The sequence below is a fragment of the Nelumbo nucifera genome, chromosome 1, assembly GCF_055504915.1.
Source record: "Nelumbo nucifera cultivar China Antique chromosome 1, China Antique-T2T, whole genome shotgun sequence".
Classification (NCBI taxonomy): domain Eukaryota; kingdom Viridiplantae; phylum Streptophyta; class Magnoliopsida; order Proteales; family Nelumbonaceae; genus Nelumbo; species Nelumbo nucifera.
Genome location: NC_142649.1, coordinates 83,843,892 through 83,988,070, shown reverse-complemented (window position 1 = coordinate 83,988,070; position 144,179 = coordinate 83,843,892). Strand labels below are relative to the sequence as shown.

General features: G+C 41.3%; 5 protein-coding genes across 13 annotated transcripts; 1 reads left to right on the top strand and 4 right to left on the bottom strand.

Annotated features, from left to right (window-relative positions):
• Positions 1–26,923: 26,923 nt before the first annotated feature.
• On the bottom strand, positions 26,924–27,888 carry LOC104599450 (ethylene-responsive transcription factor 12). The gene has a single exon (XM_010261996.2). It carries the CDS (start codon positions 27,576–27,578, stop codon positions 27,099–27,101), a length of 480 nt encoding a protein of 159 aa, XP_010260298.1. The 5' UTR covers positions 27,579–27,888; the 3' UTR covers positions 26,924–27,098.
• An 8,258-nt stretch (positions 27,889–36,146) lies between these two features.
• Positions 36,147–61,282, bottom strand: LOC104599448 (receptor-like protein 4). 3 transcript variants are annotated; one of them, XM_010261994.3, is made up of 9 exons: positions 61,014–61,282; positions 58,973–60,025; positions 49,956–50,103; positions 48,900–48,971; positions 48,187–48,258; positions 37,545–37,616; positions 37,374–37,451; positions 36,694–36,875; positions 36,147–36,559 (listed from the first exon to the last, which is right to left on the bottom strand). In XM_010261994.3, exons 1-9 carry the CDS (start codon positions 61,078–61,080, stop codon positions 36,435–36,437), a joined length of 1,869 nt encoding a protein of 622 aa, XP_010260296.1. In that variant the 5' UTR covers positions 61,081–61,282; the 3' UTR covers positions 36,147–36,434. The 3 variants fall into 3 exon arrangements, with proteins under 3 accessions (XP_010260296.1, XP_088743050.1, XP_010260297.1); XM_088886924.1 differs by lacking the exon at positions 61,014–61,282 and adding an exon at positions 60,766–60,893; XM_010261995.2 differs by lacking the exon at positions 36,147–36,559 and adding an exon at positions 37,022–37,096 and having other exon boundaries at positions 36,740–36,875; positions 61,014–61,260.
• A 19,018-nt stretch (positions 61,283–80,300) lies between these two features.
• On the top strand, positions 80,301–83,367 carry LOC104599446 (transcriptional regulator ATRX-like protein). The gene is made up of 3 exons (XM_010261993.3): positions 80,301–80,586; positions 80,860–82,593; positions 82,820–83,367. The coding sequence occupies exons 1-3, from the start codon at positions 80,509–80,511 to the stop codon at positions 82,883–82,885; spliced, it is 1,878 nt and encodes a 625-aa protein (XP_010260295.1). The 5' UTR covers positions 80,301–80,508; the 3' UTR covers positions 82,886–83,367.
• Positions 83,368–85,790: 2,423 nt separating this feature from the next.
• Positions 85,791–97,540, bottom strand: LOC104599445 (ribosomal protein L11 methyltransferase-like protein). 3 transcript variants are annotated; one of them, XM_019198131.2, is made up of 7 exons: positions 95,154–97,539; positions 93,998–94,081; positions 92,596–92,736; positions 91,127–91,192; positions 89,147–89,314; positions 86,770–87,099; positions 85,791–86,429 (listed from the first exon to the last, which is right to left on the bottom strand). In XM_019198131.2, exons 1-7 carry the CDS (start codon positions 95,439–95,441, stop codon positions 86,316–86,318), a joined length of 1,191 nt encoding a protein of 396 aa, XP_019053676.1. In that variant the 5' UTR covers positions 95,442–97,539; the 3' UTR covers positions 85,791–86,315. The 3 variants fall into 3 exon arrangements, with proteins under 3 accessions (XP_019053676.1, XP_010260292.1, XP_010260293.1); XM_010261990.3 differs by having other exon boundaries at positions 85,791–86,426; positions 95,154–97,537; XM_010261991.2 differs by lacking the exon at positions 92,596–92,736 and having other exon boundaries at positions 95,154–97,540.
• Positions 97,541–101,036: 3,496 nt separating this feature from the next.
• On the bottom strand, positions 101,037–142,502 carry LOC104599444 (uncharacterized). 5 transcript variants are annotated; one of them, XM_010261984.3, is made up of 22 exons: positions 142,348–142,502; positions 142,064–142,219; positions 141,556–141,866; positions 127,009–127,065; positions 118,576–118,603; positions 118,346–118,468; positions 107,104–107,215; positions 106,904–106,941; positions 106,732–106,785; positions 106,498–106,566; positions 106,295–106,411; positions 106,088–106,156; positions 104,859–104,938; positions 104,535–104,663; positions 104,121–104,400; positions 103,926–104,018; positions 103,672–103,839; positions 103,462–103,589; positions 103,210–103,351; positions 101,650–101,771; positions 101,366–101,545; positions 101,037–101,285 (listed from the first exon to the last, which is right to left on the bottom strand). In XM_010261984.3, the coding sequence occupies exons 3-22, from the start codon at positions 141,648–141,650 to the stop codon at positions 101,246–101,248; spliced, it is 2,124 nt and encodes a 707-aa protein (XP_010260286.1). In that variant the 5' UTR covers positions 141,651–141,866; positions 142,064–142,219; positions 142,348–142,502; the 3' UTR covers positions 101,037–101,245. The 5 variants fall into 5 exon arrangements, with proteins under 5 accessions (XP_010260286.1, XP_010260289.1, XP_010260291.1 ...); XM_010261987.3 differs by having other exon boundaries at positions 101,671–101,771; XM_010261989.3 differs by having other exon boundaries at positions 103,968–104,018; positions 142,348–142,499.
• Positions 142,503–144,179: the final 1,677 nt, after the last annotated feature.

Below are 144,179 nucleotides of genomic sequence, written 5' to 3'. Positions count from 1 at the left end.
GAAGGGTTGGGTGGGTGTAATTTTAAAAATCCAAAGCAAAGGGTACGGTTTTGGAGGTCTAAAGAGGTGAGTAGGGACTAAAATTTTACAAAGCCATCCCCAAACCATCCTCCTTGCCACCCCTATTACTTACCACACAAAGCAAAAATGGTTCAAATCTCTCTTGGTTTTGGCTCTATTCCTGATTGATTATCTTGCTTCATTTGTCAAAGTTCACATGATAAACAATCTCTTTCACGTAAACGGAGACATTGATTGATGAATGAAACTGACCGCTGGGTCTTAATCAACATAGAAAAAATGTATACAAATTATTTTAAGCTAGGCTGAAGGCATTCATCATCATGAAAATAATCTTGGCATGCACATCAATCGGCAGTTGCATTGGAGTTGTTATTCGTATCATATGTAGACTCAAATGTCTTGTTGGTGTAGGTATTAGCATATAAAATATGGACAAGCTTTGCATATATGAAAGGAATAACCTTTTACTTGTATATATAGCTTCAAAAAAGAATCAATTTTATCTCACAACTCATTATTCAATTGTAGTAATTTTCACATGAAGATGAAGTTGTGTTATTATGGTGGAATATAATTAAGATGGATCTATATACAAAGAGAAAAATCTATGATAACGGAAATACTTGGTATTGGAAGAGTTTTGATCAATCGAAATTTAATAAATTTCACTTCATCAATTAATGTGTTTATGATATTGGTTGATTGGCCACAAATTTTTTGGACATCATATCTCTTCAGTATTATAATTGAACCCTTTAAAAAATGTGATATATATTATCTAGAATTTATAGAAATCAAGGAGCCAAAACGATTACAAAATCAACAGAAGCATCAGAGAGCCAATGGAGGAAAAAAAAAAAACTTCAAAATCAAATTTGACACATCAATAAACAAAGGGGATTCTTTGGTAACAGTTAAAGTAGTGGATGAACTGAATGACTTGTTGCTTTTTCTTTTAGTGGATAAAGTAATTAAATTATATTTGAAAATATAGTAATCAACCTAACTTTAGTTTCAGTCATTAAAAAGTTAACAACCTCCATATTTATTTCAGTCACTTAAGTTGTTATCAAACTTCCCCTAAGATGGAGAATTCACCATAATATATATATGCACAGTGCTTTGTTCTCACCTATTATATTACCATAAAATTTTAACAACTTTTAAAATAGAAAAAGCATATCATTACTACGTACTGTTAAAAGGATAGTTTCCTCTTTTTCTTTCAACTAGTAAATGTGCATTTAGATTTGTAGGTGGAAATATTTCCAAGACAAAAATATTTATAATTCATGAACAGTTTCTGAACAGTTATAAGTGGGCAGTTTCAGAGGTGAGAATAAAGGAGGGTCATTCATGGACAATTATTGCCCGTTGTATGCTTAGACAATGGGTAAAAAACATCCAATGAAAAAAGAAGGGCCATTAGCTCTTTTATAAATAGTATAGAAATAAAAGCTTAGCTTTATGTGTGCTGGAAGACTAAAACACGGCTAACAACCTCTCACTTATCTGCGTTTGTTAAAGGGCGTTTTATAATATGAATGTTTTGTATTTCATTTGTTTTTTGAAATGTCACATCAGCAAAAAAACAAAACAAAATTATGCTCTTGAACTCTGTTTTTGCTTTCAAAAGGGGAAAATAAATTGATTTTGTTTTAAAAAATAATACATGTTTTTGGAATCAACAAAGTTTTGGTTTTTAAAACAAAAATAAATTTTCCGGAAATTATATGATTTATGGAACATGATGTTGAATAATTAAATAAAAATATGTTTTTAAAACCAGATTCAAGAATATGTTTTTGGTTTTAGTTTTGTAAACAAACAAAAAAAAAAAAAAAAAAACAAACACAACCAATAACATATTTCTTGTGTTTTTGTTTTCAAAAACAATCTGTTTTGAAATAAGATGGTTTTGATTTATTTTTGAAACCAGCAACAAGAAAAACAATTCATGTTGTAGAATGCCTCCTAAATAAGCTTGTTTTTAATATGATCAAAATTTTAGCTCCTTTTCAAGTGATTTTTGAAAAAGTACTTGATGTAGGTCACATATCATTTTTTTTGGCTAAGTACCTCGTCATCTCGTCTGCTCCCAGGTGGCCGATGACTCAGAGGCTGAAGTGGAGTTCCCTAGTGTAGTGCAACTCAGCTGCTCCCTATAGGAGATGATCTACTCATTTTTGTAGATGGCGGGAACTGAGGAACCCATCCTCCCTGCAGGAAATAATTGACTCATTTTTGTAGACGGCGGGAACTGGTTGCCTGCAAGAACTGAATCAGAGAACCCGTGGTGGCTTACCCGGCGGAGATACTCCGATGGCTAAGTCAGCACTTAATAGTGAGCTGAAAATGATATTAGAGAATGAGAGAGCTAGAGAGCAGAGATCACCCTTCGTTTCCTCCCTTCGCCCCTAGGGGGTGAGGCCTTTATATACTGGAGTCCTCGTGGGTTTGGTGGAGTAGTTCCTAGATTCTCGCTGTGATGGGACCTGCTTTCGTGTTAGGTGGGGATAAAGCCACCAACTGGTAAGGTTGCCCATTTCTGCCTAAATCGGGGAGTGGGTGAGTTAATATAGTTGTTACAAGTCAATCCCGTAAAATGTGGGGTACGGTGGTGAGCTCCTCGGGGTTGTCATGCGGTGGTCGGTCTGACTAAGAAGCGAGCTGCCTGTGAAGTGGCGAGCTGTCTGTAAGGTGCCAGGCTGCATGATGGCGAGCTGTCTATAAGGTTCCAGGCTGCATGATGGCGGGCTGCCTGTGAAGTGGCGAGCTATTTGTAAGGTGCCAGACTGCATGATGGCGAACTGTCTAGTGGCGAGCTGCCTAGTTGTCATTAGGTGTCAGATGTCATAATGTCATTGGAGGGCCAAATCCACCCTCATCAATACTTATTGCTTATTGTTTATCATGTAATTTTTAAAATACTTGTAATAAGGCAATACATTGTTTGACCCACCATATAATTTTTAAAATACCTGTACTTCCCCATCTGGAAAAAATCGCTTTTCCATCAAATATTTATTAGCACTTATTAGGATAAGCATTTGTTAATAAACACTTATTTATCCAATAAGCACTCTCAAACAAGAGTTTAATTATGTATTTCTATTCAATTGTTCAAATAAAGACTAGAGTTGGACATTTCTGAACCTGGTGCTCCCTGGCATGGGTAATGGGTTGGCCACACCATGTTGGGGATGTGTCTTATTTTTTAATCGTTGGATTATTTTTTAATCTAACAATTGGTGTGGTCCCTCTTTAGGATAAAGAGAGTTTTTACATATAAAATGTCTCTTTTATATGTAGGTTAGAGTTTTTTCAAACAATTGGACAAGTGAAAAACAAGTTATTCTTTTTCTTGTTGGAAAGAAAAAAGGGAGTAGAGAGAAAGAGGGTGCTCTAGTATAAGAGTGGAGTTTTTTCTCTTGTTTTTGTTCTCTCGATTGAGAGTGGAAAGGGAGAATGGGTGTACAAGGGTTAAGGGTTGGTTTGGGTTATAAGCCACACAATATGTGTATTGTTTCTCATTTTTTTTTTCATAGTGAATAATGGTTTTTGTCTCTACGGTGGATATAAGCAGTAAAACCAAACCACGTAAATTCTTTGTATTATTGATGGTGCTTGTTTTATTTATCTTTAATTGGATTTCATTACTTTTATTACTATTAAATTTTTCTTAATTATTATTTCAAATACCTTGTGATTTTATCCTATGGATGATTATTGTGAGACCCCAACACGCCACAAATTCAATCTAAGCTAGATAGGCATGCAAAATCCTTCTTTATTTTCTATATTGACATCTTGAAGAATCCACCGGCTTGTGAGCCATATGGACATTGACATCTAAAACTCCAACAACACCCAACGAAGGTGATTTATCTCTGTCATCTCTTATTAGCCGGTTCTGATTTATGAAGAAATTGATTTATTTCTTCTCTTTTTTTGTTTATTATTTAAATCAATATCAGAGTACAGAATTATATGCCTCCATTGAATAAATGCGTAACAAAAACATGGGAAACCAATATCGATGATTTCAAATAACCAAAAGGTGGATGTGATGATTACTTTATGTTTGTCATTATTGCAACCCGCTTGACCCCCTCCGATCCATATTTAGATTATGGGTTGGATTTGAATACGAACAACTAATTATGTAGTTTAGGCTGCCTTTGGAAACGATTCAAATAGAGTGTAAATTCTGGTTCAAGGTAAATTAATACTCTGGTTTATTTTTATTTGTGTTTGGCAACGTTATATTTATGCATTGATAAATGACAGATCAATGCATATTTACATTGATAATAAAATGTAAAAGTATATCAATAAAAAAGAAGTAAATTTGCATTCAACTAGGTTTTTGATAAAAAAAAGCATATGTTTTATTGGAATTCACATTTGCATCCATTACAGCTAAAAGTCTGTTTGGTAAAAAGATAAATTTATCAGTGCAAAACTAACCCAATTTTACAATTTATATGAACTGCTTTACACTCTACATATTTGCATCGTTTCCAAACGCAGCAAGTTTTCTCTTGTAGACATCTTTTTAGTTGGAGAGACAAGTCAAAAGGTTTTGAATGTTTTATGGTTTAGGGTTTTTATGAAAGGGATTATACATGATATAGTGGATTTTTGCTCCTTCGCCCTTGGGAATAGGCTATAAGCCAAACCACATGAATCTGTGTGTGATTTGTTTCTTGCTTCTCTTTATCTTTGTAGACATCATTTTTGCTTGAGATATAAGTTGGGAAGTTTTGGCCCTTTTGGGTGTACATAATTATTATAGTTTTTATAGTGGATTTCTGCTACTTTGCCCGTGAACATAAACCATAAGCCAAATCATATAAACCTGTGTGTTCTCTGTTTTTTTCTCTTTTATCTTTATTTTACTACATTTTCTTGTATTATTTGAATCTGTGTTTTTGAGATTTTTGCAACAATTACATCGAACGGATTCTGGAAGTCAGTTAGATATTGAAGATAAAGTAGAAACAGTTTCCAACTACAATTCTGGAGATCAGCTTCCCTTAGGGCAAGTCTGTGCTCACACCATTCCAATCCCCATTTGTTATCTTGCATTAGGAATATCTCTCCATGAAATAAAGCACATAAGTATGGAGATGCACTGCAAGATTTTTTTTTTTTTTCAGATTCATGTTTGTGTATCTATCTACTAAGGAACTCTAGCTAGGGATGATTAGATAATTAAATGGATTTCCATTTTACATGCAATTGACGGGTTAACCTGTCCATGATGATTTTTCAATCTTGTGTTTCATATATGAATGCATTTGGAAGTTGACTGAGGTTTCAATATTGTGTTTCATATATCATCGAAAGCTGCAATGTAATTTCAACATCAAGTGGTTATTGTTGTTGGTCAAAATAGACTGAGGGCAATATTGTCAATTTGCTCCTAAGCCAAGGCGTAGTCAAGTAGTTTGAGGCCTGAAGTGGCCGAGGGCTGGTAGGCCTGTCCTGCGAGGAGTGAAGAAAGGAGAACATCAGAGGCCTCGGGTTGGTATCTGAGGCGGAGACTCCGACAGTCAAGTTAGTACGAGAGGGGTGCGAAATGGGCGGGGCTTGAAGTGTAAATGCTCAGACAAGACTACAAAGGAGACTAAGAGTTCTCAAGTCCAAATTCTTGATTCTAAGTTCCAGTCCTTTATCTTGAGAGGGTTGCCTCCTATTTATACTTGAGGCCTCCTAGAGGTAAGTGAGCTAGGATGGTTCGGATGTGGTCCGTATGCAAAGGGCACAGTCATCTGAGGTCACCAAGTGACTCTATGCCATTGGTTCCAGAATGCACGCCAAGCTCTGCTCTGCATGTGCCCCAATTGGGCCCACACCGGGTGCCACCGTCTAACACGCGGAAGCCCGCTATTGGGCAAGGCCATGTGCGCCTATATCAGTTAGTGTTCCATAATCGCCATTTGAGCCTCATCCCAACTATTTAGTAGGGAGCACATGAAATCCTATTTCTCCATTAATTTTCTTTTTTTTTTTTTTTGTAACAACTCTTAATGCTCTACTGTTCTCTAATTCTAGTGAATGCTCTAGCTTGAGCTAGAAGCCGGAATCATGTAAGAGAAATTGGAGGAAAAGAAGAAAATAAACAAGTGCTAAACCTTGATTATTTTGTGTTATAATTGATTGAACATGTGCTAAACCTTAATCATGTAAGCCGGAATTTGTGCTTGTACTTTTAGGTTGAATAGTCCCTTGAAAAAACTTCCAGCCATGGCAACTAATATAAACGTAGCGATAAAATGTGTGATTATTATGTTCGCTTTTCTTTTAATTCTCGTTTGTTTTGTCAACTAACAGAAATGGATGACATATTTCAAATACATTCATCTGGAAATTCTTTTTAGCTAAGTTTGGAAGGAGTATAAATACAAATATGAAGAGTGCAAATACATGCAAAATAATACAAAATAGAAAGTTTTATACTCTACATATTTGTATTTGTACTTCTTCCAAACTGAGCCATTAATTATATGATAATTTGTCCTTTTGTGACAACCTTTTGCGCCTGTCTTGGTTCCTCTTCATGCCCACCTTTCGTTTTGACACTGGAATCTATTCTGCTCAAAACTATATTATGGCTGCACAAAAAGGGTTTTCTTGGATCTTAGTGTTATCCTTTGAATTCTATGCATTTTTCTTTCTGAGCTTCTTTGGATGCTAAGTTGCTTGCACTTTAGGCTCAGTTTGGAATGAATATAAATATAAATGTGTAGAGTGCAAAGCTTTGTATTTTATATTGTTTTGTATGTACATATTTACATTTATACTATTTTGAACTTTTTTAGCTTTGGATGCTTAATTCTCAAGTAATCAACTGAATTAAATGCCATCAACATCTAGTTTATACTTTTAATTTCCCATTTCCAACATTAATACTCTAGCATGCACCCAAATAGAGCTTCAAAAGATTATGACTTTTTACTGGGTTTTACTGGCACCAAACTGTGTAAGCCCGCTTACTAGTTCCTATGCTTCATTAACAAAAAAAAAAAAAAAAATTGTAATAGATAAGAAGAAATTTCACTTACCTATTAAAAAAAAATTGTAAAATTCCTCTTAGATAATAGATAAGAGAAAATAAAAGTCCATTTTTCTGTTAAAATTGTAAGATTTTTATTAAGAGATAAGAGTTAAAGAGGAAACCAACAGACCCTTAGATAGCTACCATATTAATAGACCTTGTAGATTTTTGTCTTGGTAACTAGAATCAAAGATGAGCGGCGCAGTTGTTTCCATCATTACATAAAGCAAGCAAAGCAGCACATAACAAAAGCCAAGAATAAATAAGGGAAGTTTGTATTGGAAAGGTTAAGGTTTCTTTCGGATTTTCTCAAACACATATGTTGTCTTTTCATTCAATACATAACTTCTCCTTGTGTGTGTGTGGTGTTGAACAGAGGGATGGAGACATAGAGTTGATTCAGAATTTTTGCGGCTCAAATACATGCACAAATTGTGTTAATATCAACTTCCAAAAAAAAATGTAATATGTTTCTAATGAGGGGTAATTTGGTCCTATTGATCATTTTATAACACGTGGCCTTCAAGTAACACTTCAATGCTGAGTAAGCAAGCTAGCTCGACAAGTAACACTTCTCTGGAACATTAATACCTCGACCATTAGACTAGCCTACCGCATCGCACGCCTCAGAGTTATTTGGGCAGTTCATAACATCCGCGCAGAGCTCGCAACTGACATATTAATGCGCCTGACTAAGCGGAAACAACTCCGCAAGAAGGTGAGACCCGTTGTGAAGGGCTTTGATCATCGAAACCTATATAAAGCACTCATTTCTACTTGAGAAGGTATGTGCGATAATACACTCTCAAGCTCTCTCATTCTCTCAAGAATTTTCTCAACCCAGGCACTCTAACATTCTCTCTTGCAAAAAACATCAGCTCAACCACTTCTAACTCATCCCGACACAACTCAGCCCTGACAAGAAACCTTCTGAATCATAGTCCAAGTCACCTGACATGAGGGAGTAACTAAATCACATAATATCAATTGGCGTCGTTTGTAGGAAATCTGAAACAAAAAGCTAAGTACTCTATTTATATTTTTTCTGAATTAAGAAACCAATGGCTTCGTCAAGCAACCAGCCCACCACCAACAACAATCAAATCCCCACTGTGACCATTGGACAGATAGATGTCCCTCTACACCCAACCATTGTACCAGATAATGTGAATGTGCCTCCTCCCGTGATCGTGCTTGCAGCGGCTCCTACAGCAGTCAATGCACGCTAGTTCTATGATCTGGTGCAATGCGTAAAGGGAATGAGCGACCAACTTAAATTCTGGGAAAGTAAGTTTGCCTTCATGGAGGGGGGAGGGGGGCAACAACAACAACAACACCAGAATCATTGCCATCATAACCAATAGGTGCCTCTCCAATAGGTACCTCAGTAGAACGCCGGTTAGAATCAAATCGACAACAATCCAATCGGAGTTTGCAGTCAAATCTAGGTCTCCAATAGAGCACCTGGGCCTATTAACAACCAACCCTAGGTAGACAACGCGGCCCCTAAATTAATCCTGAATCAACTATCGGTGGAAAGCCGAGCTACGACTCCCATCGGGACGAAGGCCACCAGCTCATCCGAGGGGTCCAAAAGAGGGTGCAGGAGATGAGCACACCACGCCGCGAGGAAAAGTCAGCTCGCTCTAGTAGGGAGTGTGACGCAGAAAAGGATGCTAATAGGTGATAGGTTCAAAAGAACACGCAGTGAGTCAGGTAAGTGCTTTATCCGAGCAGCCACTCATAACTCGGGAATCTCCATTGGCACCAGAGATCCTCTAGACCCCGAGCCCAAAAAACTTCAGAGCACCTGCCCTCGATACCTACAAAGGTGCGATCGATTTGATCGAGCACGCTGATAGCTTTCAAGCCCTAATCCTGCTTCATTGGGCTAATGATGCAAGCATGTGCATCGCCTTCCCAACCACCCTTAAAGAAGAAGCTTGGCTCTGCTACTCAAGGCTAGCTCCTGGCTCCATCAAAAATTGGAATTAGTTTGCCTGCTTATTTATTAACCAGTTCACAACAAGTAAAAGACATTCAAAATCTGCAACTTGCTTACTCAATGTAATTCAGAGATCTAATGAAATGCTCTGAGAATACATAAAAAGATTCAACATGGAACACTTGCAAATTCCTAACCTAGACCCAGTCGTACAACTCACCGTGGCGAAAAATGATGTGCATCATCCTGACCTGCGTTGGGAGATTGAGCTAAACCCTCCGACCACCATGGAGAAATTCCTAGCAATGGCAGACAAATTCATCAAAATAGAAGAAGCACTAGGGTTGCGGTCCGAGCTGTTTAGAAAAGGAAGCAGGCTAAAGAAGAAGCAAGTAGCAGCAAATCCAAGAAAAGGAGTAAGTCTCCAAAGAGAAGATCACCAAAGAGCAGGCGAAGCAGCTCGCCTAGAAGGAAAAGTAAGTCACCTTAGTGGGGTTCGAACCAGCGATCTGGTACCCCACCTTTGCATAATAGGACATTCACCCCCCTGAATACAAAAAGGGTAGAAATCTTAATGCAAATAAAACCTACCAATTTTGTAAAGTGGCTGCCCAGGATGAACTGCGACCTAGCCACTAGAAACCCAAATAAGTATTGCCACTTCCATCGTGACGTTGGTCACTATACAGAAAACTGTTGGAACCTGAAGGCCGACCTATGGAGCAAAACAAGGAAGCACCACAAACAAGTAGGGAGCAGGAAGCAGCTCCTAGGAACTAGCAATAGGAGCGACCTGTCAGGGGGGTCGATTGTAGTCGGGTGCACCACCTCGGCCGGAAAAAAATTCAGTTAGGGAACTGGAGCACAAAGATGATAATCCACCAAAGCGCCCAAGAAAAGAAAAAGTAATCTACTTGACTGAGGACGACATGTGCGGAATATAGTATCCGCACGATGACACCTTAGTGGTAAGGTTACTAATCAACAGTTTCAAGGTAAAAAGAATATTGGTCGACTCTGGTAGCTTGCCCGACATCATATTTTTAGAAGCCTTTGAGCGCATGGAGCTCAAAAAAAAGGATCTACAACCCACCGACATACCCCTGGTAGGCTTTAGTAGAGAAGTAGTTTGGCCCGTTAGTAGGGTGAGGAAACCAGTTGAGATGGGCTCGCCTCCTAACACAATCTGATTTGATCACAACTTCCTAGTGGTTGCCACCCCCTCCCCATACAATGCCATACTGGGCCGACCCATCCTGCATGCCCTCTGGGCAGTCGCCTCAACATATCACTTGATTGTAAAATTCCCTACTAATGGAGGCATCAGAGTTATAGGGGGTGACCAACTGGAATCCTGCAAGTGCTATGTAGCCGCCCTGAAGGCAAAAGGCAAGATTACCGTCGACATCGACCTAGAGTCACCTCTGGAAAATACAGATGAGCGAGCTCAATCGACTAAATAAACCATCATGGTACCGGTCTCAAAAGTCGAGCCAGAAAAAACAGTTCAGATAGGAGCTCGCCTGAAAGAACCAGTGCGCTCCAGCTTGGTTAGTTTTTTACTTGATAATTTAGATGTTTTCACTTGGTTGGCAGCAGAAATGCCTGGCATAGACCCTAAACTAATAATTCACAAATTAAATATTGACCCTACAGTCAGACCAGTTCGACAAAGGAAAAGGAACCTCACCCCGGAGAGATGGAGAGTAGTAGATGAAGAAGTAGGGAAGGTGTTGACCGCAAACTTTATGAGAGAAGTCCAGTACCCGAGCTAGATCGCAAATCCAGTGTTAGTGAAAAAGGCCAACGGAAAGTGGCACATGTGCGTCGACTACATTGAACTAAATTGAGCTTTCCCTAAAGACAACTTCCCTCTCCCCCGGATAACCGCCTGGTAGATGCGACCCCATGGTTCGAGCTATTGAATTTCATGGATGCATACTCCGGTTACAACTAGATCTCGATGGACCCGACAAACCAAGAAAAAACCGCTTTTGTAACTGAGATAGGCTTGTATGTTACAAAGTCATGCCCTTCGGACTGAAAAATGCTGGAGCAACTTTCCAACGACTTGTAAACATTGTATTTTCATATTTAATTGGTAATAAAATTGAGTGTTATGTTGATGACATGGTTGTTAAAACTCTGTTTTCAAATGATTTAATTGCCGACCTAGACCTCATTTTTAAATTTTTTAGAAAGTACACCTTAAAACTTAATCCAAACAAGTGTGCTTTCAGTGTGACATTGAGTAAATTCCTCAGATACATTATTAGCCGATGTGGCATCAAAGCCAACCCAGTAAAAATCTGGGCGATATTAGATATGCGACCTCCTAGCTCGGTTAAGGAAACCTAAAAGTTAACTGGCTGAGTAGCCGCCCTAAACCGATTTATGTCTATGTTAATTGGGAAGTGCTTACACTTTTTGAAGGCAATAAAGAAAAACCAAGACTTTGAGTGGACTGAAGAGTGTCAGCTCGCCTTTGACGAGCTAAAAATATACCTTAGTTCACCTCCCTTATTAACCAAACATGAGACCGGGGACGAGCTTAAGCTCTACCTCTCTACAAGTGACGGGGTAGTCAGCTCGGTCCAAATAAGAGAAGTAAATAAAGTTCAACGACCTTTTACTATGCGAGCAAAGTTCTGCACGCTGCTGAGACAAGGTACCCGGATATAGAAAAGTTGGCCTTTGCCATGGTGCTAGCATCCCGAAAACTAAGACCCTACTTCCAAGCCCACACTATCATAGTCCTGACCAACTGACCTCTGAGGTAGATCCTTTAAAAGCCCAAGGTCTCGGGGAGACTAACAAAGTGGGAAATTGAGCTCAGTAAATATGACATCCGTTACGAGCCGCGACCAGTAATAAAGGCACAAGTCCTAGCCGTTTTCATCGTCGAGTGCACCTTCAGCTCGCCGACCCCTGAAGTTATTGAGATGGTAACCACATCGGAAACTTCGACCAACGCGGCCCCTGCCCCAGCTCGGGAGATATTGACTTGGGACAAGGAGCCCTAGATACTTCACGTGGATGGCTTATCCAACCAGAGTGGGAGCGGGGCTATGTTGATTCTCTACAGACCTAGCGAAGTGAAGCTAGAATACGTGCTCCAATTTTTATTCTGAGCTTCAAATAATGAGGCCGATTATGAGGCACTTATAGTCGGCTGGCACTAGCAAAGGAAGTCAGAGCCAAGCATCTTGTGGTTTGCAGCGACTCACAACTTGTAGTAAACCAAGTGAATGAAGAGTATGAGGCTCGAGAACCTGCCATGTCAGCCTACTTGGCCAAGGTAAGGGAACTCCTGCCCAGCTTTCACTCTTGGTATCTCTAGCAAATTTCGAGATCAGAAAACACAGAGGCCAACGCTCTCTCCAGGTTGGCTAGCGCAATAGACTTGACAAAAAGAACACTTTATGTAGAAGACCTACCTCGCCCCACCATGGAGAAGGTAGTGGAGGAGGTCACCCAAATAACGACAATAGAGACGAACTAGATAAATCCACTGATCGACTACCTACGCCAAGGCATATTGCCAAAAAAGCATAATGCAGCTCGGAAAGTAGAACGACAGGCAGCTTGCTATGTGATTGTGGGTGAGTAGCTATACAAAAGGTCTTTCACACTACCTTACCTGAGATGTCTACGTCGAACTAAAGTTGATCGGGTATTACATGAAATTCATGAAGGACTTTGTGGAGGACATTTGGAGGGCAAAGCCCTCGCCCAAAAAGCTTTGCAACAAGGGTACTATTGGCCCACAATGAAAGCAGATGCAATTGAGTTGGTACAGAAATGCGACAAGTGCCAGCAACATGCCAACATTTTACACCAACCAGTGGCCGACCTGAAATATCTAACTAGTCCTTGGTCATTCGTACAATGGGGGATCGACATACTAGGCCCCTTCCCACCAGCAACAGGACAGAAGAAATTCTTAGTAATAGTAGTCGACTACTTCACAAAATGGGTAAAGGCCAACAGCGAGTAGCTCGGTACTATAACGCCCGAGTCAAGAAACGCCGATTCAGAGTTGGTGACTTGGTACTCAGGAAAGTTATGGTGCATGAGCCCGGTGTGGAAAAGCTAGGCCCAAACTGGGAAGGCCCTTACAGAGTCTCCAAGATAATAGGTGAAAATGCATACAAGCTTGAAACACTTGAGGGGAAGGTGGTACCCCGAGCATGGAACATAGACAACCTACAAAAGTACTATCTTTGAGAAGAAGTGTTCCAAGCTACGACCAACTTCACCAAGGCATTTGGGCCAACCTACCAATAGCTCGGCCAAAAGAACGCATAAGATAAGTTCCGAGCAACAACTACAAAAAGATGCTAAGGCATTTAGGACGACCTCTCGACAACTCAACAAGAAAGAATTCCATACAAAAGAAAAGCACCAGCACCAGATGTAAAAGCCTAAGTTTCATTATAGTCTAAGAAAAGAAACGCCAACAGTCGTACATGTAAAAAAAAAAGTTCAGTGTCATTAAGTTTGGAGATAACGGGCACGCAGGCCCAAGGAAACAACTTACCAGAGCACACAGGCCCCCGGAATCATCAGAGAAACAGAAACCACCATACAAGTCAAGCTACTCTCCCAAGGAAACATCTTGCTCGTCCTCCTTAGGAGTCAGAGGCTATTCATCAACTTGTGTAGAAAGCTCATACGATACATCGTTCACAAAGAAAGAGCCGAAGTCGAAGTGAGGATGCAACATCTTCAGATAGCAGCGACAAAGTTTAAAACCCTTCTTCATTGAAGGAAGGGCATCCTCTGCTTTCTTCTTCTCATACTCAGGGGACTCCAAGAAGTGAGCAACGGCTGCCTCCTCAGCCCGACGGATGTCCTAGATAAACTTCAACTGCCTTTCCTCCAGTTGGCGTGCCTGGGAAGCAATAGTGTCTTGAGCCTCAAATAGCCCACATTCAACCTCGGTAAACTCGTGTTGCATTTTCTGGTTCAACTCATAAAAGTACCGGTGATCCTCCTCTAAACTGAGTTGGACATTTTGCATCTCGGCTTGCAGCGCGCTAATGTTCGCCTAAATCTCACCTCTCCTTTTTTGGCTCGCATGAACATGGTCTAGTAAAACCTGCCCGATGGAGGTCGCCTGCCAAAAGAAGAAAAGCATGATCGGAATAGATGCTCTAGAAACAAAAAAGACAGAAACCTTACAAGGAGATGAACCTGAATGATGTGTTGAGCCATCCGAGCTCCGACGTCAATTGGGTCCAAGCTGCAGTAAAAATGAACATCTTCAGGAAGCAACATACCCTTGGCCATCTGAATAGCTACACGAGGATCAGACACACGATCTAGTATAGAGATGTCGACGTTAGGAACGAAGTGAGGACCGTCTAAGACATAAGGGCTGGCCTCATGCTCCTCCTAGCTGACTTGAGGTTGGAAGGCAACAGGACCTGTTGAGTATTGACTAGTGCTCATCAGATCGCTACCTCCCTCAAGGTCGACGACGGGAGGAGCAGGGTGTGGTGACCTCACCTCCGCATTGGCCGAGGTCCCCTCTCCATTAAGGAACGGCGATCCACCCTTCGCTTCTTCCTTGAAGCCTTTCTCTCCTTGGAAGTTGCCAACATTAAAGCCATGCTCACCGTATCTGAAGAAGAGGAAAAGTTAGTCGAGCTAAAAAATCAATGAAATATCAAATGCAAATGCAGACGACTCAATGGCCGACCTACCTACATGACTCAGGCCAGTATGATTAAGAATGGCCTCAACTAGAATGCTCTCTACCTTGACTCTTTGGTGGACAAATTCTTGAACCGTAGCACACATCTCTTCATCCTAACACTCATTGAAGCTCTAACAATCGCTATACCAGACGATGCTCATGTCCCGTCCCAACCACCGTCCTTTAAAAGGAAGAAAAACCTACTCTTCCACTCTTTAACTTTATTAGGAAAATCGGTCAACACATTGTAACCACTTCAGAAAGGGAGATAGAAGCAAAAAAGGAATAATGGATCTCTTCATATTACACAAGCTATAGAAGATGTCTAAGTTCAGAGGAAAGTTATGATGGTGGCACAAACTGATCAACCCCACCAAGATCCAAATCACATTGGGGATGAGCTGACCCAAAGAAACACCATGGTACCTCAACACTAAAAGAATGAAAGGGTGTAGAGGGAATCGAAGACCGGCGACCAACACCTCCTCATAAACACAGACAGCATCCCGGTCATGCTCCTAAGGATACTAATCAATGTGCAGCTCAATACAGTTATATTCATTAGGGATCTAATAAGTATGGCACATAGACCTGTTCATGGGCCGGGTAGCCCGATGGCCCGGCCTAGCCCAGCCCGCACCCCAGTCGGGCTTAGTCATGTAATTAGGCACGCGGGCCTGACCTCGAGCCTAACACAATAAGCCCGACTGTGTTTCGGGCCGGGCTCAGGATTTGTCAAAAAAGCCCGGCCCGAGCCTGGCTCGGCCCGACTCAACGTTATATATTTTATAAAATATATAATATGTATTTTATATATTATATAAATAATATAATATTTATTAAAATATATATTTATAATTTAATATATACATTTTTTATTCTTTTCTTTATAATCTATCTCTCTCTCTCTCACTATTTAGCCGCTAACAATATGGGCTAAATTTCGGGCTCGGGCCCAGGCTCGGGCTTCGGGCTTTTTATGAGGGCCGGGCTTGGGCCCAAGTTGTAGGCCCGATGGTCGGGCCGGGCTCGGGCCTTAGAAAATTGTGTTAGTCCAGAGTGAAAGCCCGACCCGAGCCCGGCTCGACCCAGCCCATGAACAGGTCTAATGGCACACAATTCGCTCCTCAAACAGTTTGGTCGGGCCGAAAATAGCTACTACTTGCTCGACCTCACTTCTCTTCCCTACTAAAGACCTAGCACAGTACTCCTCAAAGGAGTCCTCGCCCGAGGAACTCACTTCGTCACCTAACCTCTGGTCGGACGACCTACTACCTGACGGACTATGAGACATCGGAAGAGGTAAGATACTCACTGGAAAGGATAAAGGAGACTGGACAATGGCTAACAGAGCCTCAACGGAGCGGACAAGGAACTCGGACAACGACCTCCTCCAATCAGACACCACCCTAGAAAGCTCCAAAAACGGTGTAAGTGGGGACCCCACATACTTATAGTCCACCAGACAAAAGAGTGAATGGTTGAGATACTTCGACAGCAAATCAACAACTGGCGGCGCACGTGGATGACTTCGAATTCAAATTATGCACGCCTGCCGAGCGCGCCTCTTTTCGAATTCGAAAACAACGCGCCCGCTAAGCGCGCCTCTTTTTCAAATTTTCAAATTTCGAATTTTGAATTTGAAAGACCATCATGGTCCTGCCCGACCTCAAACCGAATGAAGAAAGGCAGTTAGGCGACCTACAGAACCAGTCAGAACAATTGCCTAATTGAGAGCTACTCCCTTTGCCGAGTTGACATAGGCTCAAGAGTGGGGGGCAATTTGGTCCTCGTAATCACTTCACGACTCGTGGCCTTCAAGTAACACCTCAGCTGTTATGAGCACCCACACCACGCGGCAGCAGTTGAGGCAGCAACACGCGCACGGTAGGCACCGTGCAGCAGCGGCACCATGAGCCGCGCACGGCACCGCGCGCACGCACCGCGCAGCAGCGGCACCATGAGCCGCGTGCGGCACCGCGCGCACACTCCGCGCAGCAGCGGCACCATGAGCCGCGCGCGGCAGCGGCACCACGCACAGCACCGCGCACGCCACGCGGCGACAGCACCACGAGCGCGCGCACACAGCAGCAGCAGAGCGGGGCCCACACGACAGCTCATAGGGTGGGCCCACCCTTATCCGAACACGTCAAGAGAACACATGTTTCCCTCATCCCTTATCCCATTCGTCCTTATCTTATCCCCTTTTCTTAGAAGGATTTGTAGTACCATTAAAAGTAAGTAGTTTAATTAGGAGTAGGAGTTTGAGTCCGTTAGGACTAGTCTAGCCGAATCCAACAAGGAAACCTCCTCTTGTAATCTCCTATTTAAGGAGACGCTATTATTGAATGAAGTATCGAATTTTGCAGTCAAGAAAGGAAGTAAGGAGAGTTCGATGATCTCTTGGACAAATCACCCCCCCCTACGATAGTCAAAATAGGGCCTGTACGCAAGGCCAAGGGCAAGGAAAGGTCCGAGGCTCTGACGGCGAAACGACCCGTGACACGATCCTACGCTCGGGCCCGTAACATCTTGGTATCAGAGCCAACCGTCATGGGAGAACAGGAGCCGCTGTCTTGCAGAGTCCATGAACTGGAGCATAGGCTCACTGAAACCAGTATGGAGGTCCGAGAGGTCAAGGAGGACGTTCGGGAGCTACGTCGCTTGTTAGAAGCGTTCCTCTCCAACAAAGATAAGAACTCGGAAGGGCTAGCCTCTACCAGCAGTCGCCGCACGGACGGGACAGAATCAGCCAACGAACATCAAGCCGCAGCACCGATGACTGCAGTTGTTCCCAAATACAGCCGGCTTGAATTTCCATCTTACAACGACACCGGAGACCCATTAGGATGGTTGTACTGCTGCGAGCAGTTCTTCTGCAGCCAGCGCACGGATGACAGAGACAAGGTCAGCCTGGCAGCCTTCCACCTCACGGAAGAGGCACAACTTTGGTTCTACCGCGTGGAGCAAGAAGAACCAGGGCTCAGTTGGGAGCAGTTCAGGTCCTATTGCCTCCTTAGGTTTGGACCCCCAATGACGAGCAACCCGCTAGGAGAGCTCATCAATCTCAAGCAAGGGGGAACCGTGGCTGAATACCAACGCCAGTTCCAAACCCTGCTTGCCAGAGCAGCCACAGTTAGGCCGGATCAGCAAGTGGACATGTTCACAGCAGGGCTGATAGAGCCCCTAAGGGTAGACGTTGAGATGCAGCATCCCCCAAATCTGGTTACAGCAATGAACCTCGCCCGCGCCTTTGAACGAAAGATGCAGCTCGCTCAGGGACCCTTTAGCATTAGACGGCCAGCCACGACTTGGGCACCGTCAAGGCCAGCGGGAGTGTCTACCCCTGCCCCCAGCAGAGAACAGAGGACCCACACGGGTTACCCCTCCAGACCAGTATCACAGACAGGGAGCAGCAGGGTGTCACCCCCCATCAGGCGCCTGTCCCGAGCCGAGATGGCAGAACGGCGCGCGAAGGGACAATGTTTCAACTATGATGATCTATACTCCGCAGGGCATAGATGCAAGAAACTATTCTGCCTTCTAGTAGACGAGATTGAAGAGGATGAGGAAGAGCCGTCACCAACTGAACCAGAGATCTCGCTCCACGCCATCACGGGTATCAGAACCTCCCAGACAATGCAGCTAAAGGCTCTAGTGACGAGGAGACCCGTGCGCATTCTGGTGGACTCCGGGAGCACCCACAACTTCATCAGCAATCAGGCGGCCCACAAGCTAGAGTTGCCCATGGAAGCCTGGCCACAACTACATGTAGCCGTGGCAAATGGGGAAAGAGTGCACAGCCCCGGTATCTGCAGGAACACCGAAATTCAGGTGGGAAAAGAATCCTTCCGGGCAGATTTATTTGTACTGTCCTTGGACGAATTTGACATCGTCCTAGGCGTCAAATGGCTAATCACCTTAGGCCCAATCCTGTGGGACTTCGCTGCCCTGACTATGACTTTCCACTTGGATGGCAAACCGATTACTTGGCAGGGAACCAGGACAAGGACCAAGACACAATTGCATGCACTCCAGGGGGAGAATTCGCGCGCCACGGATGTGGAGAGACTTCTCACCGATTACTCGGTTGTTTTCCAAGAACCCAAGGGCCTCCCCCTTCCTAAAGCCTGCGACCACCGGATCCCTCTAATTGTAGGGTCAGACCCGGTCGTGGTGCGGCCCTATCGCTACCCCCACCGGCAGAAAGATGAGCTAGAGAAGCAATGCGCAGACATGCTACAGCAAGGGATCATTAGGCCCAGCCACTCCCCTTTTTCCTCCCCAGTTCTGTTGGTACCCAAAAAGGAGGGAACTTGGAGATTTTGTGTAGACTATAGGGAACTCAACAGCCGAACCATCAAGGATAAGTTCCCGATTCCCATCGCAGATGAATTATTGGATGAACTCCACGGTGCACAGTTCTTCTCAAAGTTAGACCTCAGATCGGGCTATTTCCAGGTCAGGATGTCTTCCGCGGATGTAGAGAAGACAGCCTTTAGGACGCATCATGGCCACTTCGAGTTCCTAGTTATGCCATTCGGCCTCTGCAACGCCCCTTCCACATTCCAGGCTCTGATGAATGAAGTCTTCCACTCTCAACTCCGAAAGTATGTGCTAGTCTTCTTCGACGACATCTTGGTCTATAGCAAGTCGTGGGTGGAACATATACAACACCTAAGGATCGTGCTCGAGCTCCTTAAGCAACACCGACTCTTCCTTAAAAGATCCAAGTGCTCCTTTGGGGAACACCAAGTCCTTTACCTTGGACATGTAATCAGCGGACAAGGTGTATCTGTAGACAGCTCCAAGGTGCAGGCCATTAAGGACTGGCCCCGGCCACAGTCCGCCAAGGCCCTCCGCGGGTTCCTAGGGCTAACAGGGTATTACCGAAAGTTCGTCCAGAACTACGGCCTGCTAGCAGCCCCGCTTACCAACCTGCTCAGGAAAAACGCATTCCACTGGGATAGCACAGCCGAGGCAGCCTTCGTAGGCCTAAGGGAAGCCCTCTCCTTCACACCAGTCCTCCAGCTACCGAACTTCGACCTTGAATTCACAGTCGAGTGTGACGCTTCCGGCACAGGCATAGGAGCCATCCTTCAACAGCAAGGGCACCCGATAGCCTTCTTTAGCCGTAAGCTAGCTGACCGCCATCTCAAACTACCCGCCTATGAACGCGAGCTCATTGGCCTAGCCAAGGCAGTACAACACTAGAGGCCGTACTTGTGGGGCAGACCCTTCGTCGTCAAGACAGACCACTATAGCCTCAAGTACTTGCTGGAACAACGGCTGACCACCTCTCCACAGCAACATTGGGTCAGCAAACTTTTGGGGTTTGACTTCCGAGTGGACTATAAGGCGGGATCCCTGAACTGCGCAGCAGATGCCCTGTCCCGACGAGAGGAAGACAGTATGGTCCTCCATGCGATCTCCCAACCAAGAGCCACCCTGCTAGAAGACATCCGGAACGCACTGCCGCAGTCTTCCGAATGGAACGACCTAGTCCAACAAATACAGTCAGGGTCTGCTAACCCAAACTGGGCCTTCCACGATGGGCTGGTATTTTACAAAAAGAGGATCTACCTACCAGCCGATTGCCCCCTCATCCCCTCCATCATCGCCAGCATACACCAATCGACTCACGAGGGCATTCAGAAAACATTGCATCGCATTCACACTGACTTCCACTGGAAAGCTATGAGGGCCTCGGTACGGGACTTTATCCAGAACTGTGCGGTGTGCCAACAACAAAAATGGGAGAATCTGCACCCCGTAGGCCTGCTCCAACCCCTCTCCCTCCCAACACAGATATGGGTCGATATTGCCATGGATTTCATCGAAGGGCTGCCCAAGGTTGGAGGGAAGTCAGTCCTGTTCATGGTAGTAGACCGGTTCTCCAAATATGCTCACTTCTTCCCTTTATCCCATCCCTATACCGCAGTCTCGGTCGCCCATACATTCTTCACCCACATTTTCCGCTTACATGGACTCCCCGAGTCCATCGTCAGTGACCGGGACCCAATCTTCACAAGCACATTCTGGAAGGAGCTCTTTAGATTACAAGGCACGGCCCTCTCCTTCTCCTCAGCCTACCATCCACAGTCAGACGGCCAAACAGAGGTGGTGAACCGGACAATTGAGATGTACCTTCGCTGCTCTGTGGGCGACCAGCCGTGGCGCTGGGTGGAGTACCTCCCATGGGCTGAATACTACTACAATACATCTTATCACTCCTCCCTTGGAATGGCCCCCTTCAGAGTGGTGTATGGTCGAGACCCTCTGCGCCTTCTGTCCTACGAACCGGGCTCAACGTGGCTGGAAGAAGTGGACCGTAGCCTGCAAGCTCGCGACGCCCTCCTGGCCGAGGTCTCCTTGCGCTTACAGCAAGCACAAACACGTATGAAAAACGCCTATGACCCGCAGCACCGCGAAGTCACCTTCGAACCAGGGTAGTACGTTTGGCTGAAACTCCGACCATACAGGCAGCTGTCCCTCAGGCGCCAGGGGCCCCCTAAGCTGGCCCCCAAATTCTACGGGCCTTTCAAGGTTTTAAGGAAGATAGGAAAGGTAGCTTATCAACTCGAGCTTCCGGAGCACAGCAGGATCCACGACGTCTTCCATGTATCCCTCTTAAAGCTTTATGTTGGCACTCCACCCGACCATGTACCTCCCCTACCCCCTTTGCAGGACGGCAGACCTATCCTCCAGCCTCGCGCCCTCATCGGGTCCCGTGTCCAACAAGGCACCCTCGAGGTTTTGGTCGAATGGGAGGACCTTCCCCCAGTAGAGGCAACTTGGATTCCCTGGACCGACCTCTACAACGCTTATCCAAACCTCGAGCTTGAGGACAAGCTCGTAGTCCAGGAGGGGAGTGATGTTATGAGCACCCACACCACGCGGCAGCAGTTGAGGCAGCAACACGCACATGGTAGGCACCGCGCAGCAGCGGCACCATGAGCCGCGCACGGCACCGCGCGCACGCACCGCGCAGCAGCGGCACCGCACGCACACTCTGTGCAGCAGCGGCACCGCGCGCACACTCCGCGCAGCAGCGGCACCATGAGCCGTGCGCGGCACCACGCACAACACCGCGCACGCCACGCGGCGGCAGCACCACGAGTGCGCGCACACAGCAGCAGCAGAGCGGGGCCCACACGACAGCTCATAGGGTGGGCCCACCCTTATCCGAACACGTCAAGAGAACGGATGTTTCCCTCATCCCTTATCCCATTCGTCCTTATCTTATCCCCTTTTCTTAGAAGGATTTGTAGTACCATTAAAAGTAAGTAGTTTAATTAGGAGTAGGAGTTTGAGTCCGTTAGGACTAGTCTAGCCGAATCCAACAAGGAAACCTCCTCTTGTAATCTCCTATTTAAGGAGACGCTATTATTGAATGAAGTATCGAATTTTGCAGTCAAGAAAGGAAGTAAGGAGAGTTCGGTGATCTCTTGGACAAATCACCCCCCCCCTACGATAGTCAAAATAGGGCCTGTACGCAAGGCCAAGGGCAAGGAAAGGTCCGAGGCTCTGACGGCGGAACGACCCGTGACACGATCCTACGCTCGGGCCCGTAACATCAGCACTAAGTAAGCAAGCTAGCTCTGCAAGTTAGCCTAGAGCACCTCACCTAGGCCGACCTCCACCTCGTCTGGACCGAACTAACAGTCCCCTAGTTCACGACGACTTGTCTCAGAGATTGGTTGAGCTATAGGAATCCACAACAACCTGCAAAGAGAGCCCGCTAATTTAGATCGATAGCGCATTACCAGCCCGAAATCTCTAAAACGTTAATACCTCGACCATTAGATCGGCCTAACGCATCACACGCCTCGGAGTTATTCGGGCAATTCACAACTTTTACACAGATCTTACAACTAACATATTAATGCATCTGACTAAGTGGAAATGGCTCCCCAAGAAGGTGAAACCCGTTGACATGCGCTCCGACCAACCTATATAAAGTCTACTTAAAAGGTACATACAATAATACACTCTCAAGCTCTCTCGTTCTCTCAAAAATTCTTTAAACACCATCTGACTTAAATATTAGAATGCCCTCCTTGCGTAAAGACAAGTCAGGCACCTGACAAAAAACCTTTCAAATCAGAGTCCTGGTCACCTGACAGAGGGAGCAACAGATCGCGCAATATCAGTTTCTTTAATCGATGAATATTGCTATTGAAGAAACTGTAAATTAATTCCATGTCTTTACCTGATATCCGAATTCCCTGTTTTACTCTTGACTGATAAATCAATGGGCACCTACCTTGTTTTTCTTTTGGCTTCAAATGGGTACTTACTTTATGTCAACTAATTGGAGGCTTGGCTTGACGATACGTAGGCCCTTGTTATTTGGGCTTAAACAGCAAAAGAGCAAAAGAGTTAAGAGGTAAAAGAGAACAGCATTTGGTGGAAAATGCAAAATGTGTCCACCAAGGGAGAGGCTAGAGCGAGGAAAGGTCCCCTACTGATCGAAAAAACATCCTCAACAGGTTCTACAATTTCTATTTATTTTATTTAGAGCTTCTCGTTTGGATTTTCCTTTGGTCCTACAATTTCTATGTAGGCTTTGTAATCTTATCTTTCTGGGTGGTTGCCCTGCCTGGAAAATTGCTATTCCATATCCAGTTTCAGAAACGGGGCCAGAAGAGGGAGATAAGCGCAGTATGTCATGTGATACCGACACCCAATGAAGCAATTGAATTAATTGGGGTCTACAGATAGATGTTGAGTTGGTTATGTTGTTGTTCCTTGTGCACTTGTTGGGTCAGAGTTGAGAGACATGACTCCCAAAAGCTAGCAATTTGCTTCTCTGGGTTGGTCAGAGTTGAAGATGAAGAGGAAGGGATTGAGCTTGGATCATTTCATTCTCAAGTCTCAACCCTTGACCAGAGAAATAAGATGGAGAGAAGACTTGAACAAGAAAAGGGGTGTGTCTGTGTGAGTTGTGACTGTGTCGGCAGCCCATCCAGGTTGTTTTAGTAATTTAGGCACCCTCTCTGAAAATTGAAAATTCAAATCTCAATGCAATTGCTTCACATCAATGAATGGATGAGAAACAGCAGCTACAGTAGTAGTCAATCGTCCAGACTCCAGAGGATCCCCCTCAAAAGTTGTGGCCTTGTGGGTAGTCCCATGTCTTATACGACGCATGTTGCTTCTTGCTTTTATTACGCCCATGAAAGAAAGAAAGGAAGGAAGAAAGCAAGAAAGCTTCATGAGTCATGAATTGATCTGTCGTGTTCCTCTTCCCCATTTTAGATAGATAGATAGATAGTGCGCATGAACTTTTCATCAGTAGTGTGAGACAGAGCAGTAGCAGTAGGACATTCAGTCATCGATCAAATGCCAGTATGGCCTTACTTGTTCAGTTTACACTGAAGCTGGGTGTCTGGTGAGACGTCCCTTTTGTTCACCACTCGGAAAATGGGCTAACTGCCAACACAATTGATGTCTGATCTGCTGTACCACACTGAGACACAGAGTTGCTTAATTGCTTTTTCTGTTCAACTCTCTGTATCTTTACAGTGGTCTCTCTCTCTCTCATGGATTTCTCCTCAAATTTAGTTGGGAAGTTGAGTGCTTGCTCCCTTTTTACCCCTCTCCTCCTGTTTCTCATCGTTTCTCTCTCTGATGGTTGGTGGTGCCTCAATTTTCTTGGGGTGAAAATAGTCAAACCAATTGACATTATGGGGAAGTTTACTCCGAGTGCCAAGTCTAACCAAACCCATCACCCATAACTCATCAAAGCTTGAATCCACTTGCCCTGCCCTACTCAGCCCACAACCTGTGTTGACATTTATAAAGGCCTGCTGAGGTAGTTGAGCATATCCATGGGCCCCCCATTATAGAACACACTCTGATAAAACGTGGGCCACTGGCGAGTTATCTAGAAGATCCATTACTTAGTGCAATTGGCCACATCATCACTCAACATTACACAATTGTGACAGGCTTTATTGGTTGATATTGATTAATAGCCCCCCCCTCTCTGAAAACTGGTTTGGGGCAACGGGTCGGGTCACAAGACACCACTTAACAAATCATCAGAAGGAACTTTGGAATACCAATTACCAAACTGGGCAAAGGTAAAGTAAGGTGGGCCTCACGTAGGGAGTTCTGGTTTTAGTGGGAGATGCACTAACAAGAAGTACAGACTTCAGAATTTTTTTCCCAATCTTCATCTGTTTTGTTTTGTTTGTGAGTGATTTCACCCATATTAGGCAGGAAATTCTGTTGACTAATTGAACGAAAAGATTAACCAAACCATTCGGCAGGAACAGAAACTAGAACAAAAGTACCAGATTTCGGAAACGTGGTCAGTACATTTGTTATTTGTAACGCGACGTGTCACCCTTGTTTACCTTATGTTCACTGTTCTCCATTTAAAGCGACCCACGCACAAAAGGCAAAAGATGCAAAAGTCGGATACGAATACGATCCTCACCAACGTCTCACTCACCAACTCCAGATATGCTCCCCCTCCCTCTGCCACGTGGCAAGTTTCAGTCACCATTAACCCATAAATTACTAATAACTAATAAAATTCGATTGCGTGCTTTTTCCATCAACATATTTATTTATTTTTTAATTAAAGCAACTAGGGTGCTGCCTTCCCTAAATTTGCTACGGTGGCCCCCACCTAGATCTTCCATCTGATGTTGCGATGCGCAAACACTCAACCAACAATTCCTCTCATTATTTTATTACGCGCCCTCGGTGAAGAAAAAAACAAGGGTACTTCCATGCACTCTGTCGTCACCTTACTGACTTAGCTGCCTTCACCGTACACGTGTACCACTAAAATCTGTCCGCTGCATCATAAGCACCAGTACCTGCTACCTTACACGTGTAGACCCTGTGATAGGCCGACAGTCTCTTTTCTGAAACCGTATTGAATTTCAAAGCAAAAAGCCGGATTGACGTTGCTGCTTTCACGTAACGTGCGCCCCAAGTGTACCATCAACCTCACCGCCTCCTGCCTGCACCTTCCCTTCTCTCACTTCCCTCCTACTCTTCCCATGATCGTCCGTCCATCTCAGTTTTCTTTCTGAGACGATGCAACGCACGGCCTGGATTGACGGGACAATTTGAGTCAGGTGTACGGTATTAACTAGAAGCGTTCGTGTGTATCTCAGTTTTTTTTCTTTTTAATTTATGTTTGAATATTGTCTCCCTTTTTCATTTAATACGTAAAGCAGAAAGTGACAAGTATGAATGTATCATAATGAGTGGAGCAGGCGGGGTTTTAGTGTTTTACCATCCACCCATCCATCATCCATCCATCCATCCATCATGATGATGATGGCATGGCATGGGATATACATGCAATGCATGCGTGGAAGTTGGCATTTGTTTGTTGCTTTGCTCCCTAGATGGACGACCGTCAACGGAACAGTCGGGGAGAAGCCACCGTCACCGACAGAACGACGGAAGGAGTGAAAACGAAGAGCGCCGTGATGCCTCCGTTGCCGACAGCAGTGGGGCCCGTTTGATTGCGACAGCTACGGCGCGTGGAACCACGTGGATGAAATGAAAGGGGGCCAGCGTAAGCAGACGTCAACACTGAGAGAGAAAAGGAAGCGCGTGGGAATGGAAGGGGACGGGGACCACACGCGCGTCAACCCGTCGCTGTTTTTTGTTCTTGTAATGAAAGCCGGCCATACTGTCTGTTACTACTTGCGCTTTTATTATTTGAAGCGGGGACTTGTGCGTGCCTTCTCGCCTCCTTCCCTTTTATATACATATTTTTTTTTTATGATTTTTCTATTATTTTTCCGACGAAATTTTCGTGAGATAAATCGGAGAGAGGATCAAATGCAGAAGTCCAGGTTCCGAGAAAAGAAACAAGTTTTGTTCGAATTAGAAAAACAAATACGTGGGGACTGACACTAGCCAATGCCAGTCCTCGCTCTTCACGCCCCGGCCGGGAATTTGATTCTTGTTGGTCTCGAGAAATAAAAGATAGTAAACGGGTCTTTTCTTGTCGTTATTAAAATTCGTTTCAAGCGTTATCTAATCTGGAATAAGTCTGTGAAACCCATTAATATACGCTAGAGAGAGAAAGAGATACGCCTATTTTCTCTGGATATGCCGTCGGAACTTGACGACCTGAAAACATAAAACACATCGGACGGTAAGATAATGCCGGCCTATCCAACAGAAGGAATAAGATTGAAAGAACATAGAATAATAAAACCAACTTGTTTTGTTTCATGTAAAGAAGTGCAATATATTTACAATCTGGTTCTCTGGTTATCGATGAGGTAACATATTTGATCATTTCCTACAAAAACCGAAGGGAAAACAGAACAAAGAAAAGTAACAACAAGCAATGAACGCAAAAAAAGGATCTCTTTTTTTCCTCATCTCAAACACAAAGGAGACATGGTCGTAGAGGGCGGAGGCTCGTTTAAGTCGATCGATAGGCCCCGTTTAACAAGCCCAAAAAACGACGGCGCGGTTGAAGCAGGTTCTGGTGGCAGAGCTTCAGTCGCAACGTGGACGTCTTTAACCGAAGAAGCACCCTCATCGGAGCTGGCTTCCTTAAGAACGCGCGTCTGCAAAAGCTCACCGAGAACAAAACCGCCGGGAGGACATCCCCAGCGGTCGGAAGGTACGTTGAGGTCAAAGGACAAACCAGTTGACCGTGGGGGAAAGTTGGTCTTGGCTTTAGCCCCCCTGAGAGACCTAGCAGCACCGTCGTAAGCAAGAGCTGCTTCTTCGGGGGTATCAAAAGTACCCAACCAGACCCGGGTTTTCTTCCATGGATCCCTTATCTCGGCAGCGTATCTTCCCCATGGCCTCTTCCTCACCCCCCTATAGTGTCCCTCGCGAGAAGCCATGAGAGAGGAAAGGAAGAGCTGTGGGTCTGTGAAACCTTGGAGACTTAAAAGAGATTGTTCTGCGTAAAAGCAACAGCCCAGCAGCCCTAAAAGAGCAAAGGAGAAAGAAGTGGAAGGGACCCACTATTCTCAGTCTCCCGTAATCGTCGGCTGAGCGGCACGACCTCGTCTCATTTAAATAATAAAGGAGGTCCGAGTGCGTGTGACTGATGAGAGAGAGAGAGAGAGAGAGATGGGGCAGTGGTTCAGCTTCAGAGAGGGATGGTGGAGGGGAGTGGGCAGCCTTAACTCGTTGGAGCGGGGCGAGGGGCGGGGGGCGGGGGGCGGGGGCCAAGGCCAGCCATAAACAATGAATGACATGGATTGGGCCGCCTCGAGCAGAGAGAGCCGCCGCCTGATTTGACGTGTCGCAGGGGGCTCTCATGTGACTACACCAGAACAGTATGACGTTAGCCCTACTGTAGTACGGAAACTGATGGAGCGGCGCCTGCTATTTCTCTCTCTTTTCTTTCTTTTCTTTATTAATATTTTTATTAATTATTAAATTTCGGAGCTGCTGCAGTGTGACGACTGACGAAAACATAGGTGGGTGTCGTGTCGTGTCGTGTAGTTGGTGGAGAATAGCTACTCTGCTTTTTGTACGTTGAAGTGGATGAGGCGTCCCACGTGGACGGAATCGGCGTCGTGTCGAACTTCGGGGGACAGCCGAGTTCGACTCGCTGGAGGCTACTGAGTTCCGCTTGGTCGGCGTTCCCTGGGGCCCACACTGTTCCATGACATCTACAATCTACTCTTCCTCCGCGTTTTGTCGTTAGAGCGTCACGTCGTCTTACGTGGTTAAATCTGTAAATAACGAAGTAGATTAAGAGTAACCATTGAGCTCGCAAGGATCAGCGCGCAAAAATCGCTTCCTCCAACTAATTAGCCACGTGTCTAGTAATAGATTTACCTCGAATTTGGTTTTGTGGTTTCTATGATACCGAAAGAGTATGATGATATTGGAAGAATCTCATGGTCCAATCAGAACCCCCAAAGCCCACGTCAAATTTTAATGAAATTGGTTAATTGGGTTTAGTATTAATAATATATATATTAAAGGAAAGCTTTCAGCCTCATCATTTGGACTCGTGGGTTTTTTAAATTTAGATATATGGTATTTTTTGAGAAATTTATGTTAAAGCCCTAAACCCACTATTATCATTTAAATAGGTCTTTTCATTTTCTAGAAATTAAACATGTGTCAATTTTTGATAAATTCCTGTTAAAGTCCATAACTCACTATTATGCTACAGTTGCTCACCATTCAGATACATGGCCTTCTCATTTTTCTGGAAAGATAGATGTGTGGCATTTTTTGAGGAATTGCTGCTAAAGCCCACAACCCACTACTACCATTTTCAATCAATTTCTAAAGAAATGTAGAAAATGCAAAAGTTGTTATTCATTAACCCTTTACTATTATAACAAAAGAAAATTATTCATATTCTAATAATTATTAAAATGCTATTTTTTGAAATAAATATTTCTTGAAATTTTAATAATTATTTAAAAAATCAATAAATATAAATTTAATAGTATTAATTCCATAGTGTAAATTTAACATTACAGATTCCTCGTACTTAGTATGGGGTCATTCACCAGTTTTTATATTAAAGCGTGTAGAATTTATTTTATAGAAATTGTCTAAAACTCACAATTAGTTTTCAACATTTCCCTTAAACTCACCACAACTTTTCAAAATGCCTAAAATTCACCATGTCAATAAATTTTTATTTTTCAAAACTCACATTCTGTTAATGCATTGTTAATACTTCTTAACCGAAGTGTCCATATCAACATAAATAACAATTTTTTTGACCAAATTACCTTTGAATGGCGAGTTAGAGGAAAAATGGTCTTTTCAGTTTTTAATTTTCTTTTTTTTTGCATTTTTAGTGTTTTGTTATAAATTCTAATGTTTTTTTATAATTTTTCCTGTATCTTTTGTTATTTATTTGTAATTTCTGTATTTTTCTATAATTTTTAGTGTTTTTTCTATATTTTTTATTTTCTGATTTTGTTTTTCAATTTTTATAATTTGAAAATAATTTTTTATTTTGTTTGCAATTTATATAATTTTTATAATTTCTATGTTTTTATGTATTTTCTATTTGAAAGTATTTTTGACTTTTTTTCTTTTTTTCATGTATAAATATTAAAATGGTAATATATTAATACCCATTGATTTATTATATAGTTTTAGACAATTGATTAATTAATAAATTTGGATATAGCCTTTCAGTGCCGTAGGAATTGCTAAATTTTCGGATAGACCCCGTCTAGAGACCAGACTTTTCAGAATTCAGATTAGACAATGAGAATTTGGAAAAAGCGATAATGCCTTTTTTTTTCTTTTCTTGTATTTTATTTTTCGGGAGAGAGTGAGGGGTATTGATTATTGAATAGTGGGGTTGTGTGCGTCCACACAATGATCCTGCTGCGAACGTCTCTACGGGAGTGACGCCAACCTACAAACTCAGCTGCGGGGTCATTGGCAGACAGTTCACAGAGCTATAATGCTAATGGTGGGTCAATAAATGTATTAAATAATAACTGAAATTTTCATTGAACTATATCAAAAAACCGCAATGCTAATTAAACTACTGAAACAAATAAAAAATTTTGGTGAAAATTATGTGCGGCTGTCTTAATTCAATACAAGGAATGAATGAATGATTATGAATTCTTCATCATTGGCCCACTGCCAGTCTAGGATGGATGGTTGAAAGCAACTGAAAAGGTGAAGGGGGTTTAGATAAGAGAAGACGCAAAATGAAGACGAAAGGGCTGAAAGTTGAAAGAGAAGGCGGATGGGCTGTCATGGTTTCTTTTCTTCTGTATATTCTTGCCACGTAGACTGATGATGTGGCTAATATAATCTCGTTTTCGTTTTGAATTGAAACGTCAGTATTAGTTAAATTAAATAAATAAACCTGTGAGGATGTGCACCTAAAAAAAGGAGTTGCTTTTGGCGTGTGGAAGAGTGATTGAAGGAGGCAAAGAGGTTGAGCTGTTTTAGAGCTAGAGCTGCCGCGTGCCGGACTAGGTGAAATGGCTAATCAGAGGATTCAGGAATCGTTCTTGATATCTTTGCTACGTGACCTCACATTCACGTACAAAGAAACTTCGTACAGAAGGAAATAACAATAACAAACAATGAAGGATTAAAAGAAAAGAAAAAAAAAAAGGGAGACATCAAGCAAGCAAGATGACAGATTTATCTTTAAACAGGTCACTTCATCAGGTCCTTGTCCACCAACAGCATCTCTCTGAGTTCATTTCAACCATGTAAAGTAGAGTATGGAGCTATGCTGCCATTGATTGGACAGGCAGAATTGGATTGGGTATGTGTTCTGTGCCCATTGGCCATTGCTTCTCTCTCTCTGAAATTTTGAGCCAACAACAGAGTTTCCACTTCCCACCTGCCATGAAATTCACCAGAAAACAAACAGAAGATTCTCGTGTATATCTCTCACAGTTCCACTACACAAATTATCCACCACAGAGTGATCCACGCGTTTCCATGGCTAAGATTTGTTGCTGGATTAATTGTCTGACCCATTTTCATGGGGCAAAGCTTTCAGCCTCATAAGAAGCTAGCTTTGAAGAGATGATTAATGAAGGCTATGAATCATATACTTATTATTTACAAAAAATCGATCCGGAGCCGGAACCAGCTTGGGTTTAGTTCGTTTACAACTTTGTTCATTAATCTATTCTTTTGATTTTCAGGACATTTTTACGCATAAAAATTAATATTAAAATGGGTAAAATTGTTCCATTATATTTTATAAAATTTCTTCTTAAAGAAATAGACAAGTTTTGCTCAGTGAAGTGGAACTAATTTTATCATAGAATCCATTATTAAATGCAAAATGAATATTGTAAAATTGATCAACTTTTTCCCCTCTCCCTCATTTATTGGTAAACAAATAGACAATTAATCTCTGGTTTTCAGGTCAACAGTTCAACCATTCAATCAGAATAGATGGTTTGTTGTAATTTAAAAAAAAAAAAAATAGAAATAAAAAAGATCAAAAACCATTATTTAATCCAAAAGAGTTGATGGTTCAAGGGCGAAATAGAACCGATTACGTAGATGATTTCAAAAAACAATGGAAAAAATCAATATATGACCAATAATATATAAATAACAAGCCGGTATAAGATCTCTATTTCCTCTCAATATTAATATGGCTGCAAATGGATAGGATCCAGTGGCATTCTCCATTACCCCAACCCTAGCAGAGAACTCAGCCCCCTCAATAAACTTTTACGGAATAAAGGTAAATGGAATTTTATGAGAGATCTCTCTCTCTCTCTCTCTCATTATGAAAATTTATGTTTCAGGTTCTGCACATCAAATTTTAGTGTCTTCAATTCGGTTTTCGTTCGATTTGGTTATTAATCTTCCAAACCGGTAGCTGAGTCTCTGGTTACTATTAAAAACAAGTAAATCTTGCAGGTACTTTTGCTTCCGTCTCTCTCTCTGTTTGGGACAAAGAAATAGGAGTGGAATAGGGGCACCACCTTGCAGCGATGGAACAGGTGATGTTTCTTCGTTTACTTATCAGTTTTCTCTCATTTTTTCACTGTGCATCTCTCAGTATTTAATGCTATATGTCATCTCTTCGTATTTCAGGTGCTTTTGGTTCTTCAAATTAATCTCAACTCACTCATGTTGCAAATCAATCCTCTCCTCTAATGTCAATAAAAAAACCTTCCTAAGGTATGTGTTCCTATCTTATTTGAGCCAGTTTTTATACAAAGAATGTCCAACTATTCATTTGAGTCGATTTGGTAGCAAAATTATAGTGAAAGGGAACCATTCCATTCTTCGCTACTGTGGTCACTTTGTTGAGCGGCCACTAATCCACTATAGCGAAAAACGGGTGAAGAAGAAGGTATAATACCAGTTTCTCTGTTCCTTGCTCCATACCCGAAATCGGATCCAAGTAGAATTATTATGATCTGGGTCTACCTAGCGTTCTCGACGTTTTTGACCCAGACCCAACCGAAATGGTTTATTCAACCATTGATTAGTTAATTAATGTCAAATAAATGTAATTAGTGAAAATTTTGAATAATTTTGAATATTATTAAATTACCACAAATTAGTAAAAAACATAAATAATCATCATTACTTACAACAAATTAGCAAATTATTATTAATAAATTAGTTGTAGTTAGTGAGAATCATTAATAAATTTCAAAATTTATTAGTGAAATATCCGCCGTCCATTGTTCCCAAGTAATTCGATCTCATATTCAATGGTTTCTTAGGCTGTTTTTGGGTTTCTCATATCCATTTCAGCACCACTACACCATTCACATATGTGATATGTTGTGTTCGCTCTTTCGAGTGAATACCGTATATGCAGGATCGGGTGAAGAAGGCAGGTTAAATGGATTGGGTATGGGTCAGGTCCTTTCCTATCCAATTCAGGTCCGATCCATTTAACTTAAATGACCTAGCTTAATGGATCAGGTATAGGAATGGCAATGGGGTGGGGGTGGGGCAGAGACGGGCAGCCAGCCTCTCCCATCCCCATCCCCGTTAACGGGGATAAGGTTATCCCTATCCCCACGGGATCTTCATTCCTCAGGATTTTTTATAATGTCAATCATTTTATTTTTATTTTATTTAAAAAAATAAAAATAAATTAAATTAAAATTTACAATCTTATTAAAAAAGATTTAAACATATTCAATTATATTTTTAAAAATATTAATATATATACATGCGTGTACATATACATATATAAACGCATTCATACATATATACATATATATATTAATAAGGATCCTACGAGGCGGGGAGTGCTTTCCCCACCCCCGCCCCATCCTCACCAATGAGGATGAAAAATTCCCCATCCCCATCCCTACGGGGGGAAATCATCCCCATCCCCATCCCATTCGAGGTGGATTACCACGTGGATCGGGGAAATGAGGAAAATTGCCATTCCTAATCATGTGTGATCGATTTTCTGATATCCAGTTCAAGCTTGACCCATGTGACTTAAATGATGTTGCTTTATATATGCTTCAATTAAACCAACTAATTATTAATCATTGACTAATAAACTGACTAATTATTAATTATTGACTAATTACTAAAAATAAATGCAATAAAAATTTATTAATTATTGACTAATTAATGATTAGTTAATAATTGAGCCAGGCTGGGCTCGGGTTAGGCCCACCCAACTTGCACTTTTATCTCCTTTTGCTTCAATTTCTTTGAACAAAGCCCATGCATCACATAGGTTTGAAAATTAATTTTAACAATACTGAAAATTATTGTTTAAAATTACTAAATTTTACTATTATAAAATTTAAAAAACTAACAAAATGATTTGAAACTTAATTATTATTAATTTTAAATCCCCTAATCCATTTAAAAACAACAAAAATCAACATTAAATAAAAATTTAGTAAAAGTTAAAATAGTCTGATAAAAATTAAAATCTAATACAATTAGGAATCCTTCTTGGAGTACAACTTGGGTGGGTTGGGCTTGGGTTGATCCTAAGTCTCAAACCTTGAGCCCAGGCTTGGCCCAACTCAAGGTCAAGACCAAATTGAGCTTTGTAGCGCAATTTTCAGTGGCATCAGAGCCAACACATCTGGGATCAGGCTTGTAGCTCAATTTTCAGGTATAATAAATTGATAATATATAAATATGCATATTATAAAATGTTGGGCATGCTCAGATTGATTGTGTTAGGTGGGGCTCAGGCTACACGAGGGCTCAACCCAAGCCCAACCTGTTAGGCCTGAGTTTTTTGGCCCAAAGCCAACTTGAAGTTTACAAGGTCAAGCCCAACATGGGCAAAATCTCGGGTTGAGCCGGGTCAGGCTCAGGTTGGGCCCACCCAAGTTGCACCTCTAGTTCTTTTTGCCTCAATTCTTTTAACAAAGCCCATGCAACACACGGGTCCCAACTAGTATATACCTAAATACCAAATTTGATTTCTTAATAATTAATTAATATTGTAAACACAATGGGTTTAGATTGGGCACGTGCTGAATTCAAATATTGAATATCATTAATTTAAATTAAATTAAAGATGATCTGAGTATTGTATATATTAACGGAATGATTTTGTTATTAAATATCATAAATCTGAAATACACAAATTAACTTTACTAATAATTAATTAAAAGTAGACACAATCTTAGGAGATCGGATCATATCGAATTGGATTGAATTCCAATTGAAACAGATGCCATTCGCATCCCAAAACGTAGGAATCTCATAACTTTTTTCCGTCTTGATTGCTCTCACGTGATCATTTACATCAAAATTTCAATTCCATCTTGTATTTTTTTTTTCCTCTTTTGTTGATAGAGGAGGATATTCTTGTTGTCTGTTTTTTTTGTTTGTTTGCTTGTTAATGAATTTCCTTTTTCACCAAAAAATAAATAAATAAAAAGAAAAACAGAAACATATAAACACTATATTAAAAGAGATTTTTTATTGAAATTGCCACTACTTTTTTTGGCCATACCAAAAAACACTTCTGGGAAACAACTTGCTTGCAGGAAGTTAGAAGTCAGAACACACCAAGGGATCTTTAGAAGGCGAGCATGGACCTAAGATGGCCGACTGAAAAACAAATCAGAAAGAAGTCAAAAAGAAAAAAAAAATGCTTTGATTGCAAAAGGAAGTTCCTATGGTTTTGATCTTATCTTTTTCCAAAATGAACCGGTCAACTTGAATTCAATTAAGATTTAGGCCTCGTTCATTTTAGTGTTCACTGTTCAGTGGCACTTCCACTTAACTAAGTAAAGAGTTTGGTAGTAGAAGATTCGCGGGTGGATAAGCATCTTACCCATCTTCCAGGAGAGGAGAGTATCAGTTAATCAATTATCTGGGTAACTGATATTCTTTAGAAAATTTGCTTTCCATGGGTCCCACGCGAGAAGAGGGTTAATTGGTCAATTACCCATTGACCAATTTGCCCCCTGGCCCCTACGAGATACCGGCAAACGAATGAGGCTTTTCAAGTAATTGCCACAAGAGTTACGTAGCAAGGCAGTAATATTGAGCTTTCGACAAGCCATAACACTTCTATATCTCAGATTCTCAGATGCTAATATATGGCAAACCTCCTTCTCAACATAACTTGATAAAGCTCCATCCCAATTATATAGGATCGGGTGCAAGAATCCTGTTATGCGATTCCAACCTACCAACGACCACATCCATGGTTAAATAACAAGCCCTTAAAATTAGCAGGTGGGAGCATTCCATTCATGGCCTTCCTTTTAAGCTAAAGCAACCAGGTACTGCTTGTTCAAAAAAATGGAGTATTTTGGACAATGTTGGGACCAGTATGATTCTTTTGTTTGAAAATGTGATTTTACTTTGTATTTTGTTAACTGTTGGAGCTACAAGTTATCCTTAAAGTCGTTAGTTTATTATATAGGCCATGCCTTGATCAATACAAAATGCCCTCCACATATGCAGAATTGTTGTCATGAACAAAAAAGCATTCTTTAACTTCACATCTGAGGAAACCATTCTTTGTCTACTTCCCACTTTTGGGCTGAAAATTGGAAAAAGAGAAGAATGAGCAATTTACATTATAATCTACAACATATACCACCACTCTAAATGCAAGGGGATATTTTAGAATCTAGAATTGTACAAGCAATACATGGATTCTAAAGGGCTACTAAACAGGTTTTTTGATGAACTTGAAGCATTATAGAATAAGGAAATTTCAGGACAGCCCAGACAAATCTCAAAAACTTCAGGACTGCAAAATACAGATGGAAACATTCTTTTTGTTCCTTTTTTCCTTTCACCAATCATGTGAGCAAGCTAGGTCCACTCTCAACAGCAGTCCTGGGGATGTCATGACCATGATGCCTAGTAGTCAGTTGCACATCACGCACAAAATGTGTTCTTGCTTTTGCATAGGGAGCATCTCTTGCTGGAAAGAGTAAAAAGCAGGTACTTAAATCTCTGTATAAGAAAATAAAAATCTATGTGTGCAAGGTCGTGCTTGTGTAGATTGAATGGAAACTCAAATGCGTTCACAGATCAACAAATATCCAAGATCCATACCTGCAGTCTTCTGAGCCCGCAGAATATTTTGTCTTCTTTTCCACCAACATACCGAACAGATAATAAGGAGTAAAAATGCCACAAGGGACCCAAATGCAATGCCTATCTTTGCACCAGTGGAAAGGTGGGGTCCGCAAGTTGGTAGTCCTGGCATGCCACAAAGGCCTGCATTACTTGTAAAACTGCATATAGCAGTAGTTAATATCCTCATTTTGCAGTACACAATCTGATAAATAGAATGTAGCTCTTAACAGCATGTTTGTATGTCACAAATGAATATTTCATTTAGGTTTCCATGGAAATTTAACTATTGGTGCAAGTTGGGCACCTGACTTGAAGAATTTACATAGGCCTTTGGGCTGTTTGGAAAATGCTGAAACCCAAGCCTGCCCAAGTTGCAGTCCTAATTTGAACATAAAGCTCTGAATTAAAATGAAGTTATTTCTTTTAAAGAAAAAAATGTGAATGAGTACTTCATTTCTATCTTAAGCCAAAAATGGCTCGAATTTAGATGACAACAATGCTCTGAATTGAAATGAAATGCCATAACAGTTATCATTTCATTTCAGATGGCATCCTTACGTCCAAACATGCTGTAAATATTTCTAGTTGTATTAAAATAACAATATTGTATCTTCAATCCTTTATCGACAATAGTAATGTGAAAAATGATTACATACTTGAAGCTAGCTCTGTGAAGAAGCCTTCCTCCAAGTGCAGCTGGGACTCTTCCAGATAGAAGATTGCCATTGAGGTTCCTGACACCATGAATTAGATTAGATCTCCATTCTGCATATTCCTATCAAGTTTCCAGTCCAAGGAAAATCAGATGCCTGAGTTAATGCTCTTACAGTCTCTTTAATGATGTTAGCATTCCAAGGCTTTCAGGAATTGAACCATTGAAAAAGTTGAAAGAGAGGTCTCTGTCAAGAAACTATTTACAGTTAATCACTAGAAAATTTTACAATAATGGTAGCCAAGTCAGCTGGAAAAAACAATAAAAAAAAGGAACTACATTACAGTAGCATTAAAAAGATACAAGATACTGAGAGATAAGAAATTTTTTCTCCACATACATTTACTGCTCCTTTCTATAACCAGACAATGAAAAAACATGCTCTTTTTCAAACCTAAATTGGGTGTTTTTTTTTTCTGCTAAGTACTGATATGAATGTATTGTATAGAAATAATAAGCCTGGCTGACTTTGGGTAACTAGTGTCATAAGCCAGGTTACTCTCTGTACAAATTACCTTGTATTCTGTTTGTATACAATTTTAGCACATGCAAAGTGAGGTGGAAAACCTAAATTGAGTTAGCTTTTTCCTCTATGTCACCTTCCTATGAGGTCACATTGGTCCTAAGTGCCTAAATAAAAATTCATATTCTCCCATACTTTCTCATTTAAAGGAATCAAGAAAGCAAGAGTAGGACTGCAAGTCAGGGAGCCCAACTTGAGGAATTTTAACTACATTTGGCTCAGGTTAGGGTTCAGGCCCATTGAAAATTTAACAAATTCCCTACCCAACCCAAATTGAACTCTTATGCAAGAATTGCTACTCATGGAGGAAAAACAATACATATGGCATGCTAGGTAATTGATACAGTGATCTAAATCTAGACACACTTTGAGTGATCATAAAAGCTATAGAGAAAGAGAAGAAACAAAACTTCCAAAAAGTATGCAATATTTGCATATGGAAAATGCAGGACAAAAGGTATTTGATCAGTCCAGATGAGTGAGACAATGATAAACATTTACAATCTAAAGACATGCCTTCACTTGTATGCAAAAACAACATTATTCCTTGGACCTAAGGTCATAGAGTCGTGCAATTTCTTTCAGTCATATTTTGATATATGAACAAGTGAGGTTATGTTTGCAAATAACTTGATATGTTGGATCATTGGAAGTGACCTCAAGGTTTTGGAATATTAAATAAGGAATCCATACCATCAAACAAGAAGAGAGTGTAACAGTTGAGGTTTCTTAATTCGAATAGGACTCTCGTGGAGATTTCCTAGGTGGATTAGGCTCAGGATTGGATAGAACTGGAACAAATGCATAGTGGTGTCCTAGCTCAACTATAACTCCTATAAGAGGTGTGTTAGTATGATGACTTACTTTTATAGAACACCCAGGTGGATATTTCAAAAGTGTACTTTAGGGTTATTTCACGTGGCCAAACTACCATAAAATAATCTATTTACACGTGGATATGTGGTAAACTTTTATCATGAAAATGTTAATCCCATTAATCGTATGGTACACTAAATCTTTTGTTTTTTTTCAAACAAATGTTCTTAGTGTTTTAACCTCATTTGCCCATCCACTCAATAATCAAACCTCAAAAGACATTCCCAAAAGTTGGAATAACCCAACCATTAGTATGTTGGATCTTGGTAAGCCACCTGGAAGGCCTAGGAAAGATCATAAAAATCAGTACAATGGATTTAGTACAACTCATTTTCTCATTTGTATATCACCATTTTCACTTTATTTCGGTTCTGATGGAGGTCAAGTTTGTTAGAGTAAGAGTCTTGGGCCACGTGGCCCACTTGCAAGAATTAGTTAATCTGTAACAAACTTGTCCGCACTCAATTATTCACCACCTGTATCTATAAATACATGTGTAAGAAATGAAACAATTCACAGATTCGTTTCGATCCTAATATCATTTTACATGGTACCAGAGCAGGTAACCGAAGTTTGATGCAAGACAAACTCTTTCATGGAGTCTGAAACCAGTGGAAGCTCGTCCATGTCGCAGATCTTGGATCCCAGTTCACCATAGTTCCTGCATGCGTCAAACAACCCAGGGCTCGTTCTGGTCTCATGCCTGCTCACCGGAGAAAATTATCCGGTATGGCATCAAGCGATGAGAATGGCACTTCGTGCAAAGAACAAGCTCTGTTTCTTTGACGGATTGTTGCCCCGACCACCCATCGCTTCACCGGAAGAAAATGCCTGATCCAAATGCAATGTGATGGTGACATCTTGGATTTCAATTTCCTCTCTAAAGAACTATATGGAAGCGTTGCCTTCGTCGAATTTGCATCAGAAATCTGGTCCGAGCTCCAAGAACGGTTTTCTCAAAGGAACGTTCCTCACATACATCAACTGAAGAATGATCTGGCCTTACTTCAACAAGGAGAATTAGGCATTTCTGTATATTTCACCAAACTGAAAACGCTCTGGGATGAGCTGGCCAACTTAACCGACTTGCCCGAATATTCCTGCGGTGGCGCAGCAAGACTCTTTGCCATTGAATGCGAAAAGGAACGTTTACACCAGTTCTTGATGGGACTCAATGAGTCCTATAATGTCATTAGATCAAGTATACTCGGATGAGAACCACTCCCAATGTTAAATAAAGCCTATGCCCTTGTTCTCCAAGAAGAATGACACCAGACAATCTCGGCGATGCAAGGACCAGCACCGGAAGCTGCAGCCATGAACGCTTCATCCAAGCCCCCATCTCGGTCCTCAACAACTTGTTGTTCCAAATATTATTGCGTGGACATACAAGAGATCGGTGCTACCAACTAGTGGGATATCCACCTGGATGGGATAAATCCCAATTAAATCAACGGGGCGATAATCAGCGATCTAGCTCCTGTGCAACTTCCGAAGCCACCGAAGCATCAACCAGTAGCACTCCTTCACTTCCCACTCTGACAGTCCAATAGATCAACCAGTTTCTATCCCTCTTGAGCAAAGAATCTGATGCCATTTCTGCCAATACCGCTGGTAAGACTGCAACCAATGTTGAGTGGATACTAGATAGTGGTGCCACAAACCATATGATTTCATCCCCATCATGCTTTATTGATTATATCACATTCGATAAACCCAAGATTGTTCGACTGCCCAATGGAGACTCTGTTCCAGCCATATCAGAAGGGTCTGTATCCCTGGAATCTTTGATCATTACAAATGTGCTTTACATACCTCAATTGACATGTAATTTGCTATCTGTCAGTAGACTAACACAACAACTCAATTGTGTTATTTCCTTCCTTTCTTCCATCTGTGTTCTCTAGGACTTAGCTTCCAAGAAAGTGATTGGGGTGGGGCATCGGCATGAAGGCCTCTACCAGTTCACCTTCGCCTCTTCTCAGTCACTTGCTCACACTGCCACCACAACCCCAACTTTAGCCATCTGGCATTACCGCTTAGGACACGCTTCTCGTCAATGCCTCTCTTCGATACTTGGTGTTCCCCTCAATGCTTCAAACTACTGTTGTGATGCTTGCCACCAAGCAAAACAAACTTGAATCCCTTTTCCTATAAGACAAACAAAATCCTCTCAACCTTTTCAACTAGTGCATTGTGATATTTGGGGGGGTGGGGGGTATAAAACTCCATCACACACTAGAGCACACTACTTCCTCACATTGGTTAATGATTTTACCAAGTGTACTTGGGTTTACTTCGGAATAAATCAGAAGCAGTTGTTTTCTAGCTCTTTTTTTGTGCTATGGTTCCCCGCCAATTTGGGTATGCAATTCAAGTTGTATGCTCAGATAATGCATCTGAGTTTTATGCTTGCCCTCTTTAAAATTACTTCGCTGCACAGGGCATTGAACATCAGTGTAGTTGTGTAAACACGCCCCAGCAGAACGGTGTGGCTGAGAGAAAACATTGGCATTTGTTGGAAGTGTCCAGGGCAATCCAATTTCATGCTCACATGCCTATCTCATTTTGGGGTGAGTGCCTACAAACAGCAGTTTACATTATCAACCGACTTATGACCAGGGCAACCCACACCTCTTTTATCTAGAAAATCACCCTATGAAATGTTATTTCACACCCCACCATCTTATGACCACATGAAGGTGTTAGGTTGCATCTGTTAAATGTTATTTCACACCCAAACCACGTGACAAATTTGCTAGAAGAGCCATTAGATGTGTTTTTTTGGGCTACCCTTATGACCATAAAGGGTATCGGCTTTATAACCTTGAAACCAACCAATTATTTACAAGCCAAGATGTCACCTTCTACGAGTCTCAATTCCCTTACTCAAATCAGCAATGTAATGCTGACCAACCTCCACCAACACCAAGACTCTTTCCCCCTATAAACCCAACATTTGATGACTTCACTACACCACCAACTTCCCCTGAATTTCATCCACCAGCACAAGATCCAACTACAGTTGCATCCATTCCACCAATGCCTCACAACACCTCTACACCCATGCCTACTAAATGCGTTGTTGATGAGCTAAGCGCAGCCAGGCCTATTTGGCTGACACAAAAGAACACTTAAAACCCCCTCTCACCTCCAAGATTTTGTTTGTGATCTCCCACCTTCCCTAGCCCCCCAATCCAACTCAGCTAGTACCTCATATTTAGAATCAGACCCCACCACCTTTACTCAAGCCAATGCTGATCCGCGATGGCGGAAGGCTATGGCTGATGAGATTTCTGCTCTTGAACATAACAATACTTGGACTCTTGTTGATTTACCACCTGGAAAACGAGCCATTGGATCCAAGTGGGTGTACAAAAGTAAATACAAAGCCGATGGTTCAGTTGAATGGTTCAAAGCTCATTTGGTAGCCAAAGGATACACCCAAGTTGAAGGTTTGGACTATCATGATACCTTTGTGCCAGTTGCAAAATTATCAATTGTTCGATGTCTATTTGTTGTAGCTGCTATTAAGAAATGAGAACTTCATCAATTCGATGTTAATAATGCATTCTTACATAGATCTCCATGAGTAAGTGTATATGGCCATTCCTCAAGGCTTTGCCAAAGATGGTGATAATAAAGTTTGCAAACTCCAGAAATCTCTTTATGGGCTCAAACAATCTCATACTGATTACTCCCTCTTTACATCCACAAATGGTGACTCCTTTGTCACAGCCCTAGCTTATGTCAATGATGTTCTACTTGCCGGCATGCCTCCGGTTTGTGGTTGTTTTTCTCTGTAGGAGGCCTTCATGCCTCCGGTTTGTGGTGATTGGTAGGAAGCTCTCTATTCGATGGTATGAAGAGAGCAGGTTCGGTGAAAAGTGTTCACTTGAGTACAAGTTGGTTCTGCAGAGTGCAGTGTAAGTGTTTGGTTTAATGTCTGAGTGATTTCAGCCCTTGTATTTGGTGTGTGAATAGTTTTGCAGTGTGCAGTATAGGTGTTTGATTTAATGACTGAGTGATTTCAGCTCTTGTATTTGGTGTGTGAGTGGTTCTGCATTGTGCAATACAGGTGTTTGATTTAATGACTGAGTGATTTCAGCTTTTGTATTTGATGTGTAATGTGTATTTGAAGAAGTTGGTGGTGCTGAAAGTGAGATAAGTTTTGTGGAAGTGCGTGAGGTTGTGCAGAATATTTGAAGGTGAATACTCTACATATAGCAGTGATTTCTTTGTGAGGTAAGGTGAATTAGTTAAGATGGCATCGATTGGAGATGGGAATGACAATAAAACAGGCGTTATGATTTCTCTAGATTACCTAAATGTTCAAATGACATCTATTAAGTTGAATGGTGAGAATTATGTGCTGTGGGCAAAATTTGTGGAGGTTTTTTTAAAAGCCAAGAAAAAAGTAAAACATGTGAGAGAGGAGAAACCCTCATCTGATTCTCTAGGGTTTAGTGACTGGGAACAGGAAGATGCACAAATAATGACATGGTTGTGGAATAGCATGGAACCAAAAATTAGCGTGAACTTTATGTTCCTAGATACAACTAAAGAAATCTGGGATCATGCTAAGAAACTGTATTCAGGGCAAGACAATACAACTAGAGTGTATCAGTTGTACCAAGAGTACTTTAATCTGAAGCAAGGTAGTCAAAGCTTGGAGGAATATTATGCAAGTCTGAGGAATATCCAAAATGAGCTCAATGTGTATCATCCTCTGACACAGGATGTTCAGATTCAGCAACAACAGCATGAGCAACTTGATGTGACAAGGTTTCTGGTGGGTTTGAAGGTTGAATATGAGCCCATCCGAGCACAAATACTGAGGGGTCTACTCTTCCCTCACTTGAAGAAGTTTTTGCCCATCTTAGGAGGACATCTATTGAGTCTATAGAGCATTATTCTCTCTTAGACAGATCTGGTTTTGTGGTGACTAGAGGGGGAGGCCGTGGAAATAGAGGTGGAGGTGGTGGTCGTGGACTTCCAGGTAACCGTGGTGGTCCCATGTTTAATCGTGCTGGTGGCCAGAGTGAGGTCGGGACTCGGGGGGAGGTCGTGGTAAAGGAAGAAGTAATGCCCCTAGGAAGTGTACATATTGTGGATTAGAGGGGCACACAGTTAATTTCTGCTATGATTTACATGGTCCACCCAACACTTGGGCTAACCATGCTGTGACTAAGGGTAGTGGTACAGCTACTGAAAGTCAGCAAACTGACCTGATCCCCTCCACATCTACTGGTGTTTCTAGGAAGGAGATGGTGAGTGTACCCCGTGCAGTATATGAGCAGTTCCTTCAGACATCTTCTCAGCAAAACACAGCTACCCTTGCCCATTCAAGTATGGCTTGCTTGGCTTCCAAACCTTCACACTGGATCATTGACTCCGGAGCCTCGGACCATATGTCTGGAACTCCTAACGTATTTTCTTCTCTTTCTCAGTCCTCCACATCTCAAACAGTTATTCTTGCTAATGGTTCAACATCTCCCATCTGTGGTGTTGGTGATGTTGATCTCTCCTCCTTGTCTTTATCATCTGTTTTATATGTCCCCAAGTTCCCCTTTAACCTTATGTTTGTTAGTAGATTAACCAAGTCACCTAATTGTTCCATAACCTTTTATCCCTCTTCTTGTGTGTTTCAGGATCTCAAGACGGGGATGAAAATTGGTGGAGGGCATGAGGCAAGTGGATTGTATTACCTTGATGGTGGTGGCCCTCCAGTAGCTTTTAAGTCGTCTCTTACTCCTCTTCAATGGCACTGCAGACTTGGTCATCCTTCTCTCAAGGCTCTGAAGTTGTTGGTTCCTTCCTTGAGTCATCTTTCATCTTTGGATTGTGAGTCATGTTAGCTTGGGAAACATCATAGAGTCTTTTTTAGTCCAAGAGTTGATAGTCATGTCTTGAGTCCTTTTTCTTTAGTTCATTATGATGTCTGGGGTCCGAACGAAGTGATGCCATACAATGGCTATAAGTATTTTGTAATTTTTGTTGATGACTTTTTAAGGATGACATGGATTTATCTTATGAAAGATCGTAGTGAATTGTTCTCTATTTTTCAAAAATTTTATGCTGAAATACGTACCCAATTTGGTGTTTATTAAAATTCTTCGCTCTGATAATGCCAAAGAGTACACCTCAATACCATTTCAGCAATACTTAGAGCACCATGGGATGATTCATCAAACTTCTTGTGCCTACACCCCACAACAGAACGGTGTAGTTGAACGGAAAAATCGACATCTCCTTGAAACTACTCGGTCTTTGATGCTTGATATGAATGTCTCAAAGCATTTTTGGAGTGATGCTGTCCTCACATCCTGTTTTCTCATCAATCGAATGCCCATGTCCATCCTTGGAAGTCAATCCCCCTTATCGGTGTTGTTTCCCACCTTGTCTCCATTTCCTTTCACCCCAAGAGTCTTTGGATGTGTTTGTTTTGTTCAAAACTTGAGGCCTAGTTTAGACAAGTTAGATGCATGAGCTACTAAGTATATCTTCCTTGGCTAGTCAAGGACTCAGAAAGGGTATAAGTGCTATAACCCTAATTTCCATAAGTCATTTGTGTGCTTCGATGTCACCTTCTTTGAATCGGTTCCTTTTTTCTCGGATACTGTGGTTTCTTCTCCTTCCCCCATAGTTCCTCTTCCCGTCCCTGTTGCGGATCCCCTTCCCGTGGTTCCCATTCCAGTTGCAGATTCACCTCCCGTGCCAGTTACTACTAAGAGACCACCAATTAGACAAGTGTATACTCACAGAAGAGCATCGGCCCCTCCTCCAATTCAGCCCTCGTTGACAGATCCTATCATTGCTTCTTCTCCCTTGGACCTTGATCTTCCTATTGCCCTGTGGAAAGGTAAACACACTTGTACTTCTCATCCTATTTCACACTATGTTTCAGCTGCTCACCTTTCTGCTTCTCATCGCAACTTTATATCATTGCTATCATTTGTTTCCATTCCCAAGACTGTCCAAGAAACCCTTACCTCCCCAGAGTGGTGGCAAGCCATGGAAGAGGAACTCTCTGCTCTGCAACACAATCACACGTGGGAACTCACTGCTCTTCCTCCTGGTGAGCATGTTGTTGGGTGTAAGTGGGTCTACACAGTGAAGTATCTTCCAGATGGCAATGTAGAGCGATTGAATGTCAGGTTAGTGGCCAAGGGCTATTCTCAGTTGTATGGTGTGGACTATATGGAGACATTTTCTCCTGTGGCTAAAATTGGTTCAGTTCGAGTGTTGATTTCATTAGCTGCCATGTATGATTGGCCTCTTGTGCAACTTGACATAAAAAATGCTTTCCTACATGGTGATCTCATTGAGGAAGTGTATATGGAGCAACCGCCAAGGTTTGTTGCTCAGGGGGAGGATGGTAAGGTTTGTAGACTCAAAAAGGCAATTTATGGACTGAAACAATCTCCACGCACATGGTTTGGCAGGTTCAATGAAGTAGTGAAAGACTTTGGGATGAAACAGTGTCAGGTAGACCATTCTGTGTTCAGCCATGACTCAAAAGATGGGAAAATCTTGCTAGTGGTGTATGTTGATGATATTGTCATAACTGGGAGTGACAGTAATGGGATTGACAGGTTGAAGAAATTCCTACAGGACCACTTCAATACGAAAGATTTGGGTAAGCTGAAGTACTTCCTGGGAATAGAAGTTGCAAGGTTAAGGCATGGAATTAACTTATGTCAAAGAAAATGTGTTCTTGACCTACTTGAATAAACAGGACTGTTAGGTGCTAAACCAACAGAGACTCCTATAGAACTTAATGTCAAGTTGAGTGTTGATGCAGGTGAAGAGTTTGATGATCCGGGAAGATACAGGAGGTTGGTGGGAAAGTTGAATTATTTGGCTATTATCCGACCAGATATATCATTTGCTGTGAGTATGGTGAGTCAGTTTATGCAACATCCTTGGATTCCTCATTGGGAAGTAGTTCTAAGGATTGTTAGGTACCTGAAGGGTGCTCCAGGTCGTAGTTTGCTATACCAAAGTGGAGGGACTCTTGAAATAGTAGGGTATACAGATGCTGATTGAGCTGGTTCTATATTAGACAGGAGATCAACTACAGGGTATTGTACCTTCCTTGGTGGCAATCTTGTAACTTGGAAGAGCAAAAAACAAACAGTGGTGGCAAGGAGTAGTGCAGAAGCTGAGTACAGAGCTATGGATCATACCACATGTGAACTAGTATGGTTGAAGAACTTGCTACAAGAGATGGGGTTCTCGGTTGACAAACCCATGAGACTATACTGTGATAACCAAACTGTTGTTCACATCTCTTCCAACCCAGTCTTCCATGAGAGAACCAAGCATATTGAGGTCGATTGTCACTTTGTGAGAGAGAAAGTGGTAAGTGGAGTGATAACCACATCTCATGTGAGCTCAGGAAATCAGTGGGCAGATCTCTTTACAAAGGGATTGTCTCGGGACAGAGTAGATTATATTTGTGACAAGCTGAGACTATATGACATATACTCTCCAGCTTGAGGGGGAGTGTTATAGTACACAAAACAGGGGTATTTTGGTCATTTGGGTTTATCTATTTGAGAGTGAAAGGTCTGTTTTGTTTAAGTTATGTGTCCCATCACTTATGAGGGACAATATGGTCTTTCAAGTAACTATGTTATTGGAGATAAATACAAGTGGGTCGACTAGAGAGAGGACTGATTTTCCTCTACTGGCCGAACCCTTCTTCTTCTTCTTCTCTTCTTCTTCTTCTTTTTCTCCTCTTCTTCTTCTTCTTCTTCTTCTCCTTCTTCTCTACTGTAACCTAGGACTAATTAAGGTTTTCACATTAATAATTGTGCATTTAATCTGACTTATTTGTAGGATGTCAGTGTGTATACAAAGACTATCCAGAAAAAGAGTACGTGCAAAACGTTGGAGGTATTTCTATCAGTGCAGTTAAACAGCACTTCTTTCTGATTTCTAACTGGAGGATAATTGTAATCTTAGAAACATAGGGTGGGCATCTGTTTTTGTCAGAAAACTCAGCTAGGGTATGCATATCTTTAATTTACCCTAATAAAATAACAACAAACAATATTTTGTGAAAATAGAAACCATGGCTGAGAGAGCTAAGTTTTTATAATTTTGAAGGTCATGTCCCTATTACTATCTAGACAGCAAGGTGCAATCTTTCAATTGCAGCCAACTAATATTCTGCCATAACAATTTTTGTGCTATTGCTACCAAGTGCAGTGATCCAAATAAACTTGCTGCCTATAGTATATCTAAAAAACCAATTAAGTCATTTCACAAAAATAAATAAATAAATAAACTATTGTAATCAAAATAAGCAATACAGTACTCAAAACCATGTAAATATATGAATGGAACTTACAATACTTCCAGCCCTGTTATTGTTCCAAGTGAGGATGGTATGGTTCCATGAATGCTGTTCCCACTCAGATTTCTAGAGAAATACACCATTAGATAAAAATTAAATAAGATAATGACATCAGGAGATAAATCTTAATCTTATTCTGAAGAACATTAACTCATTAGGCAACCTCTTCTTAATGAGAAGAATAAGCAAAGGGGGCAGCCAAAAAAGGAAAAACTTTATAGGATCAAGTTACACCCCCCATGGGGATGTTATGACATGCTCTTATATAACTTCTCATGTATGGTGGGCATGGATAATTGTGTTAGTGCAAAATAGGCATGCAAGCTGTCAGATAGACCTGTAAAGTAATGGTTTATGTCTGATGAGATTTTTTTAAAAATATTTCATGTACAAAGAAATTGGTCAGATAAACCAATTTGGATTGAAGTTTATACAAGGGATTATAACCAATATGTTCTAAAATAGAGCAAAATACGAGTTCTCTGAATAAAATGTCAGCATGCATCCAAAATATCAGTAGGAGACAGCCTCTACACTGCCAAACCTTATATAGGACATTTGCCCCTTTTTACCTAGGATACTTGCACAACAAAGTAAAATACCAGGATAATACATTAGCATTTAAAATCTATGTTATAATTAATGATGCAACTTCCAGTTTGGAAATCCCCAAATAAAGTAAAAGATAACTAGTGCTAAGAACATACATGCTTTGTAGATGATGCAGCTTGGATATGTCATTCGACAAGAAACCCCTCAGAGCTTGATTGTCAAGAGTACTAAACATACAGAAGAAAAAACATGGTTATGCAGACATAGAAGTACTCATATAGCAAAAGAATTAATATTCTCTTATCAAATGCCTTTTAACAGCATCGTGTTAGAGGACAAAATAGGAAAAAAAGTAGGCACATGATTTTCATGCTTCCTGGTGGGTTTAGTGAGCCTTTTGGCCTTTTGGTAGGATAGCAGTGTTATCTGGTCTTGAGGCTTTGGGGGTTGGTAGTCCTGGGTTTATAGCATGTCCTTGGTTTTGATTGTCCTGGCTATGCCTTTTGGTAAAAGGTTGGATTACATGCTAGTTTCATACCATAAGGAAAACGTTTTTCTATAGGGGTGAGTGGTATTGGGAGGATTGAGTTGTTTATTGGAATTATTATTCCAATGTGGCATTGTTTAATGGTATACAAAATGGTGGCTGTTTTTGGGGCCTCCTTGTGTCATCTTCCTACCTTAGGTAGCAATACTTGTACTCCTCTTCTACACTTGGCTATTTAATAAATAAATTATTAGTGATCTTAAAAACAGTAAATGGAAAATATGGCAAACCAATCGAAACAAGGTCAACAACACAACTGGGAATTCCTACATCTCTGTCCATTCTTAACAAGGATAAAATTTGTCACTTTCTTTACATTGTAAATCATCAACACTGTGGATATCTAAATTTATGTTCTATAAATAAAGAGCTAAAACTCCCTCTAATTTTGAAATAAAATGCTGTAGGAATAAAACAGAATAGCTCAGTAAACGAACAAGGAAAAAGGGGGAAAGAAAAAGCAAAACAGTGGGTTTTACGTCTGAACTTTTCTAACTGATTCTAGATAAGTATGCTTTCTTCATTATGTAATAAAGTTTCTGTTGATCCATTATTTATCACAAGAAGTAAAATAAGAAATAAAGCTTCAAAACTATGCTTTTTCATAATTTTTTAACTAGGTAAATCTATAAGGTACCAAAGAAGCTGAAGATTAAGAACTTACAGTCCATCTATGACCCATTTGAGGTTTTTCTTATCATATAGGCAATCTACTCCACTCCATGGATGTTGCTGGGGAACACATGGATCACCATTCCACCCAAAACGAAGAGGAAGTCCCAAAGCATTCTTCAACGTCTGTAAAGCCCCAACTATTAAAAGAAAGTGCCAAAATTGAATTAGTGACAATTTTCTAAATGTTAAAATGATAATTTCTTGACTGCTTTTTTATGTGTGAGTTCAATAGGAGGCTGTGAGTTCAATTTCCCTCATTATATTTACAAGTACATGATGAAGTAATGACGTGTGAGTTGTTGAAAACCTGCTTAGTCACTAAAAGTCTAAAACTTGGCTGGTTTTCAATGGTTTGCCCAGCTTAATAGCAGGTCAGACAGTTAGGGAAGAAACTAAAAATCAAGATTTAAAAACTGGATTGTCTTCTGGTTCCCGAGTCTCAAGGTCCAGTTCTTATAACATTGGTCTATAATAACATACCCAAAACTGGCCCAATTATTAATCGGGGCTATTGGATCTGACACAACAAAACCTGTTTATAATTGACAGCTATACTTTTAAACCTGTAACTTGGTAAGCCTACATCTGGACATCATAATAAGATAATATTTTTTTGGTAATAAATAAAAAAGAGAACTTTTTAATTAAAAGAAAAGAAGAAAAGAAACAGAACAGATGACAAGATATCACCCCCCAGATTTAACACCCAAAACCCAATAAGAAGCAACACTTTAGCCTTTTTTTCTAATAACAAAAACAGAACATAGAACCAGAAGAACAAATCAACTCCCCGAACCCAGACAATACCCAACAACCCTTTTCAGAAAAAACCAACCCAAAACAATCCTTGTGGAAAGAAGCCCCTCAAAGGTCCTTTTCAGACTTTTCTTTATTCAATGGAAATCTCTTCTCCAGTTCACAGAACAGCTTCCTTGTCATTTCTTCCCATTCTAACACCAAAAGTGCTAACGCCTTGTTCGCCTGAACTCCAGTTTCCACTATCTTATTAAATTCTACTTTCTGTTCAACCTCTCTAACTCTGTCCAACATTTCTCCTTCCTCTTCCTTCTCCTCTTCAGAGCTATCTTCTTCCAAAATCTCCTCCTGATTCTGAGCTTTCTTCTCTTCAACTGGTTTATCTTCCCCCTGGATCACCCTTCTGTCTTCTTTCTTCCTCCTCTCTCTGCAAGGTGGTTTCAACATTGTTGTGAGACATAAAGAAGTGGGCTTGGGCCTTAGTTCTCTGTTATGTTTTTCCTTTTGTTAAGTATATGGGCTTATTATGTATTTGTTATCTTCGCTTACTGCCACCTAAGCAGGGGCAGTTTTGTCACTCTATGTAATATTTAAACTCTTATAAATAACATTCCTGGGCTGAATACCTTCATGGTATCAGAGCATTAAATCTGTCCTAGAACCTGCTGTTTATCTTCCTTTCTTCCTCCTTTATTTTTATCTTCTGTTCATTCCTTCCTGAAACCCTAGTTCTTATCGTAACTTAACTTTGTTCTCTAGGGTTCTGCCTTGGTATTGTATACCAAGGAGACCTAGGCTGGTTGTATATGGCCTATTAGTGTGCAAGCTGAAGGGAATAGTCAGTAGTCAAAACGACTACTAGAGAGACCTGTTTAGTCCAGGTCTAGATGCTGGACTGTTAAACCCAGAAGCTCAAGAAGTTTTCTGGAGATCAACAGGTGAAGGGCACTGAAGTCCACAGTTTTTTTTGGATTAAGTCAGAGAAAGTTGCTATTCAAATGTCTCTTTAAATCCTATTATAGGCTAAATATTCTGCAAATACTTGGATCGAAGGGGTAGACTCTTCCTTGCTTTCTGTGAAGTATTGCTGAACTCCAGTAAATTGATATGTCTTGAGATTCAAGCGAAGTGTCATCCAAAGAAAACAGGCCGGGTGAGGGTTTCTTCAACAAGGAAAACCCTAGTTTTCCTAGTCTTCAGATCACAAGTGTGAAGTTGGATGAGTATAATTTCAAAGAATGGTATATTTTATCTACATATTACTAGTTGTGGAATGCTAGGATATATCAATGGCCAGGTTAAAGAACCGAAGATGAAGGCACAAGGATATGAAAAATCGTTTAGGGAAAATGCTACAGTTATGTCATGGCTGCTGTCCTCTATGACACCTAAGATAGCTAGGATAATTCAGCATTATCCTACTGTCCAAAAGATTTGGGAAAAGCTGTCAAATACATATGGACAAAGGAAGAGCAATGCTAGGGTGTATCGACTGCTTACGATATTGCAGCTTTGACTCAAGGAAGTATGCCAGTTTCTCCCTTTTTTGCCACTCTCGAGGGGTTGTGGGAAGAGCTCAATCATCATCTAATCATAGACAAGGAGATGTATCAAAAATAGATTGAAGAAGGAAGGGTGTTCAAGTTTCTTTCTAGCCTAGACTTCATATAATGGGATAAGATCTCAGATTTTGGGAAGGGATGAACTTCCATACCTGCAGCACGTGTTTTACCTGATTAGAAATGAAGAGAGTAGAAGGAAAGAGATGAAGGTTAATATTCCCTCACAACAAATTGAACATTCAGCTTTAGTTTCAGCTACACAAATGGTGGGGGAATGAGTTTGAAGTGTACATAGTCTGGAGGAGAGAAACACACTAAGGATACATGCTGGATCCTACATCCTCATCTGAAGCCAGCAGCCCTTAGGAAAGAGAAGAAGCCTAATAAGAGCTTAGGGCATCAGGGACATGTATCAAGTTCAAATATGGCTGATGGAGTACATAAGACTGCAACAACTAGTGCTTCACCTTATATGGGACAGACCACTACTCCCTCAAATTTCTTTCCTGGGTTCATTGCAGAAGAGATAGATATTCTCAATCAAGCCATGGCTCAATTGAAGCAATCCTCTATTGCTTCCTCATCCTTTACAAATACAGGTATTGTTTCTAATCTTAATGTTGTTCAGCCTTGCTCTTTGTCTCCATGGGTTATTGACTCAGGTGCTTTTGAATACATGACCAACAATCCCTTGTATTTTCATCATATCAGCTTGTGTCTAGGAGAGACTAAGTGAGAGTTGTTGATGGCTCCCTCTCAAATATCCATGGGAAGGGTGACATAGAACTCAGAAAGGATTTCTCTCAAATCTGCCTTACATGTTCCTAACTTTACTACCAATTTACTTTTAGTCTCTAGAATAACCAAAATCTTGGATTGTATTGTAACTTTCTTTCCTTCTCATTGTGTTTTCGAGGACTGTATGACGAAGCAAAATTGAGAGTGGTCATGAGGCCGGTGGTCTATTACCTTAATGAAGATATCAGTTCAACCCTTAAGGCTTCAGCTAGTCAGCGCAGTACCTACGAGGAGTAGCATACTACAATCTATCTTTAGCATGCTAGATTGGGTCATTTGTCTTTTCCTTTGTTGAGCATTTTGTTTCAAAAGTTGTTTGAATAAGTGTCAGATAAAAGCCTTTTATATGATGTTTGTTAGTTGTCCAAGCATTGTAAAACTAACTATCCAAGATCTAGTAATGAAGTAAAAGCTCCTTTTGATTTATTTCATTATGATGTGTGGGATCCTTCACCTATTACCTCTATGGATGGCCATCGATACTTTATCAGTTTTATTGATCATTTTATAAGGTGCATTAAATTTATTTGATGAAAGAACGGCAGGAAGTACCTAGAACCACTATGGTGTTATGCAAGATGATTGAAACCCAATTTGGAAAGAAAATCAAACAATTCCGTTCAAACAATGCGGCTCAATACTTCAAAAGATCTCTGAATTTGTTCTTTGAAGATGAAGGGACCTTGCACCAATCTTCTTGCACTTAAACTCCACAATAAAATGGAGTGGCGGAAAGGAAGAATAGACATTTAATGGAAACTACTCATGCCTTATTGTTCCACAGTAAAGTTCCCAAGAAGTTTTTGTCTCATGTAGTGCTTACAGCCTCTTATTTGATTAAACTCCACAATAAAATGGAGTGGCGGAAAGGAAGAATAGACATTTAATGGAAACTACTCATGCCTTATTGTTCCACAGTAAAGTTCCCAAGAAGTTTTTGTCTCATGTAGTGCTTACAGCCTCTTATTTGATTAATAGGTTGCCATCCAAGGTATCGGGTATGAAAACCCCCTTCTCTACTCTTTGTCCAGATCAACCTATCTTTCCCTTACCTCCAAAAGTCTTTGCTTGTGTATGTTTTATATGTGTCCTGGATTCTAAAAGGACAAAGTTGGATCCCAATGCAATTCATGGAGTATTTTTGGGATACTCTCCTACTCAAAAGGGGCACAAGTGTCTTAATCCCACTACTAGAAAAAAGTTCATTACTAAAGATGTCACATCTTGTGAGTCACGGTGTTACGATCCATTTGTCCCATATTGGTAGTATGGGATGCTAATGTTAGGTATCCCACATCGGTAGTATGGGATGTTGTTGTGGGGTATATATGTGCTTGGGTTCCTTCCCTCTAACAGCTAGATTTTAGGGGTGAGTTCTCCTAAGGCACATAACACAGTCCTTTTTTAGTTCCCCACGTAATTTTCTTTAGGGGAGACTAATGGGGTGAAAGAGATTTCCTTGGAGGTTAATCTTTTTTGTTTCTGCTCCTAATCCCTCTCTTCCAACTGCTCCCTGTGGCCCTACTTCTTCATATTCTACTTCCGTAGATGGGACTCCTGTTGATGATGCACCTAGCACTGAAGCAACAGTGTCAAATGTTTATCATAGGAAAAGAAAGAGAAACATGGCGGATGATGACTGCAACCAATTAGGAGCTTCTAAACCCAGCCAAGGTATTGTTAATCCTATTACCTCCACTAGTTCTAATTCAGATCTCCCTATTGCCTTGCACAAACCTGTCCGTTCTTGTACTCTTCATCCTATAAATAAATTTGTGTTATATTCCCACTTGTCCCCTGCCTATCATACTTTTATTTCTACCTTGTCCTTTGTATTTACTCCTTCCAGGTACTTAGAAGTTGTTATTGGTCCACAATGGAGGGAAGCTATGAATGAGGAAATGAGAGAATTATTAGAGGTAAATACTTGGGAACTAGTAGATCTACCATATGGAAAAAGCACTATGGGAAGCAAGTGGGTGTATACCATAAGACACAAGGCCGATGGCTCTATTAAGAGATACAAAGCTAGATTGGTTGCAAAGGGATTCACTTAGAAGGAAGGTGTGGAATACAAAGAGACATTTGCTCTAGTGGCTAAACTAAATACTATACGGGTATTACTCTCCTTAGCAACAAATTTTTCTTGGGAGTTGCATCAGTTAGATGTTGAGAATACTTTTTTGAATGGAAGGAGAAAGCATACATGGATCCCCCCGAGGTATGACATGAAAGGAAAGTGTGTAAACCGAAGAGGACCTTGTATGGGCTTAAACAATCTCAAAGGACCTGGTTTGAGAAATTGTGCAAGGAAATGAAGACTGTAGGGTACAAGCAAAGCAATGCTAATCACACATAGACCTGTTCATGGGCCGGGTGGCCCGACGGGCCGGCCCGGCCCCCGGACGGGCTTGGGCATGTGTTTTAGCCCGCGGGCTTGACCTCGGGCCTAAAAGCCCAAGCCCAACTATTTTACAGGCCAGGCTCGGAATTTGTTAAAAAAGCCCGGCCCGAGCCCGGCCCGGCCCGACTTTTCCTAAACTACCTAACCCTAACCCTAAATATTTAAAATTTTTCTTTTCATTCTCCTTTCTCACTCTCACTCTCAAAAGCGGCGGCTCTCATTTCTCCTCTCAACTCTCAGAACCGGTGAACCCAACTGCACTTGCGAACTCAGTCACTGACGGCCGACTCCACTAGAACTAGTCATCTCTCTATTTGGCGGTGATCTCTCTCTCTCTCTCTCTCTCTCTAGCTGGCACCGTTTTCATCTTCTTTCTTCTTATTCTCAGTTCTCTTTCCAACCGGCGCCACCAGATCTAGCACCACCAGATCTAGATCGTCACTCTCGCGGTGAGCTCTCTTTCTCTCTCTCTCTCTAGCCGACATGTTTTCATCTTCTATTTTCTCACTTTCTGGGTTTCTATTCTCACTCTCAGACTCCCAGGAATCGGCGAACTCAACAGCACCATTCTCTCAATCCTTAAAGGGCACCGGCGCTCAGACTCCCAAGTCGGGCTTCGGGCTCGGGCCCGGGCTTCGGGCTTTTTATGAGGGCCGGGCTCGGGCCCAAGTTTTAGGCCCGTTGGTCGGGCCGGGCTCGGGCTCGGGCCTAAAAAGTTTATGTTAATAAAGAGCAAAAGCCCGGCCCGAGCCCGGCCCGGCCAGGCCCATGAACAGATCACACATTGTTCCATAAAAGAAATGGAGGAAGCCTAACAACCCTAATTGTATATGTTGATGACATGGTTGTCATTGCTAATGATCCAATGGAGATTTAGAGGTTGAAATCCTTCTTAGATATAGAGTTTGAGATTAAAGACTTGGGACCTCTAGACATTTATTGATAATAGAGGTAGCTAGATCTAGTGAAGGATCCATATCTATCAAAGGAAATATGAATTGGATCTTTTGAAGGAGATAGAAAAGTTAGGGACCAAACCTGCTGATACTCTTATAGAAAAAAAGAAAGAAAAAATTATGGGCTGCAACAAGATGATGAAGAACTTTACCTTGATAAAGAAAGATACCAGAGACTTGTTGGTAAACTACCTTACTTATCTCTCACCTAACTTGACATTAGCATATTCAATTCATGTGGTCAGCCAATTTATGCATGCACCTCAAGTTTCACACATGAAAGCAGTAGAAAGGATTTTGGGATACCTCACACATGCCCAGGAAAAGGATTATTATTCACGAAACATGATAGAATTGAAGTGGGAGGCTTATACTGAAGTTGATTGGGGCCACTAGGAGGTCTACATCTGGATATTGTACCTTTGTAGGTGGTAATCTTGTTACATGGAGAAGTAAGAAACAAAATGTGGTAGCTAGCTCAAGTTATGAGGCTGAATACAAAGCCATGGCACATGGGGTTGCTGAGTTATTATGGCTTTGAATTCTTCTAAATGAGTTGGGGATAAATGTGAATGGACCTCTAAAGCTCAATTGTGACAACCAAGCAGCAATCAACATTGCTAATAATCCAATCTAACATGATAGAACTAAACATATTGAAATTGATAGACACTTTGTGAGAGAAAGAACTGCTTCCAAAGACCTTTGTATTCCTTACATGCCTACCAAAAGATAGCTAGCTGATGTGTTCACCAAAGGCCTTACCAAATCAAGATTCGTGGAGCTTCTATGCAAGCCAAGCATGATAGATATCTATGCTCAGCTTGAGAGGGAGTGTTATGAGACATAAAAAAGTGAGATTGGGCCTTAGTTCTCGGTTATTTTTTTTCCTTTTGCCAAGTGTATGGGCCTGGGCTTATTATGTATTTGTTATTTTTCTTACTGCCACCTAAGCAGGGGCAGTTTTGTCACCTTATGTAATGCTTAAACTCTCTTATAAATAACATTCCTGGGCTGGAAATAAGCAATTGCCACCCGTTCTTCTTCTTCTCCTTCTCTTTCCTAAACTAGGGCTGAATACCTTCAAAAATTACCTTTGTGGAAGGATCCCGCATTATCTACATTCTTTTTTTCAGTCTCAAGTTTTGACTTAGCTAGGGAGTTACTAGTATATCATGAGAAAAATAGGTATTAGACTGGGGATATCTTAGTAATATGCTAATATATGCAATCAAACCATTCAAACCATCACCCAGCAACAAAGAAAGGTCCTTATAAAACGAAATTAGGGTCAAAGAAAATTGGTTTCATTGAACACAGAAATGTTCATATCAGATCTTGCCATTCATAAACAACCAATGCAGAAGATGTGGAAGCGTCCCCCCCCCTCCAAGTTTTAGTCCAACTAAACTGTGATACTTGTTCTTTAGGGTATCCAGGTCCCTTGGGAGTCAGTGGAGCTTATAGAAACAGTAGTGTGTAAACAGTAGTAATGGTGGGTTTTGCGCCTATGCGCCTACATTAGAGGTGAAACCTTGCATGGGGTAATGGCAGGCTATGCGCCTATGCCTCAAGGTGGAAAAGGATCAAAATAGAAGGTAACTTTCATGCTGTCATTGCCTTGATGCTAAACCCATCAGATGGACCATGACATCTACACATTTCATTAGAGGCGTTAGGTCTATGGCTCTCAGAAAGAACAGTTCATTCTCATGGATGCCAAGATGTGCCACCTCTCATGCAGATCATTGAGCAAGGGAAGGGGTATCATCTTTCTACTGGTCCGGATTCCTTCAGGCTGATAAGGACATTTCTTCTCTGTTTCTGGATCTAGGGGTAGTGATGCACTGATTCGGTATTTCCCTATACCAACTTCATTGGTTTAAAGAAGTTTGCACCTTTCACTTTAGTACTTTTTCTACTCTACTCATTCCCATAAGTCCTATATGATCTGCTGCTTAAAAAAAATACCATACTTTAATCATTCATTGGCATATTTTGTGTTACCAAGAATAATCCATTTAGACATTTTTGGCCAGTGCCAATAACAAATTCAGGACGAAGCAGCAAAACGTCATGAAATATGCATTTTGATAAACACCATGTCAAAATGAAAAACATACCAATCAACTATTGGTGAACTTATGTCAAATCAGATAACAGGTAAGTATAAGCAATTGAGTTTTACTGCTTTTTCTTTTTTTTTTTCTTTTTTTTGAGAAAGGATAACAGAATTTCATTACTCAAAAGAGGGAAGGATGTACAAAAATCCTTGATAGACAAAAAACAAAGCCCACTTAAGTATATAAGGCATTGCATTTGCACTGTACAAAAAGATCCCTTCCCAAGCCAGATTTAGCAATTGAATTTTACTCTTGCAACATCATATCATATTTCAAGATAAATGATAAGAACAATTGTGCAGAAATGGCAACTGAATCTTGCTTGAGTGAAGCATGAACCTATAAATCTCATCATCACTTACTGTAAAAAAACAAACTAATTATAAACAAGATAATTTGTAAATTACCTTCTTCAGTTAAAGTTTTGGACTCTGCTGGAATAACCTCAAAAACCTCAATGGCATTGATAATAGCATTTCCTTTGGTAGGGTGTATGGTTATTGTCAAAGTTCTCCCATTGACAGCAATAGTCTTGTTCAGCACAATAGCCATATGAGCGCCCCCACTCATACGGATAATGTCAACATCTTTAAATGCAATATCACCATTTATCAAGATATCAAAAATCCTTTGCCCTACATTTGTGATGCCAACATCAATCTCTGCAAAGTGCAACCAAATTGAGTAGTTTCTGTTGGGATCCACATCCATGTTATATGATAATTCTGGCAGACTGTCAGTACTAATAAGTGCCGTCTGATATATCTCTTCTGGATAAAAGTTTGGTGACACAGAAGCTTTCTTAATTTTGCTTTCAACAGATCTAACCTTACCAGAACTCTGCTGAAAAGTTGTAGCTTTATGCCAGAATCTGTCCCCACCCCAGTGATCCCCATTGTAATCTGCATCAAATTTAGACAATGTAGAACCACAGTTCAGTCTTTTGGCTGTCCTCAATATTGTCCCCTGACCCCAGTTTGAACCAAAATAATATGCTTTGTCATCAACTTGAAGAATTTCGAATGAAAGAATAGCAGGGTCCCCATGCCCAGTGCTATGAACACAAGAAGAGAGAGAACCATCTGCAACAAATACTAGGGCTTCAGTAAATGACTGATCATCACTGGTACTCCAACCTGATCTTAAAGAATATATCTGACTTCCTTGAATAGAAACATCAAATAGAGGCTCATTCTCAAAATTAGGCTCTGCAACCAATGCAAAGAAGATTCTCACTGCATAATGCCCCTTAGGTACTCTCTTGATATTATAGCAATTCTCTGGGCCATCAGAGAGAGGGAAATAGCGAAGTGTTTTAAGTGGAGGAGCAATGTAACTTGTAGGTGATGCATTTGCTGGCCTTCCTCCTGTATAACCAAAATCCTTGTACCAAAGTGTATTGGTTGGAGCGGTGTGGACATTAAGTCGAGCCCCACAGCTTATGCGCATAGCATATGGCTCTGCAAAGAAGAAACCCATTTCAAAAACATGCATTACCAACGTCAAACAGTTCTAATAATAACTGATTTTTTTAAGTATTTTAATAATAACTGAATTTTCTAATGGAGCAGCAAGAACCATTAAACTGATTCATTTTTTCAAAACATACTTAACAACCAAGAATTATTTTGTATAGCAGTATACTAGTTTGTATTATAATTCAGTAAATTTTCTTCATCAACAAATCATTTCTTCTCATTGAGTTAAAACTAAAATTAGGAAAATAAACACAGCCTTAGATACATTCATTCCATACACCTGCTTTTTTAGGCAGATAGGATATGTTGCCACTTACTGATTCATTAACTAATAACCCAAAGTACCCATGAACTAGGACTATCCCCACACTTCCCCTGGTGGAAATATGAAAAATAGTCAAACTGGTTAAGTAGAAAACTCTAATTCCTAACAAAGTAACAAACTAAGAAGGAGCCCAGCAAAAATACTTTATGATATTTTCTGGGAATTCCAATGTGAAACAACACGGTATTACTTCTTGATAAGCCTATAATCCCAAAGCTATGCTCTAGTTCTCCCAAAATTCAGAAAAATAGAATGGGAAAATGCCCATTCCATATAGACCAAAAATAATACCCATTTAATATCTACTGCTTCATTTGAGTTTTCAGCTGTAAAATTTCAACATTTTATCAGCACTAGATCTAAGTAAGAATAAGGTTATTCGAGCTAATATATTCACCTCATTATTAAAGGGAAAAAGAGAAACTTATGAGCATACGCAGAATGAGCACCGACGCATCAAGTGAGCTGAATTCATCATCAAATTTGGTACAGAAGTCATTTCGAGGCACTAGAAAAATCATTTATCCGGGCAATGAAAGCTCACCCAGATCAACATTTAATAAAACTAAGTTTACAAAAAAGAAAAGAAAGAAAGAAAAAAACATAGAGAGGGTGAAGGAGAGAAACACTGGTTATCGTACTTACCAGGCCGGGGAGAAGAAGGATGAAGAGCCAAGAATAGGATGAGCAACAGCAATATCAGTTTGGACATCGTGGCACCGAATGCGCCTGGACAGACCTTTTTTTCTTCCCTTCAAAAGCCACCCCTGCTCTGTCTCTCTGTCTCTCTCTCTCTCTCTCTCCTTTGTAAAAGGCAAAAAGCAAAGAGAAAGGAGAGACGACAGAAAGAATGAGAGAGAAAGAGAGGAGTACCGAGTAGCGTGTTTATTAGGACGTGTAAGCAGGTATAGAGAGAAGTGGCTACTTCTGTAGCTAGTACAACAGTTATTTTCTTTCCTCTCGACTTCTCGTTGGTTGACTGGTGTAGAGCGGGATTCACCGAGTCAGTACGTGGTAAACCAGATTTCTGTCACTGCTAATACATCGGACCATTCAGATGATAGTATGTATAGGTAGACAACCACTCCAACGGTACAGATCAATTAATTAATGGGGTCCATGTACGGAAAGTGGGTAATTGTCGTTATTGCTGAGGGGGCATTGATTATCATTCGGTTGGTTTAGGAATTGGAGAAGTGGGAAAGACAAGTTGCGTTGCGGGGGATTGTCCAATTGTGATTGAAAAGCGACGCTGATACTTCCATTTCTGTAAGTGCGATATCATGGATAGAGTGTTGATCAGACGGTGGAGAATACTCGTCACTCGTCAGAGGTTTGACTCTTGACTTAGAAGTCGCTTTTTTCGTTGACGCTAGCTAGGTGGTAGGCTGGTAGCTACTTCTTCTATGTATAAAAATAAAGCGCCAGTTAGTGCGCGATCGTCGGATAAAGCGTAATCATCGGCCGCGCACTAACGGAAGCTTCCTACCCAGGCCTCGTTTGGGGGGGCTTAAGCTTTTGCTTTCGGTAAAAGCTTTTGAAGCTACTAATTAATAAGTTTGGGCTCCCTCGAAGCTTTGATTGAGTTACTTCAGTCTGGGCTCTCTATGTGCCCATTTGGGAGGGCCGAAGTGCAACGGCTTCTGGCTTTTCGAGGTAGGCTTCACACCCACACGAACAGCGTATAAGCTATGATTTGATTAAAAATTGGGGAGAGCCCCTTTTGGATAGTAATGGTGCGCAATCCGATCATTCTTATCTGGCACTTATGTGGCTCCTGAAAAGTACCTGAGATGGAGAAGAAGAAGAATCCCCGGGGGCTTGCCCGGCGGGAATACTCCGATGCTTAAGTTAGTATTCTGTAGAAGAAGCAAGAAGAAGATGAAGGCTAAGAGTGCAGATAGCGCGAGAGTAGAAGATGATACCTCTGTCCCTTGATATTAGTAGCTCCTTATAACAGAAATCCGTTGTATCAGGTCCACCGGCCTCTGACAGGGCAGGTATAACTGCCACTGTCAGTCTGTCGTAGCCGTTACTAGCTGAGCTGAGGTGGCACACGCGGGGCCGTCACTGTAGGGTACGTGCCTGTCAGGTGTAAGGCACCCTCTAAAGGTGGCAGGCACGACGCTGTCTGACGAGGGATATGGTTGTTGTCCTCAGATTTGTTGGGTACGGTGGTCGGGCAAGAGATCTTCCTGCGATACGCCGAGCTACCCTTCCGCGAGTTACCCTGTGCCGGGCTATCTCGTAAGCGGCGAGCTTCTTGTGGCAGGCTAAGCCGAGCTGCCTGGCCCGAGGTGTCTTTACCTCGGGTATCTATAGGCGGATCGGTGTGTTCCTGTCTGGGAGAAGCTTCCTGAGAAGTGCCCATGCGGCCCATTCCCGAACTACTTTGTAGCAAGCTCGAAATACTTTAGTATTACCTTTAACAGAATTGGTCCTTGGGGTGACTTGTCTGCTTGGGAGCTTGGGCGAGCTAGTTCCCTTAGCTCGCGAGCTAAAGTTGCCTCGGAATATCCCTTCAAAGGTAGCTCGGGGAACCCGGAGCTCGCGTTGTGGCGAGCTTCTCCTTTTGTGGGCTATGATGTAACGAGCTGCTTTATGGGCCCGTCACCCGGTTGCACTAGGCTACAATGCTGAGATGTTGTTCGTGCTGAGTCAGTGTCCGCATGTCACCGTTCCATAGGTCGGGTCAAATCGTCCTCCATCAATTGCCCCCCACTCCTTGAGTTGAGAGCATTGCCTTAGCGCTAGGAGTTCACAAAGCGTGATGGACTGATTTGACCGAAATTCAAACTTGATTGACTACTCACATTAAAGGCACCCGCGGGAATCAAGAGATTTCCTGACTTTTCGGATTCCCAAAACGTGCTGAAGTAACTCCTAATTTTGAGCGTCGTGCAGCCGTCATTGCCTTAATCATGGAAGACGTGCCGCCAATCACCTTCAATTTTCAGAAGGCGTGTGGTCAATGCGCCTGCGAGCCGTTGGATTCGCTTTGATCTGGGCCGTCGATTCGGAAACGTGGGGGCTATAAATAGGAGGGCCCTTTGGGCCTCATTTCCCCTCACGCCATCTTGCTATCTTCGGATCCTGAGGTCGCGCACCTGTCAAGTCTACTCGAGTTCCTCAACTTATTTCATTTCGTCCTCTTTCGGTGAGTCTTACTTATTGCCGGTCATGTCGGGATACCCACACCATGTTCGTTACCAGGGCGGTGACCAGGATGATGATGCTCCCTCGAGCTCGGGGGGAGCTTGGGAGCAGGTTTCGGGGGCCAGGGAGGTCTCCGAAGAAGGAGCTTCTACTTCGCGGGGAAGGGAGCCCGATACTTTTGGCCCTTCCTCCATGACAGAGGGGAGACTTAGGTCTCTGATTAGCTATTTCCACCTCCCTAGGGACCTTCTCTACTGCATCCCCACTGTTAATTTTCCTTGGGAGCATGGCCCCAACGATATAGTCATTTACCAGGAGTAGCTCAAGGCTGGCCTGCGTCTCCCCCTGCACCCCTTGATAGTGGAGGTGCTAAACCACTTCAATGTCACTATTAACCAGCTCCATCCCAATGCCATCAGGAACTTGGTTGGGACGATATCCTTGTGTTGGGAATACCGTCTTCCCTTGAGTCTAGACATCTTCTCTGCTATCCTCAGTATAAAGGATGCCACTCCCGGGGCCCCGTCGGAGAGGCGTTTCTACTACTTCTCTCCCCGCTGTGGCTACAAGCTCTTGCACGAGCTCCCGAAGAAAATCCCCGCCTGGAAGCGGGATTATTTTTTGGTTTGCAACCCCGAAGGGTGGCCCTTCCCTACTTCTTGGAGGGGCGCTATCCAAGACTCCGGGGCCGAGCTGGACCCCGAAACTCAGAAAACAATGCTGTCCTGTGCATCAGTAGGCTTCCTCTGCTCGGACTACTTGGCCGAGGAGAAGCTCGCGCAGGCCGGCCTGAGCCCGAGTAGGTTGTCCTTTTAGGTCGCGCGGTTTTTGTCACGACATTGTGTTCATATGCATACATATATCTCGTTCTTACCGAACTGATACTGTTATTTCTTCTTGGCAGCCATCATGTCTGGTATCGACTCACGCCGCCTCCTTTCAAGCAACCAGGGGCGCAAGGTGAAGAGGTCGCGCCCCGACCGAACTCCCACCTCGGGGGGTGCTGAGTTCGATTCTGCCGAGCCAGCTTTATCCTCCCCTCCGCCTGAGATCCCGCCACCTCCATCCGAGGGAACTAGTGGGGCTGGTCTCAGAGGGGGCGAGCTCCCACAGTAGGGGGCTACTCCCCGTAACCCTTTCCAGCCATCCCCTTACCCTCTGTTCCTAGTGGGGAACTGGGAAGGGGTGAACGACTACGTCGTGGCTCGCCGGAGGAGCTAGAAGGCGATTAACAACGACGAGGTCGCCCATTGGGGGAATATGGAGCCCGGGGACCTCGTCTCATTTGCCTCCTCCCACTGCATGGTGGTAAGTGATTCTTTCCCTTCTTCTCTCATTTCGCTTCCTTTTGTTGTCCTCTGATCTTCTTTCTGTTGGCAGGTGAATACCGTCATCCATGCTATGGCTCTCCAGACACGCATCCACCACGTCGACGCCCTCGACCAGCGGGCTACTAATAAGAAGCTCCAGGGTGAGCTCGACCGGATTCGGGGCGAGCTCCATCACACACGCAAGGGGAGTGAATCTCAGGAGCTGCTCATCCGCGACCAGGAGGCCCAAATTGCCCATCTTTCTGAAGAGAGCACGCGTTATCAGGAGGAGTCATCGAGGGTGGCGGCGGAGAGGGAGCTCCTTCAGCAGCAGGTACAGGACTTGGAGTCCACTCTTCTAAATCGGACTCAAAATTTCGACCAAATGGTGGAGGCCGAACGAGAGAAGGCGATCTGGGATTTCAAAGATTCCCAAGAATACCACGACCTCCAGGTGGAATATGGCTCGAGTTCGTACCACTCTGGGTTTAAGCTCTGCCGGTGGTTGATTCGGAAGAAGTTCTCCGGGCTCAACCTCGACGGCATCACTATGAAGGGCCTGTCTCCCGAAATGGTGGATCAAGTGGAGGAAGAGGAGCTTGACTCCCCGGAGGATGAGGATGAGGAGGCGGATCCCTGAGGCGGTGTTTCTCCTGGACTTTTGGTGGCTCTCGGGTGCCATAAACCCGGTCTTTCAAAGATCTTTAGTTGGGCGGTTATGCCCTATGACTGTTAGACTTTCCCGATGTTTCTCTCTCTCTTTTTTTTTTGAAATGGTATGAATGTTCTTCTTTTTCTTCTAAGTATGGTGTGCACTCTTTATCTTTGCTAAGACAGTCTCAACACCCGAGCTATTAGAGCTACATACCCGAAGTAGGACTTCTTGATAACTGTTATTTCGAACTGTCCCTTAAATCATTCAAGGCATCTCTATGGTACATGGCGAAGTGATTACCATGCGTGCCCGAACCATATACTCATCGGTTATTCTTTAGTTCGATCACCGTATAGGAACGAGCTATGCTTGTCGGTGTTTAAACCCGAGCTGCTTACGCTTTTCATACTTTACCCCATCATCGAACTGGCTAAGTCCTTCTTGATGCCGAGGTGTTGGTTAGCTCGGTGCCTTAGGCCGTAAGCCGGGGGGGCAACTTGTAGTCTACCCTTAAAGTTTGCCCACGTCATGGAGACGACTGGGTCTTGTTGCGCCGAGGTCATATTAGCTCAGTATTTTGTCCCTTAGGCTCAGGGAGTGGCTCGTAGCCTACTCAGTTGTTACAGATAGTATTGTCTTAATTTGACAATATTCCATGCCCGAGGTACTTGTTTCCCTTCGAGGGTCTCGAGCTCGTACGTTCCTTCCCCAAGCACTCGTTTCACTCGGTAAGGTCCTTCCCAGTTGGACCCGAGCTTGCCAGCGTCGGGCTCAGGTACCATAACTTTACGAAGGACCAGGTCGCCAACGCGGAGGTTCCGCTTCTTGACCCTAGCATTATAGTACCGAGCTACTCTTTGCTGGTAGGCTGCGGTCCTAATGTACGCGAGGTCCCTTACTTCGTCAAATAGATCGAGGTTGGTACGCAGCTCATCTTCGTTCGTCTTATCACTGTATGCTTCTATTCGCAGCGTAGGTACTTCAATCTCTGCGGGGATAACTGCTTCGGTGCCGTAGGTGAGGTTGAAGGGGGTTTCCCCTATGGCGGTCTTCTTCGTGGTTCGGTAGGCCCATAGGACACTGGGTAGCTCATCTGCCCACAACCCTTTAGCTCAGTCTAACCGTGCCTTCAGTCCGTGGAGGATGACTCTGTTTGTGACTTCTGCCTGACCATTTGCTTGAGGGTGTGCGATTGAAGTAAAGTTTTGTCGGATTCCCATGTCTTGGCACCAATCTTGGAATTTGATGTCTTCGAACTGCTTGCCATTGTCAGAAATCACTACCCGAGGTAACCCGAAGCGGCACACGATGTTTTTCTATAAGAAGTTTTGGACGTTCCGAGCTGTGATCGTTACAAGGGGTTCAGCCTCTACCCACTTGGTGAAGTAATCCACTGCTACTACTAAGAACTTCCTCCCACCCGTTGCTGGCGGGAATGACCCGAGTAGATCGATGCCCCATTGTGCGAAGGGCCACGGGTTGGTGAGATACTTGAGATCGGCAGCAGGTTGGTGGTGAATATTGGCGTGCCTCTGGCATTTGTCGCATTTTTTAACGAGTTCAATGGCATCTGCCTTCATTGTTGGTCAATAATACCCCTGTCGAAGTGCCTTTTGGGCGAGGGCCCTACCCCCAAGTGTCCGCCGCACAGACCCTCATGAGTGTCGCGGAGTACGAGTTCGGCTTCGGTAGGTCACAAGCAGCGCAGGTAGGGGAGCGTGTAAGATCTCCGGTATAGCCGTTCGTCTATCATGACGTATTTGGCTGCCTGGCGCTGCACCCTTCTGGTTGTATTGCAATCTGCAGGGAGGGTTCTGTGTAGCAAGAAGCTCGCGAGCGGGTCAATCCAGGTTGGTTCTGCTTGAACCACGGGAGCGACCTCCTCTGCCCCCCCCCCCCCCCCCGAGAATGCTAGGCCGAGGCAGGTCCTCTATGTACATGGCTCTCATGGTGATGTTGTTGGTGCTGGCTAACCTGGACAGGGTGTCGGCCTCAGCGTTCTCCGACCTAGGGATTTGTCTGATGAAGTGTGATTGGAAGTTGAGCAGGGCCTCTCTGACTTTGGTTAAGTAGGCGACCATGGTAGGCTCGCGAGCTTCGTACTCACCAGTGACCTGGTTGACCACGAGCTAGGAGTCGTTGCAGATAACGATGTGCTTGGCTTTTACTTCTTTGGCTAAGGCTAGTCCAGCTATCAACGCCTCGTACTCCGCTTCATTGTTAGATGCCGCGAACTCGAAGCATAGCGCGTACTCCAATTTTGTGCCACTTGGGCCATGCAGGACTATTCCAGCTCCGCTGCCCTGTTGGTTCGAGGAGCCATCTACGTAAAGGATCCAGGGCTCCTCATCCCAGCTCGCGCTTGGCCGAACTAGGAGAGATGCCACACTGGTTGCTACCTCACGGGGCTCGGACTCAACCGGCCTGGGAGCTTCGGGCTCGCCCGAACTGGGGACCTCGTGCTCAACCGGCCTGGGAATTTCGGAACTGAATGTGCATTCGGCGATGAAATCTGCTAAGGCTTGAGCCTTAATGGCAGTTCGTGGCTTGTATTGGAGGTCGTACTCGCTGAGCTCAACGGTCCACTTCGTCAACCGACCAGAGACCTCAGGCTTAAGTAAGACTTGCCTCAGAGGTTTGTCGGTGAGGACGATAACAGTGTGAGCCTGAAAGTACGGGCGGAGCTTCCGAGCTACAATTACCAGTGCGTATGCTAGCTTCTCTATCTCCGGATATCTCGTCTCTAATCCCTGCAATACTTTACTAACATAATAGATGGGTCGCTGGACCCGATCTACTTCCTTTATTAATACCGAACTGACCACTTCGTCGCTCGCAAGTACAGTTCTAAAACATCACCCTCCTCGGGTCGGGTTAAGATTGGCATACTAGCAAGGTATTTCTTGAGCTCGTCAAACGCGAGCTGGTAGTCTCGGGTCCACTCGAACCCTTCGCTCTTAATTGCCTTAAAGAATGGCAGACAGCGGTCCGCCGATTTGGACATGAAGCGACTCAGGGCGGCTATGCGGCCATTCAACCTCTGAACCTCCTTCAACTTCCGGGGTGGTCTCATATCTAAGATGGCCTAATCTTATCCGGGTTGGATTCAATGCCGCGCCGGTTAACGATGTATCCTAGGAATTTACCCGAGGTCACACCGAATACACACTTGTTTGGGTTCAATCTCATATTAAACTTACGCAAAATTTCAAAAACAGAATGCAAGTCTTGTATTAATTCATGCGAAAATTGAGTTTTGATGACCATGTCGTCTACATGGCATTCTACTTTTCTGCCAATTAGTGGCGCAAACAACTTATTTACAAGCCTTTGAAAGGTTGCCTCTGTGTTTTTCAACCCGAAGGGCATAACCTTGTAACAGTATAGACCGAACTCCGTGACGAAGGCAGTCTTTTCTTCGTCTGCTGGGTCCATCTTGATTTGGTTATAGCCCGAATAGGCATCTAAGAAACTCAGGAACTCGTGCCCTGAGGTCGCATCCACCAAACGGTCAATTCTGGGGAGCGGGAAGTAGTCTTTTGGGCAGGCTCGTTTAGGTCAGTGTAGTCGACGTACATGCGCCACTTGCCGTTAGCCTTCTTTACCAAAACGGGGTTGGCTACCCAGCTCGGGTAGTGGACTTCTCTTATGAAGTCAACTACGAGGAGCTTCTCGACCTCCTCGTCGACCACTTTCCACCGCTTCGGGGCTAGGTTGTGTTTCTTCTGTCTAACGGCCCTAACTACAAGATCAGTATTTAGCTTGTGAGTTATAAGGTTAGGGTCTATACCGAGCATCTCTACCGCGGACCATGCAAAAACATCTAAATTTTGAAGTAAGAAACTTACCAGTTCGGATCGTAAAGGTTCCTGGATGGAAGCACCAATCTGAAGCGTCTGAGCTAGGTCTGCGGCTGAGGTCGGAACAACGACTGTTTCTTCCGTGGGTGTAGCTCGTTCTTCGCCTTGCTCTGTAGGCTGCTCCAGTTTGAGGTTGTTGGCCACCTTGGTCTTTCCCTTTAGGGCGGCGACATAGCACTTGCAGGACTCGAGCTGGTCGCCCCGCGCTACCCGCACACTGAAGTCTGTAGGGAACTTCATTGCCAAATGATAAGTGAAGACCACCGCTCGTAGGACATGGGTGATCGGTTGACCTATTATGGCATTGTATGGGGAGGGGGTCGCGACCACCAGGAAGTCGTGGTTGAGTCTGACTATGCAGGGCCATGTGTCGACTTCCACAGGTACTGTCACTTTCCCAAGGGGCCTGACTTCTTCTCTGTTGAAGCCCACCAAAGGAGTGTTCGCGGGCTTCAAGTCACTTCCCTAAAACTGAAGTTGGTCGAACGCGGCTTTGAAGAGAATATCTGCCAAGCTGCCCGAGTCAACGAGTGCGTGCCTGACCTCGAAGTCGTTGATCCTTAGCTTTATCACAAGCGCGTCGTCGTGAGGGTAGTGGACCCCTCGCGCATCGTCTTCTGTGAAGAAAATTGGCTCTTTTGTCTTCGGCCACTTCGGAGGATTCTGTTCTTCCCGAGCAGCTTCACGAACTGACGTCCGAGCTGCCGCTAAAGTACAACCCGCGACGATCGAGCCTCCCACTATCACGTGGATGGTGCCCCGAACTGGCCTCTCTTTCGGAGGCTACTTCTGTGACTGTTTGGCCGGCCTGCTGCTGGACTCGGGAGCGTCCTTACCGTGCTCCCCTCGCTGACCTGTTTTATTATTATCATTATTATTATTTTGTACAAAGTTCCTTAGATATCCGCGACGGATGAGCTCCTTTATCTCATCGCGGAGGTTCTTACAATTTTCGGTATTGTGACCGTGATCTCTGTGAAAACTACAGTACAAGTTCTTATTTCTCTCACTGGGATTCCCCCTCAAACGGGGTGACCACTTTACATACGGGGCGTCCTTGATCGCCATCAGGATTTCGGCTCGCTTCGCGTTCAGTGGGGTGTAATCAGTTCGGTCCGCTACAGGAGCTCAAAACGACTGGCCCGCCTTTGCCCCCCGAGCTGCATCTTTTTTCTTTCGGCTGTTCCCTTGACTGGAAGGCTCTCCTTCCCTTTTTCTCTTCTCAGGCGCGCCTTCACCCTTCTGGTTGATCTCTTCCTCCGTGGCTATAAACCTGTCCGCGAGCTTAAGGAATTTGGCTATGGTCGCTGGTTGGTTGACGACCATGTTCCATTTGAACTCTTTATGCGTCACGCCTTTCTTGGCTACTGCGAGGCGCACGGCGGGGTCCAGGCGTGGTATCTGCATGCACGCATTGTTGAACCGCTTGATATAGCCTCGGATGGACTCTCCCTCTCTCTACACTATGTTGAGGAGGCTTTCTTCAATTTGCGGGCACCGCTTGCTGGTGACGAAGTGGGACGTGAAGGCTTGCGCGAACTGCGCCCAACCTCTTATTGATCCGGGTGCCAGGTTCTAGTACCATGTGCGGGCTACTCCTCTGAAAGTGGTGGAGAAGGCCACACACATGCACAACTCACTGGCTCTCGCCAGGTGCATCTGTGACTAGAAAGGCATCTACGTGGTCATTTGGGTCAAACGACCCATCATACTTGTCAAGAGGGGGGAGGTTGAAGTCTTTAGGCATTGGGACTGCCAGGAGTTCGGAAGACAGGGGGATGGAACTGAAAGGAAGGAAGCCTTAGCTTCACTCAAGCTTACCTCTTCTCTGCCTCTGAGCTCAGGCAGGTTGTGGGTGGCAGATCGGCGAGCTCGGTGGCGGCGCCTCTGCTTTTTGGTGGGCTCAGCGTTCGTGCTGCTCACCTATGTGCTGTTAGGAATGGTGTGTGCAAGAAGTAGCTCAGGCCGCTGGTGATGGTTGCGGACAGAGGGATCTTGCTTGGAGCCTGCGACTAGGATCTCGAACCGGTTCTCTAGGAACGGCGTATCGGTCTTTGAGGGTTGAGGCGACGTGGACCTGGCGAGCTGAGGTCCTCCCGACCTGACTGCCCGCGGTGAGACCAGAGCGGCTGGTCTTTCTTGTCTGCCGCGGGAGGAGGCCTGGCTCTTAGGAGGGTTCTGGGGGGCCTCCCCTTAGCGAGAAAGGTGCTCCTCCTGGTGGCGAGACCTAGCCTGCGGTGAGACTGGGTGCCGAGGAGGGAGTTGCGGCTGTTAAAGCTGAGGTTGAGGCAGCTGAGGGAATTGCTGCTGATACTGGTACTGGGAGACATGGTGCAACACTTGCTGCTGATAAAGCTGGTGTTGCTGGAGCTGCTGCACTTGGGCTTGCATGGCCCGCATGCATTGCATCAGGTCGTCGAGCTAGCTCTGGTTGGTTGCCAGAGGAACGACAGACGGTTCAGCAAATGTCGTTTCTACAGAGGAAGGGAGGGGAACACCCACAGGCACCGTTGCTTGCGGCACGCTCAGGCTGGGGACTCCGTCCACCGAAAGAGGAATGGTGAACTGTCCTATGAAGACCGTGGGAACCTGGGGTTGTTCCCTGGAGTTACCCATCTCCATGCTTCGTCCAACGTTGCTTGAAGAAGCCATGAGTGTCGAGTTTTTCAGAGAGGGAAGAACTGCGAAGGTTTAGAGGAAGGCTTTTAGAAGCGGTTTCCCACAGACGACGCCAAAATGATGGTGCGCAATCCGGTCACTCCTTGCTGGACTTACGTGGCTCCTGGAAGGTACCTGAGATGGAGAAGAAGAAGAATCCTCAGGGGGCTTGCCCGGCGGGAACACTCTGATGCTTAAGTTAGAAATCTGTAGGAGAAGCAAGGAGAAGATGAAGGCTAAGAGTGCAGATAGCCCAAGAGTAGAAGATGATACCTCCATCCCTTGATATTAGCTCCTTATAACAGAAATCCGTTGTATCAGGTCCACCGGCCTCTGATAGGGCAGGTATAACCGCCACTGTCAATCTACCGCAGCCATTACTGGTTGGGCTGAGGTGGCACGCGCGGGGCCGTCACCGCAGGGTACGTGCCTGTCAGGTGTAAGGCACCCTCTAAAGGTAGCAGGCACGACGCTGTCTGACGAGGGATATGGCTGCTGTCCTCAGATTTGTCGAGTATGGTGGTCAGGCAGGAGATCTTCCTGCGATACGCCGAGCTACCCTTCCGCGAGTTACCCTGTGCCGGGCTATCTTGTAAGCGGCGAGCTACCTATGGCAGGCTAAGCCGAGCTGTCTGGCCCGAGGTGTCTTTACCTCGGGGTATCTATAGGTGAATCGGTGTGTTCCTGTCTGGGAGAAGCTTCTTGAGAAGTGTCCATGCGGCCCATTCTCGAACTACTTTGTACCGAGCTCGGAATATTTCAGGATTACCTTTAACAGAATTGGTCCTTGGGGTGACTTGTCTGCTTAGGAGCTTGGGCGAGCTAGTTCCCTTAGCTTGCGAGCTAAAGTTGCCTCGGAGTATCCCTTCAAAGGTAGCTCGGGGAACTCGGAGCTCGCGTTGTGGCGAGCTTCTCCTTTTGTGGGCTACGATGTAACGAGCTGCTTTATGGGCCCGTCACCCAGTTGCACTAGGCTACAATGCTGAGCTGTTGTTCGTGCTGAGTCAGTGTCCGCGTGTCACCATTCCATAGGTCGGGTCAAATCGTCCTCCATCAGATAGTTTACCTGAAGTGCTTCAAAATAGTTGAACAACATGGGATCAGCTTCAGCCCTCCCAAATGGGCCCTATATTTTTCCAAAATTATTGCTTTTAAGTATTTTTGGGAAAATCCAACTCGCAAAGCTGAAAATATCAAAATAGAAACATGAAAACCCATCAAGTGGGCCTTAAGGAAAACCCTCGAGAAGTCAAGAGAGAGAAAAGTGAAGTGGCACTCAAATGGAAACGAGGTAAATGAAAATGATTACCCCTGTTGAGCACTTGTCTGAAAAATCACTTATTTTTGGTCCGGACCACATCAATAAACACTTGTATCAGTTCAAATCTGCCCCCACAGAATGCGTCCCAAAAACTTCCCACAATACATCCTAATCGTATATTGGGAACATCTCCCAATGATAATTACGGGAGATGTTCTCAATGCACACTGAAATGTACGTATAGGGCACTTTTTGAAAGTATTGTGTGGGGGCAAATGTGAACTCCACTTATATGTATTTGGAAAATAATCCCAAATAAGTGCCTCCTCACAAAATAAGCCCACTTTAAACAAACTTTAAAATTGTAGCTTTTTCAAGACAAAAAAAAACGCTTATCGAATTTTTGGGCCATCTTAGTATTTATTAGGATAAGCACTTTTTTATTAGGATGAAAACGTTTGGAAGAAGCACTTTTTTACCAAATACTTATAAGTATTTATTAGGATAAGCACTTATTTATCCACTAAGCACTCACAAATATGGGCTCAGGGCTCGTGAGTAGTAACTCCAAAGGCCTAAGCTAATAAAAAAGTGTCGACTCTAAGCTAATATATAAAAAAAAAATTAGGGATAATTCCACTTTAGTACTCTGAACTTTGGGGGTAGTGTCAAGTTAGTACTTGAACTTTCAAACGTGTCATTGTAGTGCCTAAACTTTCAAAAAGTGTCAAGTTGGTCCCTGCTATTAATTGACTGTCAGTTATCTGTTGGAAATGTCAATACTACCCTTCAAAAGAAGACACCGTTCATTGCCTTCTACATTAAGACTGAACCGGTTGAGGTGTTTGAGATTCTAAACTAATGAAATCATTGTCTTCTACTTTTAGGTCTGAAACACATTCCTATCTAGTTATTTCTTTGCTTTCAGTTCTTGTTTCCCTCTATCATAGTTCATGTTTTTTCTCTCCTTTTCTTTGAAGATAACCAGTTCAATCTCAAGGTAGAAGACAATGAATAGAGTCTTCTTTTTGAGGGGTAGTTTTGACATTTCCAATAGATAACTGATGGTCGGTTAACGGCAGGGACTAACTTGACGCTATTTTTTGAAAGTTTAGGGACTGCAATGACACGTTTGAAAGTTTAGGTACTAACTTGACACTACCCCCAAAGTTCAGGTATTAAATTGAAATTTTCCCAAAAATTTAAAAAACACTAGGGAGTTCACATCTCTGCCCCACAACACATCCCCGCCGGGTATTAAGAGCATCTCCCAATGATGACATCACCGGTTTTGGTACTATCATCGGGAGATGTTCCCAATGCACGGTGGGGATGTGCTGTGGGGCGTTATGGGGTGGAGATGTGAAGTCATATTGAGGATAGGTGATTGGCGTTGTTTATCACAAGCATATCCAGGTTTATAGATTGCAATTGGAAATTGAAAAGAATCAATATGGAAGTTGAATAGGAATAAAACTCTTTCTAACAAAAGAATGGCTTTTTTTGTAGGCGAAAGAAGAGATCAATCTGCACGAGGACTACCTAATTAGTTGGTATCTTTATTGTATTTTTTTCTTTGGTTGTACACTTGAACCTATGGGTGTAAATATATCGAATTCAAATCGGATCAGGCAAATATCTAAATTCGAATCCGGTTAGAAAATTTGGCATTCAAAATTCGGTTTGATATCCGACTGATATTGAAAATTAATATTTGAATTCGAATTTGATTAAAGATTCGAATATTCAATTCGATTCAGATTTGACTAATTAATTATTTTAGGTAATTAATAAATATATAAAATAAATATTTTATTTATATAAAGTATATAAACATATAAGTTATTTATATAATTTAATTATTATATATATAAATTATATAAAACATTTAAATATTTTATATATTATATATAAGAATTAAATAATCCGTTAAATTTGGATATTTATCGAATCGAATCAGGTCATATCGAATTTGAATCCCATTAACTATTCGGTATGAATGGGATATCTAAATTCAACTGATTAGATATTCGAATTATCAGAATTCGTTTTGATTATGTCGAATATCGAATTTGAAATTGGATTTTCGAATACCATTGGCATCCCTACCTAAAACCCCCCTCCCCCCCAATAAGGATCGTTTGAACAAAGCAGCTAGGGGTGGCCACGAGTCGAGCTCTTCATGAGCTACTTGAGCTCGGCTTAGCTCGGTTCCAACCGAGCTTGAGCCTAATTTATAGGTTCATTTATTAATCGAGTGAGCTCGAGCCTAATAAAGCTCGGCTCGTGAGCTGGCTCAAATAGCTACATACATACATACATGCATACATTTAATAATAATAATAATAACAATAATAATAATAATAAATATAATTATATAAAATAATATATAATAAAAATATTATATATAATATTTTTATTTTTATATATAATAATAACTAATTATTATAATTCTTAATTTTTTTAAATATCAAATAAAAAATATTATATATATATTTTTTATTTTTATAAAACATTTTTCTCAAGTCGAACTCGAGCTTATGAGCTTTTGACTCGAGCTGAGCTCTAGCTCAAGGTTCTTGCTCAAATTGAGCTTGAGCATTGTATTACCTTGGAAAGCCAAGCTTAAATAGCTAGTTATTTGGCTTGGCTCAAATCGACCGTAAAGGCAGCACCACTCTAATAACCCCTCTCCCCAAAATTGGCAGTTGTAGGAATTGAATTCGCATCTACTATAACAATTAACAAACCAACGAACGTACCAATTGTGCCACCATTCAGTGATTTGGGCTTACTATAGGTCTCAACCCAAGCCCAATCTTAATTTTTGTGAAATTTGAGCTTTCAGGCCTAAACCTAATTTAAAATCCAATGTACAAAACCTCGGATCAGGCCCATCCAAATTTGGAACTCTAGCTCCCTAATGATGGGAAGGGAAGAGTAGGGGGTGAAATTTGGAATGTTTTGGGTTAGGTTGACATCAACCCAATCCCAACCTTAATTTTTGTGAAATTTGAGCTTTCAGGCCTAAACCTAATTTAAAATCCAAAGTACAAAACCTCGGATCAGGCCCATCCAAGTATGGAACTCTAGCTCCCTAATGATGGGAAGGGAAGAGTAGGGGTGCAATTTTGAATGTTTTGGGTTAGGTTGACATCAACCCAAGCCCAACTCGAGACAAGACTACCTCAATCCCAATACAACCCAACTGGAGCCCCAATGAGCCTAATTCTAACCCATCCCAACTTAACTAGCCCACATTAAAGTCAGGTTGAGTTGGGTGGCTTAAAAATATATGTATAATAAAAAGAACAAAACAAAACAAAAAATCCAAGGCCCCAAACAAGTGTTGATATAGTTTTTTAGGTTTTTTTCTATACCCCTGTCCCACTATCCATATCCCCAACCATGGTGACACTGGTCTTCTACAAGTAGCAAGAGAATTTATCAACTTAGCCGGCATCAGTTGGTTATTTCTTGGGGTTAAGTTAAATATTATGTTTTGCCAATTAATCTTTGTAGGTCTCATTAAAACTATCTTGTATGAACGTTGAACAATACTTAAGGATGTATATTAATAGGGACATAATAGTTTAGAATTCTCCCTTTTGCCATGTTTAAGTTGCCCAATTGTTTCACTTGCTTTCTGCTTTAAAACTTTGTTCTCATTTCTTAAAATTAGGATTAGCTTATTAGGGTTGGTTAGCATTCGAACTGGTGCAGAATATATATGGGGACCAAATTAGGTGCTTTAGGAGTATAATTATGTTATACCAACAAATTTTTAACATTCGATATATTCATAGATAGGCAGATATATATGTATATGTTTTTTTTTTTTGGTAGAGAATCTATGTATATGTTGGTGTGGGTAGATGTCCCCACTGAGATATGAAAAATTTTTTATATAACAATGAAAATTTTAAAATGCTCACAATTATCCTCACTCAAATAAATCACTAGGGGTCAATTTCTTTCTTTTTTTCTTTTTTTTTTCTTTTTGTAATGAGTAAGGGATCAAATAATGACAACTATGTCCCATGACCCACTGAAAATTTAAAATTGAAATAAGTTAGATAAACCAAATAGAGTTCTTTCCTTCTATCTCTATTCATTCTAGTATTCTCAAAGGACGAAATATACTTGGGAGTCCGGAGTTCTATCTCTTGGTGTATTACAAATTACAACTCCCAGGTTTGATACAAAATTGTCCTAACCGTTGCTATGTTATGAATAGTATTTTCTTCTATTTCTATTTGTCTTAAAATGTTAGGGAAAGAACATTTTAATCTGAATTTTTTATTTTAATTACTCAAATATTACAACTAAACTGATGTTATGATAATGCCTATCCCTACTACACACTACGCCTCAATGCTAACCCAAAACCAAATAAGGTTGGGCTTATATTTTTCAACCCTAAACCAACTCAATTCATGCTTTTTCTATTTATTTTTCTATTAAAGTGGATTTTGACTAACCCATCTACTACAAACACGGATAAAAGGAATGGATCCAGATCTGCTTTTGTTTTATTGGCTACGAAGATCTGGATCTGCTTATAACAAACAATGCATGAAGGATCTTTAGGGTTCATTTGATTTATGGGAATAGGAGTCTCGTACTCATTTCTGTTAGGATCGCATTCCCCACTTGAGGGAAACAGCCACCCCTTTTGGGAATGAATTCATTCTAGCTCAGTCCATTTCCAATTCTAATTCCTATTTCAACCAAACAAATAGATTATAAGAATAAATCATTTTATTTCCAATTCCAAGGGATCAAGGTTCTAAATATCGATAAGGTAGGGTGTATCAATCTGTATCGGTGCTTTTTTTATATTTTATACTTTTTTAACCACCGATTCAGAAGAATCAGTTTAAGTCTCGGCTATCCTCTAAATTATAACCTGACCCGATACACCCCTTGTAGGAACATATCAAAAAGGCCCCAATACAATATATATCAGCCAATACATAACAATATTTTGAACCTTGCAAGGGATCTTGATTTAAATCTCAGTTCTAAATGCAAATCATGGGGACGCTTGTAAACAAGGACTGTATCTGTATTCCCTACAAGGCTACAATGTCAATATAAAAAAAAAAAGCTCCGTATTCAAAGTCCGGTTACCATGATTTGATGATCCGACTCATTAACGGCCCTTACCATACTTGGACCAATAGGGCCCAAATATAAGTCCACTTGACTCGAGCCACTCAAATTCATCTTTTCTTGGATTTTCGATTCAACATTTTTCTTTTTTTTTTATTTTCCTTTTTATAATTTATAGGATAAATTAGAAAGACCCCCCGTACTATGGGGTCTGTGACAAAGACCTCCCTGACCATGAGACAAAGATCTCCTTTCATTGAAATTCGCCGTTGCAATATTTTTTAATCCCCATATTACCCTTGTAATAATTATTCGGAGAAAAACACTGTTAATCTTTCCCGGCCTCACGATACACGAACAGCAGCGGCAGTAGCTGTTGCAGCGGCCGCAGACTTCCGAAGTCCTCCCTCTCTCTCTCTCTCCCCCGATCTCTCTTCTTCTCCTTCCCCTTTCTCTCATCCCCTTTCTTCTTCCCAATTTCCTCTGTTTTCCGTTTCTTGCAGGTGAATGATCTGAGCCAGATGAGGAAGTGTATCCTCCTTGATATTGTAGGTTTTGAGCTAAACCACTCTTGAGCCTTCTATTTGGCCCTTTAGAGAAATCCAGAGGTGATGTCCAACCACGAGTTGTGCTGGTCTCAACTGTTGCATTATCCTCTCCACTCATGAACATTCTCTCGTGTTTCAAAATTTCTGCTTCAGAATGCAGTGGGAATAGTTTCTGCACAATGGGAGAGGATGAAGGAGACCTCTCTTCCAATGGATTACTGCTGTCTGAGGAGAAATATCTCCTAGAAGATCCCAATTTAGGTAGGCTGCCACCCTCAAGAGAGGAACTAAATAGTTGAAATGGTAAGCTTGGTCTAGATATGTGAACTTTGCAATCTGAAGTCTCTGTCGGAGATTGAGAGGTACTATTACTTCTCTCACCTCCAATTGAAGGGCACCCAGAAATTGGCTTCTTCTGTAAATGAAAACCACCAGCTTGGTCAAGGGAGTACAACTTACATTTATCATCATCACAACTTTTGCTATTTCTTTGAGAAAGAAGTGCAAATAGCATCAGGTGTAGCTGCTGCCAAAGTAGTCGATAGAACAACAAGCAAGTCCATGGTAGAGGGAACAGGTGTATTTCCATTTGTTTTATTCAAGTTGTCTGAAGAAGCTTCTTGTGAAACATTCAAGTCAAAACTACAAGGTACAGACAATCTTGAAGCAGAATTTTCAGAGAAGGGCAAAGCGTTAATCTTGTTAAGAATCTGAATAAGTCGTTCTCTATCTGGAGTTGACAGACCATTGGCACTTTTGTCCACATTGTTACTTGTGATTGCAATGATAATTGGATCAAGCAAAATCCTATGGGATGTCAAGAACTATTAACACCATGAGAAAGTTCATCTTACCTTGAAGCTGAGATAAAATAGTTAATAGATTAACAGCATCCAAATTCCCACTACCAGAATCTTCTAGGTTTCCAAGCACCAACAGCCGAGATAAAATAGTTGCTCTCTCTCTCCATCTGCAAGTAACATAAAACAGAGGAAATCAGGAAGAAGAAAAGGGAAGGGGAAGAAGAAAGATCAGGGGAGAGAGAAGGAAGACTTCGGAAGTCCATCATTGTTTGTGTATCGTGAGATCGAAAAAGATGAACAATATTTTTTTTCGAATAGTTATTACAAAGGTAATATGGGGATTAAAAAATATTGCAGGCAGATTTCAACCGAAGGCTAACAGAAAAGGGTTTTTGTCTCACAGTCATAATATAGGGGGGTTTTGTTACAAAACAATGTACAGGGTGTCTTTGTCACAGAACCCCATATTACAAGGGTCTTTGTAATTTACCCTAATTTATATTATACCCAACTATATATTTCTTCTTCTTCCCCCTCCTATATAAAAAATTAAAAACCCAGAAATGGTTCCCGGCAGCGAGAGAGCAAGCGCTCCTCTGAAGACCTGAGGCTTGCTGTAGCCTGTACCACCGAAACAGGGATTGGATAATTCTTCAATTTTACGTTCGATTCTTTCAATCTATCTGTTCCCTTTAACGCCTTCTCTTTGTCTTTTATTTTTTTTTCCTTTTTCTCTTCTCTTTATTTTGTTTGTTGCAGGTTGAACTAAAGCCAATGGCTGCCGGTAATTCCTCCTCCAGAAGAAAATCTTCGTCATCTCACAAGAAGAAGCACGTTAAGCCTTCCTCCGAGGTCTTCTATTGCTCTCTTTCTCTCTGTCTTCCATAATTTTGTTTTCTTTTAGGGTTTTTTCTGATTTAATTTTACGATTCTAGATTCGGGATTGGTTTTTTTCTTTCGTTATGTGCGTTGTCTACTTCTTACTTATTTATTTATTTATTTTTTTTCATTTGCCCGTATTTGGCTTCTGAAGTATGAATTGGGTCTGAGATTCTGATATGGGTTTATTTGTTATTTGATGTCCATCCTCGCTTTCGACATATCTCTCTTATATCAATTGTTTAGGTCCGAAAGAGGAGTAGGAGTAGAAAGAGAGATAAGGCTAAGAAGCTTCGTCGTCGTGATGTTTCGCTTTCTTCGTCGGATGACGATTCAAGGAGCGAGGATTTCCTGTCTGTTTATTCATCTGATTCGGAAGATGATTATAGAGGCAGGAGGGCTCGCTCTCGCACTCGAAGAGATGCGAAAGGGACAAGAAAGAGGGCCCGACGAAGCTCGTCAAGCCCTGAAGATGTCAGGGAATCACCCCATCGGAGGAAGAGAAAAGGGTCGATGCGAAATGGTAGATCTGAGGCAAAGAAGAAAACCTACCAAAGGAAACGTGTGAATGCACGCTCAAGGAGAGGTGCGAGTGTTAGTTCTATGAGTAGTGACTCGTTGAGTTGTTCAACCTGTCGGGGTGGAAGTAGTGGCAGTTGGGAGAGCGAATGTGATAGGCCAAGAGGCAGGTCTGAAGGAAGAGAGAAGGATAAGAGAAATTCGAGGAGGAGTGATGGAAGAAGCAAAAGCGGATATAGGTCCAGGAGTCGTTCTTCATGCAGTGGTTGCAGCAATCAATGTAGTTATGAAGATGACAGATGGATGGGTGAGAATTCTTCTAGGCGTCTTAAATCTGTTCTTAATGTTACAACACAATCAAAGGAAATGGAGGAAAAAGAGAGGAATTGGGATGAGAATAGGGTGGAGATTATTCAGGCTTATGATGACTGCCCTTCTTCCAGAAGCAATGACAGTTGTGATGGGGGCAGAAAGAAGGAGTCAGCTTACCACCCACATATTGTGCCTGAGAAGAAGAGGCGGATAGATGATGCAAACAGGGAAGACACTTATATTTCCAAAATTAGGAATACTGAAACTGGAGGGAGTAGTAAAGAGGATAGCAGGGCTCAAAATGATATTAGAGGTCCTACCTTACCCATGGTTGGGTCAACCAAGGATTTGACAGTGAATAAGAATGAGTTTTCTGCTGGCACTGATATCACCAAGGGTGATGATTTGGAGTCACTTTTAAGACTAAAGGCATTGGAAAATCTAAGAAAATTTCGTAGGGTGTTACACAATAACAAAAAAGCACCTCAGAAAGATGAAATTGCTATTGAAGGCAAACAGTCACCAATTACAAAGGCTGATTCCACCCAAAATGAGTCCCACAAGGCTGATTGTGGTAGACTACTAGGTGCAGGTAAAGTGGTAGCTAGCGTTAGCATACCACCAGTAGATAGAAAATCCATTAGTCCACAAAATGATGGACAAGTTTCTGATGACAGCTTCAAAGGACATAAATCCAACGCTAAACTGGATCCTGTTTGTCCAGCACCAAACAATTGTTCACCAGGTCAGACAGTTTTTGGTGGTAAAGTCACACAAATGAACAATATGATTGTCGGTGCCATTAATAACAAATCAGCTGCACCAGGTAATATAACATTTAGACAGGGAACTTCTGGTGGCAAATCCATCTTAAAGCCCACATCCACATCAGAGGAATCTCCCAGGGGGAAGTTGCCAGAGATAAAAGACAGTGCAGATAAAAGTGCTGCTGAGACCTCTAAAACTGTGCCTGAGAGTGGTAATATCCTTAAAGATGTTAACAAAGACTCTGCATTGTCTGCTCCTGGTACTTGCCTCAGTTCTACAACCGAAGAGCATGGCTTAAATGAAGCTCGGGATGAAGTTAAGGAGGGCTCCCAGTTTGAGAAAAAGACAATGTCCGTGATGCGTGGTGGTGAAATGGTGCAGGTAGGCTCTCTCTCCTTTCTCTCTCTCTCACACACGCACACACATACATACTGACAATATCTGTTTTTTTTTTTTAATCTGTAAATGTGGAATGACTGCATTGACTGTAGATACTACATCTACAGTTGTCAATGGGTTGGATCTGAGTTAGATGTATCTAGATCCAAGTTTTATCTAATCACTTAACTAATCATTGCATTTGTTGATTTATTTATGTCCTTGTTAGGTGAGCTACAAGGTTTACATTCCTAAGAAAATCCCAGCTTTGGCAAGGAGACAGCTTCAGCGATGAAGTTTGTGTAATATGTGTCCTTGAGAACATGTAGGATTTTGTATTTTCAGAATTCTACAGTCAAGGGTCATGACTCACCTTTTGCGGTTTTATTGTATTTGAAAGCACGTGCAGGATTGATTTGAAATGCATGGCATGTTAATCAGTGGAAAAGGAAGCTCAGTGATAAGGCATTTCTTTGGCCTTCTTTACAGGTCTGTTGTTTTTTGGTAAAAGGCCTTCTTTACATGCCTCGAAAGGTTAAAAGGTATGGTAAACCATAAAAACCAGTAGTATTTACCACTTGGGAATTTATTAGAGCGGTCTTTTCCATGGTTTTTTACTATAATGGAATAGATGTAAAAGATCATAGATTGTTGGACCCCATATTTCGTTTTTCTCTATTAAGTTGAGAGTTACAATTTGACGAGAGCTCTTGTTCAAAAACCCTGTACAACTTTGTAGAACTTTATTCGATTAATGAAATCATGTATGTTGGTTCATTTTTGGTGGTGAATTGTATGTTGGTTCATTGCAAATAGATAATAGATTTTCTGTTGTTTTATTGTTGGTAGAAAAGCTTGTTACCTATTATTCTTCTCTTTTCTTTTGGACCAAAATTCAAGGAATCCTAGCTTGTATGATGTTATCATTGAGCAACCTCCCGGAGAAAGACAATTGACTTTATATTTCGGTCATCTGTATTTCATTATTACTTTGGTTTCTTATGGACGCCCTTTTAAAAAACTTGTTAGAATGCATTATGGTTTGTGTAGAAATAGATGTGGTTACAATCAATGTTTAAACTGAGGTGCTAGGGTAGGACATGAAGCATAAAAGTTTTGTGGGATATCTTATTATTTCAACAAGAAAGCATGAACTAACATGAATTTAACTACCGATGTAATTTTCTTTTCCTGTAATGTTGTAAACTAATCATCGTTGTAAACTAATCATGAACTAACATGAATAAGGGAGAAAACAGAAGTTTGGGAGGAAAGCTCTTGAGGAATTTTGTGCCATAAGCTGTCCTCTAGGCTGAGCTTGGTGCTAACGTTGGGCCATCCACAGGAAAAGAAAATTCTCTAGGAATGTCCTTTAGTGTTCTGGGTAGCTTTGTCTTTTGAAGTTGATCAAAGTGAAAGCCCACCCTATATATTTTCTAATGGTGTTATATTTTTTTTTTTCCTTTTATCTTTCCTATTTAGTAAAGGGAAGAGGAGACAGGGTCTGGCTATGATTAGTTTCCGAAAGAAAATAGAATTTTGAATCCCTATTTGAACATGACAGGAGACGTTATGTATTCAGGTAAGATTTCTGTCGATATATAAAATTGGTTCCAATTGGACCAACCCATCTGTTATAAAATTCCTTCTTTTCTGTTATTTTGTTTTTTGTAGTGAAAGCCATCTGTTATAGAACTCAGATCCACCTTGATTTCTCAACAAAAAAAGTAGTTGTTTTTGGGAATTTCTAGTGGCTAGAATTTTCTTAGCCAGTGTTCATTTATTTAGGGGTGTGGCTCATTTAAGAACAAGCTGCAGTTAGTTCTGGAACACAAACGCGTCTGTTTGGCATCGTTGCCGTTGCTTCAAAAAACGGTGACACATCAGCGCCATGTCGGAAAAAAGGGTGCTCCAAGCATGGTTTTTAAAAACGAACCGGTTAGGGGTCTGGTTGTTGGTTTGAACGGTCTGACCGTTTGACTCAAATGGCTGGCTCATCTGATAAAAAATAAAAAAAAATTAAAAAATTGGAAAACGGTCAAAACCCTTTGAATGGTTAATTGGCTGGTTCAGCGGTTTGCTGATCAAAATCAACGGTTTGGGGGAAAAAAGCGGTTTTGGAGAAAAACAAAACTGGTCAATCGGTCAGGTGACCGGTTTCCGGTTTTTCTGGTCCGATCGTCTAGTCTGGTTTGGTTTTGAAAACAGTGGCTCCAAGCCATGCCTTAAAAATTGAGAAGACATTAGTTTGGAGCAATGCTGAATTTGGTGAGCTATAGCTCGTTGCTGCCAATAGGGACATGATGTGGCATTGGATAATAGGTATCAGTGCTGAAAACATTTCCTGGAGCATTAGTACCAAACAGAAAACGTTATTGTTGCAGCGTTTACTCTCGGAAACGTCCTACCTAGCAGCAACGTTTTCAAGCAAAAAAAAAGACTTTTTTTCAGAAAACGATACTGCCAAGGTCCAACCCACACATCAGCAGAACCGTTGCATCTGTAGCATCGATGCCAAACATATACAAAATCTCGTGCATAGCTCAATTTGGCACACAAAATCTCGTGCCAGCCTAGTCCCACCGATCTCTGATTATAAAATGTAACACACCCCTCTATCTTTATCTCTGATTCATTGCTTCTCACTTCTATTTGTACTACTTTTTATTGACCTTTGTAAGCTTTTGTAATTTGATCTATTTTTTATTAAATGTACTGGAGTTATAATTTTTATATATTAGATTTATTTATATATATATATATATATATATATATGTTAGATGTACTTAAATAATTTTTTATTACATTTATTTATATTATTTTGAATTATGTTTAATTATTTTGTGATGCTTTATTTATATAAATTAATTTTAAAATTTCTTTTCAGATTAATCGTAAAATGTAACTCATGCATAGCATATTGAAAATATATGTATTGATGCCTGAGCAATGGTATTGGTGATATTGTCCTTTTCTTCAATATCATGGACAATATCATCAATTAGGAACTCGTGGACATGAAGAAAAGTGTGAAAATCCCATGCTTTAAGCGGTCATCCTTGTTCATAATTGAAGAAAATTGATGATATTGTCCATGCTTAATTCTACGTTCGAAAATACTAAGAATTCCAAGCATTTGCATGATTGCAATATTGATTGCATCGTGATTTGTGAGACAAATGATCATTGGCGTGAACAGGGGAACGACAGAACCAATGCACAATTTCATATATAAACTACATTATTTCAAATTTATACAAATTATTCATACCTAGGAGAAAAAAAGTACATCTTCAGGAAGCAGATTCAGTGAACGCAAACACATTTCCAATGGATCCTTAGAAAGAATTACAATGAAATACAGCAGCTAATTTAAAAGTACGATAACAGATATATTGGAAAAGGAGTTTGTGAAAATTCCATGCTTTAAATTGTTCATTGGGATCTTGGCATGCATGGATAGGAAAGAGGATGACCGGATGAGCTTGACACAGAAGAACTGCTGAACACGCCATAAGCAGTTCTCGCCTATACATTGCAAAACATTAGTGAGAATGTTGGAAAGCTGCAGCTGTGCCAACCGCCAAGTCAATCGACATGGTCTAGGAATGTACTGAAACTGAACCTCATATGGTGGGAATTAGTGCTGTCAATCAGTAAAACCAAACCATTCTTCCACAGTTCCAACTTCCACGTCGTGTTCAAATAAAGCCTAGATGAAATCTTCAGCTGTATTTGGTAATCCTTTTTCTTCCGCTGAGGCAGGCCCAGCCATCCATCTCCGACACTGACATACCTTCCAAGAACTGCATATATCGTCCTTCAATTTGTGGAAGCTGCTTTTAAAAAAAATAATAAAATGACATCAGGAACTGCATATATCCAACGTTTGTTGGATGTGTACCACATGAAATCAGTGGGGAATGGCTCCTTGAGCACCTAGCCTCCTATTAAAGGAACGGGATCTTCTCCTCACACTTGGGCGCCTCACATGCACATCCACCGTGCATTGGGAACATCTCCCGTGAAAAATAACTTACAAGTACGGGAGATGATCCCAATGCATGGTAGGATGTGCGTGTGAGGAGTAGATCCGGTCTCCCTATTAAAGCATTTACCCGGATTTGTTTATTAACGTTTTTTGATCAAATACAAATGGGAATTCTGCATGGTGGATACCTGCTCAGATAAGATTCCAGATACACCGACCACTGCTCCAGGCTTGGCATAAGAAACAATATGATCTGCCATTTCCATTAGAGGATTTAAAAGTATATTTGCCATGACAATATCAAACTTTTCTTTTTCAGCAACGAGTCGTATGCCATGTGAGCTCTGTCCTTTCACATTTCCATCCGTAGTTCCAACTGCAGAAAGAGGATTGCCCATGCTATCGACCAGACATAATTGCATTTCCTGAGGTCCTACGTTGTTCAGAGCAGCATTCTGAAGTGCAGATCTTATCGCCTGGGGATCTACATCAACTCCGACTGATAAGGCAGCACCTAACTGCATTTTGACATTCATCTGGTGAAAATGACTGTTTCAAGCTGCTTCAGATTATTCGGGGGGGCAACACAAGTAGGAGAAATGTACAAAGGGATTGAGCCCAAAAGCTATGGCAAAGTTTTCTGGATGGGTGAACAGGGCCGCACAGTTTGATGTAATGAGAAATTCAAGCCCAATGGCAATAAGTAGCTGGAAGCTGGTCTAGAAGTACTTCAATCACCCCGAGTTTTAGACTTGAGGGAAAACCAACAGAGAAACCACCTGAATGGTGCTAATCTAGGAAATCCAAAAGTTTGAACTCTGAAAAGCACATTTTTATTCAAAATTGTAACCCTATTCTATAACAGCAAATGCACTGGACTTCAAGGCTGCATTTTGGTTGGATGTAGGATATTGTGAAGATGGTTATATTGGGAAAAGACTAATTTGTTAGTTTTTTATTGTTAGTATATATGAGAGGAAGCAAGATTTTATCAAGATGTAGAGTGAAAAACAATGCAAAATGACTTTGTACAGATCTAGAAGGCAAATCATTTTGCTTGGAGTCTTCAACGAGATAGTTTGTTTAACTTTTGAGAGTCTTATAGATAACAGTTTCTTCAAAGCACTAACATCTATGCAAGCTTTAATTTCATACAACACTCTCATCCACCTAACCCTACAATCTAGCTGTTTACTCTTTTTTTTTTCCTTTCTGTTTGCTTGCTATCATAATTCTCAAATTGATTCTTATAAAGAAAATCACCCAAAAACTAAAACAACATAAACTAGCTTCCAAAAGCAATTCCTACCAATAAATTCCAACCTACTTCAATTTCTTCATCATCAACATAACTGAGAATTTGCTCAAATGACATTCAAAACTATGATACTGGACTTATTAATGATGCCAAAATTCAAGCTAAATGATCAAAATTTGATCAGATGAGAAGATATGTGCCAAATATATGATGGTTCAACATCTTTAAAATTTCCTTCTTTCTCTGCATCTTTCTTGCATAGAATTTTTACTTTCTAGAGAATTTTCCCACACATTCATGCATTATCACATCTTGCCATGTAATATAGGCTCTAATATTAGAACCTCTAGGGGGAAGAATGGGTCCAAATTCATGGTGGAGAAATACTTAAGTCCAATGGCTAGTAATGTTCCATGTTTTCATCAGGAGGTGGGAAATAGTTGTGAATTAGTGGGTTGAAATTTTTTTTCATGTGGTAATAAAGCATATCACAGGCAAGCTTCCTATGCAAGTTTTATTAGGATATAGTACAACCATAGTTGTCAAGACAATAAATTGAAACAACTAGAAACATTAACAAAGAAGAATCAAACATCACGTAACCTATGAAATAACTAGGAGATGAGGCCCTATTTTGTTAATGCAGGAGATACAGATAACGTGCATGTGTCTGTTAGTATTAAATAAAAGAATGAAAAGAAAAAAACAATTTAAAGATGTTATTTGAATATAACAGAGTGATATAAAGGATAGAGAGTGTATATGAGTATGATAATTACAAAAAAAATAAATAAAGGAATATATGAAGGGTTGGAGAGCCAAAGAACCTGTTTTGGTTGCAGCTAAAAGGATAAAGAGGAGTTATGTAGGATTTAAAAGAAAGAACAAATGAAGAGGCAAAGCCCTTGATTTTCCACAGAGGAGAAGAGATGTGGCTTGTTTAGTTCATTGGAATTGAGAAAGAAGTAGAAGCCTCTTGTGAAAATTTCATGAAGGTTACTAGTTGAAGCTTTACTGAGTGAACATATTGCTTTCCCATTGTCATTGTGGTTTGCCCTAAATATATGTCAATCTTTTCTTGTTTTTTTTTTCTAAAAATAATTATCTTCTGAAAGCATCTTTTTTTTAATAAATTCTGAAAACATCTTTTTCATAGTCACACTTTTGGGATCCCCTTTAGGCTGGTATTAGCTTTCTATAAAGACAATGCTGATTAAACTAAATAGATTGAACAATGCTAAATTTCTTGGATAAGCTTTCTTAAGTTCTAATTCAATTGTTTAAAACAGAAATCTAAAAAGTGTTACCTTTAGTGCTGCAATTCCAAGAATTCCAGAACCAGTTCCATAGTCCAAAAAAAATTCTCCTCCTTTTATCAAGCTATACAACAGCACCAAACACAATTTAGTTGTAGGGTGGTCCCCAGTTCCAAATGCCAATCCTGGATTAAGAATAATATTTGTTGCTTGAGCATCCTGTAGCAGAATATACAAACACAATTATGTATAATTCAAATGACAATAATAGACAATATAGACAGTGAAGTTCAAATTTACTTCAGTGTGCAGAATATAATTTGGGTGGACATGGTCCACATGGATAGGAAGATGCAAATCCAACCAAAATCAAAGCACCATATATGATCAACATTGGGAAGGTAAGTTATATCTCAGAAATGAAGTATATGATCAACATTAGGAAGATGCAAATCCAGCCAAAAGTAAAGCACCCTATATGATCAACATTAACAAGGTAAGTGATATCTCAGAAACAAAGTAGATAATCAGATAGGTACAACTGGGTCTTTCACTTTTTCCTGAACAAGTTTTGGATCTTCTGCAACAGTGGCATTGCAAAGGCCTAGGAAGCAGGGGTAAGATCTATTGGAGCACAGTGATCCATGCAATGATGTGGGGTGTTTGGGGAAGAAAGGAACATCAGAACTTCTGAAAACAAAACCAGGAATACCGAAAACCTGATCTCTCACATTACTTTCTTATGCAACATTTGGGTTATTAATTCTGAAGTTTTCAAAGGTATTTCCCTAAATGACCTACAGAGTAATTTAGCATAAATCCTCTACTCCTCTCCAGGAAATGTTTTTACTCAAACAATCCGTTCTAGTGAGGAGGATCTGATAACTCTAAGTTTTGACAGTAGTGCCAAAGGATCTACAGTCCAAGAAGGAATTAGAGGAGTAATCCATGGGACAGGGGGGAACATCTTTTGGGCTTTCAATGGACCGATTGGGAGAGCTGGTGCTACCAAGGCAGAGATCTTAGTTGCTCTTACAGGTCTTTGTTGTGTTAAAATGTTAGGCCTTTCCTCTCTATCCATCGAAGGTGACTAGGGGATGATGGTTCGGTTAACCAAACCGTGGGGCTTTTTTTGGAACCGAACCGGTACTACCGTTTTTTTGGAAAACCGGTAACCGGAACCGAACCAAAGCCAGTCGGTTAACCAGTTGACCAGTTCGGTTAACCATCGGTTCGGTTCATTGGTTTTTTGGTTTTTTAATTTTTACAATATATATTATAAAAATATATATAAATATATAATAAAAATTATAAATATATAAAATATTATATTATAAATATATATTTCTATGTATAATGCATATTTATTAATTTATAATATATAAAATATATAGAAATATATGTATACTGGTTGGTTCGGTTAACTGCCAGTTTTCTATATTGGTTAACTGAAACCGAACCAGTACCTTTGGTTTTTTAAAAACACCGAAACAACCGGTTCAGTTAACCGTTTTTCGGTTCAGTTTCGGTCAGTTTTTTCAGTTGGTTCGGTTTTTCGGTTTTTTTTTTTGCTCACCCGTAAAGGTGACTCTGCTAAGACAATGAATTAGCTAAGGCAGAAGAGCGGAGGACCTTGGAGGCTTGCTCATCTGCTGACCAAAGCTAGAGATATTTTGGCCTCTCTGAGTGTGAAGTTAGTTTGGATTCCTAGGGAACTAAACACTGTAGCTGATACTTCTTTGCCTTTGTAGTTCTATTTGTGCCTTCTAAGGCTCTTGTACTCTGTTAACTTTTAATAAATCTCAGTTAATCTTTCTCAAAAAATCAGATACAGGTAATCTGATTATCTACGCAGTAAAGCTTCTGAAAGTAAATTGAATATAACCAGATTGATCACAAAAATTTTTTCAGAAACTCTAGAAGCAATTGAGAAAGAAATCAACTTCCAAAATTGATAATTCTCAAGTATAATCAACAACCACAGCAAGAGAACCTCAAAAACGTATAAGAGAGTTAAGTAGTTAACCATACTGGGGGAGTTCTCCATTCTGGCACTATCCAAAGATCCTCAGATATTTTCACAGGATGAAATGATTCCTGTAACATATGAAGAAAAAGTTAGAGTTGAAATATTTGAGGTTAAATATAGCATAGATGCAAGTATGACACTTGTTAGGATCTAATGGAGAATTTTATAGAAGATAAAACATAATAGATACTGGTAAAAAATAAAGAAATATACCATACAATAGGAAAATAAAATAAATCTTTCATTTCAGAGAGCGAACTGTTTCTAATATTGATTAAAATAAAAGATAATGAAAAAAAAAAACAGGAAAAGAAAGAAAAAACATACATTAACAACCAAACAAAAAGTCAAACGATACAAACCAAAAAAGACAAAAAAAAAAAAAAAAAAAAAAAACTATAGAGATGATTGGACTCTGGAAACAGTTTAATCACAAGATGTATTATGGGCCTATAAGAATGAGTTAAAAAATTTAAATTGCTAATGAGAAGCATGGAGGCAAAGCTTCAATTGGTACAAAGGGCAGAAAATAGTTTTGCAGATAACCTAGCAAAGCAAGAGGTGGAAGGGATCAAATGTTTTGGGCAAAGTTGTAAGAACATAATGGGGAAGATTAGAAGTTTTATCTCCATCCAAATGATTGTATACCTGTACACTTTAATGGTTCATTATTAATTGACAGTTACTGATAAAAAAAAATTGACTCCATGAACCCACAGTGCAACCTTACCATCTCTGGTAAAGTTCAAAATGAAACAAATAGTGCATCTTTTCATGATACAAGAAATTAGTGAGGATGGTCAATAAAATTCTCCCAGTAAAAAGATTGTAACTTAAGAAATGAAAAAAGAAAATTAATAACATAGAATCCAAATCCTTTACCAATGCTAGCAGATAACTGGAAGGGAATTAGTTTTTATCGAGGTTGTCAGACTCGGACTGGATACAACCATTTGGGTCACTGGGTCACAGGTTGAATGGTTTGGCCATTAATCTTGTTTAAATAAAAAAGAAAAAAATGGAAAATAAAAACTAGCAAACACTTCCAGATTATCTTTCAAAGCTATTTTATACCAAAACAAGTCAAACAATAAATATTATGGGTTATAAGAGGTATTTGCACATTTATACCAAAACAAGTCAACATCCGGTGCACTAAATTTCTAAATCTTGTTTCACCATACACTAGAGTAGAGCTGTGTTTTCTGAAGTATAAGTTGAATATCAGTCTATCAGGACAAGGAAGCATCAATAATTCCATATCTGAAGATCAATATGAATCACTAAAGGATGTTGATAAGCCTGGCATGTGTAACTAAGAAAATAATAAAAGAAAGGAAGACATTCAAATTAAATGAACTGTATAGTGTATACATAGTCATTAAGAAATTAAAATAAAGAGAGATGAAACAATCAATAGATATTAACAGATAAAGAACATATTGCAAGACATACTGAGGTATGTATTAACCTGTGTTTTCTTTATCCAGTCACAGTGCTCACCCATTGTGACTACATAACTAGGCATATCTTTCAACCCAATTGAGCCAGCAGCATTTGAAATACATGCACCCACATCTTGGCATTCTGTAAATATGGAATTTATGCTGATCTGCAGGAACATCATTTACAAATCAAACAGAATCAGGTACAATGCTTTTGAGTGAGGAATTCTGGGGAAGGAGAGATCACAGCAGACAATTCAGCTTCTCTGAAGTGGTAACATCCTTTCTTCTTTCCTTTCCTTTTCTTTCTTGTGGGTTCAGTCTCATCATTAACCCAATAAAAGCTTCATTGAAATTCCACTTCTAGTTATTTGTTATCTGAGTGGTGTGTACCACATGCATACATTTAACCCAAGTCAAGGGAGTGTTGTTGTTCCTGGACTCCATTTCATCAATCTTTGGATTGTAATTCCTCCTGCCAATTTATTCTGGAGCTTTTCACTTTTAAATTTCTTCTTCCAGTCAGTTTTCTTCTCCAAAGAGACCCTTGTAATCCTCCCTTCTCTTTGTGGGAAACAATGTGAGAGAGGAGGGAAGAGTGAGCCAGTAGCCCATGGACCAGATAATCCAAAATGGCCTTCTGTGGGCCCTGGTCCACGCCAGGATGGGCTTGGACAGAAGATCTAGCAGCAGGCCCATAATTTTATAGGCAAGGCCTTCTGGGGTAGGCTAGCAATGATCACTCCTAGTCAGAATTCAGGGCTATCCCCAATATATGCTAGTGTGATATACAGAGCAGCCCAGTGAACGAGGCTCATACCAATGTGGGGTCTGTGGAGGGACAGATATATGTAGCTTTATCCCTGGAGATACACAGAGAGGCTGTTTCCAAGATTTGAACCCTGGTCACCCAGGTCACAATGGAGCAACCTAACAGTTGCGCTTAAGACCACCCTCTAGTGTGATATCCTTTCCTTAATGGGTAAATCTAGATAATGCCAATTACAAGTTAACCCTGTTTAAGTTGTTAATTCTAACAGTCAAACTAACTCATGTTAGAAGCCATCAACTTCAAGGTAAAGATGCGCACATGCACATATTATTATCCAATCTATTGAAATTCCTAGTTCCGTAGCATGAGTAGGTCACTTATAATATAAAGAACAGGAGTAGGTCATCTGGATGATTTCCAGCATATGCATAGGGATGCTTGACATGTTGTACAGAACTCATTCTTTTGTATGACCTAATAAAGCTTTAACAGTTACCGATATCAAAAAAGATTATGGGTATAATTAAAAAGAACAAAATCAATAAAGGGAAATGATAAATATCTATCAAAAAAATAAAGGGAAATGATAAATGTAGGTTACTCTTTTCATAAAGAAGGGTGCTGAAAAGAAATGATATATTATCTAATGGGCATACCTCATCAGTACTATCACAATCATCTGGTTCGTCCATGCTAGCAGAGCTAGCACCAAAGCATAGGAGAGCATCTGAAAGCATATCCTGGCCAATGGAGAGTTTGTTAGACAGTTCAGAATTGCGTATTATTAAGGAGCTGAGATGAATAAATAGTCTTTAAATGATAACAACATGAATATTCAGTGAGGGAGTAAGTTTGGTGACTGAATTGAGGCATGTCAAGAACCATGGTAAAGAAGATTGCAAGAAATAACCAGTTCAAAGAGGACAATAAGCCCATGTAAAACTTATAACTATTGAACAAACAAAAACAATTACAAATATGTTGTTGTATCTTATTAGTTACTGTTGCAATAGTTTTTAATTTCTTGCATTTTTTTTCTGTAGCGCACTTCAGCTCTATCTTATTAGTTACTGTTGCAATATTTTTAGTCCAATTTTTTCATATTATGGCCTTCTTGCTAGTATAACATAACGATACAACACATGAAGTATACAAGCATGAGTAAATTAAATGAGTTCTCCTGTGTGACAGTGTGGCTGCCTGAGGAATAGACGAACATCAGTTTACGCTAACATATTTCCATTTGTTTCTTTTAAAATTTAAATACTTTGGACTCCAACAAACATCCATGTCACGTTTCAGCTAACAAAAAGAATCATAAGCACAAATAGAGTACAGTTCTTACGATTTGGGTAAGAAATTAAAGGAACCCTCGAGGTAGTCGACTCCGTCCAGGAAAGAGAAAAATCAAAAGAAAAACAAGGCACCCTCCACCTCCAGGATATGGGAAGGACCACAAAACACCATATCAAACAAAGATTTAGTCGTAGAATGCACTTGATGAGTTCTCGTGCAAACTTCATAGTTAAATGCTTCATAGAGGTCAACCGATTAAGCATTTAGTTTTGAAATGCAACTTGGTTTCAGACTCAATTCCATAACCACATGGTGGAAGAAAGGAAGCTGTTTGCAACCACCTTCCTTTAATCGAACTCGAATAACAGACAGCATAGTTATACAACATCACAAGTTATCAATCTTTAGGCAGTGAATTAATAACGAGACTTTCCAACAAACATGAGGAAGAAAAAGAAGAAGAAAAAGAAAGCAAATATGTGCATTCTCGGAAACCTGAAGAAGAGAGAAGCTCACCGCAACATCTTTTCGACAACGAATGCGAACAGACAGGTAACTTGAAGCCGATGCTTCATTGGTCGAAGCTTCAGAAGAGGTCGAAAAGCTGGCAAGCAAGGGACTAAGGCACCGCCACTCTTTGGCTTGGCCGCTTATCCGGGGAGCCGGTAAGAAATGACCGAGTGTAGAGAGAGAAGGAAGGAGAGCACTCGTAGGGCGAACTAACTGGAGAGATGGAATGTAGAAGGTGGTAGAGCAAGTGTAAACGCGTCTGAACAACAAATTTCGCAGGGAAGCCATCAACATTCTTGCTTGCACTGTCGCCAGTCCAGGTCTCCCGGTGAATCGGTGGTGACTGAAATTCCGACCCACTCTGAAAGCTCTGAGGATGTATCTAAAATCTAAAGCACCGATACGATTTTCAGTTGGAGTGGCGAACTATGACCTAGGCCCAGGCCCATCGCTTGGTTGGGTAATTTGGTCCGGATTCCAGAGTCAATGGACCTGGACTGGATTTTCGACATACTTGTGCTTTTCACTTTGGTACGGACTACGAAACCTTTATCTCCACCATCGAATCCCTCCTTTCTCTAATAACCAGCGTTAAGGCGTTGTTTGGTTTGAGGAAGTAATTTTTGAAATTATAACTTTACCTCAACTTTCTGCAAGTAGTTTTGTGGATTTTTCTTTTTATTAGGCTCAAAATAGTATCTGTTAATTTGAATATGAATCCATCTCTATTAAATCTAATATAATTCAATTTAAATACATATACAGTTAAGTAATAAAAAAAAATTAAGTGTTAATAATTTAACAACAAAAACGACATTCACAAAATTGAATGGTGAAACAAGATTCATCTAGCGTCTGTTTCGCATCGATGTCGTTGCTTCAGAAAACAGCGATACATAATCGTTACATCGGAAAAAATGGTGTTTAAGGAAACGTCTATCTGTTTGGAATCGTTTTTCCATAAGAAACTGTATTACAAGCCACGCCTTGGAAATCGAGAAATGATGACTTAGAGCAATGCCGAACTTGGTGTCTGTTTGGCATCGATGTTGTTGCTCCAGAAAACGGTGACACATCAGCGCCACATCGAAAAAAATGGTGCTTCAGGAAACACATGTTGTTTGGAACCGTTTTTCTATAAAAAATGGTGCTCTAAGCCATGCCTTGGAAATTGAGAAGGCATAGTTAGAGTAACGCCGAATTTAGTGTTTCCTGGAACTGCAGCTCGTTACTTCCAACAGGGACATGAGGTGGCAATGACAAGGACATGAGATGGCACTGGATAATAGGTATCAGTGCTGAAGCTGAAAACATTTCCTGGAGCATTGGTACCAAATAGAAAACATTGTTGTTGCTCCAGGAAACGTACTACCTGGCAATAACGTTTCCAAACAAAAACAAGAAACCGTTTTCTCATAAAACAGTGCTTCCAACCCACACATCAGTAGCACCATTTTCTGGATCTGCAGCATCGATGCCAAACATATATACTTGGTGTTTCCTGGAGCTACTGCAACTCATTGCTACCAATAGGGACATGAGGTGATAGTGATAGGGACATGACGCGGCATTGGATAATAGGTAACAGTGTTGAAAACGTTTCCTGGAGCATTGGTACCAAACAGAAAAAGTTGTTGTTGCTCCAAAAAACGTTAGTTTCCAAACAAAAAAAAAACACCGTTTTCTGAGAAAATAGTGCTTCCAACCCACATATCAGCAGCAAAAAACAGTGTTGTATCTGCAGACTGAGTTAGAAGCACCATTTTCTCATAAAACAGTGCCTTTTTTTTGTTTGGAATCGTTGCTGCCAGGTAGGACATTTCCTAGAGCAACTTCTTTTTCTGTTTGGTACCAATGTTCCAGGAGACGTTTTCTACACTTCTACCCATTATCTAGTGCCACATCACTGTCCTATTGGTAGCAACGAGCTGCAACTCCAGAAAACACCAAATTTAATATTGCTCCAAGCCATGCCTTTCCAATTTCTAAGTCATGACTTAGAACACCATTTTCTATGGAAAAACAATTCCAAACAGACTATTTCTTGGAGCACCATTTTTTTCTATATGATACCATTTTCTGGAGCAACGGCAACGGTTCCAAACAGACGCCTAGTCAATCCCATGTAGTTGGGATTAGACATAACGATGATGCTTATTATAGATACTTACACTCTATGATTCTATCCATTAGTAAAGTCAATTCTAATGTTGTGTTTGTATTAAAGAATCGTTGGTTCGAGTTTCATTAAATGCATTTTCAATATACATTGTTCATGATATACAATTCTCGGAGTAATTTTTACTAACATTGCAAACTCAATCTCATAATTGCTCATTACTATTGGTTGTTTCGTAAAAAATTATATATTTATACTAGGAAGGTTTTTAAAAACGAACCGGAAACAGAACCGGCCAGGGGATCGGTTTCCCATTAAGCAGTTCAACCGTCTGAGTTAAATGGTTCTACCTGTGATGTCATAAATAAATTAAAATAAAAAATATATTTATAAATAATAAAAACAGAATAAATACAGGAAAATACAGAAAAATAAAGACAAAAAATAAAATTATCTAAATACAAAAATAACAAAATATATAACAAATAGAAAATAAAAAAATACAGAATTTTACTCTCTGTTCTCCCTTCTTCTTCTTCACTGCGATAAAGAGTAGAGCTGGCAGTCTCTATTCTAAAGATGAAGAAAGTTAAAAAAAACAATAAAATTAATAAATTAATAAATAAAAGCAAGAGTACGAGGGAAAATGAAAATGAGAACAAGAATAAGGGAAAATAAATAGAGAGGTGGAAAGGGGAGGAGAAGCAGCGACACTGTTCTCGCTGCTCGCGAAGCAGAGTAGATGTGCTCCTTCGAAAACAAAAGCAATAGTTTTGAGAGAACTTATGTAAAATCGTCGTCCACCGCTGCAAAATCGCCAGCCGCCGCTGCCCTTGTTTCTCCTTGCTGTTGATGATAAGAAGGAAATCTGCCACTGCTCCTTGTTGCTCACCGTCGTAGATGAAGCCCTTTTGAGGAAGGAAATCCAGATGACAGTCGCCGGTCGTCATGATTCACCTTTGATCGACATTGGTCGTGGCTGTCGCAGGTCATTGGGTGCACCATCGGAGTATGAGAAGGAAGACTGGAACTTGGAAGGGTTAGAAGTTACTTTCGTTCTAACCCTAACTCGTAAGGGAGAATCTAGGATATGAATGGATTTTTTTTTTTAAATCGGACGAAAATAAATTTTGCCTACCCGCAAATCGCTGCCCGGGTCAAACGGTTTAGTGGTTCGTCCGCCCGGGTCAGCGATTTTTTGACTTTTTCAACGATTATTACTAAATAACAGTTTATAGTATAACCGGACCCGGGGGGCTGAACGTTATCGGTTTTTCCGGTCCGGTCCGATTTTGAAAACCATGCTAGGAAGAGGGGAAAATAAACCTAGATTCCTAGAAGGTTGCTGTCCTGATTATGGATGGAGGCAATGCTATAGCAAGTTCATTATTTTTGTATTTTGAAAATAAAATAATGTTGAATGGTGCATTCTCAAAATCAAGGAAAATATTGGAAAATTCTTTTTTATTATATTAGAAACTTATTTTAATATAAAAACTAAATACAAAAATAAATTCATATTATGTTTGAATGCCTAATCATATTAAAAAGAACCCAGAATTGAAGGGTACTTTGTGGCAAAACAGAGCTTTGGGGGATAATGTAACACCCCCCTAGTCTAACATGCTTTCATAGCCACATTTTTCTAGCTATCCAAATGCAAACATATTAAAAAAAGGCTATCCAAAAGAATGTCATGGTTCTCAATTGAACTAGTTTAAATTTATTTTATTTTATTTTTATATTAGCAGGGACCCGTGCGATGTATAGATCAGTCAATTTTGGTAAAATAATTTTTCAATCCAATTAGGTTGGATTAGTTTTGGTTTGGCCATTTGTAAATCAACCAAAATCGAATTGACCCAATTGTAGATATTATTTGAAATTGAATCATAAGGAGCTTATCACATTTCCAATTAGGTCAAGCCAATTTGAGTCTATATTAGTTCTTGTTGTATTAAATAAAAGTAATTTAAAATTAATAAATATTAGTTTTAATCGAGACCAATGCAATGTACAAACTTTGTGAAGCAAAATTGAAGTAAAAGTATCCTTGTTACATTCCCAATTAGGCTAAAGCAATTTAACTCCAATCCAATTAATTAAATTTAAAAATAAATATTATTTAATAATTAATTAACTTTATTGATTAATTTTATAGGCTTATTAATGTAATTATTTTTAAATAGATTTTAAACTAATAAACACTGCATTTTTGTTTATTGTAAGTTTTAAAATTCCAATTTATTTTATTAACTATAAATTTATTAAATATTTATACCATAACTAAATCTACTTTCATATTTTTAGTGATATTTTTAATGATTATAGTATTATTAATAATTAATCACAAATGAAATTTAAAATTATAATGTTTGTGCTAATTTTTTTATAAATTTGTAATCCACGTTATAAATAATAATATATGGATTATTAATAAAATTAACATGTCAAAACCAATTAATCACAATTGTTGACCAAGTCAGCAGTTTCTGGCCAAGGACAGGGTTAATGGTGAAACAGAACCAATTGTCTGAATGATTTTCAGGCCAAACAGTTCGATCATCCGGGTCAAAAACTGTTCAAAAACACAAATGAACCCACCCCTAATCTAGTCCACACTGCCCTGGCAAAAGAGCAAAAGAAGAGATGTATAATTATTTCCTCATGAGTATTGAACAGAATACAGGATTTATCCAGTTCAGATAGGAAAGAATAGTTTTTCCTTTGTGTGAAGTCCATCCCATAGAACTTCCATAAGAATATTTGAAATCTGAATGGTACCTTAATCCTTTAAATACTGCTCAAGTCCTTCCCAGTAATTCCACTTCTACTCCATCTTTAATTTGCCATATCTAGCAATTTCTTGAGATGACTTGCACACTCAGAAGAGTTCACTTTTGCTACATCACTGTCATAGCGAAAACAGAAAATCATAGCCTTGAATGTAATACAGTGGCCCCATCAAGAAGTCATTTCATTTAATTCGAAGTGGGGCCATGACAATAAATCAAGGGCTTTGATTCAGTTGTTTCAGCACAGGGCCACGAACAGTGTCATAGCAAGTGTGGGTTGATTCAAAAATTGTTTCCATCATTCAGAATGGCCCTGTTTTAGTTTTTGAGGGAAAATAAGGGGAAGATTCCTGATCGGTACCCTTTATTTTAGGGGTGTCTCCAAAGCGAAAAGCTGCCATCTCGTCTGAAAGCAGAAAGCCCTTTCCGATGATGATGTTCCCAAGAGATGTGCTGTGGGAGGTTGTGGGGACGGGGGCGCCCCCAGATCTGAACTCTTGATGTCGATGCAAAATAAAACAAGTGCCTACTTCGAATCGTAATACTGGGCTGCGCCAACTACGACATATCACGTCAACTCGTACATGTAGGGCTCGCACATCAGGCTGACATGTCACGCCATAATTGACCCAGTATCCACCATTTAATCCGGAGAAAATAACAAATAAAAATATGACTCGAGGTTTTCTACAGCCAGAGTTCAGTTCTAGTCTTCTAGAGAACAAGTGCACATATTCCGAGGGAGATAGGTATTGTTTTTGGCTTTTTGCAGTGAATTGGAAGCTAGTAACTTGAGGCCCTTGAAGAATTAATAACTTCAATTTCATGTTGAAATCTTCCAATTGTTTGCTTTTATAAACTTCTAAGTAGTAAAGGATTTCCCTTGGAACAACAACAGTCTGGTGTGAGAGTTTTCGCTTTTTGATACCTTAACACCCCTCCCCCCTCCGGGAATAAAAAAAGAAATGCCATACATACATATGAACCCACCTTAAGAGGCTAAAATTGATAAGAGTGAAATACAACATACAGAAAAAAAGAATATGAATAAAAACTAGCCAAAAAAACAACACTATTGACCATCCTGATAATGATATATACATTAGATCATAACAGATATACAATATATAGGGGAAAAAAAAGAAAACAGAAACCGTTAATCCAAACATCATTTTAAAACCTCCTTAAATTGGACTCAAGTCTCGTGAAACCTGACCCTGCCACCTGCATCACAAACTAACTTCATATCATTTTTTGAACAATGCATTGGATACCATAATAAAGAAAACATCCCACTGACAAACCTTGCAATAAGGAACCGTGCTAGCGGGCTTAAATTTTGGTTCCCGGAGAGTTGTAGATGTTGTCTTTTCCGGTCCACGGCTTCTACATTTGCGTTTTCTGATTCTTCAGCAACTGTTTTGCCCTTTGTAAAGATGCGGGCAGCCATCTCCTGGAGTCCTTTCATTGTAGATTCTTTTGAGCTGCACAAAGTTTCCTCTCCAATTATTTAATATTTAAGTAAACAGAATGAACATAGAACCATTAAACTAGAGGACGTATGGTGACATTAAAGAACTTTGTGGACCTTCCAAGTCGTTGTAGCAACCTGCTGACAAGGACTTCACAAGAACCGGGTTTTAAATATTCCATCTCTACAAGTGAATCTACCACAGCACGTTGAATTGATCCATTGTCATCACCAACAACCTGCACATATAATAAACAATAACAGATTACAAGTGGTTATATATCGCAGGTTGAAGCAGAGGTGTTTCTTGAAAACATATGTTGAACATCCTACAAGTCGAGATTTTTGACAGTCACCACGTAGAAATCAGCCTTAGCACCAAAATGCACCTTACCAGGGTGCAAATATATTCCATTTCTGTGCAAAATGTGGGAGCCAGTCATTTAATAGCCCATGTCATGCTGCCAGCACCACCAATCATGCTATCAAAATGCCCCAGATCTTTTGTTCAGCCAAAGTTCCTAGCAAACATTTAATAATGATTGCTGCGATTTTATTAACATGTTTATCGATTCTGTTCTTTATCTTCCTTTTTTTGGGGGGGGAGGGGGGGGTGGGTGGGGTGGGGTAAGGTGGAGGAATGGACAAGGAAAAAATACTGATGTTCTTTGGGGTTTAACTCAAGTCAACTCAACAAAACCTTGTCCCATCCGGGGTTGGCTAAAAAAATCTTGCTTTGCAAATTCACTCTATCAGTAGCCACATCCTATGTTATATTATGGGTAAGCTCTTTTTTCACTACATCACCCACATTTTTCAAGCTTTCCGCCTTTCCTCTAGTGCATTCAGAACCTTCAACTTCAAGCAGGTTACAATGACTGGAAGTCAATGAAAAGTTGATGGCATCACTTTGACCTTGTTCAACATAGAGCCCCAAGATACAATGATTTGTCCATACTTTTCACTACCCCATCCTCTTGCATCAAACATTGTTATGGAAACATAGGTAAAACACAATTAAATCTAATGTTTGACCATCAAGGAAATAATTTATGGCAACATAGTAAATTATCCACACAAGGATAAACAAGTGCTGCTAACAAAAGGAATGTACAAGAACAATGCCAGTGCCATTACCTTCGCCAGAAAGGATCTTTTAATTACAAAACAAAGTATTAACAAGGGTGTTTGTGTAAATATAGTGCTATTCTATTTTGAGGGGGAGGGGTGTTTGGGAAAAGCTTGCCTCTTTGGGAAGAACAGCCTAGGTTGTTTTGAAGCTTAATGTGCACGACACATCAGCATGGGTGTGGGGTAAAAGAGTAATTAAAAAGGCAAATATAAAACTGGATAACGTGCCTGCACAGGAAGCTCAAACATCCTAGGCAATTTTTCCAAATAGCCAAGCCAAACCCAGGGTGTTTAGGTTTGTTCCATGATTCAAAGGTTTGATGGAAGAAATAGTTGGTGACGCTAGCATTGCTCTCTTTATATGACATTATAATGAAAGACAAAGCAACTAATGCAAGGCTACCGCAAAGAACAAATTCGTGTTACATTGACACAACAAGGACATGGCAATATATGAGGTTTTTACATTGAAACAGACAAGGCACCAAATTTAAGCGTCCATGCAAACAAATAGACAAGTTGGTAATAAACAAATTCTATATTCACCTCTTTCAATGAAGGGATAAGCAAAACTGATAACGCAGGAGATGCTTCTGCTACTGCAGAAATTTTTGCATTTTCTTCATCACCACTTCCTTGACGAGATCTAGGAAGTTCTTTTTGTGCACCAAAGTACTGATGAGAATATCTGAAATATGTAATACTTCTTCTCAGAAATGATTCCATTTTTACTGCATCATCTGCTATTGTTAAACAGTTACAATTACCGACTAGCATGTCTGGAGCGGTAAACAATACCTAGAGGAAACAGAGTTATTTTCTGATTCTGTTATTTTACTTCCTTGCCGATCTTTATTGAGTTTGCCCAGTACAGACCTCTCCCGTGCGTTTGATTTCCTTAATCCGCCTTGAATAGCAGCCTTTGCCTGAAACACATACCAGATGAAGAGCTATTTACCTAAAATATTACACAATATAGATTGTCCATAACATAGAAAAGATAACAACCTCTGAAAGGTTTGTTGCACTATCTTCAAGTGATGCACTCAAAGACTTCTCCTGGATTCCCAATCTGGACTTTGGAGTTCGAGGAGAATCATAATCATCATGTTGGCCACGTAGAACAACAGTGCCAGTAGAAGATATATCCTCAAAGGAAGCACACCTGTTGCTAGACTACACAATAACACATCAAGATATGGGTAAGAAATTGTCCAGACAACCATATGCATGGCCATCCAAACTCAATTTCCAAATCATACCAAATTACTTTGATCACTAAATATGGATGATGCCTGCAATACCCTTGGAGATCGTACAACAACAGTGCCTGACTCACTCACTGAAAACTGCCCCTGTAAATTGAGCACATTAAATTACCATAAAGAAAAAGAGATGGAATGAAACTTATTAATGCGAAAGAGGGGGAAAATAATCAAAGAGAAAGTGAACCTTACATCTTCATGAAAATTCTCTTGTAACCCATCATCATGGTCACTATCATCATTCGCCAAGGAAACTTCTGATGATTCATGAACAGCACTTCCAGATGAAGATAACAATTGATCACTTCTTTCTGAAAATTTTTTAGTGGCACTCGGACCATATGAAGCTTCTGATTTCGTTTCTCTTGTTCCAGAAATTGGAGGTGGCTTTAAAGCACTACGGATAGTTCCCGTACCCTGAGGTCCACTCATGCTAAAGTCCCATCCAGCATTTTTTGGAGACATTCCATGACTAGATTAATTCAAACAAATTAGTAGAAAACAGAAATGTAAGAAGTAACCATGACTAGAACAATTAAACCAAGCCAATGGAAATCAGAATTGTAAGAAATGAAGATGCAATGATAATCTAAACCAAAGACACACCTAGCCCGAACAGTTTCTTCATCTCTCGGATCCCTGGAAACCTTCACAGTATCAGAGGCATTTCCAAATGCGTTAAGACCATTTCGTGGGGTTCCTGCCTCTTCCTTTGCTTGGTACTTTGGACGCTCCCTATCAAATAAACATAGAAAAAAATGAAGCAAAGTAAAATTCTAACAAATCTTCAGTCTGTAGGTTCAATGCATAACCATCCAACTCCAGTGCCAGAAAAAAGAAAAAGAAAAACCATTCAACTCCAATGAGATATTAATCACACTTTCCAAATACATGTTCTGGAAATCACTAATTGCAAAAGAACTCATTCACCTTATTCTTTCCAACAGCCTGGGGCTTTTTCTAGCATTCTTGATAAAACGATGCTTTAGAAGTTCCTTAGCACTAGGTCTCTGAAATGAAGACAGTAAAAGAAATAAAATTAGAATTTTAGATTACACCTTAATAATTATTCAGCATTTAACAGGGTTCCATTATCCATAAAAAAACTTCGTAGACATGTTATCTGGTTAACATATGATAAAAAATAGAGCTGCTTATTGATAGAGTAGTTCCATTAGGTCAAAAGACTGGAAGACTTTAATACACCCATTACAGATTTACAGTAACATACAGAACATAGATAGGCATATTCTAAGTAAATGAAAAGATGCCCAAGTAATAGTACTGGATCCAGTCATTTAAAAAATATCATATGCATTCGGGGCATACTTGGCTAAAAGGGCATATACCTAGTCCATAAAAAGATGGAAAACCTTTGCACTTGTTCTTTCCATAGGTGTTATTTGAAATAAAATGTGGACCCACAAATATTGTTCTTTTCATAGGATGTACTTGAAACAAGATGATGTGCATAAGAGGATTTCATAAACAGTATATTGAAAAAATAGTAAAGAAATATTAGATAACTGATTTTTTTTTGTCCAACTGTAGTAGCATATATTTGATATGTGAAGGAGAAATGTCTCTAGTAGCACTGAATTTCAGAACATGGCACACCTGTTATACATGTATTATTTTAAATTAAAAATATATGTGAATTTAAATGCACAATTGATCTCAACCACTTCAGAGATTGCAATGTCATGGGAAGATAAAGGAGAGGGGTACAAGATAGAAACATGATGGGAGACTAACACTGCAACAATAAAGAAAACAAAAAATCAAGACAATCTGCCAAAACAATAAAGGATAGAAATGTGCATTTATTCCTTAAGAGTTTATGTTCTAATTTCAACTATGCAATTAAAAAGTCTCCAACATGCATGGCACAACCATAATATATGTACCCAAATAATACCAAGCCAACCCAGAGTCCCAGACCAAAAAAAGTACATTACTTGGACTATCCATGCATATAATTGCTATTAAATGATTGAAAAATCCATATGATATACATCCATAATTCCGTATCCATCATGTGGCAGCAAGAAAAATATGTACCAAGTACAAAACAGCCATGCCCATATCAACTGCACCTAAAACTTTTCACCAAAAAAAAAAGAAAAACAAAAAACATATTGAAAAGTATAATTAGATACCTCAGAAGGCACCTTCTTCAAACACAGGGAAACAAATTCTTTCATAGGACGGGAAAAATGTTCATCCAGCTGCACAACACAAACAAAATCACCACCCTTCAAAACAATGAAAAATGACTTTTCCATATGGAAAAAGTAACTCTACTCAACAAAGCCTTAATCCCAAACTACAGCAGCAGTCTATTTGATACATCAAAGAAAACAAACCTGAGGGGGGTTTTCTCGAGGAATGATGAAAAGAACCCTCATTGGGTGGAGATCTGCAAGTGGAGGTTCCCCTTTAGCCATTTCAATTGCAGTTATCCCCAAAGACCAGATATCAGCCTGCATCAAGTAGCACCCAAATGCATGAAACAAGTGGACCAAGGTTCAGTGAAGCAAATAAAATAGACAGCCCTTCTGACACTTACCTTCTCATTGTATCCATCTGAATTTTGAATTACTTCTGGAGCCATCCAGAATGGTGTTCCTACAAATGTCTGCCAGAGCTTAAATTTATTAGTACAAAGAGTTGTCTGCTACACATAAATTATTAGAACATTCCCGTCTTATCATAAATAAAATAGATGCTCCATAACATAGTAAAGGAAATGCCAGAAAACTTCAATCCTGTTATATTTATCAAAGCATGGAAAGAGCATGACCTTTCTTCTCGAGATTGTCCTTGTTAGTTGTGCAGAAACACCAAAATCAGCAACCTGTTACACATTTGAGAAATAAGATTAAGAAACTAGAATCATCCAATTTAAACATCATATAACTTTTCCACGCCAGTCAGGATTAATGATTTTGGCTTTGTTTAGACAAAAGGCATACCTTAACATCTCCATTCTCTGTCAATAAAATGTTTGCAGCTGCCAAAATGATTGTAGGAGGGGTGTCATTAAAGAAAATGGTTAAAAGAATATAAGACTGCATGTTTGAATCTAAAACAAGAACAGAATAAGGAATCACAAATACTACTTTACTGAACATCAAAAAATAATTTGCTAAAGAGAATTTGAAATTGGTATGACCTTTAATATCTCTGTGAATCTTTCCCTCATTATGGAGGTATTCGATGGCATGTAGCAAGTCGCGCAAAATGCATGCTATAGACATCTCATCCAGTGGAGGTCCTGCTTGAATCTACCAAAGTACAATGTATGTTAGCTCCTACTCTCCAGAAGTGCCTATAGAGAAGTTAAATTTCTTTACTCCTTCAGGATTTTGCTGACTAATTTGTAAACCAAACAATTGCACCCAAGCAAGTAATCTATTATATGGAACCAATTACAACAAATAAATACAACTCCTTATTTGTTTATTTGTTTATTTAATTATTTTTTTGATACACATCCTAGATGATAGTTTCACACAATGCACTTTTGCAATATAAAATAGCACACTTTTGGTTTTATACTTTGTTTTATCCATATTCTAAATCTGAAAACAAAATTTTGGGAGAGGATTCCTTATGGTCAAGGCAATCCATGCTTTTTTTTTCTTACGACAACATGATGACATCCATAAATAAAAATAATCAAGTGGAAAACACACATGTTTGAAAATGAGTTCTTGATACCTTTTCTTGTTCTGCTGTTTTTCTAGAAGTTTTTGAGGTAAACAACCTGTTGAAACGTTTGCCCCCGAAGATGACATGTTATGTACGTGTGTGTGTGTGTATAATTGTATTCATTTATAGCAATCCCAAGTATTATATGTATGTATTGTTTGTGGTCTAACAAATAATAGTCCTTTTGGCTTGAACAGGGTTGGTTGGAGAATGTTACCAAATGAAGTGGAGCCCTCTCTCTTCTTCATGGCCGTGGATTTGCCAAAAGCTTGAATATCTCTAGTTCCATGATAGAGGAGAAACCTCACAATTTTCTATCAGTTGTAATCTGTTCTAGGGTTTCAAGCAACAGCAAAACTTTAGAGAAAGAAATTGAGAACAGTTCACATGGTCCTCTTCTCACATGATTAGTTTTATTAAGAGGTGAAGAAAATTATGAGATTCTGCTCCCAGATGATAAATTATAGACAGATCTATTGTAATAGAGAAAAAATCACAACCTCTACCAACACCATCAATAGTAAGAAATGACTTTAATCAACTCTTGGAGGCTATCTCATGTCATCAATGAAATTCAGATTTTGGCATATTTTTGGACTGCCTTGATTTTCCTCATTTAGCTAGGTCATCAACCAGTTTATTAGCACTCCTTGGAATACATCTGATTGAACAACTCAAACTTTCTCCCAGAGACTGAACTTCCCCAAGTGAGAATCTGAATCTCCATGCAACTCATTTGTATGCACAGCCAAAACATTACCATTTGACAGTCCCCTTCTACAATTAACTTCCTCCAGTTATTCACTTGTGCAAGCTTTAGTTCTTGCATTACTGCCATTACTCTGCCCTTATGGAGTTACCAAGCCTTGCTGGACCAAAGGAGCTAGGCTTTTTTTTTTATTGGAAATGGTAACTTCATTAATACAACTAAAGAATAACTTTCCAGAGTTAAGTACAGCTGTCAACCCCTAAACAGGTGTTGAGCCCCCAGTAATCTTTCTTACAAAACTGCCCAGAACATTCTCTCCCTCAGTCCATTTGAAGCATGCACCGATCCCCCTTGTTGTGTTGAGGATTTCCCTTATGGGCTGTCTATAAATCCAGGCTCCCAACTTACCAGATTGCAGCCACTCGATCAACAATTTAGAGTCTCCCTCTATCTCAATTTGGTGTAACCCCAATTGTTTGGCATATGTTACACCTTGAAGCAAGGCCATCACCTCTGCTCTCAATGAGTCCCCCACTCCTATTGATCCTGAAAACATAGCCACAATTCTGCCACTTTCATCTCTGAATACTCCTCCTATATGCCCGGGTTACCTCTAGAACTCCCGTCAAAGTTCAATTTCACTCTTTGTTGTGTTGGTGGGGTCAACAATTCCTGCACAATAGGTTTTATGGAAGTTGTAGATGCCACCACTTCCCAATTCCTGTAAATGTCTTAAAAGGAGCTAGGCTTTACATAACCTTCTTAATCCCTAATTACCCAACCAATGCCTAAAACACCAGGATAACCAAGGCTATACCCATCAAAATTCAATTTTAGTTATCCAACTTCTGGAGAAGTCCAATTCTCAATTCTTTGCTGTTGTTTTCTTTCTTTATGATGAGTAACAAACCAGAGATTTTATTATGTATAATTGAAGAATTTTTGTTTTGGATCAATAACAGAAAGCTTTATTAATGAATAATATTTGTGAAGTTTAATTACAGAATAGGGGAGGTAAACTATCTTAACTCCCCAACAACAAAAGGACAAAGAAGAAACTAAAAATTAGCCCAAAACAAAGAATCCTTAGCACCCCTTGCCTAACCCATCAGCCATTGAGTTAGTGCTTCTCTTCACCCAGCTGCATTTCACCTCTAAATCCTTACTTTTTTTTTTTATCAATAACACTTTCATTAATTCATCAGTAGAAAATTTACAAGTGGAAGACAAACACACTTATCTTCCAAGAGTCACAAAGAGCTTCAAGAAAGGAAAAAAGAAAATACAAAGACACTAACGTTACAGCTTAGCCCAAAACAATGAATCCCTTTCTGCCCCTTGTTTAGCTAAACCGTCAACTAGGAATTAGCAGATCTTTTAATCCAACATGTCTTAACTTCCATCTCCCGCACCAGCCACTTGAATTTCCTCTTCTCATTATTATACTTCCATAAATCATTTTTATCTTTAGTCAGCCACCCTATCACCACCTCTGAATCCCCTTCAATTATAAGTTTCTTGATGTTCAATTCCTTAGCTTTCCGGACTCCTTCCATAACTGCACAGATCTCAGCTCTAAGGGAGTCACCCACTCCAATTGGGCCTAAGAACATAGCAGAGATAACCCCATTTTCATCCCTAAAAACACCCCCGATCCCCGATTGTCCTGGAGTTTCTTTCTTCCCATAGTGTCCAACATACTGCAGCCCTTAGCCTCTCCACATTGTCCTCCCCTTTTTAACCGCCACCTGAAAAAGGAAGGGGAGAAAAGGCCCTGCATGTCTGATGGGGGATTCCAGCTGCATCCAAATAAGGAGAAAGCCCAATCCCACAATGACCTTGCGAAGTGGCAAGACACCATTAGGTGAAAACCAATTTCCCCATCTGCTTTACACAGAACACACCACTGAGGTGGTGACAAGCAAGTATTGGGTCTCTTCTTTTGGAGTAGATCACCAGTGTTGATTATTTCCAGATAGGCTTCCCAACAAAAACTACCAACCCTAGGAGGTATAGCTCTGCATCAAACCTCACCAACAGGGAAAGGGGACAAGGTAGGACTGGTGGACGAACTTAAGACTTTGAAGAACGAAGCACAAGAGAAAATGCCATTGGGGGTAGGTGCCCAAATTCTAGAATCCACCCTAGTGGGGTCTAAGACAACGTTATCAAGAAGTGCAAGAAGGCTCGAAATACAGTCGAAGTCAATGACCTCGCGAAGTGGCAAGACACCATTAGGTGAAAACCAATTTCCCCATCTGTTTTACACAGAACACACCACTGAGGTGACAAGCAAGTATTGGGTCTCTTCTTTTGGAGTAGATCACCAGTGTTGATTATTTCCAGATAGGCTTCCCAACAAAAACTACCAACCCTAGGAGGTATAGCTCTACACCAAACCTCACCAACAGGGAAAGAGGACAAGGTAGGACTGGTGGACTGACTTAAGACTTTGAAGAATGAAGCACAAGAGAAAATGCCATTGGGGGTAGGTGTCCAAATTCTAGAATCCGCCCTAGTGGGGTCTAAGACAACGTTATCAGGAAGTGCAAGAAGGCTCGAAATACAGTCGAAGTCTGAGTCCCTCAAATCCCTTCTTAGACCCAAGTTCCACCCAATCCCAAAAGTGGAAGAGGACGGGGTGGGGAAAGACGAGATCGGCTCATTTTTCAAATCAGAAAGAGCATAAAAAGACGGAAACTGATCCTTTAGAGGGGCGCTCCCCACCCAGGTTTGTTCCCAAAATTTTATGGAGTTACCGGAATTCAAGTCATACTTGATATTAGGGAAGAAAACTGGTAGCAGGTCATGAATGGCTTTCCAAGGAGAATTGCTTGTGATCCTAGCTCTGATTCCAGCGTCCCATCCATTGTGCTCCAACCCATGTATACTTGCCACTATTCTAGCCCATAGCTTCTCCTTCTCCATAGGAAACCTCCACAACCACTTCATCAACAGAGTCATATTCCTTCTCCTAATACTCCCAAGCCCCAAACCACCACACGACTTACTCCTACACACTATTTCCCAGCTAACTCTATGATCCCTCTTCTCCTCTCCCGGCTCCCACAGGAAATCTCTCATTATCTTCTCTAATCTGTCAGCAATCTTCATTGGGATTTTAAACACCGACATGAAAAAGATGGGTAAGTTAGCAAGCGTGGCCTTAATTAGTGTAATTCTCCCACCAAGAGAGAGGTAGTTCTTTTTCCAGGATACCAATCTTTTTTCAAACCTTTCCATCACCGGGTTCCAGAAACTCTCTCTCTTGGGATTATCACCTAATGGTAATCCTAAGTAGTTCAAAGGCCACCCCAAAACTTCACACCCCAACACTTCAGCACTCTCCCCGATCTCTCCCTCCTCCAAATTCACCCCCACTACACAGCTTTTCCCAAGGTTAACCTTCAAATTGGACATTTGCTCAAACAGTTGTATCACCGACTTTAAGTTCCTGATAAACTTCACATCACCGCCTTCACAAAACAGAATCGTGTCATCAGCAAACTGTAAGTGAGTGACGGGGGTTTCCACCCTCCCAACCCTCTAGCCTCTAATGAGCCCCCTAGAATCTGCTCTGTGAATCAGTTTCCCCAAAACCTCAGCAATTAAAATGAACAAGAAAGGAGAAAGGGGGTCTCCTTGTCTTATACCCCTACTGGCTAGAAAGAAATCTACCACTGTCCCAACTAGCACTGAATAATGACAATTCCGGACACAGCCCATGATCCACTTACACCATCTAGCCCCAAACCCGAATTTAGTTAAGACTTTCCTCAAGAACTCCCAGTCCACCAAGTCATAAGCCTTTTCCAAGTCCAGCTTACAGACCACGCCCTTCTTATCCCTCTTAAAGTTCTCCACACTCTCATTAGCAATTAAAATCTGATCTGTAATTTGTCTTCCACTCACAAAAGCTCCTTGATAGTGTGCAATGATATCTAGTAGTACCTTCTTCAGCCTCAAAGACAACACTTTTGCAATGATCTTATACAAGCTATTAACCAAGCTTATTGGCCTAAAATCCTCCAGGTGGGATGCATCTTTCTTTTTTGGAATTAAGGCTATAAATGTAGAGTTCACACCCGGATTGACAATTCCTCTCCTGAAAAACTCCTCAAACACCCGCAAGAGATCATATTTCAAGATATCCCAACAATCCTGATAAAAAGCCATTGTAAACCCATCCAGCCCTAGAGCTTTTGTTCTATCCATAGAAAACACAACCTCCTTGATCTCTTCTAGATTAAAGCTTCTTTCCATCCTTCTCCTATTCTCCACCCCTACATCTGGCCAATCCAAACCTTCTACCCACACCCTTCTACTCACAAGCCTTCTTAGAATAGATTTGAAGTGCTCCACACAGGCCCTGGCAATCTCCTCTAGCTATACTAACTCAACTCCATCTACTTCCAATTTGGAGATAAAGTTCTTCCTTCTCCTGCCATCTGCTAGAGAGTGGAAATACCTAGTGTTTCTATCTCCCTCTTGCAACCATTTACACCGAGATTTTTGCCTCCAGCTAATTTCCTCCTTGTGCAGGCAGTCCTCTAACTGACTTTCTCAATTCTCTCCTGAGGTCATTGTCTTCCTCTCCAAATTCTCCCCTTTTCTCTTTAAAGTCAAGGCTTTCAATCTTCTTCATCAAGTCTCCCTTTCTTTCTTTTATCCTCCCGAACTCCATCAAATTCCACTCCTTGACTCTTGCTTTCAAGAATTGTAGTTTCTTATGGAATCTCATCCCCTCCCACTCCACCAGCGGGTTACACTCATGCCACCACTCCCTCACTTTGTTAGAAACCCTGGATGAAGTAACCACATATTTTCAAATCTAAAGGGGGTAAGACCTCCACACCTTCTTTCCTCCTTACATAACACTATGGGCCAGTGATCCGAGGTCACCCTTGGGAGATCTCTAGAAGCCAAGGTTTCCCAATGTTCTTCCCAATCCAAAGAGAACAGGAATCTATCCAGCTTAGAGCAAATGGGTCTAGATTGGAGATTTGACCATGTAAATGCCTTATGTGCTAGGGGAATCTCTTTAAGCTCAAAGGCATCCACAAAACTGTTAAACTTCCTCATGCTTTTTGTCACCCTCTGGTTAACCTTATTGGACTCCTCCGAGAATCTAATCACATTGAAATCCCCACCCATGCACCAAGGCCCATCCCACAACCCTCTAACATCAATCAGTTCCTCCCACAGCTCCTTTCTCTCTCTGTAGTCATTCGGTCCGTAAACATTTGTGAGCACCCACATATAATCATCCTCTTGCTGCTTAAACTTCATGGAAACCGTGTACTTTCCGATCAACTCCTCCAATCCTTCAACCACATCCCTCTTCCACATTGTTACAATCCCCCCGGAAGCACCCCACGATGGAGCCGCCACCCAGCTAATCCCCCTGGCTTTCCATACACTCCTTGCCCACTTGTCATTAAACTCCATTCTCTTAGACTCTTGCAACAACACAATGTCTGGGTCATACCGTCTTATTACCTCTTTTATTGTTGCTCTCTTCTTCGCACTCCCAATTCCCCTCACATTCCAACTAAGAATCTTCATTCCGCTTCTTTTTTAAAAACCCCTTGCCACCTACCCACTACTTTCCCCCTTTCCCTCTATCTCCTTTTACCTCGAGCTTCTTGTCTCCTTCTACATCTCTCTTTAATTTCTCTACTTCACTCAACCTCCTCTTCTTTGTTATGATCTGCATCTTCCTCTTCTGTAAACTTTCTTTCAACTCGTTCAAATCTTCCAGCCTACAGCCCAACTTCCCTACAAATTCTGCTATCGTGTCTTCTCTCACCAATTCCACCACCCCTACCCTTCCTACAGAATCCCCTTCATCTCTGTCCACCTGCCTTTCCTTCCTCTCCTCTAGTCCCACCTCAGTTCTTTCCTCTCCAACCTTCCTCCCTTTAATGTTACCTCCCTCCTTCCCTGCTTTCTCCCCGTAATCCTCTCCATCTCTACCCTCATTCCTTTCCCTCCTCTCCACTAACCCCTCCTCTCTTCCTTCCTCCCCTTCCCTCCTCCAGATCAACTTCCCTTCCACTTCCTTAAACACTCTTTCAATGATTTCCCACACTTTTCCACTCATATACCTTTCTTCCCTCCTCAGAGAGCCCGTCTACTAGCTCGGCTGCATATTCATGGGCTACAGGACATGGTACAGGAACGGAATCTGGAACCAAAGACATAGGAGACACATTAGTAGCACAAACCGAAATCCCAAGGTTACTTCTGTCCTTTGGTCAACCTGGTGATCTTTCCACTCTACCCCTAGGTCACCCCTAGATGGCGTATTCCTGCTCTGCTTCCGGTTCTCCCGGTTTTCCCCTTCTAATAAACCTTGCACACTCTGTGGTCTTGGGAATGAGATAAGCCGATTGCAGTCTTCACCCTGAAATAATCTTACAATATTCCACCCTTCCATGTCACTTCCAGCACAGCTGCCTTCATCGTTTACACTGCCCACGCTAGAGCCATCAATAGAAAGGTCCTCCAATTCATCATCGCCTTCATTGCACTTACTCAGCCATTTAAATTTTTTCTTCTCATTGTTGTAGCTCCACAAACCACTATTGTCTCCTTTCAGCCACCTAATCACCACCTCCGAGTCCCCCTCAATAACTAAGCATCTGATGCTTAATTCTCTTGCTCTTTGGATTCCTTCAAAAACTGCTAGAATTTCAGCCCTAAGAGAGTCACCCTCTCCAATTGGCCTAGAGAACATGGCAATAATATACCCCTCCTCATTCCTGAACACACCCCCAATCCCAGGAGGCCCTGGATTCCTTAAGCTACATCCATCAAAATTCAGTTTTATGAATCCAGCGGGAGGGGGGTCCAAGAGGGTCTATAGGTCCTCTTACAAAGAGCAGCAGTAGCTACCTCTTTCCACTTTCTCAACAAGTCAGCCATAGAAAATTCAGAGAATATCTCCATAGATTTCAACCAGTGAGCTACCCTTAAGTGTATCAAATCTATTAGGTTTTTTGTGGTTCTTTCCTTGTTTGAAAAAATTCATGAGTTTCTTTCTTCCCATATTGACCAGCACACTACAGCCCTAATGCTTCTCCACATAACCTTCCCCCTTTTCTTAGGCCATCTAAAGAACGAGGGAGAGAACAAGCATTGCACACTCACGGGGGGATTCCAAGTACACCCAAAAAGGAAAAACATCCACTCCCAAACAGTCTTAGTAACTAGACAAGTTAACCATAATGTGGTCACCCGTTTCCCCATCAGCTTTGCAAAGAATACACCTATTGGGAAGTAAACAACAATTGGGCCTCTTTCTTTGAAGCAAGTCATTTGTGTTAACTCTTTCCAGGAAAATTTCCCAACAAAAACTACCAACCCGAGGAGGAATGGGTTTGCTCCAAATCTCTTTAACAAGGAATGACAACCCAAGAGGAATAGTAGGTTGAACTAATGTCTCAAAAAACAAAGCTCAAGAGAAGGAGCCAGAGGAGGAAGGGGTCCAGATTCTGGTGTCTTCCTTACCGAGGTTCAAGATGAAATACACCCCAAATTTGTATCCCTAATTGCCCTTCTCAGGCCCAAATTCCACCCAAAACCAAAAGAAGAATCAAAAGGAACTAAGAAAAAGGAAATGGGTTCATTTTTCAAACCTGACAAAGCAAACAAAGAGGGAAATTGGTCTCTCAGGGGTAAGTCGCCAACCCAAATTTGCTCTCAAAATTTTATTCGATTACCGGAGTTCAGATCATACCTAATCCAAGGGGAGAAAACTGGAAGCAGATCATGAATGGCTTTCCACAGGGAAGCGGCAATAGCCCTTGCCAAAATTCCTATATCCCAGTCATTCTCATCCAACCCATGTATGCTAGCCACAATCTTCATCCACAATTTGTCCTTTTCCAATGGAAACCTCCACAATCATTTCCCCAACAACGCCATGTTTCTTTTCCTAATATTCCCAATCCCAAGCCCCCCTAGCTTCTTGCTCCTAGTTACCACTTCCCAACTCACCCTATGGTCTTTCTTCTCCACTCCCGGTTCCCATAAGAAGTCTCTCATTAATTTTTCCACCCTGTTGGAGACCTTTGTGGGAATCTTAAACATTGACATGAAGTAAACAGGAAGATTAGATAGGATAGATCTAATCAAGGTGATTCTCCCCCCTAGAAAAAGATAATTTTTCCTCCAAGAAGCAAGCCTTTTCTCAATTCTCTCTACTACCGGGTTCCAAAAGCTTTCATTCCTGGGGTTATCTCCTAGGGGGAAGGCCCAAGTAAATGATAGGCCAATCCGAGATTGCACACCCTAATACACCTGCACATTCACTTACTTCCCTCTCCTCCAAATTCACTCCCACCACACAACTCTTATCGAAGTTCACTTTAAGATTAGACATCTGCTCAAAGAGTTGTATTGTCAATTTTAAGTTTTTGATCCAATTTAGATCCCCACCTTCACAAAACAGGGTTGTGTCATCTGCAAACTGCAAGTGTGTAAGTGGTACTTCCCCCCTTCCAACTCTCCATCATTTTATTAAGTTTCTAGAATCAACTCTATGGATCAGTCTCCCCAAGACACATCTGCAATCAGAGTGAAAAGAAAGGGGGAGAGCGGATCACCTTGTCTTATTTTTCTCACGGCCGGAAAGAAATCCACCACAGTTCCACTCACCAAGATCGAATAATGGCAACTCTTAATACAACCCCAAATCCATCCACACCATCTGTCTCCAAAGCCAAAACTTCTCATCACCTCCATCAAGAAGGACCAGTCAACTAGGTCATAAGCCTTCTCTAAGTCTAGTTTGCATACCACTCCCTTCTTCTTGGATTTCCTAAAGCTCTCCAAACTCTCATTTGCAATCAGAATTTGATTAGTGATCTGCCTTCCCTTCACAAAAGCTCCTTGGTTGGGTGTAATAATGGTTGGAAGAACCAAAAAAGGAACAAGGCCCCTGCTAACCTCTCCCCCCCCCAAAAAAAAAGAAAAAAACCACCCATACTAGGTCCCACTTTCTGCTTACATACTACAATCTCCCATCCTGGGAGACAATCCCCCAACACAATTAATTTCTATTCACCCCTTATCTTGCCAATGCATCAATTCAAGTGAAGGTTGTCATCAATTCAAGTGCCAAGTATTTCACCTCCTTCACAATATGGCTATATTCCAAAGAGCCCATGCTGTTCTTGAACCAATCCACTATTACTTAAGAGTCTCCTTCCACCACTAAATCTCTATAGTTCAAAGAATTACCCAGTCCAAAAACATGTAAAACAGCCCATTTTTTCCTCTTGTCAAGTCCCCAAGTCCATTGTTTCTATGTTTTTTTTATTAGTGTGCATTCCATTGAAGTAGTGGGACACCTTTTCATGCATCTGGAATCATCTTTCCCAACACTTGTCACTTCATTTCAGACTGAAAACAACAGCTTGCATTAGCTCCAATAGTTTCACCAGCAAAACTGTCTTCCAGTCAGTCCCTCAGTTCAACCTCTTCTTTTGGAGTAATTAATTCACAACACAGATTTATATTGATTCCAGTTCTTGAGTCCCTAGTTTCAAATGCCACCACACAACTTACAGCTATTCTACAACCTTTCTGACAGCCCTAACTTCTCTCTGGTCTCTCCTGTTATATCTCTTTTTTCCTAAATAATTTTTTTACTGGCATAAAAAGGAAAGAAAAGAAAAAAGAACTCATAGAAATCTAAATATCAATAGCAGGAAATTTGACCATGCAGCTGTAGCACAGGGACTGCAAGGAATTGCTGAATGGTGAATGCCACTGTTTGACAAGCCACAGGAAATTCTCTTACAAAAAGAACCTCAAGATAAAAGGCTTGCCACGTTTGCAGCATACATAATTACAAATACTGGAGGCATAAGAGAGTGAAAGAGGTATGACACATTGACACTACAACCCCTTGAAAATTGTCATGTATTGTGCATATAAAAGCATTTCTTAACATCCAGACATATAAAAGCAAAAAACGTTAACCTACTAGGTCAGCAACAGATCCACCAGCCATGTATTCCATTATTATCCATAGCTTGGTTTGGTGGAGATAGGAGCCATAGTACTCGGTAATATATGGAGACCGACACTGGGATAATACTGAAATTTCCTGAAAGAAAAGCAATTTAAAGTGAGAAAAAATATCCAATTTCATCAAAGAAATATTCCACTGTCATTTTGAATTTGAAACACACGCAGAGAAGAAAAGAAGAAAACCTTTTGAATGTCTTCAATTTCATCCTCTCTGCACAAGACCAAGGACAATGGACTTAGTGAAGGCAATGACAAAAAGGCCAGATAATACATCTTAGAGTTCAAGGAAAGATAATATTGTATAAAACACAAATGGAAATTCAAGTTAAACAGAAGAATCACCAAAAGAATATAATGATTATATTACACATTCACATCTAGAAATTCTTTCAGGAACCCCCAAATCCCAAAGAATCAGTAAAAAGACTGTGGCATCAAAATTGTAATAATGATGCACCATATAGGTTATTGCCAACAAGAGACATGCCCATGTTCGTTGAGAAGATATCCCTGACTTCTAACCCTTTTATTTAGCATTTTAATTAGTGATATCAAAGAGTTTAGTTAACAACTAGTTCACCAACTAGTCAGTTTAGGGCCCTACCAACTGCATCACAAACTAATCAGCAATAATCATCCCAGCCTTCGTGATCTTATGTTCTTAAGATGCCTACTGATTATCTTTGAAGCTATGTCAGGCTTGAAGATAAACTTTCAAAAGAGTGAGGTGATCCTGGTAGGGGAGGTAATTAATATTGATGATCTTGCTGCTTCCTTAAGCTATAGAAGAGGTTCACTTCCTACCAAGTTATTGGGTTTACCGTTGGACGCCAGTTACAGAGCCAATGAAATATAGGACCCTGCAGTGGAGAGGATGAGGCATAAGTTCGCTGGTTGGAAGAAAGGGTATCTCTCTAAGCAGGGAAGGTGGTTCTCATCCAGAGTGCCCTATCAAACTTCCTAATATATTATTTATCTTTGTTTCAGACTCTGGATTTAGTGGTCCAAGCAATAGAAAAGTTGAGAAGAGATTTTTTGTGGGAAGGTAAAGATGAAGAGAAGAAATTCCACCTTATGTCGTGGCCCGTGGGATGAGACTTATCAGTAGAAAGTTCATGGAGGCATTCGTATTCGTTTTATCCACCCGATGAACAATGCTCTCCTTTCTAAGTTGTCATAGCAATTTGACTCTGAGAAGGACAAATTATGGCGTAAGTTGATCTGCAGTAAGTATGGTGAGGCTGGTCTAGGTTGGGAATCTAATCCTCCGAAGAATCATATGGATCTAGTGTGTGGAAGGGCATCATGAAGAATGGGGATCTCTTCATCAGTTTTCACTCATTCAAATCTGGAGATTGGGAGAAAATCTATTTATGGAAGGATATTTGGTGTGGAAGCAGACTTGTATATCTTTCCTTCCAAGTATTTATGCTCTGGCTCTAGATAAAGAGGCCAAGGTGAAAGACTGCTACGAATCAATGGCAATCATATTGTCTGATGCCCAAGGCTTAGAAGAAACATAGGTGATAGGGACGTGGAAAATCTGGCTTCTTTTCTGGGGGCATTGGACAAGGCTACTACCAGTCCTCTTTCCCACAATCAGAAGTGGTGGACAGGTGACCATTCTGGCATTTTTTAAGTCAAATCTCTGTCCCAATCCCCCTCTGGTTTAAATAGAGAGATGGAGGCATGGCGGTGGATTTGGAAGCTCAAGATTTCATCTAAGGTGTCATTTTGACAGCCATCAAAGGAAAAAAATATTCACACAATAGACAATCTGAGATCAAAAGGAAGGTCATCATAAACTAATGCTACTTATGTGGTCAGGCCGAGGAATCTGTCCACAACCTTCTTCTCCAATGTGAATTTTCTCACTCGGTCTAGGTTTATTCCTTGAAGTTGTTCAGCAAGGTGTTGGTGCCACACCCCCACCCCTATCTTCAAGTCTTGTTTTCAGTGTGGCAGGCCAAATTGTTTAGTAAGCAAGGGGGCATCCTATAGGAAATTGTCCATACTGTCTTATTCTGGTATATATGGAAAGGAAAGGTATAGCAGGGCTTATTTATCAAAAAAAAAAAAGGTATAGCAGGGCTTTCGAGGACCTCAGCTCCTCTGCAGAAGTAGTTTGTGGGAAAGCTGAGAGATGCTTAATTAGATGGGCTACTATCAGAAAAGAATTTTTCGGGCTGAAGTATATGCACTTTTGTAACAACTGGGAGAGGCTAATTTGGGAGGTTTTGCATTCTGTTTTGTCCTTGTGCTGTGTTTTTGAAAAATATAATGGAAGCTTGTATTAATCTTGATATGATTAGGTATTTATAATGTATTACAGAAGACTCTAGAAGTTAAGTTACAACAGAAACAGAATTGTAACGTGGACTCTATAACAGAATTGTACACATGGATAACAGATTCTGTAATACTCCCCCTCAAGTTGGAGATGGAGGAGGACCGACACCCAACTTGGATTTTAACGTTTGAAACTGATCATTGCCCAAGGCCTTGGTGAAGACATCAGCTGGTTGGACTTTGGTGGAAATGTGAGACGTAGCAATGGTCCGAGCTTGGATATGTTCTCGGACAAAGTGACAGTCAATCTCAACATGCTTTGTTTGCTCATGGAACACTGGGTTGGAAGCAATATGTAGGGCTGCCTTATTATCACAGAAGACAATCATGGGTTGAATATGGCTTAATCCAAGGTCATGAAAGAGTCTCTTAAGCCAAATCAGTTCACTAGTTAGAGCAGCCATGGAACGGTATTCTGCTTCCGCTGAAGACTTTGAGATTGTAGGTTGCTTACAAGTCTTCCAAGAAATAGGTGAAGAGCCCAACATAGTGAAGTAACCTGTTGTTGATCGCCTAGTGACAGGACATCCTGCCCAGTCTGAATCACAGTAACCACGAATGACTAGGTCATTGTTGGCAGGGAGAGAGATACCATGATCTGGTGTGGACTTCAAATATCTAAGAACATGAATTGCAGCATCATAGTGGGCTTGTTTAGGCTTGCTCATGAACTGGTTGAGGACATGTACTGAATATGTGAGTTCAGGTCTGGTAATTGTTAAATAGATCAAACGTCCAACCAGTCTCCAATATCTATCTGGGTGTGGAAATAGAAGTCCTTCCGCAAGAGCTAGTTGTTGTTGTTGAAGCATAGAAAAAGAACTAGGACGACACCCAAGCATGCCCATCTCAAATAAGATGTCTAGAGTTTATTTCCTTTGGCAAAGAAAGATACCGTCTGAAGACCTGGAGATTTCAATGCCAAGGAAGTACCGAAGTGCTCCAAGGTCTTTAATGTGGAAGCAACTACTGAGATAATTTTTTAGTCAAGCTATGCGATTGGAATCATTTCCGGTAATGATTATATCATCGACATATACAAGAACTGCCAAGAAACTATTTGGCCGAGAAGAAACAAACAATGTGCAATCAGCTGTAGACTGAAGAAATCCATGATGCTTTAATGCTATGGCCAATGTGTCAAACCAGTTGTGTGTCGCTTGTTTGAATCCATAGATTGATTTTTGAAGATGACAAACTCATGTGTCACCAGTTGGTAAGAAACCCGGAGGTGGCACCATGTAAACTTCCTCTCATGAGCCACCATGCAAAAAGGCATTACTTACGTCCATTTGGTGAAGATCCCAATGACAGGTTGCAACCAAGGCTAAGAGGCATCTCACTGTAACCAACTTTGCCACAAGAGCATAGGTGTAGTTGTAATCAACTCTAGGAGTTTGGGTATAACCTTTGGCGATTAATCTGGCTTTGTAACGATTAATAGTCCCATCAGGTTTGAGTTTGAGCTTATATATCCACTTGCAACCCACTGGGGATTTTTCCGGTGGTAAGGAAGTTAAAGTCCAAGTACCGTTCCAAGTAAGAGCTGTTAATTCATCTTGCATGGTTTGTTGCCAGTTGGGATGTGTAGCGGCTTCAGCATAGCTTCGTGGTTCCGTGGTGTTTAACAAGGCAGATGAATGGGCTGATGGTGAAGGCCCAATAAAATGTGATATGGGATGTTGTGTGTTGGGGTTTGGTTGACCATTGGAATGTAAGGCGAGACAGATAAACTCTTGGAATCACTTGGGAGGTCGAATGGGGCGATAGACCAACGTATAGGTGGAGTGAGAGTGATGTTAGGTTCTACTTCAAACCCATTGATGACTGGGGAAGGCTCATCATGGGCTATAGCGGGCTGATGATTATGGGTTGCAATGGTATCAACAGGAGTATCACCGGTTATAGGAAGTGGTACCACTGGTTGATCAGAAGTCTATGGGGTATTCGGGATGTTTAAGAAGGGAAATTGATCCTCATAGAAATGAACATCCCGTGAAACAAAAAACTCCTTATTACCAAGGTTGAACAGCCGGTACCCTTTTTGTCATTGTGGTAGCCCATGAAAACACGACGATGGGCCCGCACAACAAATTTATCATGGGGTTTGCCTTGCACTCGAGCATAACATAAACAACCGAACACCCTCAAGTGGTTATATGTAGGAGGCTTACCATGCAGCATCTCATAAGGGGATTTTCCATGCAACTGTGGTGTAGGCAAGTAATTTATTAATAAGGTGGCAATAAGCACACATTCGCCCCAAAATTGTATTGGAAGCCCAGCTTGGAACCGCAAGACACGTGCCATTTCAAGTAAATGGCGGTGTTTCCGCTCCACTACCCCATTCTGTTGAGGGGTGTCAACGCATGTTCGCTGATGAAGAATACCATTGTGTTGAAAATAAGTCTGAATGGGTTCAGACAAGAACTCAAGCCCATTATCGGATCTGATTGTCTGAACCGAGGTGTGAAATTGAGTCTTAATCATTTCACAAAACATAGTGAGAAACTGTAAAGTGTCTGACTCACGTATCATTAAATAGACCCAAGTGGCTTGACTATAGCCATCTACAATAGAGAGAAAATAACAAGCTCCAGAGTGGGATGGCACCCAATAACCTCCCCAAATATCACAATGAATAATTTGGAAAGGTGCAGTGCTTTTATTATAGCTAAGTGGAAAATGGTAATCTTGTAAGCTTAGCACGATTACATGCATCACAACATACAGTAGTTACAGGTGGGGAAACATGGAGTTCTTGAATCAATGATAATTGATCATAGGCAACATGTCCTAACCTCTAATGCCACAGTTGAGAATTAAGATCAATTGAACTAATATGTAAGGTTGTAGAGTTTGGTAGCCCAGTAAAGCGGTAGAGACCATCCCTCATTTCAGCCACTCCAATCGGCTTCTTGGTGGTCAGATCCTGTAGGACACAAAATGTGGGAAAAAAACAAAGCCACACAATTCAGTTGATTAGTGAGTTTGCTCACAGATACCAGATTGCAATTAAAATCCGGAACAAGGAGAGCATTCTCTAGACGAATATGATCAGTAATCTTGACAGATCCTTGAGCTTGTACAGGCACTACAGTGCCATTGGGTAGATAGACTGGTTTATGGACATTGGCTGATTGTGTATCAAGAGCCATATCGGACTGTGCACCAATCATATGGTCCGAGGCTCTTGTATCCAGAATCCAACTAAAAGAATGTAAAAAAGTTGACAAGCATGAGCCTTACCAACATAATTTGCTGCAGTAGTATGTTTTTCTGAGTTCAAAAGATCCATCAGTTGTTGATAGTGATCAAGACTTAAACCAGCAATGGGAGAAACTGAGTTTGAATGTCCAATTGTTTGAGTCACCTTCTTCGAGGAATTCTTGTCTGTTAACTTGCTAGACGCAGATTTCCTTTTGTCTACCCAACCTGGTGGGTAACCCAGGTTTTCATAGCACCGGTCCGTCATGTGTCCATTGTGCTTGCAGTGGTCACATCTGAATTTCGGACGGACAGATTCATCTTGGAGTTTCGATGATGCAGCATTCACATGCATTGCTGTTGTTTCGACAACAGGTACTCATTGAGACGAGAGACTTTGGTGACGTTCTTCTTGCACGCTCAGTGCGTAAATGCGACTGACATTAGGCAAGGGATCAAGACTGAGGATGTAGGAGCAAACAGTGTTAAAATTCTCACTCAATCCCATCAAGAACTGATACGCTTTCTCCTTTTCACGTTCAGCAACAAATTCTTTTGCTGCACCTCCACATGAGCAGGTTGGGATTGAATTATAGGTTGCTAATTCATCCCATAAGGCTTTGAACTTCGTGAAGTAAGCTGAAACAGAGAGATTCTCCTGTCGAAGCAGTGCTAAGTCTCTCTTGAGTTGAAAGATCCGAGGGGCATTTTCTTGTGAGAATCGCTCTTCCAGATCATGCCAAATCTCATGAGCAGAGTTGACATACGCCACACTTTCATGTAATTCACAGGACAGGGAGTTGAAAATCCAAGAAATGACCATGGAAATGCATTTATTCCAGGCCAGTTCTTGAGCAGATGACTTTTCTGGTCTCCTGATCGTCCCGTCCACAAAACCAAGCTTGTTATTGGCACACAATGCATATTCGCATTGCTCTGTTCCTGGTGGAGTAGTTTTCTCCATTTAATGGACAGGAAACTAAGATTGCACCTGGATTATCTGAGGGATGCAGAAAGAAAAGAGAGGTTGGATCAGAGGTAGCATCTGAACCACCAGTTGCAGCGCAGGCAGCCATTAATTCCGGCGATTTGTAGATACAGACAAGGAACGGATCGAGAGCCTGAGGAGCTCTGATACCATGAGAAATATAACGGAAGCTTGTATTAATCTTGATATGATCAGGTATTTATAATGTATTACAGAAGACTCTAGAAGTTAAGTTACAACAGAAACAGAATTGTACATGTGGACTCTATAACAGAATTGTACACATGGATAACAGATTCTGTAATAGTTTCAGCCTCCCATCCTTCTCATTGTAGCCTTTCTTTGAGAGGATCTCTCCCTCTTTTTAATGAAATCCTAACTTTCAAAAAAAAATGATGTGGTCACATATCTGACTTCTACCAGATTAATTACCAGAAGAAAACTTGCATTCTATTTGTGAGCCAAAGTGTAAGGATTATCATGCAATATATCCACGAGTGGGATATATTGAGGATATGCGCCTTGAACGTACCAAATATAATGGAAAATCTGAGGAAATAGGGGAAAGAGAGGGGAACAATGTAAAGTTTTCTTAGCTTAACAATTTATGTATTACAAGAAAATATTAGGATCAAGAAGATAAACTACCCATTAACCCAAAATATTTTTTATATGCAAAGGTATTATAAATGGGTCATGGCATTGCTGCTGCACGTAGTTATCATACTAAGCCCGACCGCCCAAGTCACCATGTTATGATTCCAACCAGGTTTTCAGCAGAAGTTCACTTGCATACAACTTTTGGCTGTTAATTATTACACCCCAATTGATGGATGGTAGCCCTTTCTCCAACTTTTCAACCATAACAATGAAAACTAAACTCCCAAGATTTTGTTATAAAAGGGACAACAATAGTACCTAAATTATTTCAGTCTGATACTCTCTTATATTCACACTTAGATTTACTTTTAATGCCAAGGTTCCTTCAAAACTTTAGTGATACCCGAAGGTTCATCATCATGCCATTTGTTTCATAAGAAACAACAGGCATTAGTTATTTATCAAAAAAAAAAAAAAAAAAAAAACAACAGGCAATAGTATCATCAATGAACTTGAGGCAAGATACATTCATCCCACTAGCCACTATATTGGTACTTGAGTGCAAAGGCAAGAAATTGCATGATTGTTGTCATGGACCACATCAAGCAATCCAAAATGAAAATAACTTCAACAGGGTTTTTATTTCAGCCCCTTTTTTCAGTAACAGAACCACTTTTTTTTTTTTTGATAATTGGCAGAACCGCTTTATTAATCATCTCAAAAAGTAAAAACTGAAGAAGGAATATACAAATCGGGGCCCAACCAATGGACCCATCCCCAGCCTTCCAAGAAGACCACCCAAGACTGATTACTGAAGAAGGAATATACAAATCAGCTCCCAGATATAATTTTCTTTTCTAGCCAGTAGCCACCCTGACATAGCTAAACTATCAGTTAATCAACTTTACCAGTCTTGTTTCTACTTCCCACTACCAAATAACAAATGAACTCCTCACATACAAATTACTATATATATATATATATATATCCCGGTGGCTAAGTCCATATCAAGTCCACCCTCCCAAGGCCCAGGATAGATGGGACCAGCATTGGGCAGTGGCCTTCATTAAATACACTAGTTACAAAAGAAAAGTTCAATAGTACGTATAACATATCAATTAATGACAAGTTGCCTCTGCCATCCTGAAAAAAAAGTGCAAAATTTAGTTGTAGGCATTCTTTATTTATGCGTTTGTGTTCAGTAATCTACACTATTTTATTGTTTTCATTATTCTATCCATTCTTTATTCATCCAACAGGTTTTCTTTCACTGGTATCATCAATAACTGTAAGCTGTCAAGAATATTAACAAATATTCCTCCATTAATGTAGCAAGCTTTGACAAGGAAGCTGAGGATTAAAAAATATGGTTTTTAGCAGACCAAGCAACTAATAGTCAACAACGAATAGTCAAATACAGTCAATCATACACACACAAACTAAAAGATAAACTGCCCAAGCTATGTACTCACGCTTCTTCTAAATCAATAACCTTAATCGCAACAACTTTGTTGAGCTCCTTGTCAAACCTGCAAAGCAAGAAAAGGTATAACAGGAACGTAAATCAACTGGTGAAGGGAATGAAAAATGGAAAGCAAGTTTCTTCAATTTCTCCCAATGTCCTAGTTTTCTATTGATAACATTTTTCAATATCATAACAAGACCATAGCTAGTTGACAGAAGTAGAGAAATTTTATTATTAAAAAAAAAGGGAAAACTAACCTCTCAAAAATTAAACACAAATATGTCAGAGACCCATACACTGCCATCTATTTCTTCCATAAAGCAAATCAAAACATTGACCATCTACATAACCCAGAGATGAACAAATTTGCTATGTTTAGAATTCCAAGCAGCCAACACGATTTCTAACTTATGGGAGAAATACGCTGTTACATTATCACAACTATTATCCAATGAACTGGTGTTAACATGGTAAGCAAATCGTAGCATCATGGAGCCTTTAGATCACAAAAGGATAAAAATACAAAATACCCATAACTCTCATGTATATGCACAGAAGACACTGTTTATATTTTGTCCTTTTGTAATTCAAGGGCTTTATAATGGACAAAACTCAATGCAATCAACATTGCTCTATTTTGTTTCCTCTGAAAAAGTAGCACAACGCAAGGCATTGCAAGATGTTATCTTTCTGAAACAAGTAATTAGAGTCACCCAAGTCCTTATTCCATTGCTCTTGATGAAGTTGCACAACAAAATGTGACAATGAGTGAGAGACACCTAGATTTGTCTTTTATTTTGAGAGAGAGAAAGAGAGAGAGAAGGTAAAGTAGGGAAATTCATTAACCAAAAAGAACCCCTGTGCAACTAGAGGATGTACATAGGAAATGTACAAAAGACTGCTAAGAACACACAAAAAAAATCAGTCCTTGATTGTACATAGGAATTTTCATTTAATAACCAAAGGTTCATCTGTAAAACAGTTCAATCTCTTCTTTCTTTATAGTTATCTTACATCATCATAAGAAGTCATTATGAAAAACTAAGAGAGAGAGAGAATGCATACATACATCAGCATCAAATAGTTGATAGTTGTTATTTTTCAGCCACCCAAGAACACATTTAATTTGTATCACAAATCATCTTTAATTTATATTAATGACATCAACTGATCCTTTTTTGTGGATAATTCTGACATCAACTGATCATTGACAGTCTGTTCAGTTAATTTCAACAATTTCATCTGGTAGTCCAAAGTGATAAGAAGACACATCAAGAACTAAGATCCATAGTTGTCAAGGCGACGCCTAGGCGACAAGGTGCCCTTGGAGTCTCGCCTCGCCTAATCGCCAAGCAGTTTTCTATAGCATGTTATAACAAACTTTTATATTCTTAATTTTTTGAGGTTATAATTATAAAAAAGACATTTTTTTTATTTTGATCAATGAATTATCAGATTTATTAAATCAAAGCCAAAGATAGTACAAATTAGGGAGAGGCACGAGATGCTACCTCCCCTTTAAGGAGGGGAGATGGAAGAGACCATCAACCCTTTAGTTAAAGAACAAAACAAAGGAAAAAGAAAATTACAGAGAAGCCCAATACAATGAAACCCGAGTAGCCCCTTGTTTAGCAAGATAATCAGCCAAGGCATTAACTGATCTACCCGACCACTAAACTCTAACTGTCGTGCCCCTCAATAGCCATTTGACCTTTTTTAAGATATCCTTAAAGTTCCAAGTGACAGTACCCGGGTCAGCCAACCATCCTACTACCACCTTAGAGTTTCCTTCAATTATTGAGTTTTGCACTCCAAGTTGATAAGCAATCTGTACCCCCTGTGCCGCAGCTAGGAGTCCAGCCCTCACAGAGTCTCCTATTCCCACCTTTCCCGAAAAAAAGGCAATGATGTTGCTGTTCTCATCTCTCAGTACACCATCAACCCCAGACAGTCCTGGGTTACCCTGACTACTCCCGTCAAAGTTCAGCTTAACAAAACCCTCCATCGACGGAGTCCAAGTTACTTGAACTCTAGGCTTCCTAGAGGAAGTGAGGGCATGACAGTTTGTTAGGATCAAGAAATTTGAGGGTTCAATACAGCATTTTGTGTGTTTATATACTAATTTCTTTTTATTATTTTTTTATTTGTTAGGGTTTAATCAACACAAGCATTGCTAAATGCTGTATTGAACCCTCAAAGACTTCAAAACCTGAACCAATAAGTAAGAAAGAACATAAAATGTTGTCCAATCAACACATTTTCTTCTTTTTCTTTACTAATTTTGTATTTTTATATACTAATTTCTTCTTCTTCTTCTATAACAGAAATAGGGGTTCAGCCTATATATTTTTCAAATTTTCTTTTCTTTCTTCTTTTTCTTCTCATGAATATGTTGGAACCTTTTCTTTTCCTCTTTCCTATAACAGAAATAGGGATTCAGCCTCTATATTTTTCAAATTTTCTTTTCTTTCTTCTTTTTCTTCTCATGAATATGTTGGAATATGTTGATTTTCTATACTTTAACATGAAATTTATACTTTTCTTATGAAAATCATGGATATTTATTAAGGAAATATGATTACGAAACCTAGGGAACCACCCTAGGATACATGTTTTTACTTAAAAAAATCCATTGCCTAGGCAACTAGGCACCCTTGTCGCCTAGCCTCGCCTTGGCTCCTTGAAAACTATGCTAAGACCTTCATTTGTAAATCATAGAGGACATTAAACTAAATCAAATTGAATCATGAATAGTATTGTATACCATTAGATTAATTCTATTTTTAGGAATTTGTCAAAAAGATGAGTATACATAATGCATAATAGTAAAAACATAAATATGTAAAAAAATGAATCTATATTCTCCATGTATGTTTTTAATAAAACAAAGTTTACCACTTATACATTATAAGCACGATATGAAACAATCCAGTTTTGACCTCAAAGTCAATTAACCTACAAATCATGGTTCTTTAACCTGATATAATGTAAAATAAACCAAAAAGGTCTTTGAATAGGTTTCAGTCAACTCAAATAAGTCTTATTCTAGGATGGGTTTCAAAAAAAAAGCCCATTTAAAATTAAAAAAAATAAAAACAAAGTATAAGACTGGATCCCAGTCAAATTGATCCAATTTATATGAATCAAAGAAATTATAAGATTCACAAATCAATTTTCAGGATTCAAACAATAATAATAAGATCTTTCAGGGATAAAAAAAGATTTCAATCATAAGATTCAAATTGGAACCTTGGGGTCCACAATTTGAATCATGAACATTGGAATATTTTGGCAGCATTGTTTATAAGGCTTCAATATTCTTTTTTAGATCGGAATTCATACAGCTTCAATATTTAAAAGATGAAAAAAGAAAGAATTTATGCTGACATCGGACATAGAATCAAAGAGTTGGTAGTTGTTGCTATTCAGCCATCCAAGGACACTTTTTAATTTGTACCATCAAATTGCCTAAACTCACATTAATGACAGAAACCGATCATCAATATGTGTGTTCTGTGCTTGAGTGGATCACTCCGGAGGCAGGTAGATTAAATTTCAACTATCATGGCTGCAGTTTGGCTACTCTGGGTCAATCTGATGTGGGAGGTGTTTATAAGAGATCATAATGGCAATGTTTTGCTCAGCTTTTTTTATTAGCAAAAGGATTTTACTAATAATTTCAGAAAATTTAGTACAGTCATTAGGCAATCCACCAGCCCAAGTCAATGTTTTAGAAGCCGTGGGAGGTATACGCCTGGAGGCGCACTTCCAGGTGAGGCGCTCCCAAAACGCCCTAATGTCACGGGGGTAGTTCTACAGCAGAAGAAACCCGTGCGGCGTCCAGGCCAAGGTAGGCCAGAACAAGCCTTTCTGCGCTTAGAGGCTAGGAGTTGCCTGATGGGATGGCTCCACCAAAGTCAGTTGCACTGGATCATGACCTCAAGTCCAATGGCCAGGGCACTCTCCTGGCTTAGACCGGTCCATGGGAGGCGCCGCTTACGTGCTAAAGGGGGACAACCATAATGCAAGGCGACTGGGCACCGATGTGAAGGGTCTCCTGTATGCCGATGATGGCAAGCACCTGTGTGCCATGATGATAGGCAACCACTTGGGCCGGAACACACCCGTGCGCTAGAGGCAATGGGGTAGCTCACTCAGCTTGGGCAAGGGGCTGGCGTGGTGAAGGGTCATGCTTGAGCCAGGCCCGCATGCCAAGCCTCCCTTGAATGTCGACAGCACAGTGCCGGTCCAACACTATCCCCATGAGCATGTGTGCGCCCATGAGGAACCCTGGTAGCCATGCTAGCCGTTAACCAAGGCCGCCTCGCAAGGGGATGAAGGTCTAGGAGTGCCAAGGTTAGGCACCCAAGGAGGTCGACAACCCCTCCTCAAAGAGTACGTTAAGCTTTTGGTGGTCTGCCTGAAGATGACATCAGATCTCCCAAAAATCTTACAGGCAAAAATGACTATGATGTCCCTAACGTAAGCCTGCCAAGCGTAAGCAAGGCTAAGCCTGTGTTGAACCGTAACAGGCTCCCCCACTCAATTCATTGTCGTCCTCGACAATGACTCCTTCCGTGAATGGGCGTCTGTGTCCCGCGCCATCCACTTCTTCTGCCAGTTCCAGGGCCCGTCTGGCTAGCCCAGGTCTTGCCTATGTTGGTGTCCATTTATGGGAACGGAACCATTTCACCATGCCGGTGGTGAGATACCGCTCACCTCGGAAGCCCCTTCGAGGGTGGCTTAACCTCCTGAAACAGAAAATGGGGAGGAAGAAGAGAAGGGAAGGTAGGAAAAGAGGGATGCAGTGAAAGAGAAAAATAGGGGATATTCATTCATTCCTTCTTTAAAAGAGTAGGGCCTTATATATCTGGCCTACAGGTGTAATCATAGAGGGAATATCCTCTGATTGGCAGAATAACTAACTGATAACAAACTCTGGGAAATATCATGGAGGGAATATCTTCTGTCGACAGAATCACCCTCTCTGTGTGTAACTAATTCTAAGGCTCTGTTGCCTGTCCCTGAGGCTCTGTCGCCTATCCTTTCTGCTTCCTTGAGTACTGCTGATGGGTAGTGGCCTGCTCCACTCCCTGTGTTGGGTTAGGGGAAGATATTTGGGTCCCAACAATTCCTCCCTCCTTAGCATTGACCTTGCCCTCAAGGTCTAGGTTCGGGAACCTCTCATTCAGCCTGAGATAAGGTTCCCAAGTGGCGTCTTCTGGGGGCAGCCCGGCCCATTCTACCTTGGCTTCTGGTACAACCTACCCACCTCGTCGGACCCATCGAAAATCCACAATTTTGATGGGCTCTGTGTAAATGTCCCCTTCTTCAGTGAATTGGGGTAAGCTAGATGAGGTAGGAGTATGATTTCCCATAGCCTTCTTGAGAAGAGAGATGTGAAACACTAGATGAATCTTCGAGGTAGTAGGGAGGTCCAATCTGTAAGCAACAAGGCCCACTCTTTCCAGCACCTTGTAGGGCCCATAATACTTGGGAGCTAGCTTGTGCCAAGCCCGTCTTACCACTGAGACCTGGCGGTAAGGTTGGAGCTTAAGGTAGACAAAATCACCCACCTGAAGCTCTAATGGGCGGTGGTGAGAGTCATAGCTGATCTTCATTCGTTGTTGGGCCTTTGTCAAATTGGCCTTGAGCAGTCTAAGAATCTCGTCTCTTTCCAGTAGGCGAGTCTCTACTTCTGCCACCTTGGACGACCCATACTCATAGGGTAATATGGGAGGGGGTTCTCTGCCATATAGGGCCTTGAAAGGTGTCATCCCTGCAGCTGACTGATAAGTTGAGTTGTACCAGTATTCTGCCCACGGAAACCAGTGAGCCCATTGTCTAGGCTTCTCTCCTATGAAGCATCTAAGGTAGGCTTCTAAGCATTGATTAATGACTTCAGTCTGTCCATCAGTTTGCGGGTGATAGCTGGTGGATGGGTGTAGTCGGGTTCCTTGCAATCTGAAGTACTCCTTCCAAAATGAACTTAGGAAGGCAGGGTCATGGTCCGAGACAATGGATCTTGGTGTTCCATGCAGTTTCGCCACGTCCCGTATGAAAATGTCGGCCACCATCGCTGCAGTGTAAGGGTGAGGCAAAGCAGAGAAATGGCTATAATTGGTGAGGCGGTCAACCACTACCATGATGACCTCTTTTCCTGCAGAACGAGGGAGTCCTGTGATGAAATCCATGGAAGGCCCGCGGGTGACTGTGAGGAGTATTTCTGTTGTTGGCAAGTTGGGCATTCTGATACATAGTGCAACACATCCTTGTGCATTCCTACCCAATGGTAGTGGCTGCTGAGTCTTTTTAGGGTCCGTAGCACCCCTGAATGTCCTCCCAATGCGGAATCATGAAACAACCTTAGCAGTTCAGTTTTGTGGGTGGAATTTGGAGCAACCACAAACCTACCCTTGAAGAAAAGATCAAGCCCCACAATTTGGTAACCCGGAACCTGAGAAGGGTCACTTTTCCACCTTTCCCTGATGTCTTGCAGCTGTGGATTAGATCTGGCTTCTTGTCGTATAGCTTCAAATAAGGGAAAATTGGGCTGAGAGCAGGTTAGTTGGGTCAGCTCTTCTACCCGTGATAAGGCATCAGCTACTTTGTTGGCAGGCCTAGGTTTATACTCGATGTGGTAGTCAAATCCCATTAGTTTACTAAGCCATTTTTGCTGCTCCGGGGTGTGCACCCTTTGTTCTGCTATGTACTTCAAACTTCTTTGGTTTGTCCTGATGATAAATTGGCGTCCCAATAGGTATGCACGCCATTTTTGTACTGCCATTACCACGGCCATCATTTCCTTGACATAGGTGGACTGATTTTGGTGGGCTGCTGAGAGAGCTTTGCTGAAATAAGCAATGGGTTGCCCCTTCTGCATCAGAACGGCCACCACTCCGACACCCGATGCATCACACTATCTCAAAGGGTTGAGAGAAATCCGGAAGAGTGAGGACTGGAGGGCTAGAGACTGCTGTCTTTAAGTCTTCAAAGGCCCGTTGGGCATCATCAGCCCACCCAAACGAATCCTTCTTTAACAGGCGTGTTAGAGGGGCGGCCATAAGCCCATACCCCTTAATGAAGCGCCTATAATAACCGGTAAGCCCAAGAAAACCCCTGAGAGCCTTTACAGTGGTGGGCTTGGGCCAATTTTGGATGGCACCTATCTTTTCTGGGTCTGCCATGACCTGGCCTGCAGCAACCACATGGCCTAAGTACCGAATCTGTCTTTGTCCAAAGGAGCACTTTGCCAATTTGGCATGCAACTGGTGCTCTCTCAGAATTGTGAGGGTAAGTTTGAGATGTTTCATATGGGTGCCCCAATCCTTGCTGTAAACCAAGATGTCATCGAAAAATACCATAATAAATTGCCTTAAGAAAGGCCTGAAGATGTCATTCATGAGGGCCTGAAAGGTGGAGGGGGCGTTGGTAAGACCAAACGGCATAACCAGAAACTCATAGTGGCCATCGTGGGTCCTAAAGGCTGTCTTGTGGATATCAGCCTGGTGAACCCGGATCTGATGATACCCAGACCGCAGGTCCAGTTTGGAGAACACTTGTGCTTCCCCTAACTCGTCCAGCAGTTCGTCAATGAGAGGTATTGGGAACTTGTCCTTCACTATAATCTGGTTCAGGGCCCGGTAATCTACACAAAACCACCAACTACCATCTTTCTTCTTCACTAGGAGTACGGGGGATGAAAACGGGCTGGTGTTGGTCTGTATATGCCCCTTGTCCAGTAGCTCTTTTACTGCCTTCTCAATTTCTAGCTTTTGGAAATAAGGGTATCTATATGGCCTCACATTGGCTGGTTTGGATTCGGGTAAGAGGGGTATCTGATGGTCATGGGCCCGGGGTGGAGGTAACTGGTTCGGTTCCTTGAATATGTCACCAAACTGATCGAGGATCGATCTTAGGCTCTGGTGTTGGGCTTCAGTAGGTTGGTCACAGTCCTGATTGTTTAAAATCGGAATTGTGGGCCGAATGCCCAAATGCATAAACAAGGGCTGTCCAGTATCCTTGGAGGCCCGTATTATAGAGGCTAAGGTATCACCTCGGGGACTAGGGGGCCGCACCCCTTGCAAATGGCAGGTCTGTCCATTTTGGCAAAAATCCATTGTCATTCTGGCCCAATCACACAGTGCAGGACCTAGGCCACGTAACCAATGGATTCCCAAAATGATATCAGCCCCCAAGAATTCCAATGGGTGAAGATCTACCACGAAATTATGGCCCTGTACGAGGATCCTTTCCTTCTTACATACACCATCACATAACATCTGATTCCCATTAGCCACATGGATTGAAAAGAGAGGAGTGGGGTGTATAGTCATACCTAGTTGCTTTGCCAAACGGCAAGTGATGAAATTCAAAGTAGAGCCACTGTCAATCAAAACCATCACAGATCGGCCACCCAATCTTCCTTCTACTCACATGGACTGAAGAGGGTTGAGGCCCATGAGAGCGTGTAGAGAGATCTCGGCTCCAACCGATTCTGGTTCGCCTGATATCAGCTCACAGTCTTCGAGGTGCTCTGGTTCTGTCCCCTCTGGTTCTCCCTCTGTTTGAAGGAGAAATACTCACTGGACCCGGCACTTATGGCCCGGCCCAAACTTATCGTCACAGTTGTAACAGAGGCCCTTCTCACGTCGGGCTTGCATCTCAGCCCACGAGAGGCGCTTGAAAGGCACAGTGGGCTTGGGAAAAATGGGCTTCTGTGGATCCCCAACTTGTTTTTGGGGTTGTTGTTCGGCCCGCTGGAGAGCCCTCACATTCGGATAGGATGGCTTGCTAGTCCTGCGCATGCTATCAATCTTCTCTTCTTGCAAGCGAGCCATGCCCACCGCCGCCATGACTGTCGCTGGTCGAAGAGCTCTCACTTCCAGGCGGATGTCTTCTCTGAGACCTCCCACAAAACACCCAACCAAGGCCTTCTCCGGCCATCCGTGTACTCTGGTCGCCATTCTTTCGAACTCGAGCTGGTAGTCTGCTACTGTCCCCGTCTGTTTTAATCGAGTGAGAAGTTCGTCATAATCCACGAACGCCGTCGGCCCAAAACGGATGCACAAAGCTTCCGTGAACTCCGCCCAAGCTACCTGAGGATGGGTTTGTCGATACCACTGAAGCCAGAGAATAGCGTCTCCTTCAAGGTGAATGGAGGCGATGGCGATGCGCTGGTGTGCAAGGGTTTCATGGTACTCGAAGAATCTCTCTGCTCTGAAGATCCAAGGAATGGGATCTCCACCGGAATAGTTGGGAAAATTGATTTTAGTAACCTTTCCGACGGGGTAACCCCCAGTTCCCTGGCTTCCGGAAACAGAGGCGTCGGCCCCTGTTGGCTGACTGGTCTCGCCGGACTGTTGTTGGGAGGCGAGGTTAGAGATGACCACCTTGAGATCCCTGAGTTCATTCAGTACTTGGTGGAACCCAATCTCAAGTTGGTCAACTCTGTCTTCCATGGTAGAGGATCTTGTCTGCGGCATAGCTGGTCTACAACCTTGCTCTGATACCAACTTGGTGAGATACTGCTCACCTCGGAAGCCACTTCGAGGGTGGCTTAACCTCCTGAAACAGAAAATGGGGAGGAAGAAGAGAAGGGAAGGTAGGAAAAGAGGGATGCAGTGAAAGAGAAAAACAAGGGATATTCATTCATTCCTTCTTTAAAAGAGTAGGGCCTTATATATCCGGCCTACAGGTGTAATCATAGAGGGAATATCCTCTGATTGGCAGAATAACTAACTGATAACAAACTCTGGGAAATATCATGGAGGGAATATCTTCTGTCGACAGAATCACCCTCTCTGTGTGTAACTAATTCTGAAGCTCTGTTGCCTGTCCCTGAGGCTCTGTCGCCTGTCCTTTCTGCTTCCTTGAGTACTGCTGATGGGTAGTGGCCTGCTCCACTCCCTGTGTTGGGTTAGAGGAAGGTATTTGGGTCCCAACAGCCGGCATGCCTGGACTTCACCTCCCAGTGTTGAGGTTACTCAAACCGCGCAATGGCTATGCCGTTGAACTGTGAAAGAAGGGCCCTCGAAGAAATGTGTGTGGTGCTTCGCGAAGGTCCGCCCCATGTATCATCTTACCCCAAGGCTCAACCGTCTTCTTGGTAGCTTTTCAATGATGCTACCGAACACGCTGATAGGTCTACTCCTGTTGTTGGCGATGGATGCTGGGTGTACCCTTTAACCATGCTGGCCTGCGGTCTTCACCTCGCCCTGTGCGGGTTACTCAAACCTAGTCATGGCTTATGCTCTCACGGCCCTCGAAACTACGCTTCACCTCGCTGGTTCAGGCTACATGTTTGCTCCGAGGGGGCCCCAATGCTGCTGCCTCAAGGAGACCAGACCGCAATCTGTGCGAGTGGTGGCAACTTTTACCCATGATGTTGCCGAACATGCACTCGCCTTCTGATGAGCTTCTGCTGCTGCAAGTGTTCTGCCTGAAAACTGAGCATGTCCACCTGATACTTTGCCGGTGTAGGGCCTCCATGCTCCAACGGCTAGCGTAACCACATTCCTAACAAGGCCCACGGTCTACCCCCGCATGAGGACAACAACCAATGCGTCTGCACCCGCAAGGGAAGCTGTTTTAGGGTCATTGGAATGGGAACGCGAACATTGAATGGCCTCTTGCTAGGCCTAATAAGCAATCTGCTCGGATAGTGTACCCACATTCCTATCAAGGCTCACGCGTCTGCCCCCGCATGAGGACAACAACCAATGCGTCTGCCCCCGCAAGGGAAGCTGTTTTGGGGTCATTGGAATGGGGACACGAACTATGAAATGGCCTCTTGCCAGGCCTGATTTGAAATCTGCTCGATCCTGGGTGCAAGTGCCTAGGGACCGCACCCCACGAAATGCTGCTTGTCGTAATGACCGCTTCAACTGGCTCTAGGCTAATCTGCTGAAAACCAACTGCTACTGCAATTAGCCAACTTGCTCTGATACCAACTGTCACGGGGGTAGTTCTACAACGGAAGAAACCCGTGCGGCGTCCAGGCCAAGGTAGGCCAGGACAAGCCTTTCTGCGCTTAGAGGCTAGGAGTTGCCCGATGGGATGGCTCCACCAAAGCAGTAGCACTGGATCATGACCTCAAGTCCAATGGCCGGGGCACTCTCCTGGCTCAGACCGGTCCATGGGAGGCGCCGCTTACGTGTTAAAGGGGGACAACCATAATGCAAGGTGACTGTGCGCCGAAGAGGTGACTAGGCACCGATGTGAAGGGTCTCCTATATGTCGATGATGACAGGCACCTGTGTGCCATGATGATAGGCAACCGCTTGGGCCAGAACACACCCGTGCGCTAGAGGCAATGGAGTAGCTCACTCAGCTTGGGCAAGGGGCTGGCGTGGTGAAGGGTCATGCTTGAGCCAGGCCCGCATGCCAAGCCTCCCTTGAATGTCGGCAGCGCAGTGCCGGTCCAACATTGTCCCCATGAGCATGTGTGCGCCCATGAGGAACCCTGGTAGCCATGCTAGCCGTTAACCAGGGCCGCCCCGCAAGGGGATGAAGGTCTAGGAGTGCCAAGGTTAGGCACCCAAGGAGGTCGACCACCCCTCCTCAAAGAGTACGTTAAGCTTTTGGTGGTCTGCCTGAAGATGACATCAGATCTCCCAAAAATCTTACAGGTGAAAATGACGGTGATGTCCCTAACGTAAGCCTGCCAAGCGTAGGCAAGGCTAAGCCTGTGTTGAACCGTAACACTAAGGCGTATGCCAGAGGCACTAACACCTCTGAGCCATACACCTCAGGTGCAAGAGGCATATGCCTCATGCGCTTTTTTCATGAGGCGTGCTAGAGGCGTACGCCTCATACACATTTTATATAAAAAGACAAAAAAAAAGAAAAAAAGGAAAGAAAAGGAAAAGAAAGGGAAGGGAAAGAAAAAGAAAGAGAAGAAAAAAGAGAAAAGGAAAGAAAAGAAAAGGAAAGGAAAGGGAAGAAAAGATAAGGGGAAAGAAAGTGGTTTGCCCCCAGCTCCTTCCGCTTCGACAGGACCCCCCCCCCTTTCAACTAATGTTATGCATCTTTATTCTTCTTAATATAAAAGATTTTTATTAAAAATAAAGAAAAAATGAGATCCCCCCTTCCTCTTCATCCTCCTACCCTTCCTCCTCCTAACCACCCTCCTCTTAAGGAGGCTTATGCCTCTTGCGTTTTGAACTACGCCTCACGCCTCTAGGTAGTGGAACACCTTGCATCACGCCTCTAGGTAGTGGAACGCCTTGCATCACGCCTCTGCGTTTTAAAACATTGGCCCAAATTACATCGGATTACAACTTTGCCCAAAACAGAAGAGACCCATTAACTCCTTTTGCTAATACATCTGTTATCTCATTTGCAGTCCTTTTTTACCAACTTTTCAGAACCTGTGGGACAAGGCAACTCAGTGAGAGCAGATCTGTCGGCTCTGATTCAAGGCCTTGACCTCTTGAAAAGGAATGACTAGAAGAATATGGAGGTGGAAGGGGACTGTCAAACTGTTACTCTGGATGAAGAAGCAAAGAGAAATCCCATGGACCTTCAGAGCTTTGGTTAGAAAGGCTTGGATCCTTAGGAAAAGTTTAAACAAATTGCTCAACTGGGTTCCTAGGAGTGCCAATGCCTTGGCAGACTCTTTAGCAAGAGCTGGGGTTGTCAGAGGTCAGCTTGGTTCGTTGTCTTGGGTCAGGAATTAATTTGCAACTCTTCCTGTTGGTTTATTTGTTTTCGGTGTCTTGTTGCCTGTTTAACTCCTCCGGTGTGAGCTTGTCTTACATGCCAGTCTCAAGGAGGGTTACATCAGGTTGGCAGCTGGCACTAAAACTTTTGCCAAACCCTCATAAATATGGACCCTGATTTGCCTTTTTGTGTAAATAGAATGGATTGGCAAAACAGGATTCATGTAGCTCACCCCATATAGTTGGAATAAGGCACAGATGATTTCTTGTTGCCTGTTTGGGCAACTTGGTGGTGGTTCTTGCACTCCTTGATCTGCTTATGGTTAATGAAATTTCGGTTACTTGTCAAAAAAAAGCATTCAGTTCATTCAACAATTAAATCATCTATAAATCAAAAATACCAAAGCAGATACTAGTCACAATACCAAGGACTCAGACCTTTCCAATTGGGGTCCGGGTGTCTTCTGTGTAGAACGAAAGAAGTCCTCTCTAACTCACTCAGTATCCAGTAGGGGTTGTTAATCTGTAGGCTCTGTTTGTTTGCAATGCAAATCTGAACCAAATACAAATTTCGTACCTGATTCAGTTTTGCAGCTGTTTGTTTGCAATCATAATGCAATTTTTTGTACTTTTTATCTCATTTGCACTTATTAGTAGTGCAGTTTTGCATCTCAAAAACTAATGAAAAATTTCTACCACCTTCTTCCTACCTCAATTCTCTCTCATATTTAGTTGGGAGCACATCATCTTGCTTCCAACCTTACCCTCCTCCTACCTCCATTCTCTTCCAATATAAGGTGGGGACTATGTTATTTTATTTCTCACAAACAAATAAAGCAAAGTCAAATCTGAAGCAAAAGTAAATCAGAATGTACACTCTGACCATTTGCACTCCCATACACATTTACGCCAATGCAAAAGAAATTTGCACTGCAAACAAACTGAGCCATAATATCAAAGTGGAATCTGGTTAGTGGCTGATGAATCCTAATGACAAAGACCATTAATTTTGTTAATGTAGTCTGTTTCAATTATCCATTGACACCATAAATTATCTATGGTAAAAACGCATACTAGTCATGATGACATAGACACCAACAACAAATTTTATTGTTGAAGAAAATGCAGTAGGCTTAACGCATAACAGATCTGAAAGTTCAATACCATGGTGGATTGTGATCCCACAAAAGCAACGGATCACCAAAAACATGCTATTTATCTCATCCCTTCCAATAAAGAACTGCCTAAAATTGAATGTGTGGTTGTGCAAACCAAGATTTCCTGATAAAAGAAACTATTAAACGGCTTGTGATTTAAGCCCCATACATGACCATAGATCTTCTTAATTAAGAATCACCAAAAAAGCCATAAACCTACAAGGCTACAACTCTATATCCTTGAGAGAATCCTCCATATCTTTGATATGCTCCTTTATTAATTAGGAGCAGAAATCAGGCTGCCCTTATAGGTTCCTGATCTCTATCTCACCTCCTTGAAACCTAGTGCATGGAGGGAGTTGAGTCTTCTTATTTGTAGACTCGGAAATAATGTAGACACGAATTTTCATGTCAGTTGTCACCAACAACAGAAAAGTCATATCATAAGATTAAATTTGTCATTCAGTCCATTATTCAGGTTAGTTCCATCGGATTAACTTCCGTCTTTCATTATTATAGTCAGATCCCGCTTTCATACAGTAAAAGTTCACATTCAGTAAGGTTGCAGCAAAATCAGTTCTTAATTTGTAATGAATGAACGAAGTAGTAAAAAATCACATACACAGAGAAAAAATGGACACTCTTCAGAACCGTTATACACTGATATCCAGTATCAAAACATGGTACAGGAATTGAAGTATAAATTTACAATGTTTTTCGAGAATTACTACTTACCCCTTATAGACATCACCAAAGGATCCTTTCCCGATCAGCTCCACAGAAGTGAATCTGGATCCAAGTGTATCCACTATTGCCGCCGTATCATCCATATCAAGACACAAACGCTTTCCGTCCTTACCACTTTAAAGAAGCTAACGCACGAGAGAAAGCTCCAAATCCAAGGACACGAGAAATCCAGCTCAAATTTCTGCAGACCGTCAAGAATCTTCTAGGCCCTCGTCCTCATCACAACACAGCATCAACATTGCCTCCGACACCCCAGAACCAAACCGACCTAACTACAACTCAGCTCGAAAGACCGGACTCTGAAACAGCATTTGCAACACTAGGATCAATCAACCAATGGCTTGTTCCAGCAATTCGAAATTAAAAGAAACAAGTAAGGAAATGCAAAATGCATGCCTCACTTGGACTCGAAGAAAAGCATAGATTTTTAAATCATTAACTGATTAAATTAAAACTTTGGCGGGTAAAACATAACAGTGTTGAAACGACGCCTCACCAAATCTGGTTTACAAGGAGAAAGCGAAAGAAGCATCGGTATTACTCAAGCAACCGGGCCCTGAAGTTAGGGTTTTAGAGAGAGAAAAGAAGCTGAGATCGTTATGCATATTGAGCAGCCACGAAATTTTGAGTACGCAAATCAGTAGAAACTTGCCTGAAAAAGAAATGAAAACAAAGATTCGAGAATTAAAGCAAGTTAGTGTTGCTGCTGTTGTTTGTGCTCTCGTGGTGGATTTATTGCAGCAGAGAGAGAGGCAATCTAGAAGATGTCAAACAAGAGACCTGGCAGTCAAGCACTAGCAGGCAGCAGCCATGGATCTCTTTGCCAGTTTGCTTCCACTTCGGCGTCGCATCAAAGAGACTTTTGGTTTTGGCGTTCAGAATTTCGAGTCGAGTAGTTCTTCTCTCTCTCTCTCTCTCTGGGCTGGGCTGGAATTATTGATCAACGGAGGGGAATATTTATGTGCCGGATGGGAGGATGGCAATTTGCATCAGGCATGGTCCCACATCTAATCGTTTAGCATCGGTTCCGAATCTTCCGATAAGAGAGCTGAACGTTGAAAAATCTGACGGACAGTCGTTCGATAATTGCGGCCCCCACTAGAAACCCGTCTGCTACGTACTGTTTGGTTCGATTTCACAAGTGAAAATTGAAAACAGCTACTGAACCGAATAAAGCTTATAGATATAGTTATACTTATTTCAATGCCATTGCCAATTTGCCAGCTACACACTTGATGGAAAGAATGGAAAGCTCAGGGGAGCACATGAGAGAAATTCCATCCGCTTCGTGTTTGTTGCAAGTCTATTTGTATTTATTAGTTGCACGCAATGTGAATGGAAGCAATTTCCATTTTTCAAAACTGCAATTCTGTGTTTACATGTAAAATGGTTATAAAAATATAACCACTTCCTAAAAGCAATTTCCATTAGGCCTATTGTTTTTACCAAAAAAAAGAATAACATGGAAACTTATGGCTATAAATGTCTTAATATGGACTTCATTATTTTTAGAATGAAAAATGGATCCACGGTACAAGGTAATTTGTAGCATGAAAAATAATTGTGCCTCATCTGCTTATTTTCATTTTTTTTTATTAGACGTATTCAAAAGTTATTCCCATTGTTGATATGAAAATAATTCTTTTTTTCTTTTTTTCTTTTTTTTTGGGTGGGTGGGGGGTGAGGGGGGACACAATTGATTTGTGGCAACATTTTCTCATTTTGGTCATTTTTATCCATTTTTAATTTGTCGAAGAATGAAGGTTGAACCAAACATGGCTTTGACTTCTCTGTATTCATGGCTACAATTAATGTGACCTTGGACAGAAATTATCATTCTTACATTACATAGTACCTATATATATATTCATCAACCATCGAGGCTTGCTTTTTTAAACTCAATCAAACAACAAGGGTTAGGAATTTAAAAAAAAAAAAAAAAAAAAAGGTATGGAAAAGGGATTCATTTTAGTTACTTATGCCAATACTACTTATTTTCCTTTCTTTTTGTTAATTTTGAAAAAGAATGCTAATTTTACTACCTTAAGAAGGATCAGAGATTTATTTTCACCATCACTCTTACATGTGAAAAGACACAAATGCGCTTGATAATGCACACATGTAAAAAATCAATGAAAATAGATTTAATTATACTTTTTGTGAGAGCATGGTCGCATTCCTCAGTATGCAATTTTTTACAAAATCATTAATATTCCATTGGTTTACAAGCAATTAAACTATATACACATAGGGGGGGTGCAAGTTGGGCGGGCCCAACTCGAGCCCAAACCAGTCCAGCCTGAAATTTTACATGGGTTGGGTTTGGATTTTTTTTATTCTCAGGTTGGATTCGGGCCCAAGAAGTCTAGTTTTTTTATTTTTCGGGCCAGGCCTGGGCCTAACCCTTAGGTAGCTCGAACCCAGCTAGAGTCCAACTCAATTATACATATTCATACATGCATACATACATGCGTGTGTGTAAATCTTGCATACATTATATATTTACATATGTATACACAAATATTTGTATGTATATACATCTGTATACATATTTACCTATTTACATATATGTATAATTTTAGAGTGGGTTCGTTAACCAACCCGAGCTTGGC

Bases quoted from the DNA above. Each gene is read 5' to 3' on its own strand.
- LOC104599450 (XM_010261996.2), bottom strand. From the start codon at position 27,578: ATGGCTTCTCGCGAGGGACACTATAGGGGGGTGAGGAAGAGGCCATGG.
- LOC104599448 (XM_010261994.3), bottom strand. From the start codon at position 61,080: ATGTCCAAACTGATATTGCTGTTGCTCATCCTATTCTTGGCTCTTCAT. The intron at 50,104-58,972 runs GTAATTTACAAA...TTCTTTTAATAG, and splicing joins CAAAACTTTAACTGAAGAAG to TTGGGGCTTTACAGACGTTG. The intron at 36,876-37,373 runs GTATGTAATCAT...TGCTATATGCAG, and splicing joins CTTCACAGAGCTAGCTTCAA to TTTTACAAGTAATGCAGGCC.
- LOC104599446 (XM_010261993.3), top strand. From the start codon at position 80,509: ATGGCTGCCGGTAATTCCTCCTCCAGAAGAAAATCTTCGTCATCTCAC. The intron at 80,587-80,859 runs GTCTTCTATTGC...TCAATTGTTTAG, and splicing joins ACGTTAAGCCTTCCTCCGAG to GTCCGAAAGAGGAGTAGGAG. The intron at 82,594-82,819 runs GTAGGCTCTCTC...TGTCCTTGTTAG, and splicing joins GTGGTGGTGAAATGGTGCAG to GTGAGCTACAAGGTTTACAT.
- LOC104599445 (XM_019198131.2), bottom strand. From the start codon at position 95,441: ATGTTGATGGCTTCCCTGCGAAATTTGTTGTTCAGACGCGTTTACACT. The intron at 92,737-93,997 runs GTATGCCCATTA...ATGTTCCTGCAG, and splicing joins ATTGTGATAGTACTGATGAG to ATCAGCATAAATTCCATATT. The intron at 89,315-91,126 runs GTATGGTTAACT...ATTCTGCTACAG, and splicing joins CAGAATGGAGAACTCCCCCA to GATGCTCAAGCAACAAATAT.
- LOC104599444 (XM_010261984.3), bottom strand. From the start codon at position 141,650: ATGGATGATACGGCGGCAATAGTGGATACACTTGGATCCAGATTCACT. The intron at 104,939-106,087 runs GTATCTAATTAT...TCTTCATTTCAG, and splicing joins TGAAGAAGGTGCCTTCTGAG to AGACCTAGTGCTAAGGAACT. The intron at 101,546-101,649 runs GTCCACAAAGTT...AACTTTGTGCAG, and splicing joins TTGCTACAACGACTTGGAAG to CTCAAAAGAATCTACAATGA.